Consider the following 144,179-nt stretch of genomic DNA (forward strand, 5'->3'; position numbering starts at 1 on the left):
TAAAGACTGTTTTCAATGTCGGACTGTACAAAGAACTATATGCAACAGCTTCGAATTGCAGTTGTTTGTGCTGGACTCTGACACTCCACTAGCTGTTGCTGTGGTCTATAGGCCTCCAAAGCCACATAAAGGGCCCTATCTTGCACCCAGCGCAATTGACTTTGTACACCGACGCACGTTTCATTCCTATTTTGCACCCGCGCAAAGCGCGCTTTTCCCTCCACAAAAGCACGTCGCTAAACTAGGGAATGAATTTGCGCTCCCTGGGCGGTTCAGCGCAAAAAAGGAGGCGTGTTCCAGCGCAAACAATCCCTGGTGCTATTTTACTGTTCCATAAAACAATTGCGCCACTGGCCAGAAAAAACCTAGTCTAAAGTCAGTGGCGCGTCGCGCGTTGTTCATTATGCTGTTTTAAGGGCGCATGCTTGACCATAATGTATTGCGTGCACAACGCGCATACACTTTGATTCTCTAATCTACACAGAAGCAGCAGTTTTCATTTTTGCAAATCATATTATTACAAACGATAGATAGATAGATAGATAGATAGATAGATAGATAGATAGATAGATAATTTATTATAAAAGCATACATCTAGCTTACACATTTACCCACATTATTATATACCTGTTTAACCGAAGCTAATTTGGGTGTGTTTCTCCATCCCCAATGTCACTTCTCTCTCTTTTACAGCCGTGACGAGAGCGTTGCTCTCCTCGGCTGTGAACCGCTCCTGGCGCGCGCCTGGCAAATCCGCCGTTATAATAGCAATACGCCAAGGAAAAAGCGCGTCTGCTCTTAAAGGGAATGTGAGATGATGCTCTGATTGGTTTATTTCACGTTACGCCCAAACCACACCTATGAATAATGAAGCTACTTCAGACCAACCCCTTTTAGATTTGCGCCAGGCGCAAGAGCCATTTATCCCGCTGGGAAAATAGCGACAGCGCCGAGACCCGCCCACAAAGTTACTTGCGCTTTGCGCTTTGACACTTGCGTTTCAGATCGTTAAAATAGGGCCCAAAGACTTCATAATGGATTTCTCAGACTTTCTGGGGGGTATTATGCCAAATTTTGAGAGATTTCTAATTGTGGGGATTTTAATATTCACATATGTTGCCCCCTAAACTCATTTACTAAAGATTTTATTAATTTAATAGAAGATTTTGACTTGCAGCTGGTTACAAGACCTACACATATAAAGGGGCACACTCTTGATCTTATTCTGTCCCATGGGATACTGTTGGGTGATATTGAGATATGTAACCATAGTTTTTCTGATCATAATCCTATTATTTTTAATATGCCGTTAGCACTAAATACTATAAATCTCCATAAAACTGCCCTTAAGACGTGGAGAATCACTGCTGCTACCTCTGCCACTTTTTCTGCAGCGTGAGTTTTCCCACTATCCTGAACTTGCCTAACCAAAACTCAGCCCGGACGAACTACTTTATAATTTTAATTATATCTGCGGTACAATTTTAGATGATGTCGCTCCAGTGAAAACAAAACATCAAAAGTCAATCCCTGAGCCATGGGTGAATAATACTACTTGGACTCTGAGACAGGCATGTAGAAGGGCCGAGAGGAAATGGAAAAAGGACAAACTACAGATCTCCTATGAGATGCTTAAAGACTCCCTTTTTAAGTATCAGAATGAGTTGAGAGTGGCCAAATAAGATTATTTCTCTACCCTTATAGACAAGAATCACAATAACCCTAGAATCCTTTTTAATGTTATTAAAGGTCCCATGACATGCTACTTTTTGTAGGCTTTAATATAGGCCTTAGTGGTCCTTAGTACTGTATCTGGAATCTCTTTCCAAAAATTCAGCCTCGGTGCAGAATTATAGCCACTACAAGCCAGTCCCAGAATGAGATTCCTTCAGACCGGCCGTTTCGGTGTCTGTAGCTTTAAATGCTAATGAGGAGGAAAGGCAGCGCAAGGTGGAGAGTGGGTGTGGCCTTGACCATCTTGCGGCAACGGTACCATGCATGTTTACGTTGGATATATTGCAATGGCACGAAGACACGCAGTTGTTCAAGCATTTCAGTTTGACCCAGAATCTGATCCAGATGGAGAAGCAACGGATGAAGAAGTTGCAACTCAGCGGCTCCAGCAGGACATTTCCGAATGGTTAATTTAAAATATTATGTCTGGATACGGTACTTTATTCGGATGGTTTACAGTTATTATCATGTAGCTAACGCTAATCTACTGTTGCCTTTTCATGTTGCTCTGATTTGCTATTGTTTTAAAGCTGTATTAGCATCTATATCAGTAATATTTATAGTTTAGAGAAGACTGTAATGTGGCTTATTTTTTAATGACAAAGTTCTCCATGTCCTCATTAGCTGTTTAAGCTGGAGATAGCATGGGGGAAAAACTGTTTTTTTGTGCCTAGATGTTCTAGTACACAGAGATCTGTAACGTCTGTAATTGATCTTATTACAATTAAGTTACATCAAGCTCTGCGATCTTGAAATGTGGATATCACGCGCGCCATATAACCAACAGGAAAACGGTTATCTAAATAACAAAGAAGTGTACAACACTTGCGTTACAGTGTGTGTATTCACACACATACTTGATGCTGTCTACCTTTACATTAGCGCAAGTAACTGCATAGCTAATGTTACAGCCACATTCTACGTGTAACAAGCTAGGTAACCATAAACAGTAAAGCAACACTTATATATCATTAGTTGACTTACTTGTCCGAGGTGTGTATCTGAGCCAAAGAGAGTTGGTACTGATCCAGACTTTAGTTTCAGACGTTCAGCAAGCCCAGCTCTGTATTGACCCAAGTTGAGGAAACAGTCGTCGGTGAAATGTTTGCCGCAGATATGCAAAACTTTGGGAAGTTGAGTCGCCGCATTTCCAGAGAAAATGAAATTAATCCACTGGTTCTAATCTGCCGGCGCGTTTTGCTGGATTTTCTTCACATAGTAGCACAATAAACTTAAATTACTCCGTCATTTATGGTCATACAGAAAAAAGAAATATGAAAAAAGAATCTGTGATATGTCTACTTTTGTATATGTCCACTTACAATCAAATCAAAACATTGTGCTTTTGTAAAATAAATAAAATAAACAGGCTGTGCTTTCTGCCTCTCCGTCTTGGTGAACTTTTTTTTCTTGAGCACGTCTATAAACTGAAACAAAACTCAGCGAATACTTGTCACACATTTATGAGCCATATATCTTTATAAACATTTAAGTGTGTACTTTTAAATGATCGGATTCAAACTTAAAACAAATATTCTCTGTTTAAGTAATTTGTATAAAACCAACAAGATGTCCAGTATCTCAGACCCTTGCTCATTATTTTTAATTTGACCACGCCCACGCACGCAAAAGAGATTCACATGCAAATCTCCACATGGAACACGAACGTGCTCGTTACCTCAAAAACAAAGCACCAAACTTCACAAGTCTCTGCTTTTTGTCAAGTTTGGAAGACACGCCGTGAGCTTACATTGGATTTACCTCAGAAGAAGAAGAACGCGATTTGAAGACAAGAAAGATGTAAGGTAAGAAATTCTTAATTATTAATTTATGTTATTGTTGCATAAACGTCACATTGCAGTTGAACTGTTGCTAGATATATGGTGAATATTATAATATTTAGACCCGTGTTTACTGTTAAATACTGTGTTTGTGGATATCTGCTCAAACGTAGATATGTATAATATGGTAACCATAATGTTTCATATTTTGGAGCGCGCTGTGCGTTTGAATGTGGAGCGCGCTGTGCGTTTGAAAAGCAAAACGCACCAAACACTAGACTTCATGTTTTTACTCTAATCTCATTTCATATCATCATAACGAATGGAAACATTTGAAGTAACATATGAAGAGTTCAGATGCAAAAGCCTCTAAGTGCCATCGGAAATTTTCTTCTAGAATTATAATTTGTATCAAGCTTGCAGGGACGGACTGACAATCTGTGCGTTCTGGAAAAGTCCAGAACGGCCGTCCAACCAAGGGCCGTCGGCACAAAAAAAAAAAAAAAAAGTCTAATAAAGCAATATGAACAGCCAACAGCAGGGGCACTAATATGATCACTTATATGCTACGTGTAAAAAAACAACAACTGAGGAAGAAGAGTCGGCCTATAGCCACTGACAGAAAGTTAGTTTTATAAGGCTGCACTTTTAAATTTGCTTACATTATATTTGAATAGCAGTGGTCTCCAACGTGGTGCCTGTGAGTTGCCCGCTAAACACATTCTATAAATAGCCCCAACTTGCCGTCGGGGTTCCAGACTTCGAATAAATGGTATAATTTTGCGACCTTTTCAAACGTTTCAATTTGAACTTTTGCCTCTACAAAATTACCCAACTCTCTTTGATTATACGCTGTCATTTGCGTTGCGTATGAGAAACATCTAATGGCAAACGCTCAAAAAGCGGAACAAAACATGTTTGATCTGAGCAGCGCATTATCAGCTCGGCCCAAAAACAGCGATCGCGGCCAAAGCTGATCTCGATCACGCGAACATTATTACACAGAGCTGCGCGATCCACTGAGAAGAAGCATTTAAATTCAGCGCAGAATTATCTATCTCTATTATAAACCCACAAATGACTATGTGATTTAAGCTTGTAAAAAGCCAGATGAAAGAGCGCTGATATTCTCAACATATTGACGAAAAAAAAAAAAAAAAAAAAAAAAAAAAAAAACAAACAGGCGAAACATTGTTCCGAGAACAAACCAGCTAGAAGACATTTCACACCAAAACTTATGAATTAACTTTAGTAAAACAAACTTTTTTGGCAGAAATGTGCCTGTATTCATATTTAAAATGCTGTTATATTAATATAGTCATGTATAAATGTATTAAATGTAGCCTAATGCAGTAATGTTTTGTTTAGAAGTTATGGCAGTTTATTTTTATTTTTTATTTATTTATTTTTTTAATTTATATTTGTACTAAATGTTTGGGATACTGTTTTTGATAACACATACAATAGGTTTATAGAAAATCAACAAAAAAATCAATAAATATTTTCATAATTTTTCAGGAATTGTAAGTCTGAACCAGAATATATGATATTTTATTAGATAGCCTACTAGATTTTATCTAGTATCTAATAAAATCTAGTATCTTTATCTAGTATCTAATAAAATCTAATATCTAGATTTTAGATATTAGATTTTATTTACAAGATATTTTATTATTTCCCATATGATGGTGAAAAGTAAAAAAGCTTCACCATGTTATGTATAATAAATATTGGAGTATAACAAATAAAAATTCCTTCTAGATTATTTTATCCCTTGAGGTAGCCCTCGCACAAAAAAAGGTTGGAGACCCCTGGTATAGTAATATGTTTTATAATTAAAAGTTTGTGTAATTTGGGGTTTCTGTAGCCAGTGACATTTCATTATTTGTATTTTATGGCATTGTACATTTTTTGTTTTTATTTGAAGGCTGAGGCTTCATTAATAAACACAACCCCAACTATCATCATTGGTTTTGAGATGTTACTTGCTGTGAATACCTTGTCTGATAGGCTACAGTATTGTGGCATATAGTATCAGGACATCCTGGCTAGTGTCTGTCGCACACGGCTAGGCGAATGGCCGGATGATGGGCCTATTTGGGAGAAAGTCCAGGGCTGTTTTTTAGCCCCAGTCCGTCCCTGCAAGCTTGTATATTTAAGTTCAGCAATTTCACTTAAATGACAATTCATAGGTAATTTTCATTGCCATTTAAGTGAAATTACTGAACTTAAATATACAAGCTTGATAACAATGATCATTCTAGAAGAAAATTTCAGATGGCACTCGGATTTTGCATCTGAACTCTTCATATGATAATCAATATATTTTTATCTAGAGTAGGTGTTACTCTGAAATGCTGCTTTTGAAAGATTTATAGGCTGCTATAAGTTATTGTTATTATTATTTTATGCAGCACTGCACATAGCCTATGCCTGCAAGGCACAACAAACCTGTTCATTATATATTGTTGGAAACATTTTTGTGTGTGTGCATTCTGTGAATTTTAAAAAGCAATTTTAACCAGAAAAATCTAAAATCTATTCCCAAAATCGTGCAGCATCAGTATGTTCACAGTTTTTTTTTTTTTTTTTTTTTACAGGGACCAGATGCCCCATGGATGAGTCCTGCTGACTTCAACATTCACATGAGTCTCTGTACATGAACATGGTAAAGTGAAAATCAAACACCTTGGAAATTAAAGGTATGTACAATGTTTTTAGGAATGGCACAATGGTCTCTGTCTTTGGATCATTGTTTTCAATAATGTGCTTTTTTGTCATTTGTTGTGTATCTTTGGATTATGTTTTGTTGTAAATAAATCCAAACAATCTAAAAGCCATTCTTTTTTAAATCTCCTCATTCTTTGTGCAGGCCCGTCGCGACAAGGCAAGCAAACCAAGCAATTGCTTGGGGCCCCGAGCTGGCCTGGGGCCCCAAGACAACGACTGGTTAAGAATAAAATGCAACGACAAACTGTGAGCGCCCCTTTGATAGTCAATGCAGTAAAGTGCAATGACACTGTTATCGGGATCCCCCTCAAGGGGGCCCCCCTCAGTAGTCGCTGACTGCAGCCAGCCAACCACGCGTCTCTGCTGCCGGCAAAATACAAAACCTCCTCAGCAGTCATCATGAAGCGGAATTATGCAAGTAAAACAAGATAGTAAGTGATAAATTACACTGGATAAAATAGCTCTATTTGTCTTGTACAAATGGTGTAATTTTGCAGCAGGTAGGCTAGCAAAAATATGTTTATGTTAGCTGTCTGCCTGACGATAAATTTTTGGGGGCTTTTGGGGGGGGCCTCCATGTCCATTTTGCTTGGGAGGTCGTACTTTCCCACATACTTACCTTCGACTGTGTCGTGATGTGCGGCGATAGCGGCAACATACACTTTCAGGGTGGAGGGAGACAGCCTTCGCTCCAATCCTTCTTGCAGGAAGGAAAGCACGACACTGATTTTCTGGGGTCTTCTCGGCGAGAAGAGCACCAGGTGAAGAAGAGGTTCCACTTCAATGCGTAGGCATGTCTCATGGACGATGCTCTAGCGGAAGTGATGGTAGCCACCACCGCTGGTGGTAGGGTACTCAAACCTGCTTCGTCCCGTCCAGGAGCCACACGTGGAAGTTCCAAAGATCGGGACAAGGGTGCCATAGGGTGCCCCGTCTCTGAAAAAGGAGGTCCTTCCTCAGAGGAATTGGTCAGGGAGGTGCTGTCGCGAGGAGTACTAGTTCGGAGAACCAGGTCCGGGTGGGCCAATGAGGCACAACCAATATGACCTGCTCCTCGTCCTCCCTGATCTTGCACAGGGTCTGTGCAAGAAGGCTCACTGGGGGAAACGCATACTTGCCGTGGCCAGCTGTGCGCCAGTGCGTCCGTGCCGAGTGTGCCCTCGGTCAGGGAGTAAAACTGGCTGCAATGGAAAGAGTCATGGGAGGCAAACAGATCTACCTGTGCGTAAGGGCACTCCGGCCCGTAGAAAGCTGAGGTTTGTCCACGGGGTGAACGTCTGATGGCAGGTCGGAGTAAGTGGTACTCGGAGTGTGCCTTGTTGCCATGCCCACCTCGGGACTCAATCGCGAAGCCAGAGCTGAAGCGGCCTCATGTGAAACAATCCGAGCGCCGTTGCTGCAGCTCCGGATGCCATATGCCCCAGGAGCCTCTAAATAACTTCAGTGGAACCACACTCTTGCTCTCGAACTGTCTCAGGCAAGTCAGCAGTGACTGCGTGCGCACGCTCGTAAGCTGCACGCACGCCGGAGCAGAAGGTCCCTGTGTTCGCAAACCTGGTCTTGAGAGTGAGCTAGGATCAGCCAGTCGTCGAGATAGTTCAGGATGCAAGATAGTTTGTGTTGCCGTAGTGGCACAAGGGCTGCCTCAACGACTTTTGTTAAGACGCGAGGAGACAGGGCTAGCCCAAATGGGAGAACCGCGTACTGATATGCCCGCCCCTCGAAAGCAAACCGAGGAATGGTCTGTGTTGAGGAAGAATGGAGACATGAAAGTAGGCGTCCTTCAGGTCAATCGCTGCAAACCAATCCTGCAGCCGCACACGTTCGAAAATGCGTTTGGCCATGAGCATCTTGAACGGAAGCCTGAGAAGGGATCGTTTCAAGATGCACAGGTCCAGGATTTGCCGTAACCCACCGGTATTCTTCGGTACAATGAAGTAGGGGCTGTAGAACCCGGACTTCATTTTGTCTGGAGGAACAATCTCGATCGCACCTTTCGCCAGTAATGTAATCGCCAGACAGGGGCATAGCCACCCACCATAGTGGAGCGGACTCCCCGGAAGCGGGGAGGAGATTGTGCGAACTGAATCGCATAGCCGAGCCTGATGGTTCTCGCGACCCAGCGGGACAGGTTGGGAAGCTCTACCCAGGCTCCCAAGAACTGAACCAGCGGGGTCATGCGATCCACAGATGTACCCTCGGTGGGGCAGCAAAGCGGAATGACTGGCCCGGACAAGGGAGGCGTAGCATCCCAGTGTGTGGGCACGGTCATAAGCTGTGTCCTGACAGAGTAGGCCAGGGAAGGACTAGCGTTCCACGGGGGCCTGCTCTGACAGGGGTCTGGCGACAGAAGGGGACGAGAGTGGCGAGGCAGAGTGTCGCACACTGCCATCCGTTCTTAGAAAAAAGATTCTCCACCAGGGGAAGGAGTGGTCCTGCTACCAGCTCCTGAGAAGAACTGAGCCCTAACTCCAAGCTGCCCGTCTCAGGAGTGCTGCTTAGCCTGGCGTTTGGCCGGCTAAGGGGCGGAGACGGGCGGTGCCGCCCTCCTGTGACCTCCTCCTGCTCGGGGTCGGTGAAGGCTGCGGAGCAGGAGGGGAGGAGCCGCAGGGAGGCAGCCTCGACGGGAAGCAGACTAAGGAAACCGCACGTACGGATGACCGTCGGTGCAGAAGGGCCTCAGTCTGCTTCTGGGGGGTCGAAGACTGTTGGGTGCAGTCCTCAACCACACCACCGACGAGCCCAGCCTGGGACATGGGGAAGCTGATAAAACGAGTTCCCAGACCTCCTCACCCCCTCACGGTTCGACCAGCCCGGACAGTTGAGGCATAGCGTCCCTGCGTGAGGGCGTGGTCGAATTTCCGCGCTCCACGGCGGCCTGGTCTGACAGAACTCCCGGGTCAAACCGATGCTTTCAGCTACCCGGGAAAGCATGGCCGTCAGCTCTGGATCTGACTCGGCTAACGCTGGCACTCCCGAGGGAGGCAACACAGCCGAATCCTCATTTCCAGAGGAATCAAACCTGCCTTGTGATGCTGTGAGTGACATGACATCATCCACTGGAGCCCCGAATGAAAAAACTGGATCCCCGAGAGGAACCAGGCACATACGGAAGCTCCACGGTTTGCGATGTGGACGGGGGCGTGGCCTGAAGAATGACTCGTCGGTTATTGTGCCACACCGTAACCCTCAGATCACCCTGGCCACCAGCCAAAGTATCCCCTCTCGAGGAAGAGATAGATTGGGGTGTGGCAGAGGGGACTCTACCCACACGGAGATCATTGAGTCTCGATCTAAACATTACGATGGTCATGTTCCCGCAAAGAAAACATGACTCATCCACGAGCGTTGCCGAGCGTGATTAAGCCCAACACGCTAAAAAGCGCTCATGACCGTTAGGCAGATGAATCACGCACCTACATCCAGAAAACACACGGGCGAGCCGTCTTGAAAAAGACATGCCATGTGCAGCTCTTTTAGAGAGAGGAAAAAGCTTGGCAGATCACTGCACAGACCAGCAGCAGGCAATGTGATCTCGCTGGAACGCGGCATTGCACCAACACACTGGAGAGCCGCTCGTCTCGTAGAGTTAAGATAATTCAGAATGGCTTGTGGGAGTGAAGAAAACTCTTGGCTCTGAAGCAAAAACATAACTGCATGTTCCCAGCATACTTCCTTATATACCCACGAGGTGGGGCGGAGTTACACTATGCAAATTCCGCAGACCCATGGCATTTTCTTGCCATTGGCTCGTTTTGTATTCTCAAAGGTGAGAGGCTTTCTAAGCGAAACCCCATTTGTCGTCACAACGTAACTCGTAGTGACCACGAAAGGGAACAAAGAAGGGTACGTGACAGAGGTCTGATCAAAGAAATGAGTGATTAATACCATATGAAAAGTACCAGTAAAAAATAAAATGGGGTACGTGTTAACATGTTAAATAAAATTCACTTTTTTTCCTTCTATGAACTACACTTTTACATGCATCTGATTGACAGATAAATCATGCAATCTTATTTCATTGTTGTTGCTAATTAGAGTCCGACCGATTTATAGGTCTGCCCATTTTATCAGCCGATATGAGCCTGTCGCAGATATATCGACATCGGCTTATATGATGCAGATATGCCTCCGATATGAACTTTTTTTTTTACAGAACATATAACGCAGATAAAATGCTTGTAAATAGTGTAGCTACATTTGTCCAGCAGAGTATTTGTCCAACGGTGTAAGATGCACACACATTAGCTTCCACTCCACTGACAAGGTATAAAACATGGCTAGCTAGCTAATGTAGCAAACGAGTATGATAAGCTCGTTGTGAGAGTAAAACACAGCAACATTGTTTATTTACTTTACAGCATTGCATCTCACCAGGTGACAACATAGCGTTAAATCACCATTCAACAGACTCATGTCACCACCGCACTGGTAACTAGTTATCAACTTACCTTTAAGACACCGCTTGACTGCTGGTCTGCTGGTGCCTGAACAAGACACTGGACGCAAGCGGCAGCGCAAGCGGCGATGTGACAAGACACTGGACGCAAGCGGCAGCGCAAGCGGCGATGTGACAAGATAGTTGAACCCATTATAATCAGTGATGTGTCTACACTGGATGCGGCTCAAACGAGCGACAAATCTCCAAAAGTAAACTGATGCCTCATTCTATTTATGACGTACTGACACGAAGGACAAATGCTTTGTAACGGGTGCTTTTTCGCGTCCAGTGTAAACAGCTTTTACTGTTGTGACGTGAGCAACAACGGCCCAGTGTAGACAGTGTCAGCCCATTCTGCCTATAACGTTACATTACAACATCAAGCAATATTCCAATAATTTATATAATTATAACACTTTATATAGGGCCATTTTGCATAATGAGTAATTTCACATTTAGTATATTTTGCTGACTACTTAGGCCTACTTATTTAAAATAGTATTTAAGTAAAAGTACATATGTAATTAAACGCTTTCATTATGGTATTGTTACTTTTACTTTAGTAAAATATCTGAGTACTTCTTCCACCACTGGTAGAGATTAGATGAATTAATACTAATAATAGAAGATTATAAGGGTTTGTCAGTTACACTTTTGATATATTTATTGATATAAGTTATTTTTTATATAATGTGACTAAATAAAAAGACAAAGTCATTAGTGAAGATTATGCAACAGTATTTAGAACAGAATATAGAATAGAACATGCAATGCAAACTAGTTTGGTTACAGCTCAAATGTATCATTCTCATTCTGTCATTCACCCTGCCTCCATTACATATCTTTGTCACAGAAGTGTTTGATCGCCACATTTGAGTGATCATTGCAAAAAATGTGTTTATTTAAATATTCTGTTTATGTATACTGTATTCCATACAGTACCAGTCAAAAGTTTGTATACACGAATGGGAAAGTGTGTCCAAACTTTTGACTGGTACTGTGCTATAATATACACATAAATAATATTGCTACTGTATTATAATATACACATAAATAATATCTGCCGATATATCGTTATCTGGCTTTTTTTACTCCCTAATATCAGTATCGGCATCGGCCCCCAAAAATCCATATCGGTCGGGCTCTATTGCTAATGTTGAGATTTTTTCAGCTTCAAACAAAGTTTGCTTTGTACATTTAGTTTAACTGCATTGTTAAAGAAGCCAAGCTTTACCATTCAATTGAACTGTGTGCATGCATTTTAGACACTTACACTTACAATAACTGTGTCCTTGTATGAGCCGAGTTTGCTATTTACTTCAACTGATCAGTGCTCTGGTAATATCAATGGTTCATTTCAGGAGCTGCCAAAATTACAATTTAAATTTTAGAATATGAGCATAGCTAACTTACATTCAATATTTTATTGAAACGTTAGCGATACTGATACAAAATGCGAGCACCAGTGATTGAATGTCAAAGCATGGTATGTACATCCTGCCCCCAGCTGAAAGTTTTGATTGGTTTTGCACCTGAGTCAGACCTGTCTGTTATTGACTGAAGCGTAGGGTTCCACCGCAGTAGTTTGAAAAGTGTCTGTCAAATGCCAGCTCGCCCTATCGCTCTTTCTGCACCTTTGTCAAAGTTCTTTGTACTTTTGGTGAAAAATAAAAGCAATAATAAAAGCAAAAATAATAGCAAAGTTGAATACTTTATTTTTATTCAACTCAAGTAAAAGTAAAAGTACCACAATTTCATTATATACTCAAGAAAGTACAAAAAACTGAAAAATATACACAAGTACTGTAATGAAAGTAATTGTAATTAGTGACTTTCCACCTCTGACATTAACAGATTATTACAGCAAATGGCCTGAGGTCTCCTTTACTCACACTGTCACAACGGATTCTGTGGTTTCGTTAAATGCGCACAAGGCTGCCTATTTTGCCATCTGCTCCGGTGCACTTACCAACTGACATAACTGTCCGCCGAAGGGTTACACAGCTGCAACCCAAAATGAAAAAGTACACTGATGCTAAGCGGTGTGCTCTCACTCCTTGTTCCAGGAGGGGGATAAAGTGAATGTACGGAACCCCTTGCATGTTCCTAAGGGACACAGAAAGTTTACTGATCCTCTTAAGGTTGCCAAAAGACTTGGGGTGGATACGTACATTACATACCTGCTTGCTTACAGCATATTCATAGCGGTAATCTCTCTCTCTTTCGCTGACTAATTCTCTTCCTCTGTATAACATAGAATTTACCACCATCTAACTAGGGATGGGCACGAGTACTGGAGTACTCGGACGTGACAGCGACGATCGATCATGAGAACGACGATCACCTGACTTTGAAATATATATTAGTCTATTTTTCTGATTGGTTATTGCAGCATTTTGGGCGGTACCTGAGGTCTGATTGGTTAGCGTTAGACAGCATGCCTTCCAGACCTGTGAAATAAAGTGAAACTGGATTTGAACTGGAGTCACTTTGATCTTGAAAAACAGTTAAGTGAAAGATGTGTAGCGCCAATCTGTCATATACATAGCATTATAATGCGAACACACGATTGTAATAGATTAGAATGTTGTAAATTCTTTGTGCTTTAGTTTCCCGTGTATCAGCGCGCTGATAAGGGAAACCACAATGAGAGTTTTACATCAGACTAGCACAGTCAAGATCACGTGTGCATTTGTGTCCTTTTGTGCAGATGTAAGTAGGGCTGGGTACCGAGTTTCGATATTTTTTAGGTACCGATCGAATTGCCTCGATACTATCGAGTATCGAAAAATGACATGTTGTTCGGTACCAGATTTCGATACCTAAGGGGTTAACGCGTCAACGTCAGTGCTCAAACAAATACATATGAAATGCACAACGACACACATAAAGTCGCTCACGCACATACATGTGTAGAGTTTGCGTAACTCTACACACACGAGAAGCGCGGAACTCTCCACGCACATACTCATATGAGACGCGCGCACGCACAAACTCTCCACGCGCATACGAGATGCGAGCACACACACAAAACTCGCGCACATACTCAATGAGACGCGAGCACACACACACAAACTCTCCGCGCACATATTCATGAGACGCGAGCACACACACATAATACCTTAAAGATGTGGAAAAGTCGATCAAAAGTGTGGGTACATTTCTCCAGGATCGATGCCAACAGCGCGCGATGCAGTATTTGCAGTAAAATAATTGCTGCAAAGACCGGTACCACGAAAAATATGATGAAGACCTTGACAGTGCACGGCCACGGAGTAAAAATAATAGCAGAAAGTTGCTTCGCCTTCTACTGGTAAATGAAGAGGTACCTTGTTGATCACTCTGACAGTGTTTATATTGCAATAATAACCTACTGAGTGTACACAGCCGTTCAAAAATGTGTTGGTCAGTCAGAATTTTTTTTTTTTTTTCAGTAAGGATGCATTAAAGTTATCAAAAGTGACATTAAAACGTGTAATGTTACAAAATATTTAGTTTTTAAATAAATGCTGTTCTTTTGACATTTTTATTCATCAAAGAATCATGAAAAAAAATGTATCATAGTTTCCAAAATATTAAGCAGCAAACTGTTTTCATATTTCTGAAGGATCATGTGACACTGAAGTAATGATTTTGAAAATTCAGCTTTGACATCACAGGAATAAATTACATTTTGAAATATATTCAAATAAGATTTTAAATTGTAATACTATTTCACAATATTACAAGTTTTACTGTATTTTTTATATATATAAAAAAAAATTCAGCTTTGGTGAGCATGAGCTCTTTATAAAACATTTTTTGTTCCTTTGTGCTTTTTTTGTTCCTTTGTGCACTGGCTAAGGAGCATGAGTCAAACTGAAAAAATAAAACCAACATTTTCTGAGGTAATGTGTTATGTAATCTTGTTAAAATGGATTTCATAAAATTGGTATCGAAAAAAGTATCGTTAGGAACCGGTATCGAAACTGAGGTATCGAAAATGGCACCGGATCCAAAGATTTTGAACGATACCCAGCCCTAGATGTAAGTTGTAAGATTACTTTTATGTTGTCTATATCTGATTAATCTCATATTGGAGATGTTTGGTTGAGTATATTAACCAGCTAGCAAAGCGCTGCAGTTTAGAGTTCTCAACAGGCCTGAAAATTACAACCCGACCCGACCCGGCCCGTGGCTTTTAAAGCCCGGACCCGATGTAACCCGACACATCAACATGAATTATCTGCCCGAACCCGGCCCGCAGCTTTTTTTTCTTTTTTTTTCTTCTCATACACGTATTATCATGACCAGCAGACGGGAATTCAAATCAACCTTTAATGTTCACGCCTTTTAACAATACAAACAATACAAACAACTGAAACAATAAACTTTAAATATATAAATAAGCAACAGTGAATTCACCTGCGGCAAGTTTACTTTTCACCAACTCCATCTTCTTCTCCAGGCTAAAGGAGTGCACGCAGCGGCGTCAGGTCTGCCCCCGCCCCTCTCCATGATGAACGTTGCACGCAGCAGCCAGACTTTCTTTACGGTGAACAGCAGCAATGATTAATAAATGTTTTTTTTTTTTTTTTTTTCACTGAGCGGAAAAGATTAAGCCCGAGGTCTGACCCGACCCGAGTCATTTGCTTATATTTTCGACCCGAACCCGGTCCGAACCCGCGGGTCCCGTCGGGTTTGTCGGGCCGACCCGACCCATTGAGAACTCTAGGCCCTACTGCAGTTTACCAAGTGTTCATTCACTCTTCAGTTTCAGCTCAAAGGCAATGCCCAACATTATTGACTGGGTTATTTGAGACGGTTAGTTTCTTTTTCAAAATCATCATCTAGCAGTGCTATGTTTTACTAGTCATATGTTCATGATTTCATAGACATGTTTTTTTGTCAGATTTTTATTTGTTAACATATTGTAACGAATGAGAAGAAGAAGCAAGATGCAAGTAAAAAGGCTCTTTATTGTATATATATTTGAAGGAAGGTCAAAGTCCAGAACAGACAGGCTAGCGGCGCAGGGACCCCGATGGTCAGATGAACCCGGTGAAAGGGAGTGCATCAGTGCGGTGAGATGAATCCAGTGATGAGAATAATCCAGAATAAATCCACAGGAACACGAACAGGAACAGGAACAAGGAAGGCACAAGACTCGAGACGCAGACTGGAACACTACCGGGACACCACAAACAACGATCTGACAAAGGAGATGAGAAAGTGAATATATAGGGTGATGAGATGAGCTGCAGCTGGTGACGGGAGTGATGAACTGGATCGCTGATGAGCGCTAATGAGCCGGCACACCCACACAATCAGTACACACACACACACACAACAACAGAACACGAGACAAGAAGGAGACATAGGATTTATGAACCGTGACACATATATTTTCGTAACAGTCTTAAAATATTTTCATTATCTCCATAATGATATATATATATATATATATATATATATATATATATATATATATATATATATATATATGTATGTATGTAATATCTCCACGTCCTGCCCCCTGAGTACTCGTTTTTTTGAGACCCATCAATGATCGAAATGAGAAATTGACAAAAAAGCCCATCCCTACATCTAACCAGATTCCTTGGTAACTCAATACCTCATCTTACAGAGAGGCAGGAGTCTCACTCATCCATTGTTGAAACATGTAGACACAGATCTTTACTGTCCAAAATACATGATGAGAGCTATCAGGGAGAGAAGTTCTATTTGTCTCCACCGGCCTGGCTGCTGAGCATCATGATGGATTAGATTAAGGCAGGGCTAAAACTGTGGCCTGATGAGCAAGCGTGCAATTGTGAGATTAATTAGTTTCATCCGTCGTGGGAGGCCTCTCTTGAATGGATCCCTTTTGGATAAACTAGAGTAATGGCAAAGATACAAGTTCCCCTAACTCAGTCAATCATAATATTTACTGGCTGAATCTTTTCTCAATTACTATGCCCAGTATTGGGTCAAAAGTGACATCAGGCTCGGAACAGAAAATTGCTCCAGAAAATTACATGGTGGCTTTGATAAATAACAAACACGTTTTCTAATGTGATTCGGGTCCCAGATCTGTGTGCTCCAAGGGATTAAGCAATGAATATCTTGATGAAGACAAAAGATAGAAATGGAGTGAGTAATAGATAGATGGAGTTGCTGATAAATAGATTATCTCTTTGGGGGTAATTATACAGACAGAACGCGGTGCGACTACTAAAAGTTGAAATGATAAACTGAGGTTCACTTTCTCCCTCAGGTTTTTTTCTCTCCTTTTCTCTCTTCCTCCTCCTCTTTACAGTTCATTTACTCCCTGTGGCTTACCTGAGATTGATGCTCTGATCCTCTGATTGCCATAATGGCTCCATCCTGGAGATCCCATACATAATGCACAGCAGACTCGCTGAACGTGGGGGGCATCGCCAGGTCCCGGCAGCCATTCATTTCCCTCCAGCTATTGATGATTATGGATTAAATGTTGTTCTTTATTTAAATTAAGTTAATATGCTTTCAAAATTTTTCTTTCGAATTAATTTGCATCTTACGCCGCCTGAATTTGTTAAATGTTAAAATGACCTATTGCATTCATTTTTTTAATGTACTCGCTTAATAGAATCCTCAAATGGAAAAGTGTGAAAGTTGCAGTTTAAAGACGATCAAAACAACTTAAGATCCACATTAAAGTGTATCAGCAGTGCAGTAGCATGTAAATTAAGTGATGATCCAAAAGAAATAACAATTTAGCTTTATTTTAATGAAAGCTCATAAATTGACTGAGCAATCTGAGAACTTGTTTTACTGTTGTATGCACAATTCCTTTTATTGCATAAACATAAACCTTTCAAATGCACCACCAATGTCATTGTTTTCAACATAAAATGTCACATTTGATATGCATTATTTATCATGCTTCATGAAAAGAAATGTACACTTCAGCCCTGGCACATATTTTCAGCTACTTTCAATACAATACATTTTTAGTCTTTTGTTAACAAAGTTAATTACCAAGTTGGACCAGGAATGATGTGGCACTTTGGCTTTTAATAGAAACCGAGAATGGAGTTTTATATTCAGTGGTGCAAATATTTATGGTGAAAAGCGGATAAAAAAATACGAAAAACAATGTGTAGGTTTAGTTCAGGCAGGATGCAGGCATAATTACTAACACTGTTACAACATCAACTGCTCCATGTTTTGTAAGCTGCAGTTTTTCGCCCTATGAATAAACTAAAAGAAAACCTAATTGAACAGCAAAGAAAAACAATAGCACAGAGAAAGAGCAGATACTACGCCTTATGTTATTTAAAACTTATAAATGGTAAAAGTGATAAACATACATGTTTGTCACTGTGGTGAGTAGGATCAGTCAACAAACACGGTGAGTAGTCCTCTCCTGTTATTGTCGCCTGCACTTCGTGTCACATATATAGTATAGCCTTCTCTGTCAGCGGTGAGGACTACATATGTGATAAATGCATGGAGATAGTCAGGCTGACGGAGAAGATTTCAGAACTAGAGACACGCATCCAAACTTTAATCGAGGATAGTAAGAATGCAAGGGCTTTAGATACTGCTTTGGATGCAACTAGCTTAGTGAACTCTGTACATTGTTCGGTTCCAGCTGTAGAGCCTGTGCAACTGGGTGACTGTGAGATGCTGTAGTCGTGGGACAAAACACCGCTCTTCCGTTCCGATTACAACATTAAACATGTTCTCCCCACTCAGTGAAACACCCACTGAGAATCCTGCTGAATGTGCCCTAGTTATTGGTGATTCTATTACACTGAACATGAAAATAGAGACACCAACCACCATAGTCACATGTTTGCTGGGAGCCAGAGCGCCTGATATCAAAGCAAATTTAAAAGTGCTGGCTAATGCTAATCGTAAATTCTCTAAGATTATTATTCACATTGGCACTAATGATGTTGGACTTCGCCAGTCAGAGATCATTAAAATTAACATTAAAGAGGTGTGTGAACTCGCAAGTACGATGTTAGGCACTGTAATTTGCTCTGGAACCCTTCCTGTTCGCAGGAGTGATGAGATACTTAGTAGACTGTCCTCACTCAATGGCTGGCTGTCTAAGTGGTGTCCGCAAAACAATATAGGGTTCATATACAATTTACTAAGTTTTTGGGGCAGACCTGACCTGTTGAAAAGAGATGGTATTGGTAGAGATGGTATTCATTCCTCCTGGGATGGTGCCACTCTTCTCTCTAGTAATATGGCACATAGTATTAGAGCTCAAACATGAATTGGGGCTCAGGTCAGGAAGCAGACAGAGTGGCTAAACTGACCGTCTGCTGGCTGTTTCACGTCACTGAGGTCAGATAAATCCCATCACATAGAGACTCTTTCACCTAGATATCATCATATAGAGACTGTGTCTGTTCCCCGAATTAGGAAATACAAAAAACTCCCAAACCCATGTAAGGGTAAAAATTGTATCGATGTTCAACAAATAAAAAATAGATATAATACAGATGAACAAATGATAAAGCTATTCAATCCCTTACTTCAAAATGACTTATTGTTAATGATATGTGTAACGAGGTATGTTGTTATGGGAAGAAGGAGGCGGGAACCGGCGAACTTTCAAACACTTTAATACCAAAATAAAACAAATACAAAATGAAAGTAAAAGCCAGCAGCCCCTCACAGACGACTGCTGGCCACACAAAACAGAAACAAAAACACAACATAAGTTCAGGCCTGTCCTCTCTCGCTCTTCACTGTCGTCGCTCCTCCTTTATGCTTCCGCTCCTCCGTGAGAGATACGAGACCGGTGCGTCTCGCAGGTGTCGCTCATCAGAGTAATCACGCCACCGGCCTCGTGCCGTTCTCTCACGGCCCTCGGACTCGTCCTGCTCACCATATACCCCCATCACCCCTCGCAGGCCGGGGGGTACCCACGAGACTGCGCTCTACTCCCCCCCTCCCCCTCCTCCGGGGAGACCGGACACGGCGGCTGCGGTACCTGGGGGTATGGACATACGAGGCGAGAGAAAAGGAGACGGAAGCATGAGGAGTGACAGAGACGAGAGAGGGGAGAGAAAAAAAATAAAAATAATTCTTGGTCCGGTTCCCACAACGCGCTGCCATCTGGCCCTGCACCAGCTGGGTGATCTTCTCCGCGGTGCCTGGCGGTGGCGCTGGATAGCCCTCGGTGGATGGCACGAGGCTCCTCCGCCGCCTGTTGGACGGCGACGGCTCCTCCGGATACGGGCAGACGGCAGGAGTCCCCCGTTCCCTGCTCCTCCCCATCATGGCGGACGACAGCAGGCTCCGGCCCACGGCGAACGGCGGCGACTCCTCCGCTCCCTCACGGACGGCAGCCGTCCCTCCAGCACCCAGGCGGCCGGCAGCGAGCTTGTCCATCCCCCCGGCAACTCACTCCAGTGTAACGAGGTATGTTCTTATGGGAAGAAGGAGGCGGGAACCGGCGAACTTTCAAACACTTTAATACCAAAATAAAACCAAATACAAAATGAAAGTAAAAGCCAGCAGCCCCTCACGGACGACTGCTAGCCACACAAAACAGAAACAAAAACACAACATAAGTTCAGGCCTGTCCTCTCTCGCTCTTCACTGTCGTCGCTCCTCCTTTACGCTTCCGCTCCTCCGTGAGAGATACGAGACCGGTGCGTCTCGCAGGTGTCGCTCATTTGAGTAATCACGCCACCGGCCTCGTCCTGCTCACCACAATATGATTACAGATTATAACATAGACGTGTTGTGTCTGACAACATGGCTAAAACCAGACAATTACATTACTTTAAACGAGTCCACCCCCCAAGATTACTGTTATAAAAACAAGCCACGTCTGAAAGGAAAAGGGGGTGGTGTTTCTGTAATCTATAGTAATATCTTTCAGAATTACTAAGAGGTGTAGTTTCAAATATAATTATTTTGAAGTGTTGGTGCTTAATGTAACACTATCTAGTGTAAATGATAAATCACGCTTGACATTTGTGTTAGCAACTGTATACAGGCCACCAGGGCACCATACAAATTTTATCAAAGAATTTGCTGATTTTTAATCAGAGTTAGTACTGGGTGCAGATAAAGTCCTACACTCTAAAAAATAATTATGTGGCTTAGTAAATATCAAAGTAATATTTAAAGGGATAGTTCACTTTGAAATTAAATTTTGGTATGTTTTAGCTTACCTCAAGGGCATCCAAGATGTAGGTGTCTTTTTTTCTGCAGTAGTTTCAATTTTGATATTTTTAGGTCAAACCGTTCTTGTCTGTCAGTCATTTAATGCAGGTCTATGGTCACTGTCTCAAAGAGCATGCACAGAGTCCAAATTAAAACAATTCCCCGTCGTCCAAATTAAACAATTCCCCATCGTAAGTACACATTGATGGCCTAAGACACGAAACGAGCGGTTTGTGTGAGAAAACGAACAGTATTTATATCGTTTTTACCTCTTATACACAGCCACGTCCAAGTGATCTGAGGGCGCGCGCGCATCCTGGTGTGTGACGTGTACGCAGACTGGTGCATAGATATATACACTAGATGTCGCCTTAAAGACATTCGTTCCAATGAACTGCCGTAGACAAGGCGACATCTAGTGTATATATCTATGCACCAGTCTGCGTACACGTCAGATCAGATCACTTGGACGTGGCTGTGTATAAGAGGTAAAAACGATATAAATACTGTTCGTTTTCTCACACAAACCGCTCGTTTCATGTCTTAGGCCATCAATGTGTACTTACGATGGGGAATTGTTTAATTTGGACGACGAGGAATTGTTTTAATTTGGACTCTGTGCATGCTCTTTGACACAGTGACCATAGACCTGCATTATAGTATACTGCATGCAGCATACAGTATTTAAAGTCTTATTAACTCACAGGTAAATTAAACACTCAACAACAAATGCACTCAAAACAATTTATTTTGACAAGCATTTAAATAATTACAGCTAAAGTGTTGTACTTAATTACAGTAGTATTCAGTTGAAAACATTTCATAAAAATAAATATAATTACAGCAACAGAGTTGAATTTACAGTAGTATTCAGTTGAAAACATTTAAGAATACATAGAATTACAGCTATTCAGTTGTACTTATTTTAAGTAGAATTCAGTTGAAAACATTTAAGAATACAAATTAATAATATAAATAGCATTCAAAGTTAATTTTTTACACCAAAGTTCAAAACACTCGATAAAAGCGTGTATTAATGTTATGTTCAATTAGTCTAATGAGAGTAATACAAATAATCACAGTAACTTGGTAAAGAGAACTTTAAAGAGAAATTGAGAAAGTTAAAGCAAACTTGAAAGGTAAAGAGTTGAGAAGAGTTGTGCAGAGAAGTCTCCAATGAGGGTTGGCAATGTGTTGACCTTTTCCAGTAAGGGGATTCTGCCTGACTGCACCTGCAATAAAGAAGAATTTAAATAATGTTAGCAGCAATACAACCTGGAAGCTAGAGTTGCAGGAGAATGAAAAAAAAAAAAAAAAAATCATTAATGTAAATTTCCTTTAATATTTTAATTGCAATTAGTAACAAATTAAACACCTCTGAATTACCACTGTATGAAAGTTTTTTTTTCCAGTAAATTTTCAAAAGGAATTGCAAATTGTATTTTTCAATATGTGGGCCAGAATTATACCATAATTCCTTATGACAAATTATTTAGATTTTTAGAATACTTTTGCACCAACCGGTTAAAATTTACAGCACTGCATGTATTCTGCTTTTTTTTTTTTTTTTTTAAGACATGCACACTCTAATGTAAAAACACACCAACACAGATAGCATTAATGTCATGTTTTAGTCCAAAGACAGAGTCTACAAAAAGAAGTGTTTTTACTAACACAAAATAAACTCAAGATAATCTGCAATGATGCAAGACAATTTGGAAGCAGAAACACACAAACAATAATGGACCAAGTACTGATTGCAAGGAGGATCATAAAGGGTTAGTTCGCCCAAAAATGAAAATTCTGTCTGTAATTACCCTCAAGTTTTTCCAACTTCTGTGTTGTACGTCAGAGCGTAGACTCACTATTGGCCGACGTTGGTCATGTGTGGGATGCTGGCCAATTGTGAGCCTACGTTCTGACGTACAACACAGAAGCGCTGCGCTGTTACTGTACACTACGTGAACTCAGAGGAAAATGAAGAGTTGAATAAAATGAAGAGTTGAATAAAGTTGTTATTTTTGCTTGTTTTGCGCATAAAAAGTATTCTCAACACTTGATAAACTTAAGGTTGAGCCACTGTATTCTTGGACTATTTTAACAATGTCTTTACTAACTTTTTGGGCTGGCAAGTTTCAATAACAGAGAAGCCTATGGAGGAGTGAGACAGATCTCAGATTTCATCATAAATATCTTAATTTGTGTTCCGAAGATGAACGAAGGTCTTACGGGGGTGAAACAACATGGGTGAGTAATTACTGACAGAATTTTCATTTTTGGGTGAACTAACCCTTTAAATACACAGTGATAATGAACTAATTACAGATAGTTGTAGGCATGCGCTGGTATGAGACTTTGACAGAATGATAATCTTATATTGTGATTACAGCTTTAAAATGTATGATTGAAACGATATGATTCGCAATATATAAAAAAATAACTTTCTTTAAAAACAAAACATAAAACTTCTAAATAAAAAAATGCAGTCACTTAAGTGAGCCACGGATGTGATCAGGTAATGACAAAAAAAGAGGGAAAACCAGAATAGCTAACCCCATCCCCGTAATTATTATTAATATTTTAATTACTTTATTTATACTGTAATTATTGTACTATAAATAATTGTTATTTATTTATAATGCATTCATAATAATAACAACATTACAATAATATTTCGATTGCTTCTGATAAACAATAATACACTTCATCCTTACGCATCGCTTTCTGTGAGGACTTTTACATGCTTTTCCCAAATCACTGAAGTGACGTCAACGTCCATGTTAGCAGTATCATTCGCCGTCAGGCAAGTGTTATTTAAATAAACTCCCAATGTACTTACAAACTTTCCAATGCCTCGTTTTATGAGTACAGAACCTATTTGTACTACTGTAGAAGTTTGGTACCATTCTGGGCATTATTAGTGGGGTAATTTACGAGATAAACCTGGAGCCGTTAGCGCCTGCACTAAGTCATATGGCATGAATTTGTGACTATTACTATTACTGAGATAACAGAAATAAAAATACAATGTTCTGTAAAGCGGTTTTGAAAAGTTGTGTATTGTGCAAAGTGCTATACAAATAAAAGTGATTTCTAAAAAAGGTCTCACCAATGACAACTTCCTTTACGACCAGGCGTTGGACACCAATCTTCCCATTGACTTCTCTCCAATTCATAACGTGCCACAGCAGTTGTAAAAGTGTCTTTCAGCACTCTCCACATGGTGTTATTCAGGTCAAAGCCACCAACTAGACCCAGATAGGTAATCTGATAGGAAAAAAAAAACATTGTGTAAGTGGTTGAAATATGCATTTAAATAGACCACCCTAAAATGAAAGTGCTTTTATATTCAAAAATGAACTATAAACTATTACTTACTCCATCTGAAGCCATATTTTCTAGGTTATTAATATGGAAATTATTGTCATTGCCCCACCCATACCGCACATTAGGGCTGGGCGGTATAACAGTATACCATAGCATGGTATATAATCTCTATCGTTAGAAATCAGAGTAATTATAAAAATTTCCTGCCTCTTCCAAGCTTTATAATGGCAGTGAATGGCCATTCCATTAATTGATAGTTAACAGAAATACAGCAATTCATTGTTTGTTCATGTTAGTTCACAGTGCATACTAAAGTTAACAAGTACAATTTTTTATTTGAATGTGTTAGTAAATGTTGAAATTAACATTAACACATATTAATATATGCTGTAGAAGTGCAGTTCATTATTAGTTCATGTTAACAAGGTATTTTAATCAGGTATTGTATCGAAAGTCATAATTTTGGTATTGTGACTTGACACTAATAGCCTAACGTTACAACTTTAATTTTAAAGAGGGAAAAGTCATGAGAAAAAGTCTTGGTTGAATATCATTTCAGAGTTAAATAAAGATACATACAATAATGCACACGTTTGAATGTGTTTATTCTTGGCATTTTTATATTATTATGATTAGTTGAATGATTGTGAACAAATTAGGATTTAGGTTTTTTGTTAAACAGTAACACCGACATTGGACCGCGTCGCCTTAATTCACAAATAGGCTACTACACATGACAAACTATACTATTTTACATGTGTACGACAGTGTGCTGTTGATTTATAAACAAAAACATCTTAATTTAAAACGGCAAACCAGCGAACTGCTATAGCCTACATTAAACTTTATTGTAAGTTACAGCAGTAAACTGAGGAAAATATTAGCTAGTTCAACCCCTTCCTCGATGAAACGAATAACTAAACGCATAATAACATGCAATATTGACACATAATGCTGAATATTTCAATTATATGACTTTAAAATGTCAAAACATCACTTACCTGAATACACAGTCGTGAGGAAAGCAGAGTAAATGGCGTCAGCTCACTGTTGCCAACTTTTTTCACAGGAAAGTAGCTAACGCCTTCCCTAAAAGTCGCTAAATGTAAAAAAATAAAATAAAAAAAAGTCGCTAAATGTCGCTAGATGACGTCATACGTCAATTAGCATATTCATGACGTAATCTATTCGTACTTGCGTTATGCCTGCCTAATGTGTTTTCTCTCTAAATTAATGCTCACAATCTGTATTTAATATAATATAATATAATATAATATAGCCGAATTTCAAGTAAAGCTGTTCTCATTTCCTATCTTTTTTTTTTTTTTTTTTTTTGTCTGACGAGTAGCTATAATATAGTGAATGACTACATTTTTTTATAGGCCTATGTGGAAAATTATCTGAGAGAGTTAGCGAATCGGATGAACTAAAGCTCTGTGATAGTGAGTATTACAAGTATTAAGCACAAGAAAAGAAAGCAAATTAAAATGGTTTAAATTTAATATAAAACAAAAGAGAAGCAGATAAGTGATCAACAAAGTCAGTGAAAAACACTGCTGATTCGCGTCAGTCAGCTGCCGTGCGCTCAACAGAAGAATGAGCCGCTGCCCGCTGCTCCTCTCAGCCATTCACTGAACAGGGTAGACGCAGAGAGAGGTGTGTGACGGCAGGGAGAACGCAAGAGCTCGCGCTCGCAGGACAGTAGTACTGGCAACATTTGAATGTTACTGAGGTTTGTCCAAAAAGTAGCTAGATTTGTCGCTAGTCGCTTTTTTGAAAAAATGTCGCCAAAGGGGTCTGAAAAGTCGCTAAAAATAGCGACAAAGTCGCTAAGTTGGCAACACTGCATCAGCTGCCCAGCATCGCAGTCAAATTTGCGCCGTAGTCTCTCCACCAATAGGAGGGGAGATGCAGAGCAACCTGAGGTGTGGAACGGCGGATGTTTGCCGCAGTTGATTTCAGGATTCCTGTGTTTTTCCATGTATAAGCAAAATGTTTACCACAACTTGGTGTTTCTCACTGTGTGCCATAGCTCAACGACATATGGTTCTCATGTGTTCGTTGTTATCTGGGCCATATACCTCAAAATCAGTTGTGAACCAAGAGAACATTTCCCACAGATTTTAAAGTTATGGCAAAACAAATATGGCTACAATTTGGCCCATATCTGTTCAGCCGTGCCACATCTAGGCCATATGTGCCAGATAATACCCACATTTGGCCCAAACATAATTGCTATCTGGGTTAGTAGAAAGATAAAGACTAACAAAACCCCTTCAAAGGAAACTGTTAAATCTAATCAGTAAATGGATGCCCTCATGTTCACCTTGAATACCCAATACAGTATAGTTCACCTTAGTTTTTTATGTGGTGTTATGTAAGGAAGTAGGATCAGCAGGTCTAAAACATATTCTTAAATTTGTAACCCTTCAAGTCTCAAACACCATTGTTTTCTCCTTCTTATTTAAATCTCGTTTTTGAAAAACACCCCTGAAAAATAGGCGAATCTCCACATAACACCGACTGTGACGCAACAGTCGGGATCATTAATATGTACGCCTCCATAAATTTGCATATGCCAGCCCATGTTCAATGCCAGGCGGAATTGCGCCCTCCCAGGATCTAACGTTACCTAGGCTACTTTCACTTTTAAAAATTCATCATAACCGCGCGCGCGCGCGAGCGATCTGCTTGCAGTCGTCGAGATGGATGCATGTGTGTGGGAGAAATTTGGAGTTATCTGAAGAAAATATTGTGAGAGGCTTATTTGCTGCATGCATTTTCATGTTGGATAGCCGCAAATGTGGAACTTCATCGCTGAGGAAGAACGCAGATAACTGTGGTAACAAAGCAGTTCTATCGAACAGTATTTTTCAAATGTAACACTATTAAGTATGTGTGGTGTGCAGGGCGTGTTTGAACCCAAAATTGTCAGATGTAGGCTAGACAAAATTGCGTGGCAGATATAGTGTTGTAGCCGATTCGATTGGTAAAATGTGATAAGGCTACTCAGTTTTGTGGCATGTTCTTCATGTACCGGGCTTTTTACAGCTTCGGCTGAAGTTGTCCTTGTGTTAATTGTCGTGTAATAACTTCTGTATGACCTGGCAATAAACATTTTTGTAATTGTGTCTATAATGTGATTGGCTAAACTTATTTTATTTCGGGTGCGGGTCGGGTGCGGATTTTAATTAGTGCTGCTGTCGGAAAACGGGTCGGATGCGGTTTGAAGCACTGCGGGTATGGGCGGGTGCGGATTTACAAAATCGGACCCGTGCAGGACTCTGATGTACGGTTGAACGCCTAATCTCTCCATTGTCACGCTGGACATCAGGGACCTTTTTGCTGTCACTCTGAACTACTGTTATGAGCCCGCAGTGAAACAGCCAATCAGAGCAGAACTCCTCATTACTATTCATGACCCTTCCAAATAAGGTAAAAACAGACCATTTCATTCATGGGCCAATTTCTAGGGTTGAAAATGGACCTGTAAAACCATATCTGGACATTTTAAATGCCCTTAAATAAGCCATACCCTCTATGTAGATATCAGAGACAAAATTAAAATATTATTTCAACACATTCTAGGGCACCTTTAATTTAAATCAATATTATTAATATTAATATTTAACACACTCTTAAGAAATTGAGTAAGTTTGCTCAATTAAAACAATGCACCCCTCCCCCACCCTCTGACTTGATGACAACTCAGCGGTTTTGTGAGCGTGGGCTGTTTGAATTCTCCAGGACAGTTCTTCTCTTCTCAGCGGCGCATAATTGGTGCATTTCCTCTGTGAAATTCAGGTGTGTGTATGTTTTATTTGATCTTTTATTTTATAAAACCATTACTGTGCTTGCATTCTTCTCTTTCTTTATTTCACACGTCATAATTTTAAAGATATAATATTAAAGCTTTTAAGAGGGGGCCCAATAACAACATATAATATACAAACAAAAAAACTCAATCCATAGACACAAATAAAACAAATATATAAATACAACAAGACACAAACACTACAAACAAACAGACGATCCCAGCACAAGTATAACACTTACAAAGTGTTCAAAAAGTGTATGGTAAAAGCAATTTTTCCTTAAGATTTTCCTTGAAAACGGAGACAGAATGCAACAATTTTAGATTTTCCTCAAGCTCGTTCCAAATCTGCGGACCTCTACAGACTACACTCAGGCTCGTACATTTCAATCGTCTTATTTTACCAGTAATTAAATGTTTTTCCCTTGTGTGATATGTATGCTGGGGTCGACTGATTGGGACAAGTTCACTCAATCGGTAATTTAACTTATGAACAACCTGGAATATCGTACAGGCATTATGAAAAACATTATATTCGGTAAGTATTAATAAACCAAGACGATGAAACAATGGACGCGAGGGGGTATTTGGCTCAGACCACGTTAATACCCGTATAATTTTTTTCTGTAAAGACTGTATTTTTTTCAGGTAGCTAGTAAAAGTATTACACCATATGACATTACAATAATTTAAATGAGACTCAAACAAGGTTTTATATAAGATGACAAGTGCTGACTGTGGAAGAAAATTTCTTACTTTGAAAAATAATCCAACGTATTTTGATAATTTTTTTATTAACTGATCAATATGATATTTAAATTGTAGACATTCATCAATAGAGACTCCGAGAAATTTAGTGGTGTTTACTCTTTCATTAATTTGTTCATTTATTTTAAGACAGACATGCTTATTTGCCAATTTATTTTTTTTGTAATGAAACACGATGTAGTTTGTCTTGTTTATGTTAAGAGATAATTTATTACACCGAAACCAGATAGCAACATTTCTTAGCTCTCTATTTATTGTTTCTTCCATTTCATCTGGATTCTTATGTGACATAAATAAGTTTGTGTCATTAGCAAATAAAACCTTGTGTAACGCCATTGTGGAATTTTCAAAATCATTTATATATATTAAAAAAAAGAAGAGGGCCCAAAATGGATCCCTGAGGGACTCCACATTTAATGGGTTTACTTATTGAAGTTTGTTCATTGATACTTACATACTGCTGTCTACCAAATAAATAACTTGTGAACCAACTAAGGCCTAATCCTCTAACTCCATAATGGTGTAATTTATTCAATAAGATGTCAAAATCATTAGTATCAAACGCCTTAGATAAATCTAAAAAAATACCAATACCGCTGTCGCCTTTATCAATGGCATCATTAATCTTTTCAATCAGATCGAGTACCGCCATGCATGTGGTTCTTTTTTTCCTAAAACCATATTGAGAAGAAGCAATAATATTAAATTTATCAAGGTAGCCATACAGCCTATTGTACACTACTCTCTCTAAAACCTTAGAAATTGTGGGCAAGATTGATATCGGACGATAATTGCACATATAATTTTTATCCCCAGATTTAAACACTGGTATAATTCTGGCAAAAGAAAACAAACACAACCCTAGGTATTTATTTGACACAGTGGCTAAATTAACAAGAAATAAAGCTTCTACTTCTGAAGTTTCCAAAGAGCATAGCAGTAATGACTTTATGAACTTCATTACTTACAAGATTGATAATATTATAGAGAAAATTATAACTATGCAATTATCTACTACAGTATTGCATCAGGCAGTGCATTGTAGTGTCCCTGAGGAAAAATTCCAATCATTCGTTGCAATAGGAGAGGAAGAATTGTCTAAACTCGTTAAATCATCTAAATCAACAACATGTATGTTAGACACTATACCGACTAAGGTCATAGATCCTCTTCTTAATTAATTCATCTTTGTCACTAGGATATGTACTGAAAACTTTTAAGCTGGCTATTATTAAACCTCTTATTAAAAAAACGCAACTTGATCCTAGAGAATTAGTCAATTACAGGCCGATCTCAAATCTACCCTTTTTGTCAGAGTTTCTAAAAAAAGCAGTATGTTCACTACTATGTTCCTTTTTAGAAAGAAATGGTATCTGAGAGGATTTCCAGTAACTTATCATCCGATCGTGGTTGTAGCTCTCTATTAGTGTTACTTGATGTTAGTGCTGCATTTGATACCATTGACCACAACATTATTTTAAATAGACTTGAAAATGATGTTGGCATTAGTGGAATTGCACTAGCATGGTCCATTGACCATTATCAGTTTGTAGCAGTAAATGAAGAAATGTCTTATCACAAGTTCAGTATGGAGTACCACAAGGCTCAGTACTAGGACCGTTGCTGTTCACTCTGTACATGCTACCCTTGGGATATCTCATTAGGAAGCATGGGATTAGTTTTCACTGTTATGCCGATGATACTCAGCTCTATATCTCTTTGCGCCCCGACGAAACTTGCCAATTCAAGAAATTAACGGAATGCATAGCTCAGTGGTTCTCAAAGTGTGGTACAGGCTCCCTCTAGTGGTACGCAGAGGAATCACTGAATTTCGCATGTACGATCAAACCGGTGTGAACAGTCTTGGCTGGTCCCTAGAGTGTACAATCACATCTGTGTGATTAGAATGGTCAGTGCATCACATGATCACCTGCTAAATTCAAATGCGCTTTCACACGTTGACTGGAACTGATCCAGAGACGGACGCGGTCAGCGCTGTCATATATCACAACTATTCAGTGTTTTCAACGACATAATGTTTGTTTTAGGTTTCAGACATTTAAATTCACATAAGTACTAAAAAAACAATACATTTAGAATTTGTAAAATGCACACTGATGTCTATGGAAGCGGCAATAATAATAATTTCCATTATAATTAGACGACACATTTTATTCATATCAGATACACATTATGTAAGTAACTTTAAAGTTAACTCTATTCTTCTCCCAGTTCCCCGGCCACTTACTTTCATGTATTTCGGGAGAAGTGGATGAATTCACTTGTTGTAAATCCAACAGATCCGATTCTCTGAACAGTGGCACAAACTAACATGGCTGTGCATATAGCTCAACTAGCTCAACTAGCGCAACTGTTAAACAACAAAACACTTCCACTTGCATCATATTTGACAATAGGTTCATATTTGACAATAGGAATATCAGATATTTCATGCCATAGCTAACAAATTTGTGAATATCTTGAATAAAAAAGGAAATAAAAGCAGATCATCAGTCATTCAGCGCTATTCATTGTGTCATGTGACAAGCACTGATGCATCGCCATGGAACAAGTTCTAAATAACGGTCACCTTGAAAAACTCACGGGGGTCAGCCAGAATATTTTAAATGTAGGTGTAAAAAGGTTAAATATGAATACACAGCCTGTGTTATTTTTTTTATTTTTTTACTTAATATTTTAAGTACAGTACAGTTTTTATTTCACTTTTAGGTGGAATACATTTTAATTTAATCATTATTTAAGTTTTTTATTTACCTGTATGTAAGCAGCACAGTGCAGTGTTAATAATCAAACTGTGTTTTTACAGTATTTAAAGTGGCTGACAATAATAAATATTCTTATTAGAAATGAAACTGCCTCATTTTTGAGCTGTGCATAACTGTAGCTGAATTAGGCCTACTCCACTGTTTGACATTTCAAGGGGTTTTTACAGTAACTTTTAACTAAAGTTACTGTAATTAAGATTTACAGTACCATTACCATATTTCAGTTTTACAGTAACTACATGGTACTGTAATTGTGCAATACAGTAATATAGTAACAACCAAGCTAATCAGTACACTACTATAATTATTTTTATTTGTACTAAATATAAATTAGATTTCACAATTGTGATATAGAATTAATTTTATTTTCATCCAACATAAGTACTACTGATGTCATGAAAACTAAAGAAAACTAAGGGAAGGACTCAATTGCAGAAAAAGAATTTATTAACAAACTGAAACAGAAATCGAAACCAAAAACCCACAAGGGGGAAAACAAGAACTCAACAAAACAACAACTTTAGAAACAACACATACCAGGGTTACACATGAAGCGGGAGACGTAAACCAGACAACGATCCGACAAAGATTGCAAACACAAAGGAGCTTATAAAATGGAACAAATCAGGCAGGATAATGAAGGAACAGGTGGGACAAATGAAACCAATAATGAGATATCAAGGAAGGGTGGGGTCAAAACAGAGACAGGAACACAAACACCACATGTGCTACACGAGACAGGACAGGCATGTGACATTACCCCCTCCTTACGGAGCGGCTACCAGACGGGACCTCCACTAGGACGGGAGGGACGGACCAGGGCGGGATGGGAGGGACAGACCAGGATGGAACAGGGGGAACAGGAAGGACAGACCAGGGTGGAGCAGGGGAAATGGACAGTTCAGGAGGCCAGGGCGGACCACAGAGTTCGGGAGGCCAGGGCGGAAATGTCAGTCCATCTGGCGGCCAGGGCAGAAACTCTCCCTCGGCCGGCCAGGGCAGAGGAGATCGTGCAGGCAGCCAGGGCCGAGACGACCCGTCGGGTGGCCATGACGGAGACGACCCCTCAGGCGGCCATGGCGGAGACGACCTTTCGGGTGGCCACGGCGGAGACGACCCCTCAGGCGACCAGGGCGGAGACGACCCCTCAGGCGGCCATGGCGGAGACGACCCCTCAGGTGGCCATGGCGGAGACGACCCCTCAGGCGGCCAGGGCGGAGACGACCTTTCGGGTGGCCACGGCGGAGACGACCCTTCGGGTGGCCACGGCGGAGACTTTCCCTCGGGCGGCCAGGGCGGAGACTTTCCCTCGGGCGGCTCGGGCGGAGACTTTCCCTCGGGCGGCTCAGGAACTGGAACAGACACCACCGGCTCAGGAACTGGAACAGACACCCCCGGCTCAGGAACTGGAACAGACACCACCGGCTCAGGAACTGGAACAGACACCACCGGCTCAGGAACTGGAACAGACACCACCGGCTCAGGAACAGACACCACCGGCTCGGCGTCGGCCATCTTGTCTGAAGACACAGGCTCGGCAGACGTGACGTGAACAGTCTCTGTGGCGGCCATCTTGTCCGAAGACACAGGCCCGGCAGACGTGACGTGAACAGTCTCTTTGGCGGCCATCTTGTCCGACGCCGAGCCTGTTCACACTGGATGCTCCGTACGTTCTGACGTACGGTAGTCCAAGTGCTCGAGCTATTTCTGACAAGGGACAAACAGGTTTGCATTTTGCATTAATGGTCCGGTCGCTTCAATGTGTCCAATATAGACAGCCTCTGGCTGTTATAGCGTTGTAGACACACGGTGTAAGGCAAAAATTAGGAAATAAAAAGCACGATGGAATGGTGCCAGAGAGGCTGTTACGTCAAATACAGCAAATAAAGTAGTATGCAGCAAATTTAAAAAAATACAGTAAGTCTCTGTATGTGGTGTTATGTCAAATACAGTAGTATGCAGCAAATTTAAAAAATACAGTAAGTATCTGTATGTGGTGTTTGACGTCACAGAAAATTCCCATGATGCAATGGGAATCACAGTTATTTACTGTAAAGAGAAATAGCAGTATAATACTGGGTGATTTAAAGTAAATAACTGTAGAAATTACAGAAAAGTCTAACAGTGTGCGCTACTGTATTTTCATATTGGTCATTATGGTGGTACTTGGAGAGCCAAATATTTTCTGAGGTGGTACTTGGTGTAAAAAGTTTGAGAACCACTGGCAAAGCTGATATACACATTTGGATGACTAGTAATTTCCTATTACTTAATTCTGAAAAACCTGAGTTTCTAATGATTGGACCAAAAACCTCCGCACATACTAACCTAGAATACTGTCAAACAATTGATGGCTGCTCTGTCAAATCTTCGTCGTCGGTTAGGAACCTGGGTGTGCTCTTTGATACCAATCTTTCATTTGAAAGCCACGTTTCTAGCATCTGTAAAACTGCATTCTTCCATCTTAAAAATATATCTAAATTACGACATATGCTTTCAATGAAAAATGCAGAAAGGTTAGTTCATGCGTTCATGACCTCAAGGCTAGATTATTGTAATGCTCTTATGGGTGGTTACCCTGCATGCATAATAAACAAAGTCCAGTTGGTCCAAAACGCAGCAGCTAGAGTTCTTACTAGAACCAGGAAGTATGACCATATTAGCCCGGTTCTGTCAACACTGCATTGGCTCCCTATTAAACATCGTATAAATTTTAAAATATTGCTGATTACTTACAAAGTACTAAATGGTTTAGCTCCCCAGTACTTGAGCGAGTTCTTAACGCATTATAGTCCTTCACGTCTATTGAGATCTCAAAACTCTGGCCAGTTGATAATACCTAGAATATCAAAATCGACTGCTAGGGGTAGATCCTTTTCCTATTTAGCACCTAAACTCTGGAACAGTCTTCCTAACATTGTCCAGGAAGCAGACACACTCTGTCAATAATAACTTATATACTAAAAACTAACTTAAGCTGGACTGTGATGTTATTTTCTTCTGGAAATAAACTTGGTTGCATTATTTTCCTGTTATCTCTTTAAAGCTGCTTTGAAACAATCTGTATTGTAAAAAGCGCTATATAAATAAATGTGACTTGACTTGACTTGACATGACATGTACAAAACATAGAATACTTCTACCTGAACATCATACCATCATAACCTTTAAATTGTTCCAGGGTTAAACTGTTTTTGGTTTTTCATATAATACGCAAATGGGTAGGTTTAGGGGTGGGGTTGGGTTGGGTTATGTGTTCAAACGTATCTAAATAGCGTAAATAAAAGTAAATAAAATTATGCTGGCTGATTAAATTGAGAATGACACTCCAACGTGTCATAATGGCAAAATTATAACCAAATATATAATTTCATCATGACGATAACATGCCCATGCCTAATGCGTCTGTGTATGACACCAAAGGTTTCTCACTGAAATCAATGGAGTACACTGCGCATCGAAAAATTACACTAAAGGGGTACCCTTTGCTTTAAGGGTACCTGCTCTGCTCGTTAAGACTTCCTGCTCAGCTACTGTTCGGACGCCCTTGCTTACTGCTCCGCGCTTTGCTCTATCACTTTTACATTTTATCTTCTATATTTTTATATTTTATTTCCTTTTATCACCTAATTTTAACTTCAGCAAATCAGCACAGTGCTCATACAACAAAGTTTGGATTACTACAAAAACGCAGAATTCTTTTACCCGACCAGCTTACATTCCGGGAAAGGAAAACACAACTGCCTACAAGGACAAGAGAAAATGCCTCTTCTGGTTCAAGAATCTACTTGCTGCACCAACTGCCACAGACTTTTACAAAGGATTGCAGTTCTTGAAACAAAGTTACTTACGGGACCACCAAACCAGACGGAGCACACAACAGAGCTTCATCATGGACACCCTCAGCATATAGCCGGTGAGTCCCATGAAACTAGTGCTCCTCGACAGGTAGAGAAACAAGCCGATCGACTTACAAATTGATGGCACAAACAGGGAGTGAGACCCAAAGGCACTCGAGACATCAGATTGTCACGAGCATCACATATTGCCGCAGTAGCATCCTCTACCCCAGATACAGCTCTGACAAGGATTGCAAACACTGGTCTCCTACCACCGCCTATACATCTTGAGAGCAGATTTGAAGTACTAATGAATGTAAATGAGGAATCCCCAAACGTGATGAATGTGATCGAAAACAGACTGAATGGGCCAGTAGCTAACACTGATGCTAACTGGCGCTCAAGGTCGAGCAGACAGCGGCACTCAGCTCAGAGCGCAGCCGAGCCCAGGACTCTGATAGTGGGGGACTCCATAATCAGAAACATTAGCAGCAGGGATACAATTACGTGCTGCCTTCCACAAGCAACAATTTCTGGAAAAAAAAAAATATATAAACAGGGAACTTCAGAACATTCTGATGAAACATAAGACTGCAAATCGACTCATCATTCATGTGGGGAAGAATGATATTCATAAAGAGCAGTCAGAACTCCTTAAGAACTCTCTTTTGTTGAACTTTTTGAAACACTTAAAAGACTGAAAGTTCAAACATTCATCAGTGGACCACTCCCAGCTAGAGGAACAAACAGGTTTTCACGGTTGCTTGGGCTAAATACATGGCTGCAAAAAACCTGCAACATAAAAGGAGTAAACTTCATTGACAATTTCAATCTTTTCTGGAGTCAGAGACAACTTTTTCATCGGGATTGCCATCACCCAAACAAACTTGGTTCAAGAGTGTTAAAGGACAATATCTACTTCTCCATCCTTCTGCAGTGTGTGCCAATCCACTCAATCTGAACGGCACACACACACCTGGACACAGTATGAATGACTACGGGACTTCACTTCAGCAGCAAAATGGACATGCGGTTGACATATCACACAAGGACAATGATAACACCACTCCGCCACAACAACCTCTGCTCACGGACTCAATCTCTGCTGAACCCTGTCCACAGAGCTCACCACAGACAGACATATTAGAACTGCTCGAAGATTCAGCACCCAAGGACGACTTCCTGGAAAACAGCCAGGGAAGCCAGGACAGCATATCACAGCCTCCGATAACACCAGAGCAACAGCCCCTTTCACCAGACACTTTTTCCCTCTCTCCAGCATCGCCACTTCTGTGCTTCTCACAGAAAATGGAAGAACTGGTGTATGCTGGAACCAAACTATCCCACTCTTTTGCTGCAAGCCCCCAGATACCAACCAAAAAACGACAGGCACCTCAACCACCCACACCAAAGCCTGCGGGCCCAGCTTGCCCTCCCCCTCCTGTGAGAGCTCTTCGGCCTCTGCCACAACGCCAGGGCCCACACCCTCCTCCATCTGCTCGAGGTGAACCAAAAACAAATGATACCAGCTCTCAGTGATATGTGTCGGGTCCCCGCTATGATAACAGTAACTTTTTCAAATGTTTACAGAACAAGCGGGAACCCAGTGTGCCTGTATCTTTCTCTATTGCTGTTCTATTACAAGATAGAAAGTCTAAGGCCAAACTAATCTGGTGCCTATTACACGTCAAACTAAGATTGATGTGGGGACAAAAAGTAAGACTGTTAAGTTAGCACTTTTAAACATTTGTTCACTTAAAAATAAATCACTTCTAGTCAATGACTTAATAACCACAAACAACCTGGATTTTATGCTTCTAAATGAAACCTGGCTAGAAGACAGCTGCAGTGCAACAATCCTCAATGAAGCATCCCCTCCTAACTTTACTTTTATGAGTGTCTGCAGAGCTGTTAAGAGAGGTGGGGGAGACTTTTTAAAGATATCTATCAATGTAAGCAAATATCATTTGGGAATATCTGGGTATTGTGTTAAAAGGTGCTCCACGCATTTTACTTATCATTATTTACAGGCCTCCAAAATACTCTCCAGCCTTTGCTGAGGACTTTACAGAACTGTTATCAACAATTACCTCAGAGTTTGACTGTTTTGCCATTGCTGGAGATTTTAACATCCACATAGATAGTGCAGAAAACAATATGGCAAAAGAAATCAATACTGTTTTAAAAACTTTTGATCTGACTCAGCATGTACATGAACCCACACACAATTGCGGACACACTCTAGATTTACTTATCAGTAAGGGTCTAAACATTTCACTGATTGTTATTAAGGATGTAGCACTGTCTGATCATTTCTGTATTTTCTTTGATATATTGATCTCTCCTGCCACTGAAGCTAGATCTGTGTCTGTCAAGAAGAGATGCTTAAACGAGAACACTAGAGTACTATTTATGAAGGCTATATCCTTAACACCAAGCATATCTGCAGACTCTGTTGATTTTCTCCTTGATTCTTTTAACTCAAAAGTTAAAAGTGTAATTGATATTGCTCTTGTGAAAGTCAGGAAGAAGAGTGGCAGACAAAAAGCACCTTGGAGAAACTCAACAGCAGTGCAAAATATGAAAAGACAATGCAGAAAAGCAGAGCGCATGTGGCGGAAGACAAAACTTGTAGTCCATTATAACATCTACAAAGACAGCCTTCATGCTTTCAATATGGAACTAGCAAAGCTAGACAGACTTTCTTCTCAAATATTATAAACAGCAATTTAAACAACACACGCACTCTTTTTGCTACTGTAGAGAGACTGACAAACCCCCCAAGCCAGATTCCCAGTGAAATGCTCTCAGACAACAAGTGCAGTGAGTTTGCTTCTTTCTTCTCTGAGAAAATCAATAATATCAGAAAGGTGATCAGCACATCCTTGAGTTGCACTGAAGTCAGACAGATCAGACCACCTGAGAAAGTAGTTACTATGTCTGATTTCAAAGAAATTGATGGCAAAATTTTGGAAGAAACCGTACAGCACCTAAAAACATCAACCTGCGCTCTTGACACACTTCCCACATCTTTTTTTCAAAAGTGTGTTAAACAGTTTAGAAGCAGATCTTCTAGAAGTGGTAAATGCCTCACTTCTCTTTTCCAAACTCCCTGAAAACTGCAGTTGTCAAGCCCCTCCTGAAAAAGAGCAATCTGAATAAGACCATATTAAGCAACTATAGACCGATCTCAAATCTTCCTTTCATAGGCAAGATCATTGAAAAAGTTGTCTTCAATCAGCTGAACAAATTCCTGAGCTTGAATGGATCCTTTGACAATTTTCAATCTGTTTTCCGACCGCACCACAGCACAGAGACAGCGCTCATAAAGATAATAAACGATATTCGCTTAAATACTGATACAGGCAAATTATCGGTGCTGGTACTACTCGACCTCAGTGCTGCATTTGACACTGTCGATCATAACATACTTCTTGACAGGTTGGAAAACTGGGTGGGGCTTTCTGGGATAGTCCTAAAATGGTTCAGGTCATACTTAGATGGGAGAGGTTATTATGTGAGTATAGGAGACCATAAGTCTGAGTGGACATCCATGACATGCGGAGTCCCTCAAGGCTCAATTCTTGCGCCACTCCTGTTCAACCTGTATATGCTCCCAATGAGCCAAATAATGAGAAAGAACCAAATTGCTTACCACAGCTATGCAGACGACACACAGATTTACTTAACCCTATCGCCTAACGATTACAGCCCCATTGATTCCCTGTGCCAATGCATTGACAAAGTCAACAGTTGGATGTGTCAAAACTTTCTTCAGTTAAACAAAGACAAAACTGAAGTCATTGCGTTTGGAAACAAAGATGAAGTTCTCAAGGTGAACGCATACCTTCACTCTAGGGCAGGGTTCACCAATGGGTTCACCAGGGTTGTCCTGCAGAGTTTAGCTCCAACCAGCTCCAACACACCTGTTTGAAAGTTTCTAGTATGCCTAGTGAGACCTTGATTAGCTGGTTCAGGTGTGTTTAATTGGGGTTGGAGCTAAACTCTGTAGGACAGCAGCCCTCCAGGAGCGAGATTGGTGAACCCTGCTCTAGGGGTCAAACAACTAAACATCAAGTCAGGAATCTTGGTGTGACACTAGAGTCAGACCTTAGTTTCAGTAGTCATGTCAAAGCAATAACTAAATCAGCATACTATCATCTGAAAAATATTGCAAGAATAAGATGCTTTGTTTCCAGACAAGACTTAGAGAAACTTGTGCATGCTTTCATCACCAGCAGGGTGGATTATTGTAATGGACTCCTCACTGGCCTTCCCAAAAAGACCATAAGACAGTTGCAGCTCATACAGAACGCTGCCGCCAGGATTCTGAGCAGAACCAGAAAATATGAACACATCACACCAGTCCTCAGGTCTTTACACTGGCTCCCAGTTAAATTTAGGATTGATTTTAAAGTATTATTACTGGTATATAAATCATTCAATGGCCTAGGACCTCAATATATTGCAGATATGCTCACTGAATATAAACCCAACAGACCACTCAGATCATTAGGGTCATATCAGCTAGAAATACCAAGGGTTCACTCTAAGCATGGCGAGTCCGCTTTTAGCTATTATGCCAGCCGCAGCTGGAACCAGCTTCCAGAAGAGATCAGACGTGTTCCTACAGTAGTCACATTCAAATCCAGACTCAAAACACATCTGTTTAGCTATGCATTTACTGATTGAGCACTGTGCCGCTGTTCGTCTGACTGTTTGTACTGTACTGTATTTTATTAAATTTTTCTAAACCGTTTTAATTTTTCTTATTTCTTTTTCTTATTTTAATTTCTTCTATGTAAAGCACTTTGAATTGCCATTGTGTATGAAATGTGCTATATAAATAAACTTGCCTTGCCTTGCCTTGCCTTAAAAAGTGACGCAGAGGGGTCCTGATCAAGCGTCAAAATGTGTTGAGTTGGGAGTGAGAACTACTTGGTGTGTTGTGTGGAAAAGTCAATAATGTAGGCTTGGTTTGCTATTGGGGGATATTAAGGTGAAAGGTGACAAACAAACTGGCATTCAAAGTAATGAGTCACATAATCCTGATCATATTTAAAATGTTACTGTTAAAGGGGACATATCATGCTAAATCCACTTTTTTAGCCCTTAAATACATTTTGTTGTATATTTGGAGTGTTTAGAAGTACAGAAAAGTTGAAATTATTCTCTTTAGGTGCTTCGTTGATATCTTTATATTCTGTTTTGGTCATATTTTTCAACCTGTTCCGATTTTTCTGTTATCTATGATGTTTTTTGAACTATTACGTCACAGTATTTGCAGCGGAACTGCCAAATAAGGACATTGACTTCCGGCCCACCACTCCGCCATTTTTATTTCTCGCTGCAATTTTGTAGTCCAAGCTAAAGGATGCAGAAGTTACGAGAGGGTAAGTTAAAATGTTCGGTTGTTGGATGTAGTAACCCACACGCTTAATTACACCGTCTAATGTAGATGAGCTGCTGCTGCGCTTGTGACAGGCCGCATGTCTAACTGAAAGAACGAGCAGAGAGAGAGACCCGGTCGCGCGCGCTTACTCTCTCTCTTCGGAGCCAGGCGAAAGTGTAAACAAGACTTCACCGTCTCCAAACTAGACGCTGTCTTGCCCTCTTTCCCTCGCACATATTAATCAAAATAAATCGACACGGTGGTAAAAGGTCGGAAGACCAAAGTTTCATGTGTAAATACAGTAACACACCATTGCGATACATCCATATGAAGACGTTGTTCTGCAGGTTCGTCGTCTTCATTTTCATCTCGCTCTGGCTCGAACATGTAAGGCTGGCTGGACAAGTCTTCCGTTGTTGACATTTTGTTAATAACGTGTGAATAAAACGTTTCTGTGCCGCTAGATAATCGTATCTCTGCTATCAAACTACAAAAATGGCCGAACGGGGTGGAGTTGAACCGAGTGTCACCGCTACAACCTGGAGAGGGGGCGGGGTATGAAGTGTCTCAATTGTATTTAAAGAGACCGCACCAAAACGAGTTGCTCTCAGACGCACATCAGAAAGGGGGTAGAAAAGGGGCCTGTGGAGCTATAATAATGAGGAATTCAGACCCAAGCATTGCAGTTCCGCTTTATATAGACTACAAATGTATGATTTATATGTAAAAAGGAACGATTTAAAAGCATGATATGTCTCCTTTAAGAAAATTTAATTTCATGCTAATAAGTCTCTTAAAAAATATGAAAGACAAGAATGCCACCATATTGCTTGCGGAGATTGTGGTTCCGAGATGAAGTGGGGGTTTTACAGCCCGTACTTCATTGTACCCGACAAAGGCAGTGAGTTACGGCCGATCTTGGATATCTGTGTCTTGAATCGGGCCCTTCACAAACTCCTGGTCAAGATGCTAATGCAGAAACGCATCCTCATGTGTTCGCCATTGGTTTGCAGCAATCGACCTGAAGGACGAGTACTTCCATGTTTCGATTTTGCCTCCACACAGACCGTTCCTACGGTTTGCTTTCAAGGGTCGGGCATATGAGAACAAGGTCCTCCCTGTTGGACTACAAATTTATTAAATGTTAAATCTAGGTTCCAATAGAATATTATATAAACTGAGAAAGTTCGAAACATTGTGTTTTATATTTTGAGGTATAGATGATGTTTATATCAGCTGTTAAGCAGACTTTCCAGCAACAGATTCCTGCCAGTCATTTTCCCTCTATTGTAAGCTAAATGAGTCAGATTACTGAGACTCTCACCCTTTGTCTTTAATGGCTCTTGGAGCCCCTGTCCCAGTTGTTTAATAGTTAGGCTGATTGGATTATCATCTATGCATTTAAATGACACTGTTATGCTGATGAGTTCAGGGAAAATCAGGGCTCCGTTAACGGGCTGACTCCTGTACTTCATTTGCATGCTTTGGTCAGAGTGTCTCCACCTCTATGTAAAGCCCTCCCCCTTGAAATGTATATTAACTACAATGTATACTGCGCCTTAGTTAGACTTGATGACTGCAGCTACCGACAGCTCGTGTTCTCAATAAAGAATCCTGCTGAAGATACAACCAAGTCTCCTGGTCTTCGCTTCTGAGTTTCCTACTCCCCTTCGGGCTGTTTCTGTCGCCCCGCATCTTCACAAAGGTCATGGAGGCTGCCCTTGTTTTGGTAAACCCATGCCTTTCCCTGGGCAGGTTTCACTCTGCCCGATCACTGCATCAGTAATGGTTCCATTCCCATCTAGTCAGGACCTACTGCAGAGATCTTCCATATGTAGCATTGTTCCACAGGTCAGTCCATATGCGTCTCTTCCACAAATTACCTCCCTATAGGTAGGATGTGGTCTACCTAGCATCCCTTTCCATCTGGACTCGGCACGCTACCCCAGTGTTATCCAACCAGTCATGGCTGAATAGGTTGAATCAAATAGGAACAGCAGCTATCAACCTTCCCGAAAAAATTATGTCCTTCCGTCCCACCAGGTATGGAGGTCTGTTCAACACGGGATGCTGGAAAGGGTCAGTGATTGTGGCACTTTCCATAGGGACCTCACAATGTCAATCTTTCGACGTAATGTTGAATGTGACTGACTGATAGGGAATGTCTCTGTCACTGTTGTAACCCTCGTTCCCTGAAGGGGGGAATGGAGACGTTACGTCCCACCTGCCACAACCATGTACCACCGCTGAATAGCCGGAACCTCCGTCTCGGCTTCTCAGCACAAAACTGAATGTATGAGTTGCCGACAAGCTCATATACCTGTATGTCCAATGTCAATTTGCTTGTTTTTTGACCACTTGATGGTGATCGGGCTCCCAAGTGAGATCCCATAATGTCAGTCTTTTGATGTAAAGTCTCTGTTCCCTCCTTCAGGGAATGGGGGTTACAACAGTAACTAAGACATTTCGTTTATCTTTCTCTGCCCCGCTATAAGACAAAATATGACTGCTGATCTATACTTTTCCTGATATCTGAGGTTATTTCACTTTGAATCCTCCCCTACATGTCATAATAAAAAAAAAAAAACTTTATCTAATGTTTGATTTATGACAAGTATTAGCCTAGTACTTCATCACTTTTAAGTGTAAATTTCATAATTTTAATTTAGCTTTACGGTGTCTGACATACAGTTGACAGCATTTTGCCAGCAACCTCCAGGAGTGTGCCATACTGTGGTTGACTGTGTTCTGTTCTTTAATTTGATTTATTCTGCATCTTTTTGATGTAAAGGCTGATTGGGGGTCCCATGTCTGCAAAAACGATTTAGGACTCTGTACACTGTACATTTGTTTGGCAAATATTTTAGAGAATTTATGTATAACCCTTTACATTTTTCGCTTTTTGAATGCAACACACAGCACAGCACGGCAGCTTTTTATTCTACCAGTCATACATAGTCCATTCATGCACTGTTATAAAGAAGGTTTGCAAGTGGAAGTTGTCATCACATTATTATATATTTTTTTACTCTTTTACAGCAGTCAAAAAAAACAAAACAAAAAAAAAACTGTTAGAAAACAGCAGGTCAAGGTACAGCCTTTTACCAAACTCCAAACTCACATCCCTGCTAGTGAAAATAATAAATCACAAAGTTTGATGGACATACTAAGAGTCTCTGTTTCCTTGGAAACAGCCATTGTCTCCTCTTTCTCAAGCAGAAACAATTTCTCAGGCAAAGACTCTGCAATCAGAATGTCTATTAAATGTTTATGTCAAGGCATTAACCACTCCACTGCTCAGGATATTTGGTTCTATAGGCCCATCAGTAACTGACCCCAGCTCTTTTACATTTTCAAAATATGCATTTGATTGTCTTCTGAATTTCCAACAATTTGTATCCATGAGAAAAGGTGCTGTGTCATTACACTGTTAAGAGAAATGTTAAGTTATGCTGAACTACAATTATCTGTCAAGGTGTGGTTTGTGATCAAGGCCCTGATAGCCATTATTCTATAATTTAGCCTCTTCTGGATCTGTATTTTTTTTTTTTTTTTTGCAAAACAGCATTTTCACAACCATTTAAAAGTTTGGAGTTAGGTGGGGTTTTTTTTTTATTTATTTTTTTTATTTAATTTTTATTCAGCAAGGACATATTAAATTGATTAAAAGGGACAAAACATATTTACTGTTTAATGTTACAAATTATTTCTATTTCAAATCAATGCTGTTTGAACTTTATTTTCATCAAATAATCCTGAAAAAAAATTATAATGGTTTCCACAAATAAATATTAAGAAATATTTCTAACCCTGTATTCAACATTGATAGTAATAATAATAAATGTTACTTGAGCACTAAATAAGCATACTCAAATAATTTCTGAAGGATCATATGACACTGAAGACTGGAGTAATGATGCTGAAAATTCAGCTTCACTGACATACACAGCTCAGATGATTGGCTCAAAAACTTCAATTGAGATTAATGGGAATGCTAATGGTTAGCTTTCTCCAGACTGTTTCCAGACTAGGTTTTCTATAATATAAAAAAAATAAAATAAACCACACTCATTTTCACTTAATTAAAATGTTGTGATCACTGAAGCATGTTTTCAGAGTTCAGCAATGGCCAACTGTATGTAGCCGAACGGTTACCGGCAAGATGGGAGTCAGCCTAATCTAAAGAAATAATTCTTAATATAATTTTTGGTTGTCGACTACGCCACCTAGGGACTTGCACCCTAGGAATTCATTACAAGCCCCTGGCTTTTATCTACTCAAAGCACACAGGTTCGTTGTCTACGTTCAGACGCACTATAAAACCACCCCTCAACGGAGCATTAAACAAGATACTCAATTCCAAATGTACACACAAGAATTGACAAAAAAAATTAATCAAAGAGTTGAAATGTCAATAAACAGCAACGGTAAATCACCAAAAGAAAAACAATCAAAATAACACATAAATTCCAAACACATTCATCAACACGACCATACAGGGCTGAAGGACATCTACTTTGGGCACCCCCGGCTGGAAGTGACCTACAAGGAAAGCAAAAAAAAGCTCACTCAATACTCACACCCCACCTGTCACGTTCACCGTCTGTCTCTGCACTACATTGCCCAGGATCCTCTTTGGCGCACCTGCACTCACTCTCTCCGGATTACTAATCACCTGCACCTGTTCCCAATCAGCACAGTCATCAGCCAACTCATAAAACTCTCACTGTGATTTCAGTCTTTGTCAAGCCTCCAACAGGAACTGACCATTCTGCCCGTATCCTGAAGACCCTGATATCTCTGAGCTGCCTGAGAATTCTGTCTACTTACCTGACTCAAACTAACCTTTGTCATATTGTTCTGCTGTCTCCAGATCTACTATCCGATTCCTGAGATCCTGTTCTCTCATGTCCGCGATTTGATCCAGTTGCCCCGATCATACGTAAAAGAGAGAAGAGAAAAGATTAGCGAACTGAGACTGAGTGATTACCCTACTCTTGAAATGATCTGCATTACCTGATGTCAACCATGCACCGAGTGATCTTCACAGTATCTGCACCTGAAATCACCGTATACTCACCTTGCATTATTGCCACCTGTAAATAAAGCTGTATTTGAATCACTTACCTCCAATCTCCTTGTCTCTATCCTGACACCACCACACCACACAGGTGAAATACAGCACTCTCAAGTGAACAGGAGACCCCACTACCACAGCCCCAGGACACCTGCATAAGTGGCCCTCAGCTCCTGCATGGAAATACAAAAAGAAATAAATGCAATACAATAAACAACTTCACACACTGGTAATACGAGACAAGAATAAATTGGGGCAAGATGGGACAGTCAGTTCCATGCCCCAAAACCCAGCATCCCCAATAATATTAACAAAATCAAACAAAAAAGAAAATAATAAATCACAATACTTCATCTGCAAACACAGGAGAATAACTCATTTTAGTCACTAATCACACAACAAAGCAAAGCAAAATGAGTCAAAATATTCAATAAATCTTAAATCACGAACACATCAAATAACAACAAAACTAAGAATCAGTGAAAAAAAAGAAAGAAACTAGACAACAATTAAATTCACCATTGCACTTTTAGACAAACAAACACAAACCAGATTGACTGGAAACAACAACAAAAAAATAAAACAAAATCATAAAATCCGAGCGAGACAACAGCGCCGACCGGGCCGCTCGCGCTACTGCCAAATATTGCAGCACGTCATGCCCAGCCTATCCAACACAAAGATATCAAGAGTCAGAATGTCGTCAAATCAATCCTAGTGGAAGAAATACTCAATACATACCGAGGATGACGATTTTCCTTACATAGGTGAACTGCAGCTGGTGCACAGACGCCACTAAATGGCCAACGCCACAGAACGCTGCAGTGATACACACTATAAGCGCACGTACACCAACCCCGAACCCACGTGAACGCCACTCACCTGAATAAACAACCAGCCAACCCCAACCTATCTGCTCCTGTATCAAGTGGTCCAACTGATTTGCATGTTACCTTCCAGTCTATACCAGCACCAACAAAGAATAATTAATAGTCATATCACAAGCAAACATATCAAATGCAAACACTTACACATACCTTTATTATTATTTTTTTTTTTATTATTTCTTTTTATTTTTTATTAATGCCAAGGTATCAAAAATGTAAGTAACCTACATAGCAAAAATGTACAAATTACATACAACGAAATAAAGAAAGCAAAGCAGCATATATATATATATATATATATATATATATATATATATATATATATATATATATATATATATATATACAGTGAGGAAAATAAGTATTTGAACACCCTGCTATTTTGCAAGTTCTCCCACTTAGAAATCATGGAGGGGTCTGAAATTGTCATCGTAGGTGCATGTCCACTGTGAGAGACATAATCTAAAAAAAAAAAATCCAGAAATCACAATGTATGATTTTTTAACTATTTATTTGTATGATACAGCTGCAAATAAGTATTTGAACACCTGAGAAAATCAATGTTAATATTTGGTACTGTAGCCTTTGTTTGCAATTACAGAGGTCAAACGTTTCCTGTAGTTTTTCACCAGGTTTGCACACACTGCAGGAGGGATTTTGGCCCACTCCTCCACACAGATCTTCTCTAGATCAGTCAGGTTTCTGGGCTTTCGCTGAGAAACACGGAGTTTGAGCTCCCTCCAAAGATTCTCTATTGGGTTTAGGTCTGGAGACTGGCTAGGCCACGCCAGAACCTTGATATCGTCGCTGTCGGGCGGAAACCTCGTATGTCCAAATTTGGTCAATTTCATATTTTTCCACAAATCGATGCTATTGGTCAGTCCCCATGTGGTTCTGTTATTTTTACAAATTATTAACCAATCTAAAGTGTTGAAAATAGCTTGAGAGCAAATCTCGTAACTCCATTGGACACTTAAACTGTCTAAGAATCCTCGTAACTCGTAACTCCACCTCTTCTTCACTCCGCGGCAGGAGAATACGCTGCATAATCCGGCATTTTGTCTCCTCAGGATTGAAAGTCGCAACGATAAGAAATCCTCGTCGAGTAACACGTAAAGCAAGCCTTAACTTTGATTTTATCTGTGTTAAACTATGAGTTATTGATATATTTTAAATGTCTACGTATATAGGCGTATTATTACTAGGCTTATTATACGTGTGCATTGTTTTAAAATGTATCTAATATAATACTTGAATTGAAATAAATGTTTTGGATACCAGCATTAAATTATTGTTTTTATTATTATTTTACTGACTCGAAGTTGGCACTGTGCATGTAAAATACCCCAAGTAGCAGGTTTTATTTATGGGAGAAAAAGGGTCTGTCTAACGTTAACGTTTCTGGCGCCAGTAGCAGCTAAGTCTATCATTGCATAACTCTGTCTGTTTTTTTTAGACAATAACGAGTGAAAATAGTTAGGTTAGATACATTTGAGTAAGCTTGTTTTGTTAAAAATCGATTGCTGTAATGCTTTGGTGCAGAAGGAAGCCCGTGAGCCACGGTAAGTTTGCGTGCAGATTAGGCAAATTTCCGCCTATTAGACAGCCTAGTTACCTCATCGTTTTTTGTTCTGCTTCACGTATAGCTCTTAAACCTTTAAAATAGAGTTTAGGAAGATGTATGTAACCACAGTCGTTAGCTTTGGTTAACTATTGAAGCCTTTTCTCTTGTCAAAAGGCTCAACGCGACCGCCGACTTTGTTTGCGTGCAGATTAATTTCCGCCTATTTTAGACAGCCTAGTATTTTGGTATTGCGCACTTATATCTCTTAAACGTTTAAAATAGAGTTTAGGAAGATGTATGTAACCACAATCATTAGATTTGAATAGCTCTTAAAGCTTTATCTCTTGTCAAAAGGCTCAATGCGACCGCAGACTTTGATGAACACTGCTGGCAGCAGCGACGTCTGTTTCCATACCATTCTAATCAATGACAGCGTAACCTCGTATCTCCCCGCTCCCAAGTCATAAAGCTTGTATCTCCGATTAAACATGATTTTGTGGAAATGTTGTGTTAATGTTGGTATACAACAGTATATGATAGCAATATAAGTTATAATACCAACTTTAACGATACAATGTTTAATAACTCAAAAAATATGCAGTTTTTTTAATTTCCTGAAAAATAATGGTTTTGGAGATACGAGGATTCCGCCTGACAGCGACGATATGCTTCTTACAGAGCCACTCCTTGGTTATCCTGGCTGTGTGCTTCAGATCATTGTCATGTTGGAAGACCCAGCCTCGACCCATCTTCAGTGCTCTAACTGAGGGAAGGAGGTTGTTCCCCAAAATCTCGCAATACATGGCCCCGGCCATCCTCTCCTTAATACAGTGCAGTCGCCCTGTCCCATGTGCAGAAAAACACCCCCAAAGCATGATGCTACCACCCCCATGCTTCACAGTAGGGATGGTGTTCTTGGGATGGTACTCATCATTCTTCTTCCTCCAAACACGTTTAGTGGAATTATGACCAAAAAGTTCTATTTTGGTCTCATCTGACCACATGACTTTCTCCCATGACTCCTCTGGATCATCCAAATGGTCATTGGCAAACTTAAGACGGGCCTTGACATGTGCTGGTTTAAGCAGGGGAACCTTCCGTGCCATGCATGATTTCAAACCATGACGTCTTAGTGTATTACCGACAGTAACCTTGGAAACAGTGGTCCCAGCTCTTTTCAGGTCATTGACCAGCTCCTCCCGTGTACTTCTGGGCTGATTTCTCACCTTTCTTAGGATCATTGAGACCCCACGAGGTGAGATCTTGCATGGAGCCCCAGTCCGAGGGAGATTGACAGTCATGTTTAGCTTCTTCCATTTTCTAATGATTGCTCCAACAGTGGACCTTTTTCACCAAGCTGCTTGGCAATTTCCCCGTAGCCCTTTCCAGCCTTGTGGAGGTGTACAATTTTGTCTCTAGTGTTTTTTGACAGCTCTTTGGTCTTGGCCATGTTAGTAGTTGGATTCTTACTGATTGTATGGGGTGGACAGGTGTCTTTATGCAGCTAACGACCTCAAACGGGTGCATCTAATTTAGGATAATAAATGGAGTGGAGGTGGACATTTTAAAGGCAGACTAACAGGTCTTTGAGGGTCAGAATTCTAGCTGATAGACAGGTGTTCAAATACTTATTTGCAGCTGTATCATACAAATAAATAGTTAATAAATCATATATTGTGATTTCTGGATTTTTTTTTTAGATTATGTCTCTCACAGTGGACATGCACCTACAATGACAATTTCAGACCCCTCCATGATTTCCAAGTGGGATAACTTGCAAAATAGCAGGGTGTTCAAATACTTATTTTCCTCACTGTATATATATATATATATATATATATATATATATATATATATATATATATATATACATATAGCCTGTACATATGCTCATAAAAAATAGAATAAAAAACAGAACAGAAAGCTTTAATGAAATAAATTAAAAAGTTTAAACAAGTTTATTGTCTTAAGAGCTTTAAGATTCTTAGATGACGAAATGCTTTGGATGTACTGTTGGACCTCTCTTCTAAAAAACAATGAATAAGGGATTCTGCTGAGTGAATTTACTACGGTGAATGTGAAATTGTGCAAGGAACAATAATAGATTAGCTTTTTGTATATTAAAGAAACCAAACAGTACATCCTTAAAAAGCAAAGAGAAATCAGGAAGCACATTGCGTTTAATAAAATTTGAAAATTCAACCCAAAATAACTGTGTGTGAGGACAATCCCAGAAGATATGAAGAGCAGTTTCATCAGGGGCACCACAAAAAGAACAACTTGTGTTTATATCTGATTTAAACCTTTTCAAAAAAGCTTTAGCAGGGTAAAATTTGTGTAATAATTTAAATTAAATTTCTCTAACCTTGTTAGTTATTATGTATTTCAAAGGCAGAGTCCATACTTTTTTTTCCAATCAATATGATCAAACAAATTCTTCCAATATGAAGCAACATATGGAATTGTTACTAGCTCCTTTTGAAAGAGAGATCTAATTATATTATTACGTGATGAAGGTTGTGACAAAAAGCACAATTTTCCTATTGGGAGTTCAAATGGGTCTAAAGAAGTAGGAAAAGTCCTTTAGAAGCATAACAGCTCCTTTAGAGATCGCGTCCATTACAATGGAAAATCCCTTGGGAGTTACTGGGAAATTAAATTTACATAAAAATTCTTCATAATTTAAAATAAAACCTTCTGAATTAAGTAACTAGGAAACAGTCAAAACATTTTTCTCAAACCAATTACTAAAACACAAAGACTTCTTCTTATATACAATATTTTGATTGTTCCAAATGAAGTATTGGTGAGGGGGAAAGTTGTGTTTAAAGATTAATGACCATGCAAGTAATGCTTGCTTATGGAACTTAGATAAATTGTAAGGGACTCTAGCAATATTATAATTGCAGACCAATAGGAAAGGGAGACCACCTAATTTGGAAAAGAAGTGATTAGGGATAAAGTTCCAAATTGAATTTGGATTACATAAAAACTGTTAATTTTGAAAGTGTTGTTCAGAGATGAGAAATCCAGAAAATGTTAACCGCCATTATCATATGTATTCATTATTACCGACTTCTTAACATAATGTATTTTGTTCTTCCAAATAAAATTGAAGAGGACTTTATCGACTGACCTACACATTTTGTTGTCCACATTCAGAGAGAGTGCAGGATACGTCAACCTGGAGATACCCTCAGCCTTAGCAAGCAGTACTCTGCCTCTCAAAGTCAAGTCTCTCTGCAACCATGCATTAAATCTTCTTTGGGCTTTTACTATAACAGGGTCAAAGTTCAAGGTACTTCTGTTATCTTGATTTTTAATGATCACGATGCCTAAATAAGTAACTTTATATTATATAGTATATTCTTATACTCTTATATAGAATATTATAAAAGGAGGGTGCTTTGCAATCTTTAATAGACATTAACTCACATTTACTTAAGTTTAGATTTATTCCTGAAGCTTTAGAGAATAGTTTTATACAATCAATTGCTATAGGGATTTGGGAAGCATCTCTTAAAAATAAGGTGGTGTCATCCGCTAATTGGCTAATAATAACTTCTCGATCTGCTATACGGATACCCTGAATACCGCTCTCACAGATAAACGTTGAGAGTAGCTGCACACAAAATAAAAATAAATAGAGAGAAATGGGACACCCTTGTCTGACTCCTCTAGATAAACTGAACCTTGGGGAAGTTCCATTCTTTAATTTAATCGAATAATAAATTGGTGCTCTAAAGAATCAAACGCCTTATAGAAATCTAAAAAAAGAATGAAGCTGTCCTCCTGTATCAATTCTGAATAATCTAAAAGATCAAGAACCAATCTTATATTATTAACAATATGTATTTTATTCATGAAACCAGATTGTGTCTCATCTTACAGAATCCTATACAGATTTTAATCTTTTAGCAAATATAAGAGCTAAAATTTTATAATCATTGAGCTAAAATTTTATAATCATTGTTGAGCAGAGATACAGGACGCCAGTTGTCAATTAAAAGTAAGTCTTTATTGGGTTTTGGAATTAAAGTAATTAATCCTTGAGTGAGAGTTGGCGGGAGAGTCTCATTCTGTATACTTTCTTCAAAAACCTTAAGTAAAAAAGGGGATAACTCTTCAGAAAACTGTTTGTAGAACTCTGCATTTAGCCCTTCAGTTCCAGGTGATTTATTGTTTTTAAGTTCTATAATTGAGTTATTAACTTCTAATAAAGTAATTTCACTATCACAGATGTTTCTGTCATTTCTTGAGATAATCTTGCAGTGTTTAACAGACTCAAGAAAAGTACAGGTTGCCTCTTCAGAAAAATTTCGATGGTAAAGATTACTGTATTTTTTAGTGCAGTAGCTTGCAATTTCTTGAGGGTTATTAGTCACTGTCCCATCAATATTTAGAGTTTCAATTAATGAGGTTCTTAAACGACTCTTTTCTAATCTGAAAAAAAAATATGCTGTGTTGCATTCTCCTTCCTCTATCCATTTTTGTCTAGATCTTATATAAGCGCCCTGCGCTCTATAAGTGTACAGCTCATCTAATTTACATTGCAGTACAGCATACTCAAGCTTATCAGATTCAGAAAGCTGTTCTTGGGGTTTGGAAGAAAGTATTGCAATTTTAGACACCACTTTATTTTCTTCTGCTCTTTTAAATTTAGCAAAGTTACTACCAAATTTTCTGAAATATTTACAGATTTAAAACTTCAACAGCTCCCACTGGCAACAATATGAATCTAACGCTAAAGCTCTCTTCCAATACTGCTCAATCAATAATGTAATTTTTTTTTAACATCTTTAAACTTGAGAAGAGAATTGTTCAATTTACAATAAGAAGGAGTTGCGCTGAAATCAGGGGATGCTGAAAGACTAACCTTAAGAGAGATAGCACTGTGGTCTGTAAGAGGCGTAGCATGAATTCTGGTTGAGTTATAACTGCTTGCTAGACTTTGGGAAATAAGCCAATAATCTATATGAGACTGTTTAGAGTGGTCCTTGCTGCTCCAGGTATAGAGTCTATGCTGTGGATTTGTTTCTCTCCATACATCAACAACACTAAATCGCATCATAAATGCATTCATAATTGGACACACAGAAGCTGCTCTTGAAGGAAACCTATCCAAATCACTATTTAATACCATATTAAAATCCCCCCCCAAAATAAGACCAGCATTTGGGTATTTATTTATCCAGTACTGTATATGATCACTAATCACATCCATTAAGGTGGTATTTTCCTTAGAAGAATTATATCCATACATATTTACAAGAACTGTGGTGGTCTGACCAAGTAAAATCACTAACAAAAGAAAATGACCCTTAGGGTCACTGACGAGGTGAAGTATTTCACCAGCAAATTTATTTTTCAAAATAGCGACACCTGCTGATCGCTCTGTACCATGAGACATCCATATATCACTGCCCCACTGGGACCTCCAAAATTTAGCATCATCCTGCGTGGAATGGGTTTCTTGAAAAAAATAAAAAAATCTGATCTGTGGTTTTTAACAAACAAAAAAAGGGCTTTACGTTTCACATTGTTTCTTAATCCCCTGGCATTAAGAGAAATGAACGATATCAACATTAATAAATGAACAACAGAGAACAGTTATTAACAAGAATCAAAACAAAGGCAAAAAGTCAAAATTTACTAATGAGAAGAAATTTGAAAAGAGCAGAGCTTATGTGACCATTTAAAACGACCAAATTGAAAGGTCCAGCTGTAATAGGACGAAAACTCAAATGCCAAAGTGACAGTTAATAACAGTCACCTTTTTCGGAAAACAGTTATCATACGTAACTCTCTTGATGGAATTCACAAAGTAATCTCCACACCTTCAATAAACGCGTGCACTTTGATGTAATAGGCAGTTTTTCCAGCATCCCTCGCGTCTTTTACTCTCGGCCACAAGGTCTTCCGTCTTTCCCGGTCTGCTGAAGTCAGATCCTCTGCGAAGTGCAAGCTGTTATCTTTAAGAAACTGGGACTTCTTGGCAGCTCTCCATAAGGCATCGCGGACAACCCGTGAGGTAAACTGCATGATGATGGCTCGAGGTCTCTTGTTGTCGCCTCTCCTCCCCAGCCGATGCACAGTGTCAACGACGTCAGGGTACTTGCTCTTGGCCTCGGGGTAAGTCTCGCCACAGATGCGAATTACCTCGGATCTGATATCTTCCTTGTAATTTTCAGACACCCCAAACAATCTCAAGTTCCACCTGTGAGAGTATCTCTCTAGATTAGAAATGCGTGTTTCACAGGTGTCCGTGAGACGTTATTGAGCTTTAAGCCTGGTATCTACATCTTCCACATTCTTCTTTAGATCTTGTACTTCGGCACAAACAAAATCTACCGTTTTCTTCAGCCCTTCTATCTTGAGGGCATTGGCGCTAATCATTCCTTCAAGCGCGTCAGACCGAGTATTGATCAATGAGGAGAGTGTGGAAATGATGGCAGAATCAGCCTGCTCATCTGGATTTGAGGGTTTACCTTTTTTTATTGACAGGTGGCTTGCTTGGAGTGACAGGGAGCGGAGTCGCGCAAAGATCTGTCTCTTTTCCATCAGGAGAAACATAATCGTGGACATCCATACTAACATCGACAACATCAGCATCTAATCGTTCTTTGCGTTTTTCAAACTTTGGCATGTTTGCAGCTCTCGTAATTTGATGTATTGACAACTGATGTAGCAAAAGTAAAAAGATACAGCTGGCCTTTCTAAAACAGTAAAGTTTGGTCAGGAGCTCTGGAAACTTTGTCTTACTAAGGCAAAGGCGGGTTCCCCTTGAACCCGCCAGCCTACACATACCTTTTCCCCTGCAGCACGTCGAGCCGGAATGATGACACAGAATAGGGCGGGTGTTACAACCGATCGCGTCACCCAACTGGTGCAGCCCATTTAAATACACGCTTCCTAATTTGACATAACCAATGGGTGATATCTATGTCACCCACACACTACATGTACATAGACAGCATAAACCATGTAGTCTGTCAACCTTGATTAGATTGAGCAAGACAGCTGCCTTAAAGACAGAATGAGAATGAGTGGGTGAGATACAGAGAGAGATGCCAGTTTTCCTGTCCCCCCTATTCTACTCTCTCATAGTAATTTTAATTATACAGGCAAGCACTTTGCCAGGGCACTGAGAAAGGATGATCAATCATCTAATCTGGATTTATACTGCAACATTATATTCATAATTAAAAAGAAGATTAATAGCATCTTTAAAATATGACCTACATGAGGGTACAGAATATAAAGTTGTTTGGTAAATATACATAGCAGTTAATGTATTTGGTGCATAGTAATGCAGGAATTTAATTAATGGCAGGCATTTCACCTATAGCCTATCTGACCTTCTAGTGGCACAGAAGCTTGCTGGGTAAAAAAAAAAAAAAAAACTTAGGGAAAAAGCAAGTCTCACAAATTAAGATTTACAAGGTTGCTTAGACTTTGTGCTAACTGCGTTGAATTTTAAACATTTTTCCTTTAGAGGCAATACATGAGTGCATAACATAAACATAAAGTCAATAAAAAAAAAGTTATGTTGTGAAGTTAGAAGCATAAAGTTGAGTGCACTGCTAAATAAACATTACTGTCAAAATTGCCCCCCATATTAATATATCTGACAGAATAAGAGACCATTCAGGCATTTATGGTGGGCTTTTGGGTGTATCTACTGTCAGAAATAAGGTGTTACCCAGAATTTTATGGACTACTTTAGGCATAAATAAGAGACTACATGAATAAGAAAAATAGCAGAAGATATGTCTTGCAAGAGAGACTAATGCCAGTGACCCTCTCATAATAAAGCCCATATTAAGGCCAGTGTCTCTCTGTGTGTACGTATGTTGTGCAGTTTTCTCAGCACAGAGCTGTAAATATAGTGTGGGCTCTGGGCTCATTGGAAGGGAGTCAGTGCTGAAATACTGATCTCCCCTCACTCTCAGCCATCTACATTGCTTTCAGCATAAATCTCCTCTAAACTGCTGAGCTACATGTTCAGAAGTGAAGCCTAACGCTTAATATTCAGCACTGTAAATATTTTTTGCCACATTTATGCTAGTGCCCAGTCGCAAGTCACCACCATATATAGAGAACTGCACCATCAGTGTACTATCAGATTTTACATATTTAAATATGCATATTTGTGATATAATAAGGAACGACCAGGGTTAAATTAATGATTGATGGTTCGTTCAGGTCATGTCTTGAGTGCATATAGAAATTCAGGATTTCTTCCTCTTACCCTTAAACTCATTCTTTCCAAACTCCTCCTTTCTTTCTTTCTTTCTTTCTTTCTTTCTTTCTTTCTTTCTTTCTTTCTTTCTTTCTTTCTTTCTTTCGGCAACTTGTATGAATGTGTGCGTGTGTTTGTGTTAGATATTAGTTTTATGTGTTAGTAGCCTATATAATCAATAAAGTATTGTTTGCATTTGAAAAGAGAATTATTACTTGTGTTATGTGCTTGCAAATTTATTGTCTTGAACTTCAATCTAAGTTATGCTTTTACCCTTGATTTATTTCTTAATTTACTTTTAGCTGGGGATTATTCATTCTTGGCCAGGAAGATATTATATTTCCTAGAGTTAATAATTGTTTATGTTTTCTGTTCATTGGATGAACTGATAAAATGATCATACTATTGATTCTTCTACAGTCAATTCTGAAAATAATTAAATTATTAATTATTGATCATAATCCGTTATGAATAATAATTAATTATATTTATACAGGCGTATAAACGCTACAAAAATTATCTCGTTTTGGTGATTCCCCTAGTTATTTTTTGCTATTGATGTATTAATCAGGCTACTTGTCTTGTCAGGCAAGTAACATTCTTGTTAAAAAATCCACTTGTCACCGACCACGAGCCCTAAACCTGTCCCAGCCCAATTTAACCCCTGCTTATAAGGGTCTCATAAGAATATTAGCATGTAGAACTACCACTGCACTCCCACCTAGCCTCAGCCTCACCCCCAGAAACAAGAAATCACACCATTTCATGTTAGACATCTAGAGTTGCCTGTACATTGGCTGAAAATAGCACACAATTTTGCCATCTCTTTGTTTGTGTAATGGGGAGGCAATAGAAAGCTTGATAAACTTGCATAAACAGTGGCAGGTTAAAGACATACCGAGGCCCATGAGTTCACACTCTGAATACAGAGACTGCTATATATTGCAGAATAAGCAGAATGAGGCAAAGTGGCATGAATTATAGACACTTTTCTGTATTGCCTACATTACCTCATTGATCTAGAGCTTATGAAAGCATGTTGCATTTGGTCGTTATATGTGAAAGAGAATGGAGTTTCTATTAACTCTTTCCCCGCCAAATACAGAATTTTTCGTTATTTGTGAGAAAACACTTCTCTGCCAAACACAGAATTGTCCATGTTTCCGTTTTTTTTTTTTTTTTACTGTTATACTCTAGGGGCGCTATGACACATCTTCTGAAAGAGTACTGAATCTCCCGATCAAAGCACGTGAAGAAGATGCAGAAAAAAGTAACCTCATGTGTAAAATAACGCAATCATTAACCTTAAACAGCATACAAAACTGCCTTATGTTACCGAATGAAATGTCAACCCAGGACGAGCTATAGGACTGTGCAAGCATTAGGGGTGTTGATGGACTCGATTTACTCCATCTATGTTTTGATCATCGTTCTGAATCTGATCTAGACGTAGTTTTTGATAAAAATTCGTTTTTGTCAGGTTTTTGCTCAGAATTGTGCCTTTTTTATGAAACTTACCCATATTAAAGTGTTAATAAAAGCTAGAACATTTTTTTTTTTTTTTTTTTTTTTACATAGGTTCTGTTCTTTCTTTTGATATATGGCATGTTCAGAAATTCATACAACTAAATATTCTGGGGGCCATTAGCCTGGTTAAAACAAGACCATTCTCAGTAGTAACTGAGTTATGGTCTGGCAAAGCTTCATAGACAAATCATTTCCAAAGGGGCGTCACCAACGGACGTTGCTCAAATGCCTCTGGGCGCAATTGGATAGGCCTAAAACCAATCAGAGCGATGGAGGAGATGACATATGCAGAGCGACGGAGAAAACATTTGAGACTCAGACAGCAATTCTCTGTTTGTGATTTCGAGGAAGATGTAACAATGGCTTCTGACGACTTTTGCCGTTTTTTGTAAAAGAAATAGAGACAGCGATAACATCTTTCTTAGATATGAAGGCTTCGAGTGTTGTTCTTTGTCGGGTTTTAACGAAAAGGAAAAGTTTAAATTGCTTAAAACAGACGCGATAGCTGATTCGAACGAGTGATGTTCCACGGCGGCATCCATCTTTGTAATGTACAAAATCTGCTTCACCGTCGCTGCGCTGTCGTCATCATGTAAAGCCCGCCCCAATGTTTCTGATTGGTGCCTCGATTTCGACGGATTAGAAATGGGCTTGAATGAGCTCTTTGCCAGACTACTTGCAGAGCAAATCTAAATTTGCTGGAAGTTGTCTGGGTTTTCCCAGGCTAGGGGGCCATGAAACTTTTGTGAAAATGATCAAAAATGCTGGCGATGGCTGACAACGTTTTTTGAAAAAACGCTGGCGGGGAAAGAGATAAGGAGACTAAGATCATAGTCATCAATGGGTGTTATAAATTTGTTTGTTTGCAGAGGTGGAAGTAACGAATTACAACTACTCACGTTACTGTAATTAAGTCGTTTTTTTGGGTACTTGTACTTTTTTGAGTATATTTTTAAATCTGTAATTTTACTTGTACTCAAGTACATATTAAGCTAAGTAATCTACTTTGTTACTTGTAAAATCACATTTCGTTACTGAGTACAATTTGAATTGATATTCAAATCTTAGACCGGCATTTCGGTAGCCAATAAAAATATTTGATCATAAACGGACCAATAAAACCCCTGATATTTGGACTGAATTAAAGCCGCCGCAGTCGCAGCAGGTTTTGAAGAGCTGATCATAAGTGAAGGAGGCGAGGAGCTCAGAGTGATTAATGGCTGGACTGAACATTTGGAGAAACAACAAACTACATAGTAGTATTGTCAAAATATCTATATTTTGATACATATCAATACTTAAATATCTGTCAGTCAATACTCATTTTCTGCAGTATAGGCGTATTAGGCCTATACACCGATACGATACCAGCTGCGCGTTCGCATTCTCTCATCTCAACGACAGCGAGTTTGACACACCCGCCTCCTCTCAGCGCGGGATTGCAGGTAGGCCTATTACGCATAATTTTATTAATACCTGCAAGTTTCTATGGCATTTTTTAATGGCAAATGTCACGAGTGCAATATTGTAACGCGAGGGCACATTCATGTAATCGCAGAAAACTGGACGCGAGCTCTCAAATATACGAATGAACTGGACTCGGATATTGCGTGTGCGCTCTCGGACTGTGTCATATCATGTGCAATCGCGAATCTCTCCAAGTGGTTCTCACTGCAAACTCAAATGACGTCCAGCTCCAATCTCTCCATGCTCTTGAATTAAACGCTGTCAAAAATTATGAAAAATCTAGTCTTTTTTGCAAATTAAATTCAGTTTGAAATCAAGCTTCCTTGTGCTGTGTGTGAGCTATTGCAACAGTGAACGTTACCCTATTGTAAAGACAAATACACTGAGTGAGTAAATATTTAAGTTAGATTATTGCAATGGTTATTGATCAATGTTTAAATATGTAAACAAAAGCCTAAATTAAAATCTCACCATATAAAGTGGACGTGTCTCTTCAGAAGACTTGAATTAAACTTTTCCATTCAAATAGATTAGGCTACTGTTACAATGAGTGTTGTGTTTTTCGATGCTTGAAAATAATGATTGCCTTGACAAAATGGATGGACAAAAATGTATATATTAAAATATTTAGTATGTGGTAGTTTTCCCGATGGTATTAAAAATGATAGGCTAGGCCTACTGAATACTGACATATTTCAAGGTGTCATATTGAAGTTAGAAATTCCAGTATCATGACCACTAATGTCCTTCGACATTAAGGTAAAACGTGTTAAAAGTAGCTATTTTCTACATAAATCTATGATTTGGTTGAATATTTATTGGTAATACATTAACTATCGCCAGCTAAAAAGTAACTAGTAACTAGTACTCTGAGTAGTTTTTGAGAAGAGTAATTTGTACTTTTACTTAAGTACTTTTTTGACACCAGTACTTTTACTTGTAATTGAGTATTGTTTCAGCAATGTAACGGTACTTGTACTTGAGTACAAATTTTCAGTACTCTTTCCACCTCTGTTTGTTTGTATGTATGTATGTGCATATTGCACTTAATGCTATGGTGTTCTTGGCTTCTGATCTACTGAGCAAACTCTGCTGACCACAAAATCTCACATCAAATTAGGTCTTTCCATCACTGAACCTTGTCCTTGTAAATAAGCCTACGTTATCACATCAAAACAGCTGGTAACTAGGTCTTGATGCCTGAACAGAGAAGCTGTCTAAAAATCTTAAAGGGGTCATATAATGGTACATGCACTTTTACTAGTTGATTGTACTGTGTGTTGGCAGTGCCTGTACACAACCATCATATAATGATAAAAATCCATCCAGTGTTTTTTTTTTTATCTCCTTATATGTTTTCCCGTCTCAAATCGAGCCGTCTGACCGTGTGACGTCACACGGTCGGACGCCCCTCCCACGATTGTTAATTGACAGCAGCGTTTCAACACAGACCCGCCCTGAGCGAGCTGTCATCATAGTCCGCCATTGTTGATACGCTGGAGCAGAATGGCGTCTACGTTTTTCATGACCATTAGCTGTAACATCAATCTGTCAATGAACTAAAGTATACATCAGTAAACACATAGCGTTCGTATCTCACTACTCTACCCTGCCAATAGAAAGATAGATCAAAGTGACATTACATTAACCAGCCATTCAGAAACGTCCTGTTCGAGCCTTAATTGTCGAAACATCATCTTGTTCCGGGTCCGACTCCGGTTCAAATTGATACGGTTGCACAGATGTGTCCTCAGAGACTCCCGCTGCCATTCTTTCTCCAAAATATACCCTCAACTGTTGTCAAGGCAACACTCCACGTGTGTTGTGTCAAAACGCCCCACAGAACAGAGGGGTGGGGTGAGCAAAGCTCATTATCATTTAAAGACACATGCACATGGCGTGCTGAAAACAGAGCTGTTTTTGACCAGGTAAAATTAGTGTTTTCTTACAATACTAATGAGAATTTTTAATTAAAGTATATTACAAACTTTTCATTTAGACCCTAAAGAATCACCCCTTTAAGACAGTAATATTGAAGGAGTGTGCCGATTTATAGTCTCAGTGCAATTATTACGCTGCCTCATCTTACTCTGCTTCCTGTTGAGAGCTCTGTGAAGCGGCTCTCTGCCTGCCGAGCTGTGCCACTGCATTAGTCTGATTATCTGTTTCCTCTTCCTGAATTAGCTGTGCTTTTAGTTACAGATAACGTTTTGACATTTTAATTCAGAGACCTGCCAGGAAAGAAAATGGCACGTTGCAAATTACTTGTAATACTGGATAAAATTTAAAATTAGTTGTCATCATTGCTTTGGTGATCTTTATCTTCTAAGTGTGTTTTAGAAATTCAGTGATTACAGTCACATAAACATAAACCAGGCCTGGACAACATAAAGTTCAGGCCTGGTCCTCTCTCATCCTTCACTGTCATCACTCCTCCTTTTATCCCCCCGGAGCTCTGTTCCCACAACTCTCGGCCCCGCCCTGCTTGCCACACATGAGTTTTGCTTTAGTTAATAAACAACGCTGTTATTTACTTTGTCTATATTCTTAATTTTTGGACTAAAATGTTACAGAATACCAAACCCAAGAATGAAAATGAATATAGCATCCAGAAATGTTGACCTAGTTATATCACAGTCTGCCTCTTTGTTTGCATTTTCATGGACTTTTAGTTTGTATTTCCTTAGTTACCTGTTTTCTTTTTTTCCATTTTCCTGCTCTTAATTTTTTACTATGGCAATTGATTAATTAGCTCTAGTAACAATTAATTAATTAGAACTAGTAACAAAGGAACATTGACTCGCTTAATTGAAGCTTATTGTATTATGTAGACTAAATAATTATGGTGAGAGAAAGATTGACTAAAAGAGTATCTTATATCCATTATATAAAAAAAATCAGTTTGAATGTCCGCTGGGGAAAGCATATCTTTGTCTTTTTAAAAGAATGACAGTGCTAAAACAACTTCCTTGTTTACAACTATCATTCATAAAAACAGTCTTTGCCGCCATCTAATGGTGTAATAATGCAATTATCACTTAAGTCGACTATTGCAATCACTAACGGACCTTTTGTCAGTACCAAATACGGCATATTATTTATATAAAATAATATTTATTGAACAATAATATTTAAATTAACAACAGTAGCCATTATGAAATAAGCAAACAATTCAGTCAAACAATTCAGTCAAATATCTCATTATATCTCAAACATTCAAAAGTAGTGCTCTAGTAGGCCATCCAGGACTTAAGTTAATTATAGCCTAAATATACAGTTATGAAACTTACTTTTCCTCTTTACCAAAATCGATTTGCTCAATAACATGTAATAGATTAATAAGATCAAAGATTGCCCATTTGATATACCCCAAATTAATTATATCTCATGTTTAACCACTCTCTACATAAAAGCCAGCGGCAAATTCCCGAAGGACTAGCTGAGATAAAACTGTTCTCTGCGGGTACATGAGCGCTTAACGGCCGCTGACGGCCTGGAGCTCAATCTCCGAAAACTTCAGAACAAATTTTAAAATAGGCACTATATTTGATAAGAACATTCTGATAAGATGCTTATCAAATATTTTATTGCCCTGTAAACACCCATTTACAATCTTTGACTAATGTCTGGCGAGGAGAACTGGCCCATTCATGCTCTATTGATGTAAATCGACAAACCTTTCACACCTTTGCCTGTATGGTACTTAATCTTCATTACTCTTTTATCCTTATTCTTTTGTTTGAATTCAGCCATTATAGCCTTTACTCTGGCATTATGCTTGGCCATCAACACCTCGTGTCATCCCACTATACATGAATAATCCACCTATTATCATAAGTCTTGTTAGAGAAAAAAAAGCGAATTCTTTAAAAAAAAATATTGTATGGAATAGAATAGCTCCTGCAGCAGGTGCATTAGCACAACCAGTAGCATCAAGCTACATGACACAATTGAATTGATTAATATTACACTTTTACTTAAAGCTCACTTTAAAACACCATTGAGTATTTGTATCATATTCCGGTCGCAGTTTAAAATGTTTTCAAGTCAAAAAACGATTTTGAAATATGTTATATTTAGCAGTTTATATGAAGCTATGGGCTATCCTTACCTAGCATGCATACTGTAAACATTCTTTATTCATATGAAAATACCCCGAATCGCACGAAAATCACACACAAACCACATATACTTGAAATCGTGCATTTATTAGCTTCTTGATTCAGGTGAAGAGATGTTACTTTAGCTTTGTTATCACAGATGTCAGAATGAGGAAGTGTACACAGGACGCGTCATGCAGAAGGGCAGGATTATGGTCACGTTGGATCACGTGAGACGATTGACAGCTGTACAGCGAATGATAGAGCGCTGATATCATAACTGACGCAAATCAGGAAGAGGAGACACAGATCTCGCTGTGTTCGCTGTTTGAGCTCTTCAGATTGCATAATTCAGTGGAAAATGAATAGAAATGTTATTCTGTTTGACGAAATATTTTACAAACGTGATAATTAATCATTATTTCTCCAAATATGCGCACCATTGGACTAATAGCCCTGGCGGATGCTGTATATTGCATGTATTTGAACACAAATAAACCAGGGAAGATGTGAATGAATGCTTTATGAGTGATGATTTCTATTCAAAATAACAAACATTACAGATTAATTATTTTGCACTCCTGGCATAAATTAAGAAATTACTGTCACTGCAAACCAGTTTAATCATAAACAGTGGTCAAATATTGAAGCTGGAGTCTTAAACCTTTCTAAAGATGCTCAGCTTGTCCAGATCAAGTAAGAGTGTGATGTTTAACGAGTAATGAATGTTGAACAACAATAATCTGGGGCCGTCTGTGATCGAAACGACAAAACACTCACGTACACATATTTGAGAATCAGAATATCAAATAGTTCATGATATAGTTAACAAGTTTGTAAATATTTTTAATAAACAAGGAAATAAAACAATACATCTATCATATAGCACTACTGTGGCTTCCGTGTGTCACGTGACAAGCATGATGTGTCACCATGGAAATATTAAGGTTATACACTAAAATAACGGTCGCTTTAAAAAACTCATGCTGGGGGCTCAGCTAGAATATTTTAAACTTACATGCTAAAGGGTTAAATTAATTCAGAGTTAAACAGTGCATTGGTGAATGTCTCCTTGAGTTGGTGGAATGCTTTGATGGCAGATGGTGACCAGGGTAGAGACTTGGGCTTGTTTTTCAACAGACTGGTGAGAGGGCTGGTGATGGAGTTATAATTATGGATGAAACGTCTGTAGAAGTTGGCGAAGCCGAGGAAACGTTGGAGTTCCTTGATGTTCGTTGGTGTGGGCCAGTTCTTGATGGCCTCCACCTTCCCCTCGTTCATCTGGATACCCTTGTCGCTGATGTTATACCCAAGGAACTGCACTGAGGGTTGATGGAAGGAGCACTTCTCTGCTTTGGGGAATAGGTGGAACTCTCTCAGGCGTTTCAGGTCCTCCGCAACGTGGTGGCAATGGCCTGCCATGCTCCAGTAGTAAATGAGGATGTCAATATAGACGAGTACAAACCGGTCAAGGTACTCCCGGAGCACCTCATGCATGAAATCCTGGAATACTGAGGGGGCGTTTACCAGTCCATTTTACCAGGCATAACCAGGAATTCATAGTGCCCAGTAGGGGTCACAAAGGCTGTTTTCAAACTCGTCCTCCTCATGTATCCAGATGAGGTTATACGCACTGCTGAGGTCCAACTTGGTAAACACAGTGTCTCTGTGGAGATGTTCAAGCACTGCTGGGACGAGGGGAAGAGGATATCTAAACTTCACAGTCATCTTATTAAGGGAACGGTAATCAATGCAAGGACGCAAGCCTCCATCCTTCTTGGCCACAAAGAAGAAGCTCGAAGCAGCAGGGGACGTAGAAGGGCGGATGTAGCCTTTTTGTAATGCCTCTTCTATATACTCCTCCATGGCCTTCTGTTCGGGAAGTGACAGGGTAAATCTTCCCATGGGGCACTGGCTCACCCGGTATCTTTTTGGGCAGAATACATCGCTGAAGTGGGCATAGCAGGCTGGGATGTCTGCCGACTGCTTCTCGACTGGACTCTCGTGGAGGTGGCGTTCACAGAAGTAGCTCGGTCGGGATGGAACAGGATGAGGAATCTGTGGAAAACAGTCTGGAAAGCATTTCCTGCCCCACTTCAGGACTTCACCGGTCTTCCAAGAGATGATTGGATCATTCTGCACAAGCCACGGGTGCCCTAGGATTACCTCAGCAGTGGAGTTCTCCAGAACCAGGAGATGGAGGGACTCCACGGGCAGTTGACCAACGCGTAGCTAGATGGGACCGGCGCTATTTCGTACATGTCTTCGGCATAAGGGTTGACCAGTCGCCGATTGGACCTGTTAGGCAGTCTAGGTTGCAGACATCGGTAGGTGAAGTTGGTGGCAGAAGCTTCTGGAGATGAAATTTCCGGCTGACCCAGAATCGAGGAGTGCATGGACTGGAAGGGATACATCAGATGCAGTAAGAATTACAGTGGTGGTGAGTGGTCGTAAATTTGCGATTGAAGTACTTAGAACACTCACCATTAAGCGTGGAGGACGAATGGGACATACCGAGATGATATGTCCACCAGCACCACAATACAGACAAAGCCCTTGGGTCAGCCGCCTCTGCCACTCAGTGTAAGACAATCGTGTGGAGTCGACTTGCATGGGGCTGTAGCCTGGTTCTGGAGTGCTGAGGGTCTCTGGCTGATGGAGAAAAATAGGAAGATGATTGACCTTGGTGCTCTTCGAGACACGACTACATATGATTAGAGAACCGGATGGATAGTTGGATGAAACGTTCAAGACTGATGAAATAATTGTATGCAGCGAGATGCAGCCAGACTCGGGAAACTAATCCCTGTCGGTATGGTGTGAGGAGTGAGCTCTCATTCCTACCACTGGCGGCGGCCGCGAGTGTTCTAAACTTGAGAGCATAATCATTAATTGACATCTTTCCCTGATGGAGATGATAAAGTTGCTGACCCACTGACGAAACACCAACAGGTTTGCCGAAGACTTTGCGAAAATGCACGATGAAATCATTCAGGGACTGGGTTACAGTACCAGCTTGGGTCCAGATGGTTTCAGCCCATTGGAGCGCTCGCCCCGTCAGCAGGGAGATGATGAATGTGATCTTTGCCAGGTCGGTGGTGTAGAGATGCAGCTGCATCTCCAGGGTCAAAGAACACTGAGGGAGGAATCCGTTGCACTCCCCCGCCGAGCCAGAGAAGGGCTCTAGTTTGGCCATGTGACTGGCAATCGCAGTCGGGGACGAAGTGGTGGTGACGGAAGTGGTGGGAAGCGTGGTGGTGACGGCTGGGGGGATGTGGTTAACCCTCTGGGGTCGGCAAACGTGCCGGCACATTTTGCTGGATTTTCTTCACATAGTAGCACAACAAACTTAACTTACTCCGTCATTTATGGTCATACAGAAAAAAGAAATATGAAAAAAAGAATCTGTGAGATGTCTACTTTTGTATGTGTCCACTTACAATCAAAACAAAACATTGTGCTTTTGTAAAATAAAGAAAATAAACAGGGTGTGCTTTCTGCTTTCTTGAGCACGTCTATAAACTGAAACAAAACTCCGCGAATACTTGTCACACATTTATGAGCCATATATCTTTATACACATTTAAGTGTGTACTTTTAAATGATCGGATTCAAAATTAAAACAAATATTCTATGTTTAAGTAATTTGTATAAAACCAACAAGATGTCCAGTTTCTCAAACCCTTGCTCATTATTTTTAATGTGACCACGCCCATGCATGCAAAAAAGACTGACATGCAAATCTCCACGATAAGGAACGCAAACAAGCTCATTACCTCAAAAACAAAGCACCAAACTTCATCAGGCTCTGCTTTTCGTCGAGTTTGGAAGACACACTGTGAGCTTAGTCAGCTTACATTGGATTTACCTCAGAAGAAGAAGAAGAACGCGATTTGAAGACAAGAAAGATGTAAGGTAAGAAATGTATTCTGAATTATATTAGTTAATGTTATTGTTGCATAAACTTAACATTGCAGTTGAACTGTTGCTAGATATATGCTGAATATTATAATGTTTAGACCCGTGTTCACTGTTAAATACTGTGTTTGTGGATATCTGCTCAAACGTAGATATGTATATCGTCGCTGTCCGATGAAAACCGCGTATGTCCGTTTTGCAGATTTTGAGATTTTTCGACGGATAGAATGTCCAGGTTCATTTCCGTATACAGTATGCTTCACATATCTAAATGACCAATGAAAAGTTGTGAAATCATGTCATCTGATTTTCACGTATATCCATTTGGTGTCAAAGCTGTCAATCATGCCGCGTATCTCCCACCCTGTGGAGGCATCTCGCCGGTCTCGTGAAGTTTCATCTTAAGTTTCACTTTTCTTTTCTGCAATACAGTGCCAAATAAACATAGCCTGGTGAGACAATGACTTTCCTTTACAGTAGGCCTAACTTTATCGAGGTAAACGTTTCCCCCCTGACGCCAGACATACGTCTAGGAGTGGAGAGGAGTGACAAAATTACGGTAGGACTGTGCAAACAAAGTATCTGTCTAGCATTGCCATGTCAGTGTATTGATTCATTGTCCCTTCATAGTTTGCAAGAGACATTTAATAAACTGAGCGTATTTAATAAACTGAGCGTAGCCTATTCATCTGTCAATATGAAACGCGACTTGGCCATTCTAATTAATGATCGGAAGAACACGTATTGACCACCCTTACTGTAAAATATGCACGTATGTCCATTTAAACTTGATTTTGGTCAAATGTGGATTATATCATTACACTGGCAAGAATATGGTTACATTTAAAGATGCCGTACCAAGTATGACAACGCTACGTTCAACTGCTTTTGAAATTACAGTGTTTTTTTCACTTCCTGAAAAGTAACCGTTTTGGACATACGTGAGTTTCATCGGGCAGCGACGATATGGTAATAATAATGTGTCATAGTTTGGAGAGTCTCAATCGCTTCAGTAAATAACGCACTGTGCAGTAAAAAACGCACCAAACATTTGTCGCGATCAATGAAACGGAAGCAAGGATGCAAGTAAAACTCTTTATTTGTAGAAATGATGAAAGTACAGATCCTCTGGCAGGCTGGTGACGCAGTGACAAGATGGTCAGCAATCCGGTGATGAGGTGACGTGATGATGAAACAGTGAAGAAATCCAGGTGACGAACGAAAACCAGTAGAACATGGAACAGGAAACGAAGACACGAACTGAAACTCCGACTGGGACTGGATACACACACACTGGAGACATCAAACAACGATCTGACAAAGAGAGACAAGTGTGATGAGTATGTATAGGTGATTGAATTGACTGCAGCTGGTGAGGAGAGTGAGATCAGCTGGATCGCTGATACTCTGAGTAGAGGTAACGCCCACTCGCACACACCCACACACACATAACAACAAGTACACGAGACAAGAAGGAAACAGTGAATTCATGAACCGTGACAGTATTGTAGACAACAATATTTCAAGTGTACTCTTTCTTTGTAAAAAAAAAATTATTATAGGCCTACATTTTATCATATGTATTCATTAGTTTGAATATAGCCAACATTGGAACAGCTAACATCTTAGTTGATGACTTTATTTTTGACAAAAATAGTATATATATATATATATATATATATATATATATATATATATATATATATATATATATATATAACATATGAGCAGAAATTGCTAAACAAAAGCTTATTTGATGTGGCAGTATATTTCTACAGTAAAAACTGTACCCAAATCTAGTCAACAAAATGTTGTCTTTCATATTTCGCCTGACTGTAACGTTGTTTTTATGAAATATTAGGGCATATAAATGTTTATTTGCAGTTTAATACGTTGCAATACAAATAGCCTACATTTTATTTCAACATATTTCAGTCGATTTTTACTCATCTCAGTATAGCAATACAGTTTTCTAAAACATCATCATTCATTCACACACAGAAACGTGATTTAAATTTAAACTGTCTTTTTGCGAGCTGTGGTAAACAGCGCGCATCTCTGCCGTTCATTCATTCACAAACAGAAACGCGATTCACTTGAGAAGGAAAAAAAAAAAACTTACTACAGTATTCCTCAGCTCAGTCGGATCCTTGCTCCTCGAAATACCTGCACTTCTGAGGTACATTTTCCATTATTATTATTCCTCACAGCGCTGCGAGACGGTGTAAACAAGTAATGATCTGAATAAACTTGTGTTTTCTCGAGCTGATATGGGGGCGTTCACAGGTTTGCGTGGATTACCTCAGTCATTTGCGTTTGAATAGCGCGCGCTCTCCGTGGGCGGGGTCACATTAAAAATAATTAGATGAGATGAGAACGACTGACATCTCTCTCTTTTCTTACAGATTACATAAACTGAGAATATTTGTTTTTTATAAAAATTACTTCACTGACAGAGAGAAAGCAGAACTCGCATCATGTTTATTTTTCTTTATTTGGCAAAAAGCACAACACTTTGTTTTTATTGTGAGTATACACAAAAATAATACACACTTAACAGGAGAGATTGATGTATGAAACTGGTTTGTAAGATCAAAGTCAACAGAGTATTTGGACTCTCGTTTGAACTGATAAAAAAAAAAAAACCGAGCAAATCACACCGGCGTGATTGCCGACCTCAGAGGGTTAATACAAGAACGAAACACGGGTTTTATTTTGGAAACATGGACGGCGGGATGAATCCTCCTGTACACTGGAGGGAGTTTGAGGCGGACTGCTACCGGGCTAATGATCTTGGTGACAGTGAACGGGCCAATAAATTTGGGAGCAAGTTTATTAGAGACGGAGCGGAGAGGAATGTTCTTGGTAGAAAGCCACACTTTTTGACCAACGACGTATACGGGAGGCCTAGACCGGTGGCGATCGGCTTTGGCCTTGGTGCGCGCCCCCACTTGGAGTAGAGTCTCACGGGCTCTAATCCAAGTGCGGTGACACCTCTGGACGAAGGCGTGAGCGGAGGGAACCGCGACTTCAGATTCCAGACTGGGAAAAATTGGTGGCTGGTAACCTACACTACACTCAAACGGAGACAGGCCCGTAGATGACACTGGTAACGTATTGTGGGCGTACTCCACCATTGACAGTTGTTGGCTCCACGGGGAAGGATTCTTGGAGACCAAACATCGCAACAACCTTTCCAGATCTTGGTTGGCTCTCTCAGTTTGACCATTGCTCTGGGGATGGAACCCTGAGGACAGACTGACAGTCGCTCCCAATAATTTACAAAACTCTTGCCAAAATTTGGACACAACTTGGGGTCCTCTGTCGGAAACCACGTCTGTTGGGAGGCCATGTAAGCGAAAGACTTGATCAACGACGGTCAACGCTGTCTCCTTGGCTGAGGGTAATTTGGGCAAGGGAACGAAATGGGCCGCCTTCGAGAACCGGTCCACCACGGTCAAAACTACCATGTTGCCTTCAGAGGGAGGGAGGGTGGTGATAAAATCTAGCGCAATATGGGACCAGGGTCTCGAAGGGACAGGCAGCGGTTGAAGTAACCCATCTGGGGGTCGATTGGAGGTCTTACCAAACTGAGCAAGCCAAAACAAAACTGTGGACATCACGAGCCATAAGTGGCCACCAGAATCGTTGCTTAACCAAAAACTTGGTACGACTAACTCCTGGATGACAAGCCACGTTGGAACAATGCCCCCACTGAATGACGTCAGACCGTAATCCCTCCGGTACGAATAAACGGTTCGGTGGGCAACCGGGCAGAGGCGTTACCCCTTCTAAGGCCGTCTTGACCTTCGATTCGACCTCCCATACGAGTGTGGAGACAAATAGGGTCTCGGGCAAAATGCACTCGGGAGTAGACGGGCGTTCGGAACGGTCAAAAATGCGTGATAAAGAATCGGGTTTGATGTTCTTGGAACCCGGGCGGTACGAGAGAGTAAAATCAAAACGTCCGAAAAAAAGTGCCCACCGAGCCTGCCTGGAGTTCAATCTTTTGGCAGTCTTAATGTATTCCAGATTCTTATGATCGGTCCAGACGATAAAAGGTACTCCCGACCCTTCTAACCAGTGACGCCATTCTTCCAACGCTAACTTGACTGCCAACAACTCTCTGTTACCAATGTCATAATTGCGTTCGGCAGGGGACAAACGATGAGACAAAAACGTGCACGGATGCATCCTGTCGTCTGTGGGAGAACGCTGGGATATCACTGCACCTACCCCCACCTCTGACGCGTCGACCTCCACCACGAACTGACGTGATGTATCAGGAGCAATGAGGATGGGGGCTGAAACAAAGCGGCCCTTCAGTTTGGCAAACGCAGCCTCAGCTGCGTCTGACCACCTGAACGCAGTTCTGTGGGAGGTCAAGGCAGTCAGAGGCGAGGCTAGTTGGCTGAAGTTGCGAATGAACCGCCGGTAGAAATTGGCGAACCCCAGAAACCTCTGTAGGGCCTTACGGGAATCTGGATTTGGCCATTCCACCACAGCCTTAACCTTCTCAGGATCCATACGGATTCCCTCAGACGACACAATGTATCCTAGGAAAGGAACAGACTGTGCATGAAAAACGCATTTCTCCACCTTGACAAAAAGTCCATTCTCTAGCAACCTCTGAAGCACTCGTCGGACGTGCTGCACATGTTCCTGGAGAGAGGATGAAACTATCAATATGTCATCCAGGTAGACATATATGAACTGGTCGACCATATCTCGCAGCACGTCGTTGACGAGTGCCTGGAAGACTGCTGGGGAGTTGGACAACCCAAAAGGCATGACCAAGTATTCAAAGTGCCCCCTGGGGGTGTTAAAAGCAGTCTTCCACTCATCCCCCTTCCTAATGCGGACCAAATGATAAGCATTACGTAAGTCCAATTTATTGAAGATAGACGCTCCCTGCAACCTCTCGAAAGCTGAAGACATCAACGGTAAAGGATAAGTATTCTTTACCGTGATGCTGTTCAGCCCCCGATAATCAATACAAGGTCGCAGAGATCCGTCCTTCTTCCCCACAAAAAAGAACCCCGCCCCCGCTGGAGAAGAGGAAGGGCGGATGAACCCCGTTGCTAGAGAATCAGAAATATATTTCTCCATAGCCTCCCTTTCTGGGACAGAAAGCGAATATAACTTGCCCTTAGGCGGAGACTTACCTGGCAGTAAATCTATGGCACAGTCATAGGGACGATGCGGAGGAAGAGAGGCAGCACGAGACTTACTGAACACCTCCTTCAGGTCTAGGTACTCCGCGGGCACGTTAGACAAATCCACTGCCTCCTTCTGAAACACAGGGACAGAAACAGATGAACAGGCAGACACAAGACAGGACTCATGACATTTACTGCTCCACTCCAACACTGATTTTTGCTGCCAGTCTATTTTGGGGTTGTGATCGATGAGCCAGGGATGTCCAGGTGTGAGAGGTAAGTCCAGTATGTAAAATGAAAGGGTCTCGGTGTGATTGCCTGATGTGATGAGTGTGATGGGTCCAGTGATGAGTGCAATGGTGGGTAAATCCTGGCTGTTGAGTGCATGAACAGCAATCTTGTGGGTGAGTGGTTGGATGGGAACTTGAAACTTGAGTGCAAATGAATGGTCCATGAAATTACCTTCGGCCCCTGAATCCACCAGTGCGTGACAGTCGTGATTGTGGGCTGATCATCTTAATCTTACCGGGAGGAGCGTAGATGTTGATGAGGTCTTCTCAGCGGAGATCCCACCCGACAGTAGCCTCATACTTACTGCCGGGCTTGGCCTTTTACTGGACAGTTGTAAGCGTAGTGTCCCGCCGCGCCGCAGTATAGGCAAAGCCCTTGGGACCTCCGCCTTTCCTTCTCCTCCCGGGAAAGCCGAGCTCGCCCGACCTGCATGGGCTCGTGATCGTCGACGGGGATGACCACGTCCCCGCCACTGGACCGCTGACTCTCAGCTCCTCTCAATCCACGGCTGGGCAACATCTGTCGCTCGACCCGGGTCAGTCGTTCATCCACTCGAAGACGACGGAACGAGGCGCAGCAAGGGTCTTGGTTCTCCCACACCACCGTCCCCCATAGCGCTGCTTTCCCAGTCAGTAAAGTCAACACAAATGCCACCTTGGCACTCTCGTTGCGGAAGGTTCTGGGCTGTAGAGAGAAATGCATTGAGCAACGCGTTAGAAATGCTCTACAAAAGCTTGGCTCACCCGCGTATGATTCCGGAACTGGTAGGCGGGGCTCTGATGGGGAAACGCTCTCTGGTGGTGTGGGGGGAACGGCCAGTGTGGGTGGCGCAGTGGGAGCTCGCAGATGTTGAATTTGCTTGGTGAGCTCGGACACCTGCGTCACCAGCGCTTGAACAGCCCGTGCCGTATCGTTCAGAGTCTACTCCTGACTGTCCATGCGCTGAATGCTGGAGTTAACAAACTCATCCAAGGTTGAAGGGTTACTCGCTGCTTCCATTGAAACGGTCAGATCGTTCTGTCGCGATCAATGAAACGGAAGCAAGGATGCAAGTAAAACTCTTTATTTGTAGAAATGATGAAAGTACAGATCCTCTGGCAGGCTGGTGACGCAGGGACAAGATGGTCAGCAATCCGGTGATGAGGTGACGTGATGATGAAACAGTGAAGAAATCCAGGTGACGAACGAAAACCAGTAGAACATGGAACAGGAAACGAAGACACGAACTGAAACTGGATACACACACACACTGGAGACATCAAACAACAGTCTGACAAAGAGAGACAAGTGCGATGAGTATTTATAGGTGATTGAATTGACTGCAGCTGGTGAGGAGAGTGAGATCAGCTGGATCGCTGATACTCTGAGTAGAGGTAACGGCCACTCGCACACACCCACACACACATAACAACAAGTACACGAGACAAGAAGGAAACAGTGAATTCATGAACCGTGACAACATTAGGCTTCATGTTTTTACTCCAATCTCATTTCATAACGTCATAATGAATGGAAACATTTGAAATGACATATGATAATCAATATATTTTTCTCTAGTGTAGTGTTACTGAAGTGTTCCTTTTTAACGATTGATAGGCTGCCTGCTATAGGGTATTGTTATCATTATTTTATGCAGCACTGCAGCCTATGCCTACAAGGCACAACAAACCTGGTGTTCATTATATATATATGTGTGTGTGTGTGTGTGTGTGTGTGTGTGTGCGAGCAGCTGGGTGTGTGTTTTGTGATTTTTAAAAAGCAATTTTAACCAGAAAAATCAAAACTGTATTCCCAAAATAGTGCAGCCCTATGGTTTCTCTTGATATCAGCATGTTCACAGCTGTTTTTTTTGTTTGTTTGTTTTTTTTACAGGGACCAGATGCCACTGATGAGTCCTGCTGACTTCAATATTCACATGAGTGAAAAATCAAACACCTTGGAAATGACAGGTATGTACGTTTCAGGAATGGCACAAAGGTGTGTGACTGTTCAAGTCTGTGTCTTTAGATCAGTGTGTTAAATAATGTGCTTTTTTGTCATTTGTTGTGTATCTTTGGATTATGTTGTGTTCCAAACAAATCCAATAAATCCAAACAATCAAAAAGCCATTCTTTTTTAAATCTCCTCATTCTTTGTGCAAGGTTGCTCAGAATGATAAGGCCTGATAGCACCTAATAGGACCATTATGGGAGGGTCTTTGTCTTTCTTAGGTGTGAAAGCCATCAATATTAATGATGTGTTCACACCTCCTCACATAAAGCTTTCTTACACAAAACATGTCTTACAAATTTAAAATTGATATATTGTTTTATCTGAATGAGTTGTCAGGATGATGTTCACATAGTTTTGTAGCAAATATTCTAGGCTACGTGATACAATTTTCAAAAGTCGTGTGAAGAAATTATCAGTATGGGTTTCATGGCTTTATTTCAGTGACAATTTTTTTTTTTTTTTTTTTTTTTCACAAACCATGCATAAATGTCATTATCCCAAAACTACAAACTTTTACATACATGCTGCTATAGCAGAGTTTGTGCTAAATACAGTGTAATCAGACTTTAGCCATGAAAATGTCACAAGCATGTCAGAACACCTCCAGGGCCCAGAAAACACCTCAGACCCCAGAGGGTTAATGTTGTCCTGGAGCAGATCTGGAGAGTTCATGATGTTGTCTTGTTTGATGGTCAGGTCTTCTGTTACGTAAGCAGACTCAGACGAGGGAGATGAAAGCAAACAGGATGTTTATTGACAATGAGCAGTGAAGCAGTAAGCAGGTAAGTGAGTAGTTCAATGGATAATCTGGAGAGCAGGATTCTGGCGGTGAATGGAATGTCTTTTCTTACAGGATCGATGAATGGTGGATGGAGAGCTGGATGATGGCCTGGATGCACACACCTCGCTGGAAACACGGGAAATGCAGGTGGGAACGGAGACACAGAGAGATGAGAAGACGTTGGAGAGGGATCACAGGAGAAACACAGGATGAGACGCTGGAGAAAACAGTGGAGGGAACACTGGAATAACTTGACAATCACTAGGAGAAACAAGGTAGGTTTCCACTCCGTGCAGGAACGAGGCAGGACAATGAGCTGCTGCTGCTGCTTCTTCTTCTTCTGTTTTAATGGTGATCGGCATCCAACTATAAGGTGCATTATCGCCACCTACTATACTGAAGTTAAGCCTGAGTTAACTTCCTCCCAAATAGTAAAAAATAAAAGTAAAAAAATTAACGGCCTATGAGTTCTTCTTCTTCTTCTTCCTGTTACTGGCCGCTCACTCCTTATGAGTATTACCGCCACCTACTGTACATCCTACATGGGTGATGCATCTGTATATTCCTTTTATTTTATTTTATATACATTCCTTCCCTTTTTCTCTCCTTTTATTTTGGATGTAATGCCTCACCCACCTTCTGCTGGCGCTGCGTGTTCAGCTCCTCCAACTTTCGCCCTGGGATCCTCAACCTTCAAGGTGAGCAGAAGCATCACAATCCCCATTATATCCTATGCTCTAATCCTGTATTCTTTAAAAATGTTAAAACGTCCCCATATATCTGAGAATCCCTCAATCCCTTTCCCAAAAGATCCGTGACATTTACTGGTCTATCCTTTATATTATTAAATAAACGACTTCGTTGCTCATCATATTTTTTACATTTAAAAAATACATGCTCTACTGTTTCTAAAACATCACACTCATCACACATACCATTTTCATGCTTTCCCATTAATGCAAGTGTTGAATTTAATCCTGTATGTCCTAATCTTAATCTAGATATCATTACTTCTTCCTTTCTGTACCTTCCATAAAATTTTTCTTTTCCTACTAATTTTTCAATATTATAATACCATCTCCCTGTTCTGCTATTTCCCCACCTATGTTGCCATTTGATTACTAATTTCTTTTTAATTACTGATTTTATCTCTCTTTTCCCCAGTGATACTTTTATATCCACTAAGTTTTTCATTAATGCCTTTTTTGCTAATTTGTCAGCGATTTCATTCGGCCTATGAGTTGGGGCGAGGTGTGTGCATTTATATTGGAAGTGATGAGGGTGCAGATGATGTGCAGGTGTGTGTGATCAGTATTCAGGAGAGGAAGTGTGCTGTGATTGGCTGGTGTGAGAGCCTGGCAGATCTGTAACAAATCCCCTGTTGTTAAAAATCGTTTAGATAAGACCAGGGGCATGTTCAAGTTCAAAACGGTGCGCAACGTTTTGCTACGGTTTCCGGGTTGAACGTCATGTTTCCTGGAAACGGCGTGCACCGGTGTGCAACGGGGTTTGAGATACGTTTTCTCTTGTTTGGTGGGTGTGTCAGAACTGCAGTCCAATCAGCAGCAACATGTATATGAAGCACGTGGTATTAAAGTGAACGCACATGGGTTCAAGGAAAGTCATTTACAAATACTGTGTACGATGCAGCTCGGTATACGCAACAACTGAGGATATTAGAAGACATGTTTGTCGTAAGTTTTATTGTAAAAATATAGGATATCAACATAATGATGTAGTTGTTTATATTTTTAGCTTCATTGCAAGTGTATTGGTATAGAAATAAACAATGGTAATTAAGTGCTTTTCCTAAAAATGCCTTTTCCAAATAAAGTCAGTATGTGAGGCTAAATAGATGTGTTTTAGTCTGAATTAGGTAAGATGTGTGCTTCCATTTCAGTTTCAGCAATCCCTTCACTCGATTGGGATGTTCTCTTTTGTTCTGGGCGGCAAGTGCAGTAACTGTAACATCGGGCATATTTTGTAGTATTAAACACATATTTATACCGACTTCATCAGGCTCCGAAAATTCTTCACAAAGAACACAAAGAATGGCCTTCTCAGCTGCCATAGTTGCAACTCTTGCGTCATCAGAACAGTGTGTTCAACGCATCACCGTTTCTGTTTAAAAAACGTTGTGCAACGTTTTGTCGGGGCTGAACGCAGCCCAGATTTAAAACGGGGCATTTATACCTAAAACCGCCAGCAGGTCAAATTTACCTATATAATGCCTTTATTTTTGCACTGTGTTGGAGCAACGTGTAGGCTTACTGTAAACAGTCACACAACACACATTCAAATTAAGATGTTTTAGCCTACTCATAAATGTTCAAACTTTGGATTATTAGTATTTTTTTTATTTTTTTGTGTAGCAATTTTTTGTATTGTTCGCTACTGTGTTGCTATTTATTCAAGTCTGCCCGTTTCCTGATGTAATGAATAAAACAATTTTTATGATTACCCCAAGTGTATTGGTGTTGTTCTCTTATTCAAATTATAAATGATATAACTAAACACATTTATATATATTTTTAAGAAAATGTCACGTTTTGGTTTTGTTTGATGTTCTTGTTTCATGTCTGTCATGTGATCCCCTGTTCTAGTCATTTGATCCTGCAATGTGTTCTGTGTTGTCATTGGTTCATTGTTTCATTGTTCACAGGTGTCCCTTGTCTAGTCATTAGTCTTGTGTATTTAAGCCCTCATGTTTGCCAGTGTCCTTGTCTTACTAAAGAATGTTGGGAATATAATTATTTTCAAGGTAATGGATTTGGATGGGTAATAAAGGCTAAAGCAGAGGAATTAAGAGTAGAGAATTTCTGTTTTAACTCCCCTACCCCTATTAGTAGGGATGGGAAAATGAAGCCTCATGAAGCACTGAGGCTTTCCCCTGAATGTTTCTGGAAAAAATTCAAAGCATCAAGAGTGTAGAAAACAGCGCAATCTTGTGGAAGGTCAAATTTATAGCAGCCATGTTTATGAGCAGCTGAGTGTGCAGCGCCATTGTTTTATCCATTAAGCACAAATAAAAGCCTGACAACGCTAAATATTCATTTCCCTTTCGTCCTGGGAACTCCAACGTGTCGTCGGGGGAGTTCCCTGACGAATTGGGATCACGCTAGGGAGACCAATTGCCTACGAGTGAATTAAAACGAGCCAATGAAATTGGCATGCAGGATTTGCATTCCGCAGCCCGCCTACCAGCGCGGGTATAAAAAGACGGAAGCAACGCATGCATAGTACTTTTTGCTTCGGAGCCGACCGATTGTGTCCTCTCTGAGTGAATGAGCTTTAAGATTGTATCTATCTTACGCTCTACGAGTCTGCTGTTTCGGGAAGGGATCTCTCTGTGTTGGCGTGACGGCGTTTCAGCGACCGCGTGATTTCCTGTCTGCCGGCTGCGTCTACAGACACTGTTAATTCAAAAGCTGTTTTCACAGCTGGTAAACGGTTGAGTGCACACAGCGGGCTTGCAGTTTCCCCGCTGTGTTGCCGCGTTGGGTCCCTGTGTGCTTCAGCACAATAAAGAGAGTACTTTCTTCCTGAAAGAGCAACACGAGTGAAGATCGCGTCCTTTTCAGTGTGTCTCGTGTGTTTCTGGATGCGATCGTTTCCTGTCCTCATTTGACGGCCACGTTCATTGTTTCACATGCCTAATCAGTGTGTGAGACTACGTTCGTGGGTGGTTCATGTTCTCTCAGGAGTGCATGACCACGTCGGCACGTTGTTCGTCTCCCCTTTTTAAAGGCTCGAGCCGCTCAGCGTGCCGTGTGCCGTCGAGCGCCGGTTGACAGCGCGGGTTGTCACAGCAACCCAGCGCGCGTCATTCGGCGCTCAAGATGCGCGGTCAAGATCAAGACTCGCGTGCCTCTATGAGGTGAGTCCCTTTGCTTATTTCCCGATCTAGTTTCTCTTCTGGTGCACCAGGAGAGGGCTACTTTGGCGAATAACATTGGTGATCTGAGGGTTACAGTGAGCACGAACCATTCACTCCTCTAGCGCATCACAAACATGCTGAGACTGTGTTCGTGGGTGGTTTGTGCTCTCTACATGAGAGCATGACCACGTTGGCACGTTGTTCGTCTTGCCTGAGGGCTTGAATGCTCAGCGTGCCGTGTGTCATCGAGGCGATGGCCACGTTCAATGTCTTGCATACCTGGTTGACGGCCATGATCACTGTTTCACATGCCTAATCAGTGTGTTGAGACTGCGTTTATGTTCTCTCATGAGTGCATGACCACGTCGGCACGTTGTTCGTCTCCCCTTTCTCGTAAAGGCTTGAGCCGCTCAGCGTGCCGTGTGCCGTCGAGGCTTTGAATGGGATTTTGGTCCTTCTCATGAGGGACCAAGCATTTCATTCGGGGCCCCAGGGGAGGACAGATGTCGATCGCTACATCGGAGAGAGGGCTGTTATACTCTGGAAATGATGCTGAGTTCCTACTGTAATGGTGTGTTCTCATGCTGAAGATTCAGACTTGACAGCCACACTTCCTGGGTCTAAAGTGCCTGGATGCGTGTGAAATTTTTTGGCAGTATGGAAGCATTTTGGTGCCAATATGGCAAGCCAAACATGCCTAAATCTGCAGAAGTTTTTCCTCTCTCACTACCCCTGCACATTCAGTGCACGTGGGTAGTTCTGATTCGGGGTGGAGCTGTGCTTAGTGACTGACCGTGATTAGTCACAGCGCTGGCCCTCGGTCAGACGATGTCCACACTGGTGGTCCAGAAGCGCCTTAAAACCAGCCTGCTCGGAGTTCGTTTCCCCCCCGCAAAGGATAAGGGAAATGACCCTGAGAGGAGCGACCCTGAGTATGTGATGTCTGCTCTTCGGGAGTGCGTGTCATCACCACTCCTTCCCCCGGGGGAGGGCTGGGTGGAGAATTTCATTTCTGTTCCGCCGCTGGTCATCCAGTCAGCGGTACCCAAAGTTTGAGCAGTCCACTTCCTCTGAGTCACTCACGGGCCCCAGTGCTCAGATGACAGTGAGGGCTACGGCCTTGTCACTCTCGTCTCTCGCTGGGTGAGGTGGAAACCAGGACTCGAAGCCCCCGGGCCTCGCTCCTCGTTTCCCCTCACGGTCGAGTCTGGCAGACCAGTAAGACCAGTCTCCTCCGTCCGAGAGGGTCAGAATAGCAGTGCGCGCCGCCCACAAACGGCGCCACTCCCGTTCCCCTCTCTCCAGCTCGCGGATAGCAGTGACGCAGCCTCGGCCCGGAGGCGCAGAGACCAAGTCACGAGGAGTCAGGGCCTCGTTCCTCGTCTCTCCCCCTCCCCTCGCCACCGGGCAGCCCGCAGCAGAATGCCCACGGGCCTTCTCTGCCGTCTGCCCACAGGTGGAAGCAGGTTGGTATCAAGTTAAAACGCCCAGACCCCGCTCTCGGTCACTACAATGCCACCAGAGCCGGGTCCCTTGTCTTCCACCTCGCTGCCCCTCCGTGGTGTAGCGTTTATACGCCCACGTATAAATATTATTAATTATTATTCATAACGAATTATGATCAATAATTAATAATTTAATTATTTTCAATTATTTACTGTAACAGAATCAATAATATGATAATTTATCAGTTCATCCGATGAACAGAAAGCATAAACAATTATTAACTCTAGGAAATATAATATCTTCCTGGCCAAGAAAGAATAACCCCCTAACAGTAAATTAAGAAATAGGGTAACAGCATAGGTAACTTTTGATCGAAGTTCAAGACAATAAAATTTGATAAGCACATACACAAGCAATCTCTTTTCAAATACAAACAATACTTTATTGATTATATACTAACACGTACAGCTAATGTCTAACACAAACACACACACACGCACACACACACACACACACATTCATACGAGTTGCAGAAAGGAAGAGAGTGAGGAAAGAGTGGGTTTAAGAGTGAAAGGATGAAATCTCACGATTCCATAATGCACTTAGACATGACCTGAACGAACCATCAAACATTAATTTAACCCTTCTATCGTTTTAGGCAGGTTATTAAAGTTATATAAATACACCAGTTTAGCTTTCAGTCTGGAGGTTACTTGCTTGTCTTCTCGTTCCTTTTTGGGAATTCCCTTCGTTGCGTAACAGAGGGTTCCCCCGGGTTCGTTCGTCGGCTGTGGTCTCCTTGTGCATGGATAGATGGGGCGAGAACCAGTCACGTGTGGCTGGCGGTTGCTGATGGTTGAATGAGTCTTTGAAGTTGAAAGCGTGCGTTGCAGCCGCGAATCGTGGAACGAAACTTTGCAGCAAAACTTAACTTAAAACCGAGACTTTCAATCGGAAAATAAAGGAAGACTTAGAAAAGAAAAGAAGACTTAGACGAGAGTAGTAAGACGGCTTGAATGAAACTGTTTAACCCATGTTCTACAGATCTTGATTTGGGTTATTTCTGCTCGTTTGTTACATGGTACTAGTCTGCCGGAACTTAGAGAGCTTAGAGCTTTGAGAGCAGCGAGAGAGAGAGCTTAGTTTTTGGGGTCTAAGGATTTAACTAAAAGTTTGTCCCCCCTCCTGAAGAGAGCGGACCAATTAGACACTGGCTTTGTCTCATCGTAAATCTGGAGTGTTGGTGTGTTCTCTAACTTTTAAGCAGAGAGGACAGAGGCCACAGTTTAGACATGATTTCTAATTAAAAGAAGATCAAAACATATTACACCGATATCATTCAAGCCATCTTGCTAGTTGTGTTCGTAAGATAGCATTGATATGAAACAGTACACACTGTCATTCACACACCTAATAATTATAACAATTACATGAATTATATGGGATTAAAGCATATCTTATTAGAATATGCATATAAGTGGTGGAAACACACAGGATTATGTAGTTGCGTGATTGTTTGATTGTAAGTCCATTGAGAATTGTTCTTAAATGATTTTATGTAGTTTATTGGTAAGAATCAGTTCTCTGGTTTGAAGAGACAGAACACTGTTTGTTCTGTTCAGAGGTCTTAAGGAGGAGGGGTCAGGAATGCTGTGGTGTCATTTCTGAACCAATTTGTCTTTTTAAAAACCCCCTCATATTGACAAGTTCTTCCTTTAGCTGGGCTCATAAAGGTTCTTAGTTGGGGGGTTTTCGTTGGTTTGGTCATTAGAAGGGTCTTTTGCAGACTCTGTGGCGCCAGGATGGGTGACTTATGGCTCTGGACTGTGAGGACACTGTCTTTATCTTAACCAGTCCGTAGTTGGCCACAAAGCTAGCCATTGACCAGTTATTTAGTTAGTGTTGGGGGAGGCTCTTTTAAATAGCCAGAGTGATGAGGATCATTTGACGTTCTGAACCAATCTTCTGTTTTGTTCGGCAGGAAGTAGAGAGTTTGAATTAATTTTCTGGAAGAAAATTAGTCTGTGGTTGATTTCTTCTCATTGTCGTTACATATCCCCCCTTCGGTCGACGATGTGTTGAGTAGAAGACATCGGTGAACGCTGGAGAAATGGGTAGAGGAAGCAAACACAAACAGCAAACAACAAGACAACACCTCCATGACTGGTCACTTTACTGGTGCAGGGCATTAGATTACCTAGGCATAAACAGGTTCACTCTCTCAATATAGTTAATCACGTTGACTAAAGTTTAGTTCAATTTTAGGACGTTATCCTAATTTGTTTTGGGACGGTGATTAATTAATTTTGTGACTAAATTTGATTTGTTTGTTTTATTCTCTTCTAAATTGTTCTAGGTTTAGACCAATTTACCTTTCAATTTGTGATTCGAATGATGCAGGGAGTTCTCTGGCTCACATTCGTTTTGAGGTGACTTACAAATATTAGGCGTGGTGTGTCAATCCTATTATTGTGACCTTGACCCTTATGGGGCGGACAGGCATTTTACCTAATAAAAGAAGAAAAGGAAGGAAGGAAGAGGTAAAACAAAACAAAGCAGTTGAGTGTTCCTCCTGATATGAATTGTAACTACTGTTGCACAGCTAAGGTGTCAGGGATCATGATGTAATGATAGGTGTTCTCAGGTGTACTTGTTGGATGAGTAGTTAGTTGCCATGTTTCCTATGGTAAGTGTAGCTAAGTTGTTAAGCTAGTTTCTGAAGTTAGTTTCTACCTGTGGGGGAAAACATGTTTGTTGAATGTTTTGCACAGTAGAGGCAGTTAACTTCTGTATGTTAGTGAGTATGTTAGGGATGTTGTGTAGTGTATGTATGTATGTATTAGGGATGTATGCATGTATGTATGTATGGTCAGATCTGTTTCAGTCTGTTTTGCTCCCCCCTTTGCTTGATGGCTTAGCTTTGATGAGCTTGTTGCCTCTTTGCCTTGGAAAAGGGATCTTCTGTGATCTGCTGGGAGTCAAACCAGTAAGGCAGGAAGTTCTCTGGCAGACATTGGGAGGCAGTTTGGCATGGCTGGATGAAGCTGTGGTGCAAAACTTGGTCTCCGTTGTTGCATTCCTCCGATGATACCTTTTGGTTGTGACAGACTTTCTGACGTTCTGGGCTTACTGTTGTTTCTGTAGCACACATATGGTTCTTGAGTTTGGAGCTCGTTTGGTGGTTTCTTTATGAGTGATGGGTAGCCAGGATGGTGTTTTCTGGTACCTCTGGGTGTTTGTCAGTGGTTGACTGTGAGAGACCACTCTGTTCTGTGTTGTTGTAGAACAAGTGGTTGTCATCTTCATTATGAAGGTGCATCAGATGAATCAGTGGTCTTCCGTGTTCAGCCTGTTTTCTAAGAACACTTCCAGTCGCCTCATTAGTTGCTCCATATCTTCTGAGGGTAAACTGTCTTGTTCTTGGGCATACTCAGTGCTGTGCTTAACTGAGTTGTGCCGAGGTGGGTTTCCTGAGAAGCGTGGCTGGTCCCATGGCTTTTCCATGTGGTTGGTGTGGTATCTGTCATCAGCATGGGAATCACGTTCTCTGTGCTTCTTACGAAGAACTGTGGTGTTGTCATGCCACTGGTTGTCTTCCAGTGCAAGGCTTGTGTCTTGGCTGAAGGAGTTTGAAACTGTGGATGTTTTCAAACCTTTCTTTGAGGACATCTTCTGTTTGATGTGGGCCTTGTGCGTCAGGTCACGTAACTGTTGAATTGTCATTGTGTCTGCGCAGGCCTCGAGACCAAGATGATGACTTAATCCGGGGTGCAGGTTTCTCAGAAAGAGGTTTTTGAAGTTCACATCCTCTTCTTGTTCAGGTGAGTTATGTGCACCAAAGAAGGCTTGTCGAAAACGGTGGTAGTATGCTTGGGGAGTCTCGTGTCGACCTTGTTTGGTTTCCAAGGCGATTAACACACCGTGTTCTGACTCTGGGCCTATGAATTCTTTTATCAGTGTCTTACATAGCAGTTGGTAGTTTGACTTGACATGAGCAGGTTGTCGGTCTAGGAAGCTTCGTACCTCTGAACTGGATGTCGATCTGAGGAGGTAGAACCTGTCTCTGTCAGTCACATGAGGTCTCACCTCTAGGTGGAAGTTGATATCTCGGATGTAGGACTGGATGTCCGGGCATTCCGTGGAGTTCGGGTTGAACGGAGTGATATTCTTAACCAGCTTGTTGAGATCTTTAAAGGTCATCGCCGGTGCAGCTCTGGAGTCTGCCTGGATGAGCTCTCGTTGCTTGTTGGCAGTGAACGGTTCTGTGGTGAAGGCCTGTGACGTTTTGGGTTGTGGCCATTCACTTCTTTCACTGTATGGCAGTTCTTGGATGGAGGACTCTGTCCTGCTCGGCAGTGGTGATGCTGAGGGAGGTCTCTCCCTTCTTGGCTCTGGTTTCTGTTGGAAAATGTGCTGGAGTTCATCTCTGACCGCGTAGAGCTCGTCGTTGACGTCATCTCGCTGTTGGGTCAGATGGTTGATTTCAGCATTGCACCTTTCCAGGTGGTCTTTCAGAGCATTAATTTCAGAGTTCTTATCTTCAATGTCAGCTTTAGCTTTCTCTAGCTGATGTTCAGCAGACTGGAGTTGGTTTACCAGGTGTTTCTGGACAGTCTTTAATTCTTGTTTGTCACTTTCAGTGGCTGCAAGGGCTTCTTGGAGCTTGTCAACTTGTTTCTTTGTTTCTTGCTCCACTTCGTCAGGCACTTGAGCTTTCGCTTTGAGCTGGTCTGTGCAGCGTTGGGTGTGCATCAGCTCCCTCAGGAACTCAGTGGTCTGACGCTTGAAGTCGTCCTGGACTTTCACTTCCAGCTTGTCCATGCGGCTCTGGGCACGTGTCAGCTCCTCCCGAAGGTGGGTGATGTGCTTGTCGCTTAGTGTCAGCTGGGCTGTGAAGGCATTGCTTAGGGAACAGATAATCTTGGTTAGTTCCACGTGGTTGTGGTTTTGATTCTGGCTTGAATCATGTGTCAGGAATCTTCTCAGAATTATGATTATTATTAAAAATAATAACAGTTCAATTGTCTTTGGTGTGAGGCAGTCCGTAATGCCTCTGAGCCAGGCGTCCACGTCAGTGGGGTTTGTCGTCCACGGCATGTTGGCACGCTGGGGTGAAGAGACTGACACAGATCTGTGTGGGGTGTAAGCCTATGTGGTTGAACAGCTAAGTGTCATTTAAGTGACTGTACAACAAATAGTGAAGTGTTGTAATGTCTAAGTGTTGGTCTCAGTGTAGACAGGTAGGTTAGTGATGTGGAAACTTCGTCACTCAACTGAGTGAGGGAAAAAGAGAGAAAAAGGTTAAAACAAATCTCAATTGAAAGGATTTTTTTTTCAATGGGAGAAATATTTTTATAAATATTTTCTATCAATGAAAAGCTGGTTTAAACTTGTGATGTGTCACTGAGAAAAGGGGAAAAGAGAGAGAGGTTAAAACCAATTTCAATAAAACAAGAAAGAAAATTCTTAAGTAGGAGAAATATTATTTTTCTCGTAAATGCTTCCTATCGGTGAGAATCTATTTCCAGAAAGGTAAACAATATTATTGTTTATGTTTACAAGGAAAAATAATACAATAATAATGCTGATACCTTTTTCCGAGTTTTACAGGATTGACACCACACACCGTCAGTTGGACTGCTTACAGCTGGGATGCTATGAAGGCGACAGTTGCTCAACACTTGTCTCTGTTAATTTATCTTGGATAAGATGTTAAATTGTAAATTGTGTTTACAAAACAGAGAGAGTATGGAGAACAAGAGAGGGTTTGATTACAAATCAAATACCTATTAATTGTTTTCTTTGGAAAAATTATCTTTCTCTTTCTTTAGACTCGATTGATGGTTCTTCCAGGTTTGTTTCCTACAAATGTGAAGAAAGGGGATGGAATAAAGCAGGACAGAACAGGAAAGACGTGTAAAGAAGGAAGAGGAAGGAGTGAAAGGAGATTGGGTCCACAAATGGCTCTGAAGCCTTTGTGTCGAACTACGAGTGTAGAATTGATAGTTGCCAACAACTAAACATTCAAAAATAAAACTTTGTAAGAGAGGGTTATCTCTGATTTATTTGACACTTGTAGTGAGATACCAATGTCTCCTATTGAGGCTCAGGTGTGTTACTCCCAAGCTTTCAAAGTTCAAAAATGTATTCACCTGAAGTGATTAAATCTAAAAGAGAATTTTAGAAATTAGGAAAAATTATGAAATTAGATTTATTAAAAATAAATCGAGAAATCATTAGAAATTACCTGTTTAGGAAAATAGAATTTAAACCCTTTTTAAATCAAATTAAAATTTGACAATTAATAATCATAAACCAGTATTTTCTTTTCAAGTAAAATGCAGGTAGATGAAATTAATAATTGTGAACCGAAATTTCCTTTTCGCAGAAAAATATGGGTAAAGTATAATATGAGACAGGTCAAATAGGAAAGAAGAAAAGACCAACAGGTGTAAACATCAAGGTGTTTAAATGGTTAAATCCCTTTAACGTTGTTCAAACAGACACTGTATTTAACCACTGTCAATGACAACCGTAACTAATGCTTAAGGCTTTAGTATAGGTTAGGCCTCAATGTAAACAACTACCTAGCTTAGCTTTAGCTTAGCTTAGCTTAGCCACAAATGGGTTTGTTTCAGTTTGTTTACACTGTGGCCAGACGGGCTTTGCTGTGGGGTCCGAGTTCCCCCGGAAGCGTTGGTTAAGACTTCCGTGTCACGATTGTAACTATGGCGACAAAACAAACTCTAGTGGGCGAACTTGTGAATTGCAGCTCGTAAACAGTAATGCATGTTAAGTTACATGAAATTTCGGCACATTTCAAACAATGTTCAAAGAATATGCACGTCGATCATATTATATGAAATGTCGGCGCATTTCAAAAATACAAATAAAGGACACCACTCGTAGCTGTTTTTACGACGTGGGGCTTCACTCGGTTGTTTAAGAGTGATTAACTTTAAAGGACAGCTTTGTGCTGTAATAGATGGAATAACGATCTCAGCGGATCGTCTCTGTGCAATTTTATCTGAAAACACGAAAACAACAGGGTTTTTAACTGTTGGTTGAGTTTCAACGTCAAGCTTTACTTGAACACAACTTTAAATAATGCCTATTCAACTACACTCGGACATACGCAGTGTTTACATGAGAATTAATTGAACAGACACAGATAAGCTTATAGTTTATCACGGGGATTGCCGTGGGACACGCACAGACAACCTGATAAATAAAGACTAATCTGTGAGGAGAATATTCGTCCCAGTGGAACACGCACTGAGTCAAAGGACTTTTATGAGGAACACGCTCATTCGTCCTTTACAGGGTTATTTTAATTACTGCAGTTTTAATTTCATTCAGCTCTCTGACTGATACAAACACACATAACGTTATAGCTATTTGAAAGACTCTGGAACACGCAGATGTCTTAAGCTATAATTAAAGTATTTCGGAATCGAGGGACACGCTCAATTGTTACCTTGTCGTTGTGTGAGATCTTATATCTTGGGTTATTTTACTGCAGTTTAAAATAAAATAAAAATAGGCAGGCAGCCTAGACTAGAGTAACAGCTCTCTGTGTATTCACTCAGCAGACAGTCATTCAAACAGAGCGCGCGGCGCGCGCTGCATACGTCACACACAGACTCAGAGGTCCGGATCTCTCTCGAAAAGATAATTACTTCGTATATGCTTACAATTTTAGGTTAAACTTCCCGCATTCGTCTCCACCATAAATGTAGCGTTTATACGCCCACGTATAAATATTATTAATTATTATTCGTAACGAATTATGATCAATAATTAATAATTTAATTATTTTCAATTATTTACTGTAACAGAATCAATAATATGATAATTTATCAGTTCATCCGATGAACAGAAAGCATAAACAATTATTAACTCTAGGAAATATAATATCTTCCTGGCCAAGAAAGAATAACCCCCTAACAGTAAATTAAGAAATAGGGTAACAGCATAGGTAACTTTTGATCGAAGTTCAAGACAATAAAATTTGATAAGCACATACACAAGCAATCTCTTTTCAAATACAAACAATACTTTATTGATTATATACTAACACGTACAGCTAATGTCTAACACAAACACACACACACGCACACACACACACACACACATTCATACGAGTTGCAGAAAGGAAGAGAGTGAGGAAAGAGTGGGTTTAAGAGTGAAAGGATGAAATCTCACGATTCCATAATGCACTTAGACATGACCTGAACGAACCATCAAACATTAATTTAACCCTTCTATCGTTTTAGGCAGGTTATTAAAGTTATATAAATACACCAGTTTAGCTTTCAGTCTGGAGGTTACTTGCTTGTCTTCTCGTTCCTTTTTGGGAATTCCCTTCGTTGCGTAACAGAGGGTTCCCCCGGGTTCGTTCGTCGGCTGTGGTCTCCTTGTGCATGGATAGATGGGGCGAGAACCAGTCACGTGTGGCTGGCGGTTGCTGATGGTTGAATGAGTCTTTGAAGTTGAAAGCGTGCGTTGCAGCCGCGAATCGTGGAACGAAACTTTGCAGCAAAACTTAACTTAAAACCGAGACTTTCAATCGGAAAATAAAGGAAGACTTAGAAAAGAAAAGAAGACTTAGACGAGAGTAGTAAGACGGCTTGAATGAAACTGTTTAACCCATGTTCTACAGATCTTGATTTGGGTTATTTCTGCTCGTTTGTTACATGGTACTAGTCTGCCGGAACTTAGAGAGCTTAGAGCTTTGAGAGCAGCGAGAGAGAGAGCTTAGTTTTTGGGGTCTAAGGATTTAACTAAAAGTTTGTCCCCCCTCCTGAAGAGAGCGGACCAATTAGACACTGGCTTTGTCTCATCGTAAATCTGGAGTGTTGGTGTGTTCTCTAACTTTTAAGCAGAGAGGACAGAGGCCACAGTTTAGACATGATTTCTAATTAAAAGAAGATCAAAACATATTACACCGATATCATTCAAGCCATCTTGCTAGTTGTGTTCGTAAGATAGCATTGATATGAAACAGTACACACTGTCATTCACACACCTAATAATTATAACAATTACATGAATTATATGGGATTAAAGCATATCTTATTAGAATATGCATATAAGTGGTGGAAACACACAGGATTATGTAGTTGCGTGATTGTTTGATTGTAAGTCCATTGAGAATTGTTCTTAAATGATTTTATGTAGTTTATTGGTAAGAATCAGTTCTCTGGTTTGAAGAGACAGAACACTGTTTGTTCTGTTCAGAGGTCTTAAGGAGGAGGGGTCAGGAATGCTGTGGTGTCATTTCTGAACCAATTTGTCTTTTTAAAAACCCCCTCATATTGACAAGTTCTTCCTTTAGCTGGGCTCATAAAGGTTCTTAGTTGGGGGGTTTTCGTTGGTTTGGTCATTAGAAGGGTCTTTTGCAGACTCTGTGGCGCCAGGATGGGTGACTTATGGCTCTGGACTGTGAGGACACTGTCTTTATCTTAACCAGTCCGTAGTTGGCCACAAAGCTAGCCATTGACCAGTTATTTAGTTAGTGTTGGGGGAGGCTCTTTTAAATAGCCAGAGTGATGAGGATCATTTGACGTTCTGAACCAATCTTCTGTTTTGTTCGGCAGGAAGTAGAGAGTTTGAATTAATTTTCTGGAAGAAAATTAGTCTGTGGTTGATTTCTTCTCATTGTCGTTACAGTGGGTACGCCGGTGGTTCGGGTGGGTTTGTTGAGACGGTATCTGGAAGCCTGGCTAGCGCTTCCGGGTCCGTCCCGATGGCTCATCCGCACCATTCGGTTCGGCTACGCAATTCAGTTTGCACGCCGGCCTCCCAAGTTCAGGGGCGTCCACTTAGTGGGTGCCCCTGTCTTGCGGAAAGAGATCGATGTCCTGCTGGCGAAGGACGCGATCGAGTCGGTCCCTCCTGCCGAGATGAGGTCCGGGTTTTACAGCCCATACTTCATTGTACCCAAGAAAGGCGGTGGGTTACGGCCAATCCTGGACCTGCGAGTTTTGAATCGGGCCCTGCACAAATTCCCGTTCAAAATGCTCACGCAGAAGCACATTTTCGAATGCATCCGTCCCCAGGATTGGTTTGCAGCGATCGACCTGAAGGACACGTACTTTCACGTCTCGATTCTTCCTCGACACAGACCGTTTCTACGGTTTGCGTTCGAGGGTCGAGCGTATCAGTACAAAGGTCCTACCCTTCGGGCTGGCCCTGTCGCCCCGTGTCTTCACGAAAGTCGCGGAGGCGGCCATTGTTCCCATGAGAGAACAAGGCGTTCGCATTCTCAACTATCTCGACGACTGGCTCATTCTAGCTCACTCGCGAGGTGTTGTGTGATCACAGGGACATGGTGCTTCAGCACCTCAGCCGGTTGGGGCTTCAGGTCAACTGGGATAAGAGCCCCGTGCAGAGGATCTCTTATCTCGGTATGGAACTGGACTCGGTCGCCTGGACTGCGCACCTCACCGAGGAATGCGTCCAGTCAGTGCTCACCTGCCTCAGGTTCCTTTGAGGCAGGACAGCGGTTCCACTGAAACAATTTCAGAGGCTCCTGGGGCATATGGCAGCCGCAGCCGCAGTAACGCCGCTCGGCCTGTTACATATGAGACCGCTTCAGCACTGGCTTCACGATCGAGTCCCAAGGTGGGCGTGGCAGAGCGGTACGCTCCGGGTCAAAGTTACCCCGCGCCAAACCACCTTCCCGTGGTCGGACCCTGTGTTTCTACGGGCCGCAGAAGCATCTGAGCCTCGTGAGTTCCTCAATCACCCCTCCGGTGCCAGGCGTGGCGGACCGCCTGGCGCCAGGTCTGCTACCTCTAGTAGGAGTTGCTAGTAGACTGGGTGTTTTCCAGTGGTCTCTACAGTGACCCATGATGCCACGTGCAGTTCAGCCGTGTCTTCCCCTTGACAGACTCGTTCTGTCGTCCCTGTTGAGTACGCTCCCACTTCCCTCGGATTGGGACTACCTCAGGGACTGCCATATGTTTCACTACCCCAAATGGTTAGTACATATGTGTATTCCAGGCCTTCCTTTGGAGGCTGGGCTTCCGCAGTCCAAAATCCACTGTGCGGGTCTTGCGGAACAGCAGTGTGATTCCCTAGCTAGCTCCCGCAACTTATTCAAGAAACTGCTGCAGGGTAGCTTAGCTGGGCACTGGAAGGGGCCAGCACCATGGCGTTTTACTTGGGATCCCAATTCGTCAGGGAACTCCCCCGACGACACGTTGGAGTTCCCAGGACGAAAGGGAATGTCTCGGTTACGTATGTAACCCTCGTTCCCTGAGTACAGGGAACGGAGACGTGTCGTCCTGTCGCCATGTTGCTGTACCTTCGCAGAGGACTGGACACTGTTCGGCTCCTCAGCGAAAAGCACTATGCATGCGTTGCTTCCGTCTTTTTATACCCGCGCTGGTAGGCGGGCTGCGGAATGCAAATCCTGCATGCCAATTTCATTGGCTCGTTTTAATTCACTAGTAGGCAATTGGTCTCCCTAGCGTGATCCCAATTCGTCAGGGAACTCCCCCGACGACATGTCTCCGTTCCCTGTACTCAGGGAACGATGGTTACATACATAACCGAGACGTTTTCTGATAATATAATTCACATATTAAAGTGTGGCAATAAATTAAATGTAACAATTATATTAATTCTAATTATAAAAATGCCAACCATTTAGTTGCTTGATGCAAGTAAATGTTGGTCTAATTATTTTATGGTTTCTATGCTGTTTATGTGTCAGAATATATGATCATGTAGCTATAGGCTTATTTATATAAAACAAATGTTAGTAAATTGACTTAAACTTCCAAAAACCTATAGAGTAGTGGTCTGGGTTCAAACACTCCAACACGCAAAGTGAAGCATTCATGTGACTGGAAAGAAAGTGAGGTTTTGTTTTTCGTTGATCACGTGTTTCTCTGAAAACAATACGCGCTCCGGCGTGGAGCTTCATGAGAAATTGCGCTGCGTACTCGATACGTGCTTTGAAGCTTCAGTGTCAAATGTAACATCACTACCTATTAGTAGTATCCCTATAGAGGGTTTTCACTACACATCATCAATCCGGAAGTCGGTCATTTTGGAGGCACTGAACGTAAACAATGCCACTGAACTGAACGGACTTGCAAATTTGGCTGATTATTGCTGCTGAAAATGGTTGAGTTTTGGACTGTACTAATCGGTCGCACCGGGAAAAAACATTTTGAGTTCTTTAGACTGTCAGAAGTTAAAGAGAAGAGTGCAAAAAACTGATGAAAGAAGGCATTTGTGGTTGAGAGAGGCACAGCATTAGCCACATGTGTAAATGAAGCGTTGACTATGGCTAAAATGTTGACGTAGTTAACTATGGCTACATTCACACTGTCAGTCCAAATCCGATTATCTTTGTATCCGATTGGAATGTGATCTAAAATGATGTCCACACTGTGTATCGCAACTGTTCAGATCCGATTTGTGTGTCCATGCAGCTCTTTGGCAATATGGCAATGACGTTGCATTGTTGGAGGGGTTTGCATTTGCAATAGAGATGTTGTCTTATTTAAATTTTACAATATGGAAATGTGTAGCCGCCACATTGGACTACTGCGTCTTGAGCATTGGTGTTGAGCCTGCTGCAGAACTGTAGGAGGCTGGTATGCACAGCCTTTTTTCCACGCTCTTATCTGCTCCGGTTTCAAAAAGAATAATTTTCTGCTCGTCCGGCACTTTGCAACAACACAGCCTTGTTTCGGCAGCGACTTTCAGCATGTTCCCTATAACAACGTCTGACGTTTACATTTTACGTGGCGTGAGAAAGTAACATACCACGCGAAATCCGATCAGAGCGTTCAGACTGAAGCGGATTTCCTGATATGTGATTTGAATAGGATTTCAAACCACATATGGATGTAGCTTGAAACGGATTTCATGTGCTTTTTTGGACTGACAATCTGAACGTAGTCTATGTTGGGATAAGAAACAGAAGGAAGAATTGCAGTAAGGGCTAGAGAAGCTAGCTCGTTCGGATCTTTACCACATATTAACTTTAGTTTGACAAAATTTTGCACTCTTTCCTGCTTACTAAGTTCTTCTCTATATGATTTCGCAGCTTCCATGTGATATTTCCATGGTTTATTAGTGTAACGGTGTGTTCAGTAGTACATAAATTGTGCAGTCTATGCTGTTGTTTATATCCGAGTGCCTCCATAATGGCCGCGCATCCGGGTTACCGCCCAGAACGTGACGTCGGTGAAAACCCTCTATATGGATGTTTCCAAAAACTGAGGTAGATTTAAACATAATGGGTCTCATTCATGAAACACGAGCAGAAATAATTTTTGTGTAAATCGTGTGTAAAGTGGTTCTGGCGTAAATTTTCGGATTCATTAAAATATAGTATTTTCCAAATGTTAGTTGGTACGAAAGAAATCTACACCTGCTCCCAGCCACGCGTAAATAGTGCGTTTAACATCCGAACGTTTTGCTCATTAATAAGGCTGCATTTTAATTCACCTTAATCGGGTACATATTTACACAGCATTTTGAAAAAATATTTTAGTAATTACATACGTTTTTTCTTTTTACTTTTATTATGAGAGCCAGTAATAGCATCTGCAAACGGAACACAAGTCCTCAAGTGTTTTTTTATATATTTTTTTATATATATTTTTTATATTCAAGCTGTTTATTCATTTTTTTTTTTTTTTTTTTTTTTTTTTTACAAGTCCGCAAGTCACAAGTGTTGCAGTCAAGCTTCATGTCGAACCATTTTCTTTTCACTTCTGGGACTGTTCGATTAACAGATGAAACTCCATTAACTGCATCTGTAATATGCTGCCAAGCATTTTTACCTAAAGCATTTAGGTAAAAGCATTATTACCTAAAAAATCCTTTTTTTTAGGACCTGATACGCCATTATGTACGCTTGAAAATAAAATGTGGCGTTTTGAATGAACTTCTGATAATAAAACTTCAATTTCTGCATCTGAGAAATTTCTCTTCTTCATTCGCTTTTTATTGAAGACATGTTGAAATCCTTCGTTTCGTGTCATAATATGATGCCCATATATAGTTGTCAGTCGGTTTTAATGGTCGGGATTTATGGTAATTGAGAGAATGAGCGTGCACGCGCGTCCCATTTACGACTGATTGGAATTCTTTAACCCACGCACACATTTCACTATCAAATCTGACGTTTACGAAGTATTTGTGAATCAGGAGAAGAATTTTCGGGAATGTCTCTTTACGCGCAAATCACTCACATATTTACTCGTATATTTACGAATGTTTCATGAATGAGACCCATTGAAATTAAAGAAAGAATGGTAAGAGTGTGAGAAAGGACACATGGCAAGTCAGTACATAAGTGAATATTTTAATTATTTAGATATTTATACAGATGGATCCAAAGACGAAGAAGATGGGGTAGGCATAGGCATATACATACCAACACTAAATGTAAGTATTGGGAAAAGATTATCCGATTAGTTGTCAGTTTACACAGCAGATATGATGGCGATTATTGTAGAGTTACAGTGGATGTAGGAAGTAAAACCAGATATAGTGGTTTGTTGTGTTGACTCTATAACAGCCCTATACAGTATTCAAAATATGAAATCTAACAGAGAAGATTTAATGTTTGAAATTCATCAAAGTTTATTTAGATTGCGAAAGCTTCAGATAGATGTGAGATTTTGCTGGGTACCTGCTCATGTAAACATAAAACGGAATGAGAGAGCTGATAAAATAGTATCAAAAATCAAAAAGAACGAGCAATGTTATAAACCTTCCATATGGTAAAAGAGAATATGGTAATAATCAAAAAAGAAATGATGAAGAAATGGCAAGATAGGTGGAACATACGGTGACACATTGCTGCCACATACATATTATTTTTCCCCTCAATTATGTCGTAATAACGAGATCTTATGTCGTAATAACGAGATCTTATGTCGTTAAAACGACATCTTTTTCACGTAATAACGAGATATGTCGTTAAAACAACATTTTATCGTAATAACGAGATCTTATGTCATTAAAACGACATATTTTCTCGTAATAACGAGATCTTATGTCGTTAAAACAACATCTTTTTCTCGTAATAACGAGATCTTATGTCGTTAAAACGACATATTTTCTTGGCCTTATAAGGACGTGTAGTCATGTACAAAATATGTCTTTATCCACATCAAATTGATAGCCTATCACGCCTTTATCACACTTCTACGTTCAAAAAGCTTAAGCAAATAGTAGCAGCCCCCAATCAGAGGCGAACACTGAATGGGGGCCCTAGGCAAAATTAATCAATGAGGCCCTTTTTTAAAAATATATTTTATATAGACCTATACGTTTTTTTTTTATATAATATATTATATATAAGATTTGTTTTTGTTAATAGGCTATATCTTCATTACCTAGAGATATAATTAAAGAAAAAGTAGTCAAAACACATCTAACAGAACATAGCCTAAGTTGTTTATTTTTTACAACATTGTGTTCTTATTTTGTTTAACCCTTGTGTGGTGTTCATATTTTTGTTACTCAGCCAGTGTTCGTGGGTCTGGTGGACCCACTGCATTTTTGGGTTTTTAATTCAACACAATCAAGAATGTTATGTTAAAATACTCAACAGATGTTTACTTCATCCCAATTACAAGCAATATAAACAGCATATATGGTCAATATGTTCTTTTTACCTTTGTTAGATCACATTTAAGAATTGCAACCTCGTGTGGGAATGGCAGGAGTAGAAGCACAAAACTCACTCTTGCACTCTTTCACACTTACACACAATCTCTCTCTCACACGCACGCACACACACACTCATGCAGACACATACACACACCCACAACACACACACCCACAACACACACACAGACACACACAAAACACACACCCACACCCACACACACACACATACACATGCACATACACACACACACACTCACTTGGATATGTGGTGTACGGTCACTCTCCATAGGCATAATGTTTTTTCTAATGTACAAACTGTATAATATATCCCCCTACACTAACCCTACCACTAAACCTACCAATCACAGAAGACTTTTGGCATTTTTTGAATTTCAAAAAACACCATTTAGTATGTTTTAGTATGAGGACACAGATGTCGTCATAAACCATGTTTACGTTGTAATACCCATGTCATTATACACATTTGTGTCCTCATAAACCATATACAAGAACATACACACACTAACAGCAGGCCCTGACAGGAGGAGGACAGAGTAAAGGTACACAGGACCTACAATTTCCACACTTTTATTAGCCCCGGGTCCAGTGGACCCGAACATCCTGTGTGTAATATAAATGTGTAGGGGGGGTGTACAGTGTGTTTTCATTAAAAATGTGTTCTGATATATATTCCTCACAGAAAATGAGCCAAGGCCAATGAGTCTCAGTTTGAAAAAATAATTAATTGTATCATTTTTCTTTTGATAAAAAATGAAAATGGGTCCAACAGACCCGAACACCATACAAGGGTTAATTAACGAAATGTCAATCTTCGTCTTTATATCAGAAGATACAATACAATACAAAAATCTTCAAGATACAACCTACAATCTTCACATGTATAACGGATTGTCACCTTATAAACAGTCCTTTGTGTGGTGGAATAAGCAATGCTATATATAAATATATGGTTAGTATCTTATTTTAAACTTTATATTATTATTTTATTCATTAACTAATTATGCTAACTCAACTAATTTAATGTAAAGAGCTGGATACTAATTATTAATTAAATAATGTCAAATATCAAATGTAGGCTATTGATTAGAGTTTCCATAGACTAAATATTTTTCTAGACTAGTAGTCATTCATTTAAGCAATTAGGACTTATCGCACGTTTATATTAATAATAATAATAATAATGCATTTTATTTATGGGCGCCTTTCTCAACACTCAAGGTCACCTTACAAAATCAACAATAAAACACTCAATCCATAAAACAAGCAATAAAAAAAAGGCAATAAAATAACATGATAATACTATTAATAATAAAAGAACAAGAGAAAGGGTGGGGTCATTACGGCAAATTAAAAATTAAAGAGAGTAAGCCTGTCTGAAAAGATGAGTTTTTAAGTGAGTTTTGAAAGTGGTTATGGACGTGGAGTGTTGAATGTAGTGGGGCAAAGAATTCCAGAGGTGTGGGGCTGAGTGACTGAAAGCTCTAAACCCCATGGTAACCAGACGAGCATGTGGGAGGATGAGCTGAATGGAGGAAGAGGACCTCAGAGAACGGGTGGGTATCTTAATATGGAGGAGCTCAGTGAGATACTTAGGGGCAAGATTGTTGATAGCTTTAAATGTAAGGAGGAGGATCTTATAAATTATGCGATATTTGAAGGGGAGCCAATGAAGTTGCTGCAGGACAGGTGTTATGTGACTGATGGAGGGGGTTCTGGTAACGATACGGGCAGCAGAGTTTTGGACTAGTTGTAGTTTATGGATGTATTTGTCAGGTAAACCATAGAGGAGAGAGTTGCAATAGTCTAGGCGGGAGGTGACCAGGGTGTGAACCAGAATTTCAGCACTATTGGGGGAGAGAGATGGGCGTAAGCGAGAGATATTACGTAAATGGAAATATGCTGACCGAGTGATGTTATTGATGTGGGACTTGAATGACAGGATATTCTATCCTGGGTGCATATATAGCATATTCTGCGCTCAAGCGCATGCATAAAACTTGCCGCAAAGCACCGGCAAAAGTAGGCTAATGATAATAAATGTATCTGAAAAAAATAACTAAGCATTTTAATTGTTTATTAATAAACTAGTCTTTTCTAAATCAGTGTAGGCTGCCTGCAAACATACCTCCATACATCTCCGCTGTAATGTAGCCTAGATGCGCCTTTCATACGGACAGGATTACATAATCAGATGGTACCGTACGTATTTGCTTTCGATTGGATTATTTTCGTTGGTGGACATTTTTTATAAGCTATATATAGATGACTATATTTCTCATGTCTGTGAGGCTTGTCTATACACTGTTTTTCAGTTCATTTTTGAGACGCGCTCCAATTCACAGAGATCATGAAAGCGCACCCTGTTTGTTTTATTTTATTTTACAAAAGCACAACGTTTTCTTGTTGTTTTGAGTTTACACAAATAAAAGTAGTTGTGACTGATGTATTATTCTTTTCTGTATGATCAGAAATGATGGAGTATTTTAAGTTGTTTCCGCACTGTTGATAGGAAAATGCGAGTGATGGCACCGGCGCCTCCACGTCATGCAGTGCGCGCTCCACACTCCGCACAAACACTTGGATATGCGTTTAATAATAGCGAACATTTATCTAGAAAATAAAATGTGGCAGCAATGCGTCACCGTAGGAACATGTATAATAGTGGAAGGAAATATTATAGTATACAGAAATCTATCAATACACATGGTGTGATCAGAAGGAACAGAAGGGATGAGATAGTTTTAACCAGACTGAGGTTTGACCACATATAGGGTTAAATAAAACATTGGCTATGTTAGGTAAAAGTCAATCAGATGAATGTTTGGAGTGCAAAATTACAGAAAATGCAGAGCATATACTGTTACATTGTAAGAAATATAGAGAAGAGATGATTAAAATTAAAACAAAAGATAAGTCAGGCAGGAAGAAAATGGAACCTTGAGCGAGGGGAGTTAACAAGCTAATGCAGCTCAGCTGGAGCAGATCAGCTGATAGGACAGTGTTGTTAGCAAACAGCATTAGCAGCGTCTTGACTACCTGGCCTGCCAGAACTGACGCTGACGCTCAATTTAATGACTAAAAAATAATAATTTTATGACTCTAGACATTACTTTGTGAAGACAGTGGCATAATACAGTGACATAATATGTTTAGCCATATCAAAACAGTAGTCATGTGCAAGGGTAAATTTGACCTGCTGGCAGTTTTAGGTACAATGGTGGTTCTAGTGTTAATATACAGTTCTAACAATGTAGAGACTACAATATATAAACTATGAATTAACTATAATCTAATAGTTTGTAAATGATTTGTAAGTACTTTATTACTGTATACTTATTATAAAGTGTTACAGAGAATTTCTATGATACTAAATCAATTGTTAACTGCCTATTCCTCCACTTTACTACCATCAAACAGAAAGAAAAACTAGGGTGATAAAATTTAAATATAATTGACATTTAAAATTCACCATATTTAGAGGACCAACGATAAGAAGTTCATTTGTGTCTTTAATTAGTAATAAAGAAATGCATATTAAATAATCATTACAGGCCAAAATGATTTTAGATATGCATGTGCTCTCAAAGTCTATACTTTATATTTATTTATATGAATCCAAGTTGAAGTGCCCTTTCAAAACTCTGCAGGTAAAATTTCGGAGCAAATATTTTAAAGAAACTGTCAACAGATTGATAGTGGTTGTGGCTTTGAAACGCCTCTAACGCTGTTTATGTTTCTGTTTCAGCAACGGTAAAGACCTTTGCCATTTTCTCTCACACAATGGTTTGGCTATTTGGTTGAAGAATAGTTTAAGTGCTGCCCTCCACTCTGTGGAATGACTCTGTGAGATGAGCTCTATACAGTGCGCAATAGATTGCCTGCTGTGGTGTAGATAACGATGGTGATGGTCTCTTGATGAACGTCCAGTCACATAAGCTCAAAACCTGTTTTCAATAGCCACATCTACCATTGGCCTTCACTGTTAAGCCAACATAGCTGTCAACAAAAGAAGCAAATAGTTATGATCCTCTGGTTTTCTAGCATTTATGTGGCTGGTTTATTTGAGTGTTTTCAGATTTTTACACTGGAATGAAATTACCCCATTCAAATGGAAAATCATCTGTCTTAATTATAATCACCAGAATGTAATCTGTAATGCAATGCAATCTTACAATGCTATACACCTATATGCTCTAAGTGTCATGATAGCTGTTGAGTTATGCTTTATGCTTTATTGTTACATGCAGATAGGCTAGGTCTGGTATGGAATTATCACTTGACACTCAGGTAAGGTTAGTGAATGTATGTGAACTGATGGAGAGAAGATATTTGACACTATTGGCATATGAGCAGGAGTAAGAGAATAAATAAACAAATACATTTATTATTTGTTTAAAAATGCATTAAAGTCAGATTTTTGGAAATGAGTTTCACTCTAAAATCAGATCAATGTTATTATATTATATTATATTATATTATATTATATTATAAAACAATAATAATTATTATATCTCAAATCCCAACCTGCACCTCAGTGTTTTTTACTATTTATTTGTATGATACAGCTGCAAATAAGTATTTGAACACCTGAGAAAATATTTGATACAGTAGCCTTTGTTTGCAATTACAGAGGTCAAACGTTTCCTGTAGTTTTTCACCAGGTTTGCACACACTGCAGGAGGGATTTTGGCCCACTCCTCCACACAGATCTTCTCTAGATCAGTCAGGTTTCTGGGCTGTCGCTGAGAAACACGGAGTTTGAGCTCCCTCCAAAGATTCTCTATTGGGTTTAGGTCTGGAGACTGGCTAGGCCACGCCAGAACCTTGATATGCTTCTTACAGAGCCACTCCTTGGTTATCCTGGCTGTGTGCTTCGGGTCATTGTCATGTTGGAAGACCCAGCCTCGACCCATCTTCAATGCTCTAACTGAGGGAAGGAGGTTGTTCCCCAAAATCTCGCAATACATGGCCCCGGTCATCCTCTCCTTAATACAGTGCAGTCGCCCTGTCCCATGTGCAGAAAAACACCCCCAAAGCATGATGCTACCACCCCCATGCTTCACAGTAGGGATGGTGTTCTTGGGATGGTACTCATCATTCTTCTTCCTCCAAACACGTTTAATGGAATTATGACCAAAAAGTTATATTTTGGTCTCATCTGACCACATGACTTTCTCCCATGACTCCTCTGGATCATCCAAATGGTCATTGGCAAACTTAAGACGGGCCTTGACATGTGCTGGTTTAAGCAGGGGAACCTTCCGTGCCATGCATGATTTCAAACCATGACGTCTTAGTGTATTACCAACAGTAACCTTGGAAACAGTGGGCCCAGCTCTTTTCAGGTCATTGACCAGCTCCTCCCGTGTAGTTCTGGGCTGATTTCTCACCTTTCTTAGGATCATTGAGACCCCACGAGGTGAGATCTTGCATGGAGCCCCAGTCCGAGGGAGATTGACAGTCATGTTTAGCTTCTTCCATTTTCTAATGATTGCTCCAACAGCGGACCTTTTTTCACCAAGCTGCTTGGCAATTTCCCCGTAGCCCTTTCCAGCCTTGTGGAGGTGTACAATTTTGTCTCTAGTGTCTTTGGACAGCTCTTTGGTCTTGGCCATGTTAGTAGTTGGATTCTTACTGATTGTATGGGGTGGACAGGTGTCTTTATGCAGCTAACGACCTCAAAAAGGTGCATCTAATTTAGGATAATAAATGGAGTGGAGGTGGACATTTTAAAGGCAGACTAACAGGTCTTTGAGGGTCAGTATTCTAGCTGATAGACAGGTGTTCAACTACTTATTTGCAGCTGTATCATACAAATAAATAGTTAAAAAATAATATATTGTGATTTCTGGATTTTTTTTTTTTAGATTATGTCTCTCACAGTGGACATGCACCTACGATGACAATTTCAGACCCCTCCATGATTTCCAAGTGGGAGAACTTGCAAAATAGCAGGGTGTTCAAATACTTATTTTCCTCACTGTATATCACTAGTGACAAAGGCTTCAACCAAAGTATCACCGTGTGCGTTACACAAGGTGGGCAGGCTCAATGAGAACCCTGAAAATGGAGGCCAACGCAGGAGGTGTCCCTATGAGCAATGCCACGGTGGCCAGGATAGTGGACTTAGGATTGCGCAACCTTTCTCCACTTTAAGCAGCTTCCTATGGTATGGTTCGGGGAACACACTTAGGAACATAAACAGCTTTGGTAAGATATATCTTTCGAGTCTTCTTAGCGCGCTAAGAGTGAGCGTTATCGGGGAACCGGGCCCTGGGCTGCGTTTAACGTTGTCTCTTAGATCGCTACGATGACTCTTAAGGTATAACTTAACTAAAGATATACCATTGCTAGGCGTGTTCCCCGAACCATACCTTAGGAAGCTGCTTAAGATATACCTTCTTACGTGTGACGTTACCCGGTGCTGTCTGTGGCGATGGTGCTGAATTGGTTGATATCAATGGCTCGATAATCAATTATTCTCTAATGCAGGGGCTGCTTCACTGCATTATGCGAGAAAGCGGTGTTCTTTATAAAAGAAGCACTTCAGAAATAGTTGAAATAGCATTTATTGGGACTCATGGGATATTATAAAAAATAATCCAAACTATAATAGCCTATAATAGCCTAGCCTACATATTTTAAAATTGTATCATATATTGCTGCCATAATAACCATTTCAAATTTTTACGTGCTTTCTTCTCTTTCCCAGGTTTGTTTGCTGAGGTGGAGCTGCAATGAAATATTGTTCTTGTAAATACTTTCCAGCATTTCAGTAATAAAAGTGTGCATATTACGTACGGTGCTCGGCAGTGATCAAAAAGGATTTAAACAGTGAATTTTGAATCTCTTCTTGTAAACTCAGAGATGTGGATTCAGACGGCAATTAAATTACCACACGACCTGTTTGTCAAAAAACAGTAGGTCAGGGATTTTTACGCGGGTTGGGTGAGAAAAAAAACTGATATTATGGATTCGGACGGCACTAAAATCACCGACTCACCCCTGTAAATGTTTAAAATACCATACAAGCCCATGAGAAACAATATTAGCGTCCGAATAGGACTTAACTGACAGTAGCCTATGCTTTCACTGGCCTATGCTTTCACTGGCCTTTAAAAGCGCTTTTTAATTAAATTAATAATATTGTATAATAATATAATTAAAAATCTAACAACAATCAGTGTAATGACAATTTTATTCTTTGCATGATAACACTTGAATTAGCCTAATTGAATACTGTCTGGGTGTATTAAAACTTAAGAATTATATTTGTATAGACCTGCAACAGTGATAAGGTAAAGCTAAGAGTGGTCCAGACCAACCTTACGAAAGTGTGACTTACAGAAGATATACTTAGCGTACGAACGTGTCGGGAATCATGCCATAACGTTAAGAGAGAGGTTAAGGAATAGGTTAAGAACTACTTAGCGATAAGAACGTTTTGGGGAACCGGGCCCAGATCAACTCTGAGCATAAAACAAGCTACAAAAAAATCCAGCTGCATAATTTATTAATGCCGCAATGCATGCTGGGAGATAAGGGTGAGTTTTGACTGGTGGTACCCAGCATGCACTGCAGCATGAAGCATTTCATTGATTGTCACCATTGTTGAGAGTCACACTGATTCTTGATGGCTAAGTAATAATGTAGAGGAAAAAGTTTAATGCACTAAATGTTTTTAAAATCCTTTATATTATTTGACAAACAACATTGCTTTCATGCTGTAAAATTAAATGGCTTCAATTATAAAACAACATTAAAAACACAAGTCCTATATAATCAAAACATTATACACTGAATAAGATTAGGGATTCAAGCATGATGATGATGATTTCATCATCAATAAACAGCCAACATCACCTGATCTAATTTTCTCTAGGCTCTTTTGCCACAACAAATGTGCTTTATAAATACACAATTATAGCAGCCAGAGAATTTTTTTTTACTAAAAAGTCAAGGGTCAAGAGTCCAACTAAAGCAAACGCTAACCACCATCATGGTGACTTTAAAATACAACTATTGATTTCATTAAAACGGAAATTAAATAAAGTAAATCTGATTAGTAATAAGTGAAGCTGATAATGCTGTTTGTGGAGTTGTTTAATCCTCCTCTGCTGAGATCTTCAGAGATTTAATGTGCTGCCATGCATGTCGTGAGCTTAGAATTATAAGGTTATATCTCCGTTAAGGGTAGTTCTGAGATATTGAGCATCAACGTTTTTTCATCCCAGCTGGCAAAACTGTTATGTAGTATAATCTACTATTATAGCTCAACAAGACCATCACCCTACAGGTACTTTGAGGAGAGAATATAAAAAAATCCTGGCACATTTGGAAATTTGATTTTTTAAGATGGCCCAAATGGAGATAGAACCTTATAATTCTGAGAGCTCTGATTCTGTTTGGAATTATAAGGTTCTATCTCCACTTTTACAAATAAAACCCCACATTTCAAAGAATAAATGTATATAACTATTGATTTTAATCAATTTATATATTTATAATACAAGCACACAGCTTGTAGTATATAATATAATATGTAATAGTATAGTATACATCAAAGCCAAGCAAGTTTGTAAGAAAAAAATGTTATTTTTATTTTCAAAGAACATGGGCATGGAAAAATTACAGCTCACACCCCACACCTCTGTACTGTAAAAACATTTAGGAAGCATCTTACATACATTAAAAACGGTTCATTTAGTAGATTAAAACATACAAAATATTGGGTAACATCATGAAAGTTATGTTTTCATCCCTTTCCACCCCCACTCCCTCTGTGCTCTGAAACATTTAAAAAAATGAAAGATGGATTAGTTAGAAAGAAAGATAGATTAGTTAGAAAGAAAAAGATGGATTAGTTAGAAAGAAAGATATATTAGAAAGAAAGAAAGAAAGATTAGTTAGAAAGAAAGAAAGAAAGATGGATTAGTTAGAAATAAAGATATTAGAAAGAAAGATTAGTTAGAAAGAAAGAAAGATGGATTAGTTAGAAGAAAGAAAGATAGTTAGAAAGAAAGAAAGAAAGAAAGAAAGAAAGAAAGAAAGAAAGATGGATTAGTTAGAAGAAAGAAAAAAGAAAGAAAGATTAGTTAGAAAGGAAGAAAGATGGATTAGTTAGAAGAAAGAAAGAAAGAAAGGAAGAAAGATGGATTAGTTAGAAGAAATAAAAAAAGAAAGAAAGATTAGTTAGAAAGAAAGAAAGATGGATTAGTTAGAAATAAAGATATATTAGAAAGAAAGAAAGATTAGTTAGAAAGAAAGAAAGATGGATTAGTTAGAAGAAAGAAAGAAAGAAAGATGGATTAGTTAGAAAGAAAGAAAGATAGTTAGAAAGAAAGAAAGAAAGAAAGAAAGAAAGAAAGAAAGAAAGAAAGAAAGATGGATTAGTTAGAAGAAAGAAAAAAGAAAGAAAGATTAGTTAGAAAGAAAGAAAGATGGATTAGTTAGAAGAAAGAAAGAAAGAAAGGAAGAAAGATGGATTAGTTAGAAGAAATAAAAAAAGAAAGAAAGATTAGTTAGAAAGAAAGAAAGATGGATTAGTTAGAAAGAAAGATATATTAGAAAGAAAGAAAGATTAGTTAGAAAGAAAGAAAGATGGATTAGTTAGAAGAAAGAAAGATAGTTAGAAAGAAAGAAAGAAAGAAAGAAAGAAAGAAAGATGGATTAGTTAGAAGAAAGAAAAAAGAAAGAAAGATTAGTTAGAAAGAAAGAAAGATGGATTAGTTAGAAGAAAGAAAGAAAGAAAGATGGATTAGTTAGAAAGAAAGAAAGAAAGAAAGAAAGAAAGAAAGAAAGAAAGAAAGAAAGAAAGAAAGAAAGAAAGATGGATTAGTTAGAAGAAAGAAAAAAGAAAGAAAGATTAGTTAGAAAGAAAGAAAGATGGATTAGTTAGAAGAAAGAAAGATAGTTAGAAAGAAAGAAAGAAAGAAAGAAAGAAAGAAAGAAAGATGGATTAGTTAGAAGAAAGAAAAAAGAAAGAAAGATTAGTTAGAAAGAAAGAAAGATGGATTAGTTAGAAGAAAGAAAGAAAGAAAGATGGATTAGTTAGAAAGAAAGAAAGAAAGAAAGAAAGAAAGAAAGAAAGAAAGAAAGAAAGAAAGATGGATTAGTTAGAAGAAAGAAAAAAGAAAGAAAGATTAGTTAGAAAGAAAGAAAGATGGATTAGTTAGAAGAAAGAAAAAAGAAAGAAAGATTAGTTAGAAAGAAAGAAAGATGGATTAGTTAGAAATAAATATATATTAGAAAGAAAGAAAGATTAGTTAGAAAGAAAGAAAGATGGATTAGTTAGAAGAAAGAAAGATAGTTAGAAGAAAGAAAGAAAGAAAGAAAGAAAGAAAGAAAGAAAGAAAGAAAGATGGATTAGTTAGAAGAAAGAAAAAAGAAAGAAAGATTAGTTAGAAAGAAAGAAAGATGGATTAGTTAGAAGAAAGAAAGAAAGAAAGATGGATTAGTTAGAAAGAAAGAAAGAAAGAAAGAAAGAAAGAAAGAAAGAAAGAAAGAAAGATGGATTAGTTAGAAAAGAAATAAAGATGGATTAGTTAGAAAAGAAAGAAAGAAAGAAAGAAAGAAAGAAAGAAAGATGGATTAGTTAGAAAGAAAGTTAGATTAGTTAGAAAGAAATATGGATTAGTTGGAAAGAAAGAAAGAAAGAAAGAAAGAAAGAAAGAAAGAAAGAAAGATGGATTAGTTAGAAAGAAAGAAAGATTGATTAGTTAGAAAGAAAGAAAGAAAGAAAGAAAGATGGATTAGTTAGAAATAAAGATATATAAGAAAGAAAGATAGATATATTAGAAAGAAAGAAACATGGATTAGTTTGAAAGAAAGATATATTAGAAAGAAAGAAAGAAAGATTAGTTAGAAACAAAGAAAGATGGCTTAGTTTGAAAGAAAGATAGATTATTTAGAAAGAAAGAAATATTAGTTTGAAAGAAAGAAAGATGGATTAGTAAAAAAGAAAGAAAGATTGATTAGTTATTAAGGATAGATAGATAGATAGATAGATAGATAGATAGATAGATAGATAGATAGATAGAACAGTTTGAAGATAGATAGATAGATAGATAGATAGATAGATAGATAGATAGATTAGTAAGAGAGAAAGAAAGAACGATTGATTCGTTATTAAAAAAAAGATAGAAAGATGGAAATGCCATCTTTCGCTAGCTTCAAATGTCCAGGCTAATGTCCAGCCCTTAGCTCTGTGTCCAGGCTACAGAGCTAAGAGGTGGGTTTTGATTGGTCCGTCCGTGTTCATTCAGGGTTTTGATTGGATATTGAATCTACTGGAGATAGAACCTTATAATCAGTGGCGGAGCCAGAGGGGGGTCCGGGGTGGCACTGGACACCCCTGACATGCGATTGGCCACCCCGGGTGCCACCCCAAAATTTTATTTGCTACTGGCAGTTGCTGATGCTGATTTAAAAAAAAAAAATTACGTTTGCCGGCAGCGCGGCGCGCGCGCAGTTTTCAAACGGACGAGCAGAGGACGAGAGATGGTTGCAAGATAGGCTACCGAACTTCACCGAATAAGAAAACATCATATTTGAAGTAAGTTTTTAAGGTTTAGCATCAGGGTGGTTTGCTCCGAATAGCCTACATTAGGCCTAATACACGCATATGCAGTACCTTGCCGTGTGTACGTTACAGTATACAAATGTTCTAGCTAATGTGAGGATAGGAGATCAAAACAGGCAAAGAAGAGCAGAAACAAGTGATATCATAATGCGATCACTATGAAGCTTTATGGGTGTAGGGTGTTGATGGACATAAATCATGATGGATAAAAATGCGATTTTCTCAGCTTTTTGCTCATGTTGCTTTTTATGAAACTTGCCAACATTCAAGTGTTGATAAAAAAAGACGCACAAAGCTAGAATAAAACAATTTTTTGTCTGTTCATTCTTTTGGTATGTTCAGATATTAATACAACAAAATATTCTGGGGTGCCATGAAATTGTGAAAATTACCAAAAACACCTCTTTTTTTTTTATAGGCTACTGCGAGAAAGAGTTAAGATAAAAATGTTGGTAATTGGATGATGATTAGAATATAAATATGATTGGAATCATATTTTAAATTTGTCATATTTTTGAACAGGGTCAATTAAACATGAAAAGAAAGGGAGAGATATCAGAGTACTTTTTAAATAAGCACAAACATAGTCCAGTCATTTTATGAAAAAAGGTTGAACAAATTGCAACAGAAGCAAACTCAAATAATTTTGTATCCTCAATTTGTCCTGAGTAAGGAAAAAAAGTCTAGAAGAATCCCATTAGGGGAAAGTTTCGAAAACTGTTTCTGGGGATTCACTTTTTATTTTACCTTTTGTCCTTTGCATTCTCCTTACCATTGTCTCCTGTTCTTCCCTCAGACTCGTCCCCCAGAAACAGTCCCACAGACCCAGTCCCAAACCCAATCTCTTGCTTCTGTTGAGTTTGCTTCTGTTGCAATTTGTTCAAGGTTGACCCCCATTTTGGCTTAAAATGACTAACAGGCAGATCAGGTGCAAACAGATCCCAGCCCTTGCATCACCACTGGCTAGTCAGAGTCAGTGTGGTCAGACTTCAGGACCAGCAACAGGTCAGAGCATCTACCAGACACAGGCAGTCAATCACATACCCAATTCAGGAATTTAAGTTGAGATGATTTTGCCAGATTAAAAGGATAGTTCACCCAAAAATGAACACAAAAAAATAATTATATTTAGAAAGAATAATTATAAATTATTATAAAGAAAGAATTATGTTGTATTAAATCTTCCTAGGATAAGATTTTATATTGATGGGCAATACAATTGTTTACATTTTTCAAGTACAATTAAAAAAACAGTTGTTTTTTTTTTGTAAATGTGAGTTTTTTTGTAAATAAATGCAGCAGTTCATAACAGACACATGCTACGGTATCTGGTATCTGGTACGGTATTTGGATGTTCAACACTTATAGACACAAACAGAGTGACCCAATTCCTTCCATAAGCTTTTCCACTGTGTGTGTGTGTGTGTGTGTGTGTGTGTGTGTGTGTACTGTGTACCCCCGAAAGTAGCAGTGGCCACCCCCGGGCCACCCCATGTATAAAACTCTAGTTCCGCCACTGCTTATAATCCCAACTCGGTTTATGTTTTGTGAGATGGAACCTTTTTATTTTATTAATAACTACTAACAAAATATTTTTTTTTACAAAAATAACACCACACAGCCATTAATAAACACCTAATGGATCAGATTATGTCAAAAACTCAATTTCGACCAAAAGTGGAGATAGAACCTTATAATTCTAAGCTCACGATGTCACATTCAGCATTTACACTCAAAGTTAAGGCACTTGATGCAATGATTGACAGGGCAGGGCGGGGATGTGATCGGCTTTGAATCCTTTTTTTAAATCCACATTGAATTTTGCTACGTTCATTGCGGGTATTTATAAAAATGCAATCGTAAGTGTCTTAACTGTGAGTGTAAATGCAATAGGCTAGTTGCACGTGGCCGCCATTTTGGATTTCGGATCAGCGAGTGTGTGCTTAGACACTTCCGGTTTCGCATTACGCCCGGTGCAGGGAGCCGGAGAAAGCCGAAATTTATCTTTTATAGTTGTTTATAGAATCAATTATCACTTAAAATACTACTAAGATCCATATTACTATCACACGAGCCAATGGCAATTAAGTGCACGGATGCATAGTCAGATTAATTAATGAAATACAACTGTTCACGAACAGAAGATTGTATTTGACTCATGCTGCATACACATAGGCAATGACAATTATGCCTACTGTAAATATAGAGTTACAACTACGATTAGAGTTTTTGGCATAAAATGCACCGTGAACATTCACACGTTTGCCCTGTGATAGGCTACAATTCGCTCTGTGAACGGCAACCGTTGACGTTCGAATTTGAGTGTGTGGGCCAGTACTTCCAGTGAAAACTTAGGCCGTGTGTCCACCAAAGCGTTTTTTCACGCGGCTGGCGTGTTTTTTCAGTTGTTTTCAATGGGAGCGCCACGTTTTTTAAAACGCCATGAGCGTAGCGAGGCCCTGAGCGTTTTTTTCACGCTGAAGCGCTGAGCGCTCGGCGTTTTTTACAGGTTGCCGAGAGTTGAAGAATGTTCAACTTTGGCTAAAACGCTGCGCTCATCACTGTCACTTTTTACCCAACCATCCAATCACAATGGAGGAGGGGCGGGACTAATACCACACCGACCAACCGCCACATTCTGCTTGTACAACGTCAACAGATGACAACAACAAGCATAATAACGGAACAAAATCATTTAAAACAAGAGCCAGAGAAAATAACACAGAAACAAAATATGTGTGAAATGAGATGCTAGTAACACTTTTGCGGATATTCCGTATCATAACGAGCAACGTGTCTCAACTGAAAAAAAAACGCAACACTGCCAAAATGCTCTCAAGCGCTCACAGCTAGGCGTTTTCAGCAGAGCGCCTAGCGTTTTCAGCTGGCTAAAAACGCTTTGGTGGACACACAGCCTTACGGTGATCTGACAGCGAGAGCGAGAGCGAGAGCCAACAGCGACCTAGTTCCATTACCACAGAGATATCACAATGAGTGTTTTTAGGATTCAAGAGAGGTGACTTGCCTTTCAGAGGGTGACAGCCTCAGCACTTCATCGTTGTGTGCCGTTATGTACCATTTCGTCACGTTAAAAGAAGTCAGCTTGCATGCATTCCCCGTTGACGCTGCGGTACGGGCATGAGTGGATACAGAAGATCCGGTGGGATGACTTCAACCCGACCAAATTTTTAAATGCATATAATTTTCAGTGTATTTCACCTGTGCGTTTATATGCTTTCTACTGCATTTATTTTGTGCAAGTGAGATGAGTAAAGATCTGTTTCATAAATAATAATAATAATCTGTCTGGTGTTTATAAGCAGCACATACAGTATTGTACTACGTGTAAAATATACACAAACTTACCTATATTAAATTGTTTGTGGTACCTACAGTAAAAAATGTAAATGTAAAATATGTGATGATAATATTGATCGAGCAATTGATGTAAGTGTAATGATATTAGCTCAAAGGGGAAATATTAATAATAATCCATAATTACCAATTATGATTCATTATTAATATTTGGGTCAGTTAATTAGATTAACTTTGAGGTAAGCCAAATTAATATTACAATCAATTAATCAGTTCCACCGAACTCTTCGATTATTCATTTATTCTAAGAAAAGTGTATCTTTCAGGGCCACTGAAAAATAATTATTTATTATCGTGTACCGCAATTAGAGCATGTAACAGGATCAAGATCGTAAAAGGGACTTTGTATGCAAACAGAGGATGAGAAACCAAATGCATAATTGTGCACAAGTTTTATTAACTAAATCACAAACATAACTAAACTAAACAAACAAACAAACATACATACATTCATCCATACATGCATAGGTAAAGGGGTGAGTGATGTGGAACCGGAAGCAGGAAATAGAAATATGGAAAAGATCTATTTAACATTGAAAAGAACCATCAGCTGATCATTTTCAGAGCACCTCATTAAATTGATATACTGTACTTGCATGGTCAGTTGCAATCGTGGACAATTCTTGAAGTGGTTGAACAATTAGTCCGTTGGTGGGTCTGTGAGGGTCAAAAGTCATGGTGCAAGTTGCAATCGTTTCTTCTCCGTTGGATGAAGAAGATAGGATGAACTTGTATTGTCGCTGTTCTCATGGCTGGAGTGCAGATTGTGGCCTACACGCTCTGGGCCGGCAGGACACAAAGAGCACATGGTGAGAGTTGCGAGGGACTTCGTCTGTGTTGAATGAAGTCACTGAACTCCTGAGGTTGTCCTTGATGCTGGAGTGAGCACATGTCCTGGATGCTTCGAAGCCTCCTGAAGTGCCGAGAAGGCAAGGAGTTGATTGTTGGACGATGCGGTGATGGTAGGTTTGCAGTTTTGCAGTCTCCCTTTTTGGTAGCATGAAAGCATGGCAGGCAGTGCTTAGGCCTGTTGGATCCAGGGCCATGGGCCCCAGTGGTGGGGGAGGGGTCCCCCCAACGTGAGTCATGTCATTCCAAATCTGTAAGACTTTCGTTCATCTTAGGAACACAAATGAAGATCTTAATAATGAAATTGTGAATAATGAATAATGAGAGCTTTCTGACCCCCCATAGACAGCTAAGCAACTACCACTTTAACGCTTTAAAAAGTTAAAGTGATTGTAAAACTAATCCATATGAATTTAATGGTTTATTCACATATAAACATTCATAAATTCACACATCAGTTAGGGTGAACAGAAGCTCAAGCATGTTCGCTTGACATGCGAGAACAAACAAGGTTCATTCTCGTGTGTTGCGCAGCACGTTTGAGAGAGGTTTGCTCTCACGTGTCAAGCATGTTCGGTTGAGCTTCTGTATATGTTTGCTAATCATTGTTTAAGTGTGAAGAAAAGACTAAATTAAATCTGTTCATCATATAAATAGGGCTGTCGCGATAACCGCAATATTGCAGTACCGCGCTACTGACAAGCCAACCGCAGAGGAATGCAAGTAACCGCAGCAACTGCGATATTCACGTTTTCTTTTTTCAAAAGGCTATACCCTTCTTGTTTTGAACTTCGTGCATGTGTATTGAATGTTAAATAAGTTAATAATGACAACAATACTGTTTTTATCATGGTGATTTGTATAGAGGCTTCGCTGATTTGCACTTAAGCCTAAACAGACAGTGAATGAGAGAGATCGACTGAGGCGTCTGTTTTTGAGGTGAAGTCATATATATTCGTGAAAAGGTTGCTGTGTCCAAGGAAAGCGAAATATTTGTCTTGCCATCCTTTTAACGTTTAAGGGTATTTACCATGAATGGCGACAGTGTCAGCGCTGGTCAGCATCCACAGCGCGAGGAAGCCGCGGCAAACAAAAATCAGCGAGTTATGCATTGAATCAATGCCACTGGTCTCTATTACGTGAAGCATCAGCTTCAGCATTACCCATGCAACGCATTGCTGGTCAGCTGAGCCTTGAAAAGTGGAGCTCAAAGTTAAAAATAATTAACACCTTGTTTTATTACATCTATCTTTTAATGAATCAGCGTTTTTGAACGTGTTTGTTGAATGAACGGTTTAATAACTCACTCAAAAACAGTCCGTTGCCGTAACAATGTGACAGCGCGCTGAGTGACAGCCTTTCAATGCGCAGAGACGCTGTTTAGTTTCGGCTACATTGGTTACTGAAAATGTACTTGTTTTTGTGCCTGCTGACCACATCGTAACACTTATTTATATAGCAACAAATAAATCTAAATAAATAAATAAATAGCGATAATACCGCATACCGCGCTATTGAGCCACTCAAAATTACCGCAAGGGAAAATCCTTCACCGCGACAACCCTACATATAAAGCGATCATGTCTCTTCAGAAAATTTGGACTAAACTGCTCAATTCAAATGGATTAGTTTTACAATCTCTATGAACTTTTTAAAGCATTAAAGTGGTAGTTGCGTAGCTGTCTATGGTTGGTCAGAAAGCTCTCAGATTTCATTAAGATCTTCATTTGTGTTCCAAAGAGGAACTAAAGTCTTGCAGGTTTGAAACTACATGAGGGTGAGTAATTAATGACAGAATTTCCATTTTTGGGTGAACTATCCCTTTATTTACTTAATTTAAATTCTGAAAGTATCAAAAATATTGTCCATGTGACTTCTTCATCTTATTTTTTAGTGAACATCTTGCCTTTCATCATACAGTAGCCCTAGCTCTACTTTGCACATTCAAGAGTGCATGATAAATTAAAGTTAAAGCAATATTTTTGTGTAAACAATTTCTCAAATGTGGGAACAAGCTTCTATCATAAAAGTGCACAGTATGGAGAAGATTTGCGCTGTAAAATAGGGCTGCAGCTAACATTTAACTTTTCTGGGTACTTTATATGAAGCTTTAAGTGAATCATTTAAAACTGCTGTGCTTTTTTGTGAAACTGTTGTTTTCTTATCTGCATTTCAGTAATTCCAGAAAATGGACCGAATGCATACTGTGGTTGAATTAAGGTGTTTCCAGGATTCCTTAAAGGTATAGTTCAGCTAAAAATTGTAAAAAAAAATTCTGTCATTAATTACTCACCCTCGTGTCCTTCCAAACCCGTAAGACCTTTGTTTATCTTTGGAACACAAATGAAGATATTTTTTATGAACTCCAAGAGCTTTCTGTTCCTCCATTGGTAGCCTACGCAACTAATACATTCAAGCCCCAGAAAGGTAGTAAAGACACCATTGAGGTAATCCATGTGACTCCAGTGGTTTAACCTCAATTTAATGAAGCGATGCAAGTGCTTTGTTTTGCGCAAAAAACAACAGCATAAATTACCTCTATATTTACAAAATAATATTATCTAAAGCACATTCACGGAACAACTTCCGGTCTTGAGTCAACACAATACGCATGCGTCGCAGTGCTCCCCCTACTGGATTGAAAAACTACTACTGCTTGCAAAAACAAGCAAAGCACTGGCATCGCTTCATAAAATTGATTAAACCACTGGAGTCACATGGATTACTTCAATGATGTCTTTCCTATCGTTCTGGGCCTTGAATGTGTTAGTTGCATTGCTCCCAATGGAGAGACAGAAAGCCCTCAGAATTTCATCAAAAATATCTTCATTTGTGTTCCTAAGATGAACGAAGGTGAAACGAAGTGGGAGTGCGCTGTGATTGGCTGGTGTGAGAACCTGGCAGATCTATAACCAATACAAATTGAATTTGAATCTGAAATCTTGTTCCGTATTGTTAATATATTTTGACATCCACACAGAATTGTCTAACCATGCACAGATCTTAAGCATTACATTTAATGACTTTGGACAACTTGTGACTGGCAAAAATGTAATTTCTAATTATCATCTTCTTTAATACAGACAAGAGAGTGTGAAACCATCAGCTGTTTTCCAGGTAAATAGTGAAGTCATAGTGAATGACTTCATCAAATTCATGACTTGAATTTCATCAAAAATATCTTAATTTGTGATCCGAAGATGAACGAAAGACTTACATGGTTGGAACAACATGAGGGTGAGTAATTACTGACAGAATTTTCATTTTTGGGTGAACTAACCCTTTAATGTATGTACTGCAAACATGCTTGTGTTGGACACATGTTTACAGGTTATAGACATTTTTAGAGGAGGTAGATGCTGTGTATTTAAAGGTGCTCTAAGTCATGTTTATTTGTTACTACAGTCATGTTACTACATCGGTTACTACAGTCATGGTTACTATGGTTTTACTGTAGTATTACTACAATATAACTGTAGTAAAATCATGGTATCAAAACCATGGTTCGCACCAAAATACCACGGTTACTACAGTCATAGTTAACTACAGTTTTACTATAATATTACTACAATATAACTGTAGTAAAACCATGGTTTGACCAAAATACCACGGTGACTACAGTCATAGTTAACTACAGTTTTACTATAGTAAAACCATGGTTAATTTTCGTAAGGGCAGTTCAATTACATTTTGCTCCATTTCTTGGGTCCAAACCTTTCTTGAAGCCATTACTGGTGCTGCTGCTGTTTTTCTTTCGGTGACCTCAACCTATACCTTGCTCACTCATTGGCTGTTGCCCATCGCGACACGTGACACCACAAGCTATCGAGTCGGCAGACAGCTCCAGATATTTAGCATGCTAGATATTTGTCTGGCGTCAGCGAGACGTCGAGGTGTCAGCGAGCGTTTTTGATGCATCGTTTAGTATTTCACACATAAAGATTGGCGAGCACGGATCACCCGCAGATTTGCACGCGATTACAGCCCGAGCTGTCTGTGAGCTCATTAACTTGCAAATCGCTTAAAATCCTATAGTGTGGAGTGTGGACTAGGGTTTAGCTGTCAGGTCACCTCAGCTAATCCATTTTCATTTATCTGGGAGTGACGCGCTTCCAAGATGGCGACGGCCGACTCCGCCCACTTTGGGCTTTAAAAATGCTCTTCAGAAACCTACAGGTGACATCACAGACACTGCGTCCACATTTTTTTAGTCTATGGTTAGCATGTGGCTAAGCTCTTTGGCTTGTTTCAGATAGTCCTCGGGCCCCAGAACCTCCCACTTTTGATGTTAGCAAATCAATATTGTACTATCCTGTGGCTCCCTATAGTGAACAACATTAGTATTATGGCCTTCATCTCTGAATCACATTGATATCAATGGCTGACAATGTTTTGGAATGATAACAAATTTTGTAATTATTACTTTATAACTGATAATATACACAAATTAAACTCAAATTCCCTGATCTGCGATACCCTATTTCATGCTTTAACAGCTGAATTTTAAATTTCCATTTTTTAGCTAAGCAGTAATGATACATTATTATATCAATTGTTAAATGGTTATATAACAATTACATTCAGTCCTGCATTAACAGTGTGATTCCACACACACACACACACACACACACATCAGCCACCACTGACATACATAAATACATACATAAGCATCCTCACTGTTGTACTGAAAATTAAAATGAGTCAAACATAGGAGTATACCTCAAAACTTGTGTTGTGTGTTGATTGTATAGTCTTTCACAACTTATGCTTAAAAATTCAATATTGATGGAAAAACAACAATAAACATTAAGAAAACAATTGCTTTCTATTGATTGTGTTTGCTTGGTAAAACACAATTGATGACTTGGGAGGATTATATCAATAATGCTGCACCTAAAAGTGGCAAACAGTTGAAAACTTTAATAAGAAATAAAACTGAAAGAAATATATGGAAAAACCTGAAAATGCTGAAACAGTACAGTCCAAAATAGAAAATAAATTATTTCCAGTATTCACAGATTTGAAAGAAATACTATTTATCAATATATTTATTTAATACAGAAATCTCTTAAATATTTGCTGTCTGCTGAAACGACTGACAGGGAACAAACTTAATATTAGCCAAGAGCAACAGTTCTGTAGTTGTGCTGATTCAATAACCAAATTAATTGATGAAATTATGGGGACCACTAATGGTGTTGATTATGGAAGAAAGAGAACTTGAACTTGTCAGTGAATACAAAACCTCATAAGCTGATGTCCTCCAACCAATGACTGGAAAATAGAATGAATGAATTTTTGTAAACAGAAGACAAATTATCTCTGAAATTTCTTCAAGTGTACAGAAACACAGGTCCCCAGGAGGCCCATGTCTTATTGGAATCTCAAAGCCATGCCCAAGGTCTTCTAATGAAATGTTTTTCTCCCTGATCAATCCATCCATCCATCCATCTTCTTCCGCTTATCCGGGGCCGGGTCGCGGGGGCAGCAGTCTAAGCAGAGATGCCCAGACTTCCCTCTCCCTAGACACTTCCTCCAGCTCTTCCGGGGTGACACCGAAGCGTTCCCAGGCCAGCCGGGAGACATAGTCTCTCCAGCGTGTCCTAGGTCTTCCCCGGGGTCACCTCCCAGTGGGACGCGCCCGGAACACCTTCCCGGGAAGGCGTCCAGGAGGCATTCGGAACAGATGCCCGAGCCACCTCAGCTGACCCCTCTCGATGTGGAGGAGCAGCGGCTCTACTCTGAGCTCCTCCCGAGTGACCGAGCTTCTCACCCTATCTCTAAGGGATCGCCCAGCCACCCTGCGGAGAAAGCTCATTTCGGCCGCCTGTATCCGGGATCTTGTACTTTCGGTCATGACCCAAAGCTCATGACCATAGGTGATAGTAGGAACGCAGATTGACCGGTAAATCGAGAGCTTCGCCTTGCGGCTCAGCTCTTTCTTTACCACGACAGACCGGTACATCGACCGCATTACTGCAGAAGCTACACCGATCCGTCTGTCAATCTCCCGTTCCATCCTTCCCTCACTCGTGAACAAAACCCCAAGATACTTAAACTCCTCCACTTGAGGCAGGAACTCTCCACCAACCTGAAGCGGGCAAGCCACCCTTTTCCGACTGAGGACCATGGCCTCGGATTTGGAGGTGCTGATTCTCATCCCAGCCGCTTCACACTCGGCTGCAAACCGTCCCAGTGCATGCCGAAGGTCCTGGTTTGATGAGGCCAACACGACAACATCATCTGCAAAGAGCAGAGACGAAATTGTGTTGTCACCAAACCTGACACCCTCCGGCCCCTGGCTGCACCTAGAAATTCTGTCCATAAAAATGATGAACAGAACCGGCGACAAAGGGCAGCCCTGCCGGAGTCCAACACGCACCGGGAACAAGTCTGACTTACTGCCGGCAATGCAAACCAAGCTCCTGCTTCGGTAGTACAGGGACCGGACAGCCCTTAGTAAAGGACCCCGGACCCCATACTGTCAGTGATCAATCCATTAGAATACTATTCAAATACTACCACATAGCTTCATGTAAAACATTAATGACATTATTATTCTTATTATTTAAATACCATCAGCATAGACAAATCATAACTACCATAGGGTTGTCCATTATGCTTTTTTCATAAGATCCTTGAAACACTGAATTGTGGATAGATCAGATAGACCTCTATATTTTTTCATAAAGAGTACACCATAGTTCAACCCAGACAACTGGTCCGTAGTGCCATTATATCTCACAATACTTAGATATTTTCCTGACTTCTTAGGAAAGACTTTGGAGATGATTATGGAATTGTTAGAACTTGTATTGATAAGGTACTTAGCTGTCCATCTATTAAGGATGAAGATCCTGAAGATTTAAAGGCTTTATTGTGTTCATAAATGGATGTCTCAATACAATGATGACAGTGGGCTATTTGGAAGAAATAAGTCATCCTTCTAACATTAGAAGTGTTCTTTCTAAATTATCCCTATTAAATCGAGAAAATGTATAGAACAGTCAACAATAGCATAAAAAGCAAAATAATAATTTGTTAAAAATGTATGAACAATCAGGCAAGGAATGTGTCACTGTGATGAGGTTCAGTTCAATATTGACAAGGAAAGAAGAAGACAGGGGTCGGCTTGAGCTGGGACTCTCGTTTATTCACGTTTCTTTAGAAATAAACAAAAGGTGCGCACAAAGCGCGTTCACCGTGCACATGCACAGCAACAACAAACACAATAACTCAGAATTCTCTTGGTGATTCTTTCAGCTCCCAGCAGCACACAGCGAGGTCCCAGCTCGTCTCTCTCTCTCTCTCTCTCTCTCTCTGTCGCGCTCCGGCTTATATCCGGTCTCTCCACTCCAATTACTGAAATCAGACACAGGTGTTCATCATCTGCACTTGACCTACTTACGCTCCGCTCTGCTCCGTCCTCTCTCTCCCGCTACAGACTCCGCAAAACCACGCCCCCCTCGCCACATACCCCCACCGCCTGACTCAGGCCGGGGAGCCATCCGGTCTGCAGCCTCCCCCGCCTTCCTCCTGGAGAGAAAGTCAGCCACAGCCATCTGTACACCCGGCCTGTGGATCACCTGAAATTTAAAAGGTTGTAAAGCTAGATACCAACGGTTGATCCGCGCGTTGGTATCTTTCATGCGGTGGAGCCACTGCAGGGGAGCGTGGTCCGAACAGAGGGTGAACTCCCGCCCCAGGAGGTAATAGCGGAGGGTGAGAACAGCCCATCTGATTGCCAGACACTCTTTCTCTATGGTGCTGTACATCGTCTCTCTCTTAGAGAGCTTGCGACTGATGTACAGCACCGGCCGCTCTTCACCCTCCACCTCCTGGGACAGGACAGCACCCAACCCCCTGTCCGACGCGTCTGTCTGTAGGATAAAGGGGAGAGAAAAGTCAGGAGCATTTAAGAGCGGACCGCCACACAGAGCAGCCTTTATCTGGGTGAAAGCCTGCTGACACTGCTCCGTCCACTGGACCCTATCTGGTGCTTCCTTTTTAGTTAAATCAGTCAGCGGGCTGGCAGTGTCCAAAAAATTAGGTACAAACCTTCTATAATAACCTGCCAGCCCCAGGAACTGTCTAACCTCCTTTTTGGTCTTGGGTCTTGGACAAGTCGCAACTGCTGCCATCTTGTCAATTTGTGGATGCACCTGTCCATGACCCAAGTGGAAACCCAGATATCTTACTTCCACCCGCCCAATTGCACACTTTTTCGGATTGGCCGTGAGCCCAGCTCTTCTCAGCGTCTTCAGGACAGCTCGCAAATGCTGCATATGTCGCTGCCAATCACCACTATAAATGATGATATCATCCAGGTATGCAGCGGCATATGCAGCATGCGGCCGGAGAATTCTGTCCATCAGACGCTGAAAGGTGGCCGGAGCCCCGAACAATCCGAACGGAAGAGTAACAAATTGGTGTAATCCGAACGGCGTTGTGAAAGCTGTTTTTTCTTTGGTCATGGGAGACAAGGGGATCTGCCAATAACCCTTAGTTAAGTCCAGTGTCGAATAAAAACGAGCAGTGCCTAGTCGATCAAGCAATTCGTCAACCCTAGGCATTGGATATGCGTCGAATTTCGACACAGCATTCACCTTTCTATAATCCACACAGAACCGTACTGAGCCGTCCGTTTTAGGAACTAAAACTATCGGGCTCGCCCAGTCACTGTTGGATTCTTCTATTACTCCCATTTCTAGCATCGCTTCTAATTCACTTTGAACCACTTTTTTCTTATGTTCTGGTAATCTATACGGCCGGCTGCGAACAACCACGCCCGGCTCAGTCTCAACATGGTGCTGAATGAGATTTGTTCGACCAGGCAGGGGCGAAAACACATCAGCAAAATCTGCTTGTATTGATTTTATATCAGTGAGCGGGGTGAGAGGTGGTCTCCTCCAGGGGCCAGAGCGAGAGATTGGGACTTTGAACTCACTTCTGGACCGAGATCCTCCTCCCCACTCACTACCGTCGCCAGCATCACTGATTCTGCCTCAGACCATTTTTTTAGCAGGTTGAGGTGATATATTTGATGTGCTCCGCCCCTATCCGTTCGAGCTACCTCATAGTTGAGATCACCAACTCGCCGTGTGACCTCGAAGGGTCCTTGCCACTTCGTGAGTAATTTTGAACTAGAAGTAGGGAGTAATACAAGCACTTTATCTCCCGGTGCAAATTGACGTAGTCTAGCCCTCCTGTTGTACAACTGACTCTGTTTGTCCTGTGCCTGTAACAAATTCTCCATTGATAGCCGCCCCAGAGTGTGGAGTTTTGTTCTCAGGTCCATGACATATTGAATTTCATTTTTGCTATTAGAAGGTCCGTCCTCCCAAGTCTCTCTAAGGACATCTAACACCCCACGGGGCTGACGTCCATAGAGAAGCTCGAAGGGGGAAAACCCCGTGGAGGCTTGCGGGACCTCCCGTACAGCGAACAAGAGGGGTTCTAACCACTTATCCCAATGTTTGGCGTCTTCATGTACGAACTTACGAATCATGGATTTTAACGTGCGGTTAAACCGTTCGACCAGCCCGTCTGTCTGTGGGTGATAGACACTTGTTCGAATCGATTTAATGCCCAACAACTCGTAAAGCTCGCGAATAGTACGTGACATAAACGCCGTGCCCTGATCGGTGAGGATTTCTTTTGGAATCCCCACCCGGGAGATTAATTGAAACAGTGCGCTCGCCACACTTTTAGCAGAAATAGTGCGGAGAGGCACTGCTTCAGGATATCGCGTTGCATAGTCCACCAGAACTAATGCAAAGCGGTGTCCTCGCGCTGACCGTTCTAATGGCCCGATGAGGTCCATACCAATTCGTTCGAAGGGGACCTGCATTAATGGTAGGGGGCACAATGGTGCTTTTGGGGTGGCCGGTGGATTCACCAACTGACATTCACGACAAGACGCGCACCACCTGCACACATTCTCGTGAATGCCCGGCCTAAAGAACCGGGCCATGAGACGGTTTAGTGTAGCCGTTTGTCCTAAATGCCCGGCCATTGGATTACAATGAGCCGCCTGGAAAAGCATTTCCCGACGGCTTCTAGGTATCAGTAACTGGGTTGTATCTTGCTTTGTCTTGGCGTCTTGGGTCACCCGATACAACTTATCTTTTAAAATTGAAAAATAAGGATAGGAGAGCGGTTGATCAGGATGAAGAAGCTGACCGTCGATAGAACGAACCTGATCAAAGGCATTTTTCAGCGTTTCATCCCGGGACTGTTCCAGGGGAAAATCATCATGCTCAGGGAGGATATTTCGCTCCAGAGCACTCTGTTCCCCCGAAACAGGCTCCGGAGGTTCCGGTTCAGCTTCTCCCAACTGTGCAACCGCTATTCTACTCTTCTCTCTTTTCCCCCAAGAGGCATCCGAACATACAGTGGGTATAGAAAAGAATCACCCCCCTTTAAAATAATCACATTTTGTTGCTTTGCAGCCTGAAATGAAAACAGACAAAAACAATTGTTGTTTTATTCAGCTGTATTTACAACTTATAACATCCAAGTGAAAGATATAATACCAACTTGTCAGAAAAAATTAAAAAACAGAATCACTGAGTTGGAAAAAGAATCACCCCCCTCCTAAAAATGACTTGTAAACCCAACCAGGTGTAGTTAATCACCTTCTCAATAGCACACAAAGCCAATTGACTTTCAACTGTGATCAGCTGTGGTCATTTTGATTAGCTCAGCATGAAACAAGCTTTTCCTGAAGCATTTCAGTCCTTGGTAGTGCAACTGAAGAAAACAATCAATTATGGGTGGCAAGGCATTGTCAAAAGATCTCCGGGATAAAGTTGTGGACAGGCACAAGTCAGGAGATGGATACAAAAACATTTCAAAGGCTTTATCAGTGCCTAGAAGCACAGTGAAGTATATTATTAAGAAGTGGAAGGTATTTGGTACAACACAGACCCTCCCTGGGTCAGGACGTCGCTCCAAACTGGATGAAAGAGCCAGGAGGAAACTGGTCAGAGAGGCTACCAAGAGGCCTACAGCAACTCTGAAGCAGTTGCAGGAATTCATGACAAAGAGTGGTCATTGTGTGCATGTGACAACAATATCACAAATTCTCCACAAATGTGGCTTGTATGGGAGGGTTGCAAGAAAAAAGCCACTCCTCAAGAAAGGCCACACGCAGTCACGACTGAGCTTTGCCAAAATGCACCTTGAAGATTCTAAGGCCACGTGGAAAAAGGTGTTATGGTCAGATGAGACGAAAATTGAATTATTTGGCCTCAACGCCAAATGATATGTCTGGCGAAAATCCAATACAGCTCACCATCCAAATAACACCATTCCTACAGTAAAGCATGGAGGTGGTAATATCATGTTATGGGGTTGTTTCTCTTCAGCAGGGACTGGAGCACTTGTCAGGATAGAAGGAAAAATGGATGGGGCAAAATACTGTCAAATTCTTGAGGAAAATCTGCTGCTCTCTGCCAGAAAGTTGTCAATGGGAAGAAGATTTACCTTCCAACATGACAATGACCCAAAGCACACAGCAAAACTGACCACACAGTGGTTGAAGGAGAAAAAGGTGAATGTCCTTGCATGGCCTAGTCAGAGCCCAGACTTATGGCGCTTTTCCACTACACAGTACCAGCTCGCCTCGGCTCGCCTCGGCTTGACTCGACTCGGCTCTGTTTGGTTTTCCACTGTGTAAAAGTTGTAACTGTACCGGCTTCCAGGTACTTTTTTTTGTACCACCTCCGGCGAGGTTCTTAGCGAGATGAGGCGATACTAAAATGTGACGTGAAAACACAGCAGACTGCTGATTGGTCAGAGAGAATCGTCACTATTCACTGCGTCATCATTGCACGCGCCAGACGGAGTATCCTGAATAAAAAAACAGCAAAAACAAAAACAAAAACATCCAAAAACAGCATACACTCGATTTCCTCCATTGTCCTGTGTGTGTGGGTAGCGGGTGTGTCTCGCGCGTCTCGCATAAAAGATTAAGTCACGGCAGTTCCCTGCGGCGTCGCTATGACGACCAGGTACTATTGTGGAGGTACTATCTGCAATGGAAAACGGAGCGAAAAGCGAGCCGAGCCGAGCTGAGGCGAGGTGAGGCGAGTCGAGTCGAGCTGGTACTGGTAATGGAAAAGCGCCATTAAACCCCATTGAAAATTTGTGGAATGACTTGAAGACAGCAGTCCACAAACGATCACCATCAAATTTAACTGAACTGGAGCATTTCTGCTAAGAAGAGTGGTCAAATATTGCAACGTCTAGATGTGCAAAGTTAGTAGAGACATATCCCAACAGACTAAAGGCTGTAATTAAAGCAAAAGGTGGTTCAACAAAATACTGAAACAAGGGGGTGATCCTTTTTCCAACTCAGTGATTATGTTTTTTTATTTTACATTTTTTTTCTGATATGTTGGTGTTATATCTTTCACTTGGATGTTATAAGTTACACTGAGTAAATACAGCTGAATGAAACAAAAACTGTGTCTGTCTTCATTTCAGGCTGCAAAGCAACAAAATGTGATTATTTTAAAGGGGGGTGATTCTTTTCTATACCCACTGTAAATATCCCAATAATTTATTGAATGAGGGCCAATTAGTACCCAAAATTATCGGATGCCGGAGGTGCGGATTAACTGCCACCTCTATTCTATGCTTTTCTCCCCTGAATTGAATATCCACAGGCAAAATAGGATAATTCACCACTTCCCCGTGCACACACCGAACCTTAACCATGCGGCTATTATCCAATGCTCTAGGTTGAATCAGGCTTTGATGGATGGAGGATTGGTTACATCCTGAATCCACCAGAGCCTGATATGTACCCCCCTTGATACTCACTGGTATTTGGTATAGGCCAGCTTGATCGAGGGCAGCCTGTGGCGCGTCGGGGACCCGGATCAATGTCCCCACCTCCATCACTGGACATCTGTCAATAAAATGTCCTGGGTCCCCACAGCGTCAACAGGCCGGCCCAGACTTTACCGCCGCCCTGGCGGCAGGAAGCGGGTCAAGCGATTGGCGTGGAGAGAGCGGTGATGGAGTTGGCGGTGTGAAGAATCCCGTGGTCGAACTCCCACCCCTGGGAGGAGCCCTGGGTGCAGCTGTTGGCTCCGCCGAGTAACCCGTTCTCCACCTAGGCGCTGGCTTCGGCGGTAGCCCTCCACGGGACCTAGGAAGGGGAACAGGTTTGGAGAGAGAGAGGGGAGGGGGAGAGAGAGAGAGAGAGAGAGAGAGAGAGAGAGAGAGATGCGGATGGTAAGGGGTCGCCGACCCCTGGGCACGCCACCATCTGGTCCTCCGCCAGCTGGATGGCCTGGTTCAGCGACGTCGGGCGGTGGCACTGGACCCACTGCGCGGTTTTCCTTGGCAGCCTGGTCACGAACTGCTCCAGTACCACACGATCGATCACATCCTCGACGTCGCTACTGTCGGCCATCAACCATTTGCGGCAGGAGTCCCGGAGCTGCTGTGCCATCACGAAGGGTCGGCCGAACTCTTCCAGGGTCAGGGTCCTGAACCGCTGGCGACGTTGCTCCGGTGTCCGACCGACCCGCTGGAGGATGGCACGCTTGAGGTCCCGGTAGACCAGGAGGTTTTGGACTGGCAGTTGGTGGGCGGCTATCTGCGCTTCTCCTGACAGCAGAGGGATAAGCCGCATTGGCCAGTCCCCGGTGGGCCATCCCCGATCCTCTGCCGATTTCTCAAATAAATCCAAGAATGCCTCCGGATCATCGTGAGGTCCCATCTTGTTGAGCGGCAGAGGAGATGTACTGTCCTTAGATGAGGGGATGGCCCGAACCTCCCGGTCTACCCAGCTCCGGAACAGCTCGCGGTCTTCATGCTGGGATCGGAGGAGCGCCTCGAAGCGTTTATCTTGCTCCTCCTTGATCACCAGCAGATGTTGATGTTGCTCTTGGTGAAGACCGGCGAGTGACTGGATGATGTCCGCAAATGGTGTACCTGGCGGGGACTGCATGGCGGTGGCGATCTTCTTCCTTCCCGGGTTTTGGCACCAGTGTGATGAGGTTCAGTTCAATATTGACAAGGAAGGAAGAAGACAGGGGTCGGCTTGAGCTGGGACTCTCGTTTATTCACGTTTCTTTAGAAATAAACAAAAGGTGCGCACAAAGCGCGTTCACCGTGCACATGCACAGCAACAACAAACACAATAACTCAGAATTCTCTTGGTGATTCTTTCAGCTCCCAGCAGCACACAGCGAGGTCCCAGCTCGTCTCTCTCTCTCTCTCTCTCTCTCTCTCTCTCTGTCGCGCTCCGGCTTATATCCGGTCTCTCCTCGCCAATTACTGAAATCAGACACAGGTGTTCATCATCTGCACTTGACCTACTTACGCTCCGCTCTGCTCCGTCCTCTCTCTCCCGCTACAGACTCCGCAAAACCACGCCCCCCTCGCCACAGTCACATCCTATGTTTGGAAATTATAGAGACTTTACTGTTCACAGCACAGCATGAGGGATAAGAAGCAGTAATCAGTTGTTGCCAGTGCCTAAGGCAACAAGAAGTAAAAGCAACTTTGTCACTATTTTGTAGATATTGCAGAAAAACACAGTCTGAACAAGAAAATGGATAAACGAAAGAAACACAAATTGGAGGGCTTTTTCGGTGCCTGGAAACAGGACAGATGAGCAAAGGATATGCTTGAAGTTTTACCTGTCAGGTGTGTTCAGACCAGCATCCCACTTCATAGCACAATGCCAGTGGGGATCAAGGCACATGGAAAGGTGATGAAAGCAAAGCAGGACACAAATAGAACACCATTGCAAGTGCTTTGGTGGAAATAGATGGAAAAAGAGTGAAATAGGAGAATGGATATTAAGGCCGGTTAATCTGCCTTAACCTTGCAACTGTAAGTGTGTGAATGGTGAAAGGTGTGTAATAGTGGAAATGTATGTCTTTCTTAATCTGGGCAGTTCTTCTACCCTTTGTACAGAGGCACTGCTTAAGTAGCTCAGTGTGACTGGTCAGAAAAGTGACACATGACTATGCACCATGAATAAGGCAAAAGCTGTCAAGACCTCTGTCGTGTCTGGTTTGGAGATATATGGTTTAGAAGGCACATAATCTGTTGAACCTGCAGATGTTTTCTCCCAGAGTGAGATTCCTATGGAAAATGATTTAATTCCTTTTCGAAATAATCTGCAATATAAATATCTGGTCATATTTGAGAAATGATGGACTTCCTTAAGCTACATTTAAAATGGGCTTTGATTCTAGTCAAATTGCCAGAGAGCATTGAGAATGCAAGACAGAGCCAATCACATTTATGAAAAGTTTCTCAAACAGTAAAGCTGGGATAGATATATATATATATACACACATACACACACACACACACATATATGTATATATATTATATGTATATATATATATATATATATATATATATACACACATATATATATATACACACACACATATATATATATTATATATATACATATTATTGAGCTCCAGGAACATTTGATTTTCTTATTTCAGCTGTTTCTGGTGTGTTTTTCGTCGCAACTACATGAAAATATTTTACTGTTATAAAAAAAAATGATTTGTGAACATTAGTGGAACAGAGATGTTTGAATAAACACGAAACACTCGTGATTGTTGTCATGCGGTGGATTCGGCCAATTGTGGAACAGTTGTGTCATCATCAGAGCTTCAGAGAGTCATGCAGTCGCTCTGGAGAAGCAGCGCAGAATGAATCACCTGGCTGCTCTCAAATCGCTCTCACGGTACTTTGATGGCATACGTCACAGTCACGTGGCGTCGATGCTGTCTCATGTAGGACACAATTTCTAACTGGCATGTACTGCTCCAAGTCAGCTACCAATTGGTCTGTCGAGCGCTGTATGAAGTCGAACAAGCCTAAAGTGTCATGTTGTCGTTGGTTGATTTAGTCATGTGGTTTCTCAGTTCTGCTCTGTCATTGGTTCCTTGTCTCATTGCTCTCAGGTGTGTCTTGTTAGCTCATTAGTCTGTTAGTATTTTTAGTCCTCATGTTTTCTTTGTCCTTGTTTAGCTGTGTGAATTCTTTAAAATGTGTATGATTGGGGTATGGAAAAAAACAATGTTTTTTTATTTTTATTTTTATTTGCCATCAGCCAGGAAAAGCTGTATTATCTACAAACTGTATGATGTCATTGATGCTGTCCAAAATGGGAACAGTGATTTTGAAATGGATTCTGATATAAGTGATGAAGAGGAATGTGGGGATGCCTGTGAACTGGAAAAGAAAAATAAACAACCCAGTGACTACCCATCTGATGATTATATGGACATCATGCCAGCAAAATCAAGTCATTCAAGAACATTCATGTCCCGTGGTCTGTGTGGTCTGTATCGCTAGCTGAAAAAGGATTTTATCAGTCTCAACACTGATTGTTCAGGTCAGGATATCACTAATGTTGCCATCTCCCTTCATGCTCAACTGGAGTATTTCCGAAAGTTTGTGTCAGAAGATGTGAACAAAATAGAGGATACTGCAGACACTGTGGTAAAGGCTACACCAACACATTTTGCAGCAAGTGCACTGTCCGCCTCTGCTTCTCGGAGGACAAAAACTGCCTTTGGGACTATCATAATTGAACATGGCTATGAACAGAACTAAATCATGTAAATGCCAAAGTTTTCATTCATTGCAGGTTTTGCAAATATAACCTGAACAGATTTTTTATAATAAGTTATTTTTCATAAAAATATGGCTTGTCCGATTATTAAAGGAACACTCCACCGTTTTTTTGAAATAGGGCTTATTCACATTCTTTCATACATTTAGATAGGTGGGTAAATGCATTTTTGTCTCAGTGCATGCATTGTTTTAGTTTGACAGGGTCGGCGCTATCTTAGCTTAGCACAATGAATGGAATCCTTTGTTGCCAGCTAGCATGGCCTGAGTAAAAGTGATAAAAAAAAAAACAAAACACGTAATTACTTCTTGTGGCCTGCGTATTCACAACGAGTACAAATAGCGATGCAGATTAACACTAGGCGATTTCCTAGGCAGATATTGACTTGGGACTATATTAGGGGGAAGCACAGGCGAAGCACAGCTACTTAGGCGAAGCACTGCTACTTGGGCGCAGAGATATCACGCAACACATGAAATCCCACGACTTCCGTCAACATACCGGTGTGAATAGTAGCTGCCTGGCTATTTTCCCAACAGTACATGAATGGCGATGAACATGGCTGATTTTGTGTGAGCCAGAACCATACCTATATGTACAAGAGTTTACAGAAAATGAGTGGAAATAGAACGACAGGCGGAGGTTGCGATCGCTCAACAGCCTGAGGACGTGAGGATGAGAGCCAACACGAACTGGTGGTGTGAATGTGGGGGAATATGGCAATCTATGCCGACTGAAATAGTGTCTGTGCTGTGGCGAGTGGGACAAGTTACTGCCATCGATGACCAGGCTCAACGCGTCAGATCAAGAGTGCCCGCAGTTGTGTCACAGCTACCGAGGATTTCACGGCGCTGATTCATCCGGAAATTGAAAACATGATGCATTCAGAATTTTTGCTTCTTTTAAATATTCTTGTTCAGCAAATTTCAATTAACTAGTGCAAAATGCCCGTGCAAAATCAGTTCCCTTTCAAGGGAACTCGAGCTGCGTCGAGACGCGGTGGGAACGCCCTGCGTGATTGCGTCGTGAAGCACATGTATAATCAGTCCAATGGAAAGACGAGACGTCATAGGCGGGTGACGTCATCGACCAGGAAGCTATAAAGCACCCCTGAAAACAGACCGCGACAGCTTCTGTACCTTCAGCAAGCGATCTGTGTATTCTGTCCTTGTCATATTTATTGTTGTCTGTCAAGTTGCAATATATATATATATTATGGCAAAAGAGAGCAAGCAAGCGTTGTGTTGTTCCCTGCCCACGTTATATCACGGGTGGGGACACACACTTCAGCTTTGTGTTGCTTGTTTGGGAGTGGAGCATGCCAACAGTCAGTTCTTGAGGGGGCTGACTGTGAGCATTGCGAGAAGCTGTCCGTGAGGACGCTCCGCTCTCGCCGGCCGTTCTTCGAGGAGGACGGTTCGGTGTACGCGCTCCGAGGCGCGGGTCCCGCTGCTGCCGTGGCACGGCGTCGACGCGCATCTTGGGGATCGCAAATGGTTCTAACAAACACCTGTTAGATTCAGTGCTTTATCTCGGGGAGAAGCACGCTCTGCGGTTTCTCCTCCCCCGGATGAGACATTCATGCTGCGATTTCCAGTTCAGAGGAATTGGTATCGTTAGTGTTTTTGTTTAAAAAAAAAATAAGGCAGATGTTTATGAGTTTTCAATAAATAAATAAATAAGTCAGCTCATAACTCTGTTGAATAAAGAGGAGCTTATAAAAGGAGGTCTTATCTAGTGCTGTTGCCAAGTTAAATATTACTGGCCAGCCGAACATATATGAGAGTGAAAATATAAGGAAAACTCTATTTCTACCAGAAAGACTCGGGAGAGTTATTTCAATAAACCATACATTTATTGACAGCTCAGCAAGCTGATAATCTACAAAGTCATTTGGCGTAGGCCCCGTCCGTAGTGCATAATCCGAGAGTATCGGATCTGCAGTTCCTGCCTAAAGATGAAGGCAGGGGCGCAGCCGACCCCCCTGGGAGGTATGGACGGGACCATCCTGGTGGTGGTGGGGAGGATGGGGGTAATCGTCGCTTCAGTATCTGCGAACTCAAACATGTGTAAGTACCGTGCTTTTATACAGTGAGCATAAGAATATGATTGGATAGAAGTGATGGCAATAAGTGACGTAGTAATTGAGTCTTCCCAGCAGAACTTATGCTAAAGCTTTCATTTCTACCAGAAAGACTCGGGAGAGTTATTTCAATAAACCATACATTTATTGACAGCTCAGCAAGCTGATAATCTACAAAGTCATTTGGCGTAGGCCCCGTCCGTAGTGCATAATCCGAGAGTATCGGATCTGCAATTCCTGCCTAAAGATGAAGGCAGGGGCGCAGCCGACCCCCAAAAATAGGTGGAGTATGAATACACCGGGACAGGGCACGCCAACCCCCAAAAGATGGTAACTGAGTATACCCACCAGTCTAGAGTCCTGGGGTTCCTGAAAATAGAGAAGGAAAATACAAATGGTGAAGATACAAATTAGATGTGAAAATACAGCGTGCCTAAAGTTTAATAGGGAAGAAGGACAATTAATTCTAATATAACTATGTTTATATTTATTTATTTATTTATTTATTTATTTTAATTGCCAGTTCACTCCTAAGAAAACACAGAGACAAGGCCTCATGGACCGGCAATGCCGCTTTTGGCTTGCATAGACAAGGCCACATTGGACCACACAGACAGCCGCCTTGGCAAAAATAATAAACAGGCCTCATTGGACCACATATAGCAGCCGCCTGGGGCTGAGCATGACACAGACTCTGGCCTCATTGGACCACATGGCCTTTATAGACCACAGAGACGAGGCTTTAATGAGCCACACGGCCAAAATAGACCACAGAGACGAGGCTTCTAAGCCACAACGGCCGCTAATGCCACAAAGAGACGAGGTAAGACTGGACAACACATAAGGTTTTTTTTTTTTTTTTTTTTTTTTTTTAAGGACAAGACCGAGCCACTAGTGCCACACGAAGACAAACCACACAAGTCTACGGCATCTAAGCCACATTGAACCTATGCCCCAAAGGGGCCACTGGCCGATCAGGCATCTTTTAAAAGGACAAGGCAAACATATGCCACAAGGCGCCAAGCCCCACATGTACACAAGGCCCACGTGGCCACAAGGCCACTAATGCCACACGTAGACAGACATACTTGAGTACAAGGCCACTAGGCCACATTTAACCATGCCATGAAGGCCACAAGACCACGAGACAAGGCCACATTAGGCTACACGGTCACAGTAGACCACACAGAACATAAAGAGCTCCAAACCATAATCCCACACTTAGACGAGACGTACAGACAATGGCCACTAAGCCACACAGAACAAGGCCAGAAGGGCCACGGCCTTGAAGGCCGAACATAGGACAAGGCAACATGGTACCACGAAGCCATGAGACCGACACAGAGACGAGGCCCACCGGGCCACAAGGCTGCTAAGCCACACTGAACGAGGCCAACGAGACAGAGCCACTAGGCCACACAGAACCTGCCATACTTAATGGCCACAAGACCACGGGACAGCCACATTAGGCTACACGGTCACAGTAGACCACATAGAACATGAATATCGCATGAAATAGTCACTTTTTTTATTTTTTTATTATTATTATTATTATTATTATTATTATTATTATTTATTTTTGTTTTTAAATGAAATGACGAACATGTTACAAAGGCACAACGGCTGCTACAGCCACATAGAGACGAGGCCACATTGAACAGAGCCGCTAAGCCACACATAATAGATGACTAGATAGTCATTGAGGAGTGCTGGCTAGAATAATAACAGGATGAAGGAAATAAGATTGACACCACCACCAGTAGTTGCATAGTTATTTACCTTATGGTTATTGTAGAGCTTGCTGGGCTTGAAGAATAGTTTTAGAATCGGGTCTTATATAAGACTTGAATGCAGAGGAAGACCATCTGCCCAGGATCTTGAAAGCTGAAGTAGAAATGCCACGTTCAGCTGCTGTAGTGGCTGCCCCAATCCTAAATGAATGACCGTTATACTGGAGGGGAGATAACTGCAGCTTTTGAGGACAGAACTAGATGAGTCCTGAACCAGGCTTTAGAGAGAGATGCTTCGTAGGTAGGAAAATGGGGAAAGTGATCTGAGAATCTAGAGCGGATTTTTAGGAATGTAATCAGATGAGAAGGGACAAAATGTATTGCTAATTTTAGAAATTGTTGATGTGATACCAGAAATTTGAGTCAGTTGGAGTGCTTAAGAAAGAGTAAAGAAATTAGGGGAGAAGGTGAATCAGAAGAAGGACCTAGGGCAAGATCGGAGTGTTAGATCTGAAGAAAATTCCCCTGGATGCATGAGCCATGAACATAGTTAAACATGGATACGATCTGAATATGAAAATAGGAAAAGAAACCAATATGGATGGGAGGTAATAAAAGGGGGTTAAATGAATTTCGCTTTCCTGTAATGTTACTGTTAAAGCATAAACAACATCTGCAAAGTTACAATACACAAAGTTCAAGCATTGAAGATTTAATTTAAAGAGATCGCTTTTTAAGGACTACAACAATGCTGAGAGGGACTGTGCGGCATTCCTTTGGATTAGTGGCATCACAAACCATAAAGTTATATATTTAGCTCCCGGAATATGATTTATAGCATAACAAACAGAATGAGCTAATCAATACTAGAAGATAACTACGCATAAGCTACATGATACATCAACCAACCATCCGGAAATGGGGTATACATGTTGACGCTTCTTGAGTCTCTCCATCTTTGGCTGACTTGGTTTGAATATAAGCTAAAAGTTTTGAAATGTCTGTGAGAGGTAATCAAAGCTGCAAAACGAGCTGTTGAACTCCAGCCCTGTTCCGGGAGCAGCAGCTCGACTGCATCCAAAGGGACGACAAAAACCATGCGCTTTACTCACCCTCAATGACAATTCCAGCATAGGATATGAAATGTATTTAGGACATTCCAAGCCAAACCCCTCACACACACCATGGGAACACAGACCCACCACACATCAATTTTACTAATTGTAGATAAGGAAGGAACAACCGGCCGTGATCCGGATAAGAAATAAGGAATCTGAAAGAAAAGCGAAACAAAATCAATTCTGCAGAAATACAAGCTTTAAAGGTGTAGGGAGCCACATCTTCAGTGATATACTGTTTAGCTGGATTGAGCAGAGTGACTAATTTATTTGATCACAGTTAGAGGAGGGCAGGGTGATGGATAAGGGTTGCTGAAAGGCAGAGCCGCCTGAAGACTACAGTGCGTAGCTATGGCATTGCAGTGGTCAGGAATGTGCTTGCGTGACCTTAATCATGAAATTGGAGACTACTGATTGCCAGCTGAACGTCTCGGGAATAGCATGATTGTCTAACACGATCTGCCTTAGGAATGCAACCGAGCTTCGTTAGCACGTACAACATAAGTTTTGCCACCACTTCGAACCCAGAGATGTTAGCAGCCGCTATAAGATAATTCGATGAAGTGCGAATGAGTCTGAGCAGGCTTGGTAAATTATCTGACCTTTGGTATTCCAAATGTCCAAATCTGAATGGATATGCACCCTTCGACTATGGCCTATGTGACTATGGACTATGTGTTTTTTTTTAAATCTTTTTAAATCTCAGTGCAATACTTACCTGTAGTAAGATGGCAGCATACCGATAAGATACCTCAATCACACTTGATATTCTGTTGTTGACTTTGAGCATAGAATCTTTCTCAGCTGCGCAGCGTACACCTGACATTACTCTCAAGTTATATGAATGAAGTTATTCACGACCGAGAGATCACTGCCATGGCAACCAAGTGAGACCCTTGAATAGAAAAATAGGTGAACATTTAAATCATACAGATAATTAAATCATACAGATAAGTAAATATAATGTCATTCGAGTCTTCTTGACTGACATTCGTCTGGTGATTGGTTTGAATTATATAGTCTACACTTATAACTGTTAGTTCTACTGTGTTAGGCAAGTTTTGGCAAAGTCTGTGACCTTGACCTGAGCATCCTTAGTCTGCCTTTGTACATTTAATATCGAATCCTTATAATGTCTATATTTCTATGACACATATCGGTGGATTAAAGTAGTCGCCAAGAAAATTTGTGTTATGGCGGTTGTACCATAAATCTGTTAGTGAAGAACTTAAATGCAAGAATTAAAAGATCTTGATATGAAAAATCATATCATTGTAGGCCTATATGCAACAAGTCAAACTGAACAGAGATATAGAGAATTATTAGCACTGTAAATGTATGATTTACTTCTTTTGTATTAAATACTCCTGCTACATATATATACCCTACATATACCCTTCATGACCATGTCTACTACGGCATACATATAACATCCGACAACCAACTTGCTTCTGATATAGACATATATTTATATCACTTTCAAATTTTTACAAACCCTTTATACATTTATAACTTATGTTTTTATTTTTATTTTTTAATTTAACAGTAGCTATTAATTGCTTTTGTTTTATGTTTGAATAATAGATTGTATTGTAAATAATATTTACAGAAGATGAACGGAGATAAAATTCCCCCTTTTATTGGTTAAAGCGCAGTATTTAAGTCAAAATCTTACCGGCGGTCGGGAAGTGACTAGCAAACGTCTCCATGAATGCCGAAGCAATAACGAATTCAGATATAAGGGCGTAAAACGAGTTGAATAGGTATGCTCCTTTATTGAAAGGCACGTCATAGTGAGCAGATGAGGAGCGCGAGCTGCAAATGGCATATACATAAAGCCAAATTGATAAAGTTGCTCTTAAGCTTGATTTAATTATTTTCAGCAACCCAGCTGTTAATATTTTGCAATTAACCATGAGAGCGTGGAATCAACAACGCTGAAATAGATTAGTAGCTACTGCGCTGTGGATATCATATACGTGTCGTGAATCTTTGCTTGCAATTGCTACAACCAGTCCCTTCTTTTTAAAGCGTTACAGTATGTTGCGATGCAGACTGTATGTATTGGCAGTTTTTTTTTTTTTTTTTTTTTAACTACCGCGTCACCAGAGTCACAATTGAACTTTACCGCTGATGAAGGGAGCAGTAGAGTAGCAAATTAATATACTTACCTGAATGGAATTTAATCATAGTAGCCTAATAGGGATATAAACAGTGGCCGCAGGAAGCTATACAACGTGAAAGCCTTGAAAATGGAACTTGAAAACCCTGTTAGGAGATCGTCTCTCGTGAGATTTAAAGCCGCCACATTCTTGTTTCCTCTGCAAGCGTGGTGCATTCGCGCACCGCGAAAATGGCTGAGATCAAATCAACGATATGACTTGTGTTGTTATGATTGGAATCGAACGCAAGTGAAAGAACGCCGGTGTCGTTCTGCACACTGAATTGAAGCGTCAGCAACTGCTAACTGAATTGAAGCGTCAGCATCTGCGAACTAATCATCGCTTCAGTATCTGCGAACTCAAACATGTGTAAGTACCGTGCTTTTATACAGTGAGCATAAGAATATGATTGGATAGAAGTGAAGGCAATAAGTGACGTAGTAATTGAGTCTTCCCAGCAGAACTTATGCTAAAGCTTTCATATCTCAGCCTCCTCGTCGGGGAGTGCCGTTTTTTCCCTATCTCCACACTGAGGTATCGAGATCGTGGAATAAACCGGTTTCTATTTATGTGTTTTATCCCTAAACTTCTACTATAGTAATGTTATGGGTATTAAGAATCATGGTATGACTGTGCCTCGGGTTAAAGAGACGCTTGCGAGCTATCTCTCTCCCGTGTTGGTGTCATCATAACCCCGACGTTACCCACCAGTCATCATAAATAATAGATAAATATTATTAGGCAGCACTGGTAGGTAAAGTATATAAGGACATAGATGAATGTGAGGATGTAACAGCACTGACGCTATTCGAGAATTGTGTTGCGCAACAGATAAACTATACCAGGGAGGGACGGTTTCGAGAAATCGTTTCTCCTCGGCGTCCTCTGGGTGGCGACTCTCTGAGGAGGGTCGCAGCGCTGCCAGTTCGGTTGTTTCCTGCTGGTGGCCACGGAGTGATATATTTATTTATATACAGTGAGGAAAATAAGTATTTGAACACCCTGCTATTTTGCAAGTTCTCCCACTTAGAAATCATGGAGGGGTCTGAAATTGTCATCGTAGGTGCATGTCCACTGTGAGAGACATAATCTAAAAAAAAATCCAGAAATCACAATATATGATTTTTTAACTATTTATTTGTATGATACAGCTGCAAATAAGTATTTGAACACCTGTCTATCAGCTAGAATTCTGACCCTCATAGACCTGTTAGTCTGCCTTTAAAATGTCCACCTCCACTCCATTTATTATCCTAAATTAGATGCACCTGTTTGAGGTCGTTAGCTGCATAAAGACACCTGTCCACCCCATACAATCAGTAAGAATCCAACTACTAACATGGCCAAGACCAAAGAGCTGTCCAAAGACACTAGAGACAAAATTGTACACCTCCACAAGGCTGGAAAGGGCTACGGGGAAATTGCCAAGCAGCTTGGTGAAAAATGGTCCACTGTTGGAGCAATCATTAGAAAATCGAAGAAGCTAAACATGACTGTCAATCTCCCTCGGACTGGGGCTCCATGCAAGATCTCACCTCGTGGGGTCTCAATGATCCTAAGAAAGGTGATAAATCAGCCCAGAAATACACGGGAGGAGCTGGTCAATGACCTGAAAAGAGCTGGGACCACCGTTTCCAAGGTTACTGTTGGTAATACACTAAGACGTCATGGTTTGAAATCATGCATGGCACGGAAGGTTCCCCTGCTTAAACCAGCACATGTCAAGGCCCGTCTTAAGTTTGCCAATGACCATTTGGATGATCCAGAGGAGTCATGGGAGAAAGTCATGTGGTCAGATGAGACCAAAATAGAAATTTTTGGTCATAATTCCACTAAACGTGTTTGGAGGAAGAAGAATGATGAGTACCATCCCAAGAACACCATCCCTACTGTGAAGCATGGGGGTGGTAGCATCATGCTTTGGGGGTGTTTTTCTGCTCATGGGACAGGGCGACTGCACTGTATTAAGGAGAGGATGAACGGGGCCATGTATTGCGAGATTTTGGGGAACAACCTCCTTCCCTCAGTTAGAGCATTGAAGATGGGTCGAGGCTGGGTCTTCCAACATGACAATGACCCGAAGCACACAGCCAGGATAACCAAGTAGTGGCTCTGTAAGAAGCATATCAAGGTTCTGGCGTGGCCTAGCCAGTCTCCAGACCTAAACCCAATAGAGAATCTTTGGAGGGAGCTCAAACTCCGTTTTTCTCAGCGACAGCCCAGAAACCTGACTGATCTAGAGATCTGTGTGGAGGAGTGGGCCAAAATCCCTCCTGCAGTGTGTGCAAACCTGGCGAAAAACAACAGGAAACGTTTGACCTCTGTAATTGCAAACAAAGGCTACTGTACCAAATATTAACATTGATTTTCTCAGGTGTTCAAATACTTATTTGCAGCTGTATCATACAAATAAATAGTTAAAAAATCATACATTGTGATTTCTGGATTTTTTTTTTTAGATTATGTCTCTCACAGTGGACATGCACCTACGATGACAATTTCAGACCCCTCCATGATTTCTAAGTGGGAGAACTTGCAAAATAGCAGGGTGTTCAAATACTTATTTTCCTCACTGTATATATATATGGTTTTTCTGATGTAAAGAAAAATTAAGATAAAATATGTCTGTTCTTCTGGACGCTCCACTTTAAAAAAAACGAAGAAATAAACTCTTCAGCGGTGTTCCAGAGGTTTCTTCCTCACCGATCTAATGTTCCTGAGACTGCTGGGCGGGAGAAGTCTCAGCCTACTAAAGCTCCTTGCAGCATAGAGTGCGGCAAAACAAAAAGAGATTCGCCATTCAGGCTCATCCACAATCGAGGGGGACCTGGGTGGCGGTCGCAGTCTAGCCAGTTAGAGATATGCAAGATCTGAGGACTGTTTTATCTCTAAAAATGGCTTGGAAGAAGAAGCCCTGACGCAGAGGCTGCAGGCTTCTAAGGGTGGTCCCCTCCGGGGTAGGGACGGTTTTGAGAAATCGTTTCTCCTCTGCGCCCTCTGGGGTGCGACTCTCTGAGGAGGGTCGCAACGCTGCCAGTTCGGTTTCCTGCCGGTTCGCCGTTTCAGGACACCGAGGTGTCAGCGTCCCCAAACGATCCTCTGAGGAGGGACGTAGAGCAGTCAGTTCGGTTTCCCTGCCGGTTCGCCGTTTCAGGGCGCTGAGCTGCCTGCTTTTTCCAACGATCCTCCGAGGAGGGTCGTAGGAACAAAGCTAGTTAGAGGTAGGCAAGATCTGAGGACTGTCGTTATCTCTAATAAAACTTAGACAAGAAGTCCTGACGCTGAGGCTATCAGGCTTCTGAAGGTTCCTCCGGGGTAGGGACGGTTTTGAGAAATCGTTTTTCCTCGGCACCCTCTGGGGTGCGACTCTCTGAGGCTCGCAGCTCTGCCAGTACGGTTGTTCCCTGCCGGTTCTCCATTCAGGGCACCGAGGTGTCAGCGTCCCCATACGATCCTCCGAGGAGGGGCGTAGAGCGGTCAGTTCGGTTGTTCCCTGCCGGTTCGCCGTTTCAGGGCACCAAAGTGACTGTTCAACCAAATCCAGAGGCCATTCTCGAGAGACTGGTTCCCCTAGTAGAATTTCTGGCAGCGTGGAAACTACTGCCACATATTTCTCAGTGGGTCCTGCACACTATAGAAAAGGGTTTCAGAATTCAGTTCGGTTCTCATCCGCCCAGATTTCTAGAGGTCCTCCCCACAGTGGTGGACCCCGAGCAGGCTCTGGTTATGGAGCAAGAAGTGCTGACACTTCTGCAAAAGGAGCTATAGAAGGGGTTCCTCCTCCCAGCAGACATTCAGGGTTTTACAGCCATTACTTCATTGTTCCGAAAGAGGATGAGGGGTTGCGTCCTATTCTAGACCTGCGTCAATTAATCAGCAGGTTTCAGAATCTCAAGTTCAAAGTATGCTTACGCTAAACATGATTGTGTCACAGACTCAGTCCGAGGACTGGTTTGTCACAATAGACTTGAAGGACGTGTACTTCCATGTATCTATCCATCCTCATCACAGGAGGTTCCTGAGGTTTGCTTTCGGGGGCGAAGCATACCAGTATCAGGTTCTTCCCTTCGGCCTAGGTTTATCACCCCGCACCTTTACAAATGCGTGGATGCAGCTCTGGCTCCTCTGAGACTCCAGGGCATTCGCGTATTGAATTATCTCGACGATTGGTTGATTTAGCTCAGTCCGAGCAGATGGCAGTTCGGCATCGAGGTGTCGTTCTGTTTCACATAAGGAGGTTGGGGTTGCGGCTCAACGCCAAAAAGAGTGTGCTCCTCCCAGCTCAGAGGACCACTTTCCTGGGTGTTTTATGGGATTCGACAATATGCAAGCACGTCTGTCTCCTGCATGTATTTCTGCGATTCTCACAGCCGTAAATGGGGTTAAGCTAGGCCAGTCACTCACTGTGAAACAGTTTCAGAGACTGTTGGGGCTCATGGCAGCTGCGTCCAACGTAATCACTTTTGGCCTTCTGCACATGAGACCTCTGCAGTGGTGGCTCAGGACCAAGGGGTTTTCTCCGAGGGGAAATCCATTTCGCATGATCAAGGTCACGCGGCGATGCCTTCGTGCCTTGGACATGTGGAAGAAACCTTGGTTCCTCGCCCAGGGCCCAGTGCTGGGGGCTTCTTGTCGACGCGTAATGCTTTCGACGGATGCTTCCCTCACGGGATGGGGGGCGGTCATGAGTGGCCGCTCGGCGAAAGGTCTTTGGGACCATCAATGTTCTAGGCACATAAATCGGCTAGAAATGATGGCGGTATTTCAAGCTCTCAAATGCTTCCTGCCAGACCTGAGAGGTCACCATGTGCTTGTCCTTCTGGACATCACACTGATGGTCTCGTATATCAGAGCAGATATCCTGTTGAGGCAGGGGCTGAGGCCCGGGGAATGGAGACTTCACCCCGAGGTGGTGGTGCTCCTTTGGGAGAACTTCGGTCAAAACTCAAGTCTACCTTTCGCATCGTTTTATACAACGCATTGCTCTATGTGGTTCTCCCTGACGCATCCAGCTCTGCTTGAACTGGATGCAACGTATTAGGTGTGGTTTAGGCTACACCTATACGCATTTCCTGATATCTTTGCTCCCGGGAGTTACTCTAATCCGGAGTTATGGATACTGTGGGCTCGGCCTCTGAGGGGGCCCAGCTCATAGATTCAGGTCTCTCGACTGAGGTCGTGGAGACCATACTCCAGTCTAGAGCTCCCTCCACGAGAAGACTGAATATGCATTGAAGTGGAAACTGTTCTCTGCTTGGTGCGGAGAACGCCTTCTGAATCTTGCTATCTGCCCTATGGTACAGTACTTGATTTCTGCAATGAATGTTTCTTTGCTGGGTTATCTCTGAGGAGAGATCCTTATTTCATCTTCTCCGTGGTACATGAGGCTGAGGCCTGCACGTACTTGGATTTGCACCTGGTATGGTGATAGTCTTTCTTCACCCCTTGCCGGGTTGTATTCCTAGGTCCCTGCTAAAATTGTGGGTCATTTGTGCTGCAGGCCTTCGGTCCTCCACCTTAATACCCCAGATCAGGAAAAACTTAATCTGTTATGCCCTGTCCGGGCTTTGGATGCTTATGTCCACAGAGCTCCCTGTGGCGTATATATAAGAGCAATTATTTGTATGCTTCGGGTTACCTAAGTTAGGTTGCCCTGCATCTAAACAGATGAGCAAGTGAGTAGTTGAGGCTATCTCACTTGCTTATGAAGCGGCCGGACAGCCTTCACCTTTGGCTGTCCCGGCCCATTCTACCAGGAGTATGGCTTTATTATCAGGAGTTTCACTCTATGACATCTGTAATGCGGCAGGCTGGTCCTCACCGCATACATTTGTTAGATTTATAACTTGGACCTAGGCTCCACTCCAGGGTCTAGGGTGCTTGTTTCCTAGTGTGCGCATGGTCTTCATACAGAACAGGCATTTGTCATATGGCGTCGTGGGTATAGGGTTCCCACCGCGTCTCGACGCAGCTCGAGTTCCCTTGAAAGTGAACGTCTCATGTTACGTATGTAACCCTGGTTTCCTGAGAGGGAACGAGACACTGCGTCGCCTTGCCATACTCCCTGCATGCCTGTGATCGACTTGCTTCGGCTTTTCAGAAGCTGTCGTGGTCTGTTTTCAGGGGTGCTTTATAGCTTCCTGGTCGATGACGTCACCCGCCTATGAAGTCTCATCTTTCCATTGGACTGATTTTACATGTGCTTCACGACGCAATCACGCAGGGCGTTCCCACCGCGTCTCGACGCAGCGTCTCGTTCCCTCTCAGGGAACCAGGGTTACATACGTAACCTGAGACGTTTTTGTGTGTGTTTTTAGTAATTGTTGGTTTGGTGTTTGAGTGCTCATTGTTACAATTACACAGCAAAAGTTCAGTGACATTTTTATTTGTGCATGGTAGAAAGCACAATGTGAACTCCGAGAAAACGCTATGCTTGAGCAAACAGTTTGTGAATAGGCAACTACAAATGATGCCCGTGAAAGAGAATGTGAACGCATTGAAAAGGATATGTTAAGTTGGTGAATAACATAGGCTACTATTACACAGCAGCGATAACGTTAAGCGCACCAGAATGAAATATGATATTTCACAGACACACAGACATACAGACAGACAGACGTGTCTGTAATTTATAGATAGATGACATCATAAACTGATATATAATTTTGGTAGTCATATTAAAAGTTTGTACATAGACCTTAAACATGACACACAAAAATCAGTGACAATCACATTACATTACAACATAAAAAAAAAAAATAAAAAAAAAAACTAACAATAATGACAAAACAACAACAAAAGTTGGTAACACTTTATTTCGATAGTCCACTTTAGACATTCTACTTTGCAACTACATGTCAACTAAGTGTCATTAGAGTATTAGTAGACTGTATGCTTGATATTTGCTAACACTTTATTTTGATGGTCCCCCCAACAGATATTCTACTGACTATAAGTAACTTGGCAACTATAAGTCAACTTATTCTACTAACCCGAACCCTAACACCTAACCATAACCTAACAGTCTACTGACAGTCTACTACAGTCTACTAATACTCTAATGAGAGTTAGTTGACATGTAGTTGCAAAGTTACTTTTACAGTAGTTAGTAGAATGTCTAAAGTGGACTATCGAAATAAAGTGGAACCCAAAAGGTTAATAAAAGTCAGCAAAGAGTGAAATACTAATGCTGCTAATTTAAAGGGATAGTTCACTTTGAAATTAAATTTTGGTATGTTGTAGCTTACCTCAAGGGCATCCAAGATGTAGGTGTCTTTTTTCCGCAGTAGTTTAAATTTTGATATTTTTAGGTCAAACCTTTCTTGTCTGTCAGTCATATAATGCAGGTCTATGGTCACTATCTCAAAGAGCATGCACAGTGAAGTCCAAATAAAACAATTCCCCATTGTAAGTACACATTGATGGCCTAAGACACGAAACGAGCGGTTTGTGTGAGAAAACGAACAGTATTTATATCGTTTTTACTTCTACACAACCACGTCCAAGTGATCTGAGGGCGCGCGCTTCCTGGTGTGTGACGTGTGCGCGCGTTCTGGCTTAGTCTGCGCAAGCGCCAGACGTGATTTCGGATGTGTACAAGAGGTAAAAACGATATAAATACTGTTCGTTTTCTCGCACAAACCACTCGTTTCGTGTCTTAGGCCATCAATGTGTACTTACGATGGGGGAATTGTTTTATTTGGACTTCACTGTGCATGCTCTTTGAGATAGTGACCATAGACCTGCATTATATGACTGACAGACAAGAACGGTTTTTGACCTAAAAATATCAAAATTGAAACTACTGCGGAAAAAAAGACACCTACATCTTGGATGCCCTTGAGGTAAGCTAAAACATACCAAAATTTAATTTCAAAG

The 144,179-nt window shown here is 40.9% G+C and overlaps 1 protein-coding gene across 1 annotated transcript; it reads right to left on the reverse strand.

Annotated features, from left to right (window-relative positions):
• Positions 1–5,368: 5,368 nt before the first annotated feature.
• On the reverse strand, positions 5,369–86,573 carry LOC311078195 (uncharacterized protein). The gene is made up of 2 exons (XM_084106910.1): positions 83,835–86,573; positions 5,369–5,661 (listed from the first exon to the last, which is right to left on the reverse strand). Exon 1 carries the CDS (start codon positions 86,196–86,198, stop codon positions 84,429–84,431), a length of 1,770 nt encoding a protein of 589 aa, XP_083963036.1. The 5' UTR covers positions 86,199–86,573; the 3' UTR covers positions 5,369–5,661; positions 83,835–84,428.
• Positions 86,574–144,179: the final 57,606 nt, after the last annotated feature.

The sequence above is a fragment of the Abramis brama genome (genome assembly GCF_963993115.1).
Source record: "Abramis brama genome assembly, chromosome: 2".
Lineage (NCBI taxonomy): Eukaryota > Metazoa > Chordata > Actinopteri > Cypriniformes > Leuciscidae > Abramis > Abramis brama.

Bases quoted from the DNA above. Each gene is read 5' to 3' on its own strand.
- LOC311078195 (XM_084106910.1), bottom strand. From the start codon at position 86,198: ATGCCGTGGACGACAAACCCCACTGACGTGGACGCCTGGCTCAGAGGC.